Source organism: Pelecanus crispus, chromosome 4 (assembly GCF_030463565.1).
Source record: "Pelecanus crispus isolate bPelCri1 chromosome 4, bPelCri1.pri, whole genome shotgun sequence".
In the NCBI taxonomy this organism is placed as follows: Eukaryota; Metazoa; Chordata; class Aves; order Pelecaniformes; family Pelecanidae; genus Pelecanus; species Pelecanus crispus.
Genome location: NC_134646.1, coordinates 16,355,401 through 16,499,579, shown reverse-complemented (window position 1 = coordinate 16,499,579; position 144,179 = coordinate 16,355,401). Strand labels below are relative to the sequence as shown.

General features: G+C 38.9%; 3 protein-coding genes across 12 annotated transcripts; 2 read left to right on the top strand and 1 right to left on the bottom strand.

The window, feature by feature from the left end:
* The first annotated feature begins 50,035 nt into the window (after positions 1 to 50,035).
* Positions 50,036 to 82,972, top strand: OTUD4 (OTU deubiquitinase 4). 5 transcript variants are annotated; one of them, XM_075709841.1, is made up of 22 exons: positions 50,036 to 50,439; positions 51,994 to 52,077; positions 55,083 to 55,133; positions 57,080 to 57,126; positions 60,452 to 60,524; positions 61,002 to 61,083; positions 61,893 to 62,037; positions 63,955 to 64,012; positions 64,993 to 65,110; positions 65,344 to 65,408; positions 67,481 to 67,581; positions 69,032 to 69,156; positions 69,263 to 69,443; positions 70,630 to 70,795; positions 72,167 to 72,287; positions 74,366 to 74,421; positions 74,974 to 75,132; positions 75,701 to 75,833; positions 76,890 to 76,969; positions 77,045 to 77,159; positions 77,894 to 77,934; positions 80,262 to 82,972. In XM_075709841.1, exons 1-22 carry the CDS (start codon positions 50,284 to 50,286, stop codon positions 81,504 to 81,506), a joined length of 3,402 nt encoding a protein of 1,133 aa, XP_075565956.1. In that variant the 5' UTR covers positions 50,036 to 50,283; the 3' UTR covers positions 81,507 to 82,972. The 5 variants fall into 5 exon arrangements, with proteins under 5 accessions (XP_075565956.1, XP_075565954.1, XP_075565955.1 ...); XM_075709839.1 differs by having other exon boundaries at positions 74,977 to 75,132; positions 76,890 to 77,159; XM_075709840.1 differs by having other exon boundaries at positions 74,974 to 75,057; positions 76,890 to 77,159.
* Positions 82,973 to 84,539: 1,567 nt separating this feature from the next.
* Positions 84,540 to 102,093, bottom strand: ABCE1 (ATP binding cassette subfamily E member 1). The gene is made up of 18 exons (XM_075708644.1): positions 102,038 to 102,093; positions 96,069 to 96,236; positions 95,676 to 95,761; positions 95,056 to 95,153; positions 94,545 to 94,662; positions 92,463 to 92,600; positions 92,224 to 92,293; positions 91,020 to 91,116; positions 89,946 to 90,035; positions 89,226 to 89,347; positions 88,320 to 88,541; positions 87,770 to 87,829; positions 87,627 to 87,685; positions 87,345 to 87,455; positions 87,108 to 87,250; positions 86,890 to 87,012; positions 85,636 to 85,747; positions 84,540 to 85,395 (listed from the first exon to the last, which is right to left on the bottom strand). The coding sequence occupies exons 2-18, from the start codon at positions 96,169 to 96,171 to the stop codon at positions 85,348 to 85,350; spliced, it is 1,800 nt and encodes a 599-aa protein (XP_075564759.1). The 5' UTR covers positions 96,172 to 96,236; positions 102,038 to 102,093; the 3' UTR covers positions 84,540 to 85,347.
* A 728-nt stretch (positions 102,094 to 102,821) lies between these two features.
* Positions 102,822 to 140,171, top strand: ANAPC10 (anaphase promoting complex subunit 10). 6 transcript variants are annotated; one of them, XM_075708647.1, is made up of 6 exons: positions 102,822 to 102,860; positions 109,294 to 109,410; positions 110,812 to 110,902; positions 111,692 to 111,812; positions 113,279 to 113,316; positions 139,812 to 139,865. In XM_075708647.1, exons 2-6 carry the CDS (start codon positions 109,296 to 109,298, stop codon positions 139,822 to 139,824), a joined length of 378 nt encoding a protein of 125 aa, XP_075564762.1. In that variant the 5' UTR covers positions 102,822 to 102,860; positions 109,294 to 109,295; the 3' UTR covers positions 139,825 to 139,865. The 6 variants fall into 6 exon arrangements, with proteins under 6 accessions (XP_075564762.1, XP_075564760.1, XP_075564764.1 ...); XM_075708645.1 differs by lacking the exon at positions 113,279 to 113,316 and having other exon boundaries at positions 139,812 to 140,171; XM_075708649.1 differs by lacking the exons at positions 113,279 to 113,316; positions 139,812 to 139,865 and adding an exon at positions 135,413 to 135,456.
* Positions 140,172 to 144,179: the final 4,008 nt, after the last annotated feature.

The window sequence follows — 144,179 nt, the reverse complement described above, 5'->3', positions numbered from 1 at the left end:
GGTAAGTCAAAAGGAAATCATCCACTTGGAAAAGGCAATTGCTTCTGAAAACTCAAGAGAAACACTCCTTCATTCTAACATAAAATGCTATCCACTGAACACATCTTTGGTACAAACTCATTAAATTTAAGGGAGTCAGACCCCTGTATTTCTTCACAGGTTGGAGGAGAGATGCTACCACAAGATTTGAGACTATAAAGGTGAATGTCAGGAAATGTATTAGTAATTAATCTTCCCTCCTTTTCTCTCACATTACAATCTATCCCTGGTTCTTCTGTGTCAGCTAGCTTTGTGATGCTCACAACAAACTTCTCCCTTGGTTATATTTATATGTTCCTATAAAACATTAACAAAATGTCACGCTTTTCCTGAGAACACTATTAGCAGTTAATTACTCATGATAACTACTAAAGGGATGAAGTGTTTGCTTTACTAGCCTCTACAAAGATACATTGTAAATGCCACAGGATAAGCTAGTTGCAATGAGAAGTTTGTTGTTTGTTTGGGTTTTTTTTTTTTAAACAATTCTACAGTTTGAATGCTGCGGTATGCAATTAGGCAGATAGGTTTAGCCTGGTGAACATGAAAAACCTGAACAGACTAATTCCATTTCCCCTACAAATCTATTTTTAATGCAAAGAACTATGGATATAATTCTTGTTAGAAATAATGGATATTAACTTAAAAAAAAATCTTTGTAAGTCAAAATGAATAGCATATGCCCCTATTTTTCCAGCACTATGTGAATATTTTTCACCCCATGACTGCCATTAGCATTGCTAGAAATCACAAAATTCCTTTGCATCCTGCAGAAAGTTATCCTCATAGGGCAACGCTTTGCTACTCTTATACTGCGAGTCACCAGTCCCATCCTACAAGACATCAGTCACACTGATATCAGAAGTGTGAGTAAGACAAGCTTGGCTCTCCCTCCTACTAAAGACAAAAAACCCCACAGCAAAATTGTCAACCTCTTATTGTTATAGTTCAGAAGGTATTCCCAAGTCTAAGCCCATTGATATTCTAAAAAGTTCATAGTCTATAATGATTTTGCCTGTAATAGCTATCAGACAAACTTTGACCATTTTTTAACATAAGGAGAATTGTGCCTGCCTGCCTAAATTAATCAGGACTTACACACAGTCTCATCAGATGTTATTCCTGCTTATAAATGCAGAAATTGAACTTGAAAGACCAAATGATTTGCCTACAATTGTTCACAAAATCAGTGGCAGAGCTGGTGTTGGAAACTAAGACCTTCCTAGGTCCTAGAAACATGTCCTAATTATAAATCATGATGACCTACCTATGTACACTACGTATGAATGATATAACCATGCAGATGTAGGAAGTGACTTCAATCTGACTGCGAAAGAAATGGAAGCCAACCTTTCTCCAGGGAGTTTTCAAATCACAGAAGCTTCCTGGTAAAACTCTTAATCCCTCATATTTCAAAGAAAATTATGTATGCTGCTGCACTAAATCAAGGTAAAATTAACACAAACAGCATTTCCAATGCCAACAGAAATACGGTGAACACAAACCTTAATCTGACCACTGGGCTATAAACTGGTGTAATGAAAACAGATGAGAGCAAAGAACTTGTCAGGCATCAGTGCAGTTGACTGTAGTTTACCCTAAAGGATCTGTGTAGACTTGCATTCGCAGTGCCCTTTGCTAGATGTATCTCCAGGGCAATTAGATGCAAAAGGCTTTTATTTTTTGGCTACTTCAGTGCTTTCTGAGAGGGCAAACCAATTGCTTCTTTGCCTTTTCTGCCACTCATTATCTAGTATAAAACCCACAGACCACCTAAAAAAATAACAGAGCACAAGGCAAGAAGTATGTATCTGAAGACATGGGAAGGACTGCTAGCACCCAAGGGGAGCGCTGGATGCTGTCTCTTTTCGCACTGTGATGTGCGGTCTGATACGCCATTCCTTAGAGAGGCAGCTGCTTGTTAGAACCAAATATTCATATTAAATCCCACTGCAAACTTCCTCTCAGCAGATGGGGTTGGTGATGGCATCTCCATGCTGCTTCTTAACCAGCTTCTGATCACTGTTGAACAATGTAAGCTGCTCCTTCTCCTAGGCCCTGTGCAAATGTTAGGGAGTAGCTGAAAAAAAAATCAGCACTCAGTTGGAAGACTATATAGAGTGATAAGATTAAATTTGACATCTTTGTAGAACTTTGAAAATTCTTTGCAAAAAGATGAATATTAAAATTCATCTGTTCTTGCAACAGAGAGCAGAAGCTAATAGGCAATAAGGACAGGGGACATTTTAAGTAAAGACATAGAAGGCAAAAAAAAAAATCTTTTTTTCCCCAGTAAAAAGCAAGCATTTGTATTTTTGCTCTTCAGTTTAGTTGCAAAACCTTTGTTCTGACATTCTAAGAGTGCCAGAGGTAATCAGGTGTGTTCAATTTATTTTCTTTCTGGTTTTTTTGGTTTTTTTTTTTTTGATTTGTTACACCTCTGTCAGGTATTTGGCTCCCTCTCTAAAAAAGTTCCGATCTTTTTGGCCTATCATTCAGAAATCTCTCTATAATAACCTCTTGAATTCCTTCTATTTCTGCTATGCTTTACAATATAATAAAGCAAGGTTTGTGGGAAAAGGTAATGTCTTTTATTAGAACAAGTGTTAGAGTTGGGAAAAACACCCAACCTTTCAAATATAAAAGACGGGACTCCTTTTTGATGTAGACAGTATTTAAACTGAGCAAAGGCTCCCAGGTGAGTATCAATGAGCTAAAGAAGGAATTAAAATATGTTTGTTTATTGAGCAGGCTTGAATTACATTTTATTTTAGAAAGTTTTTATTTAAGCAAGACTTCACAAAAGCATTAAGCAGTGTGAACTTTACCAACACTTTTTGTTAAACGCTTAATCCACACCCACATCAAAACAAAGACGGAAGGCTGAGCTCTTTACATATGAGAAGGTGACTTTTCACACGTAACCTTAACAGTAAACCTTTTGCTTTTTTCAGGGAAATACAAAGCTCCAAGATAATAAAGTTTCCTTAATTTACATATCTTCCAAGAAGTGGAAATTACAAAACTACAGACAACAAACATTGGCTAATCAGTCTAGGGAAAAAGGTGCAAAGGGAAAACTCAGGGAAAAAGGTGCAAAGGGAAAACTCAGAAATTGGTTTGTTTAAAAGCTACAACAGGCAGAAAGGACCTTGAGCTATGAATGCTTTTGTTTTGCTAATCTACCTAATGTTCTAGTGACCACAAAAAAAAAAAAAAATCCTTGAATGAATGATTCTGACTTTGTATTAGTGTGAACCGAGTAGCTTCTTCTTAAAAACCTCCAATATTGTGTTTGTATTTAACAAAGTCTTCCTCAAGACCTGTTTTCTCAAACAAGTCTTTTTATGGAAAAAACAATCATTGATTTTGTAGTCATCACGTGAGTAACTTCTATTAAAGTCAGCAGGGCCTTGCCTACTGTGAGATTTTTTGAACCTGTAACTCTTAGTCAGTATAGCTGTCAGCTGTAGAGCCTGAGGAAGCTGTCATACAGACAGTAATCAAATGTAGTTGTGTTTTTCCCACAGTGCTGTTGAAAGGAAACCCTTTCGTTGGCAAAGCCTGAGAGACATTAGTATCCTGAAATGGAAACAAATAGCGTGAAGAAGGCTCTCCTAACCTGATAAACACTTTGCAAGTGCAATGTGTCCCCGGAGCTGAAACTACACACCACCAATGATTTTTAATTTTCTTTCACAAATACAGGTTAGAAGAATTTGTGGGAAAGTTTTTCTTCAGTGTAGACCACGGCTTGATGTTTATTCATATGCTGTAGTAAGCAAATGAGAAACTAAGCACTTTGTAAATGGTGCATCATTTTGACTACTTGATCCACTCTACTGACAGAACAGTTTGGCATAATTGCTGGCATACATAATATTTTCAAATGACAATTCTCCAAACAAGCCAGAGCCTGAGCTGACAGCAGTGAAAGGTAAAGAGAAGCTGCCTACATATTCAGCTGTATTGTAGATTATTAAACGCTACAGACAATTAAGATTTATAGTTGATATTGTCCACAATGTAAATGCATTCCTCTACCTTCAGTACTTCCAGTTCCACAGCATGTACTGGTATCTATCTATCTGTTGCTTTAGGTGTGAGAAGCTAATTTCTCTGCTATATCCTCTCCCTGCCATTTGACCACAACTGTTTTGAAATGGGCCCCAAATGCCTTCAGTGCTGCCTCTACATGTAGTTTTGATTTAACATTGGAAGTATCACTCAGCTCATGCTGTTGCTTCTGAGTCACGTCAGGCTATTCCTAGTGGAGTAGCTTCAGTTCCGTGCTGCTGTGCTTGTAAGACAGGCAGGAGTACACATATGGTTACCTTGCTAATGGGAAAAATACTTTATCAAGAGTGACTGGCAGAAAACGATGAACAGCACTTTAAAGAAATCCAAGAGACAACAAAGTATGGCCAGTAACAAAGGTCTAGGGCTTTCAGCAACCTTTCAGGATATTGTCACGGGATTAAGATGGAGAGCCTAAATTTTCAAATATGCCTATTTTGTTTTGGCATCTCAGTGTTTAGCTATCAAATTCCCAACAATTAGCTGCCACCACAATTAAAGAGCACCTTTTGTAGAAGCAGTCAGGCGAGCAAAGATACAGTGACAGCAAGGAGACTGATGGCAAGAAGGACCCACAGAGCAGGATAGCTGGTCAATACACATTTAGTGGCTGCAGGTACGCCAGCTCAGAAGAAGAACTACAGCCAAGTTTCAGCTGTGAGCAGCCTGTAGTGGCATGAGCAGCAATGTGGAGTTGGTCAGAGTGTCCACAGGGTAGAGTTGTACAGACACAGAAGATATCTGTCTGTAAAAAGGAGGCTGCACAGCACAAACTATGAGCTGTTCTTAATGTATCTGTTTATACCTGGTTTCAGAATAAAAGCTCAGTATTGAAAGTATTTTCCCTATTGCCAGAAAAAAGCACTTTTCATTTTCGTCCTAAGCCTTCCAAAGGTGTAATGCCTACAAAACTTGCCAACACTGCTGCATAAAACAGGTTCTGAAACCTTAATTCTTTTTCCATAATAGGAGAAAATCCAGCTTTCCTATCCTGTAATGCTGTTTGGAACAAGAAAATCTTGTAAGAGGTAATATCGTAATACCATACATAATGCAATTTTAGGTCCTTGGAATGTTTGGCCTATGTTACTTAGGTCAGCCTAAGTAGGTAGTTACTATCAGTGCTGTCTGCTCCACCTGGTCAAACTACATATTGTGTTACTGAGAGGGTCCTTCCTGCTACCTATCAGGGAGCTTGCCGTAGCCTCATGCTCTGATTGATAGTGTCACAGATTGCCTTCCCTGCAATCCCATGGCATACAGCTATGCTTTTCTTTCCTCAACTAAGTTTCTGACAGAGAACTGCAAATAACCTGCTAACTCTCAGAAAAATCTGTGACCAGTCTTCCACCTCAGTGATTTATTTTTTTTAATCATGCCATATTTTCAAGGCTCTCTTTGTAAGGAGAAATACTAGAAACATTCTAAAATCTCTTTCGTCTTCCAGACGTCACAAATTGGAGAGGATAGGCAGCCACAGGCCTTGGTAAGCTACAAAATGCTAGCCTCTACTTCCAGCTGATACTTCATCTTCCTACTCTGACTACTAGTAAAGGTAATAACTGTGACGATAGTTACAATGATTTTGCTATCACACTGAAAAAGCTTCCACAGCAGCTCATCCAGATTGTAGACCAATATAATCTAATCAATAATATATGACCACTCAGCTAGTGGTCATCGCCCTCCCAGGAGAGGACCTAGCAGCTATGTTTTCCACTTGCATGAAAGCTGTTGCCAAAAGGAATGTGGCGACCCAGACAGAGGTCCCGCACAAAAATACAGCCATCCGGGTCTCTGGCTGCAGGGAGTGCCTGAGCCCGTCACTTGTACTGGAGGGCAGCACAGACAACAGCTGTCTTCGGTGTGACCAGGTGAATGATCTGCTCAGCCTGGTGGCAGAGCTGAAAGAAGAGGTGGAAAGGCTAAGGAGTATCAGGGAGCACGAGAGGGAGATAGATTGGTGGAGCAACACCCTACCATCCCTGGGTCCAAGGCAGCAGCTGGAGGCTCCACAAGGAGCAGAGGATCCCCTACCGTCTTGCCAGCAAGCAGAAGGAGGAGACCTAAGAGACAGGGGGGAATGGAAACAGGTCCCTGCTCAGGGCAGCAGGCGAATCCCCTTCCAGCCTCCCTCACCTTCCCAGTTGCCCTTACACAACAGATATGGGGCTCTGGAACTTGAGGGCCAGGAAAATGAGGATGTAGGTGAAGGTCCAGCCAGGGGTTTGCCTAGGGTGAGTCAGTCAACTCCACGCATTATGACTGCCCCTGTTAGAAAAAAAGGAGGGTAATTGTCATAGGCGATTCCCTCCTGTGGGGAACAGAGGGCCCAATATGCCGACCAGACCCATCCCACAGGGAAGTCTGCTGCCTCCCTGGGGCCTGGGTTAGTGACATTACTAAGAAACTCCCTGATCTGGTACGGCCCTCTGATTATTACCCGCTGTTGGTTATGCAGGTTGGCAGTGATGAGGTTGCGGAGAGAAGTCCAAAAGCGATCAAAAGGGACTTCAGGACACTAGGATGATTGGTTGAAGGATCAGGAGCACAGGTAGTGTTTTCCTCAATCCTGTCAGTGGCAGGGAAGAATACTGAAAGGAACAGGAAAGCTCACCTGATTAACAAGTGGCTCAGAGGCTGGTGCCCATCGGCGGAATTTGGGGTTTTTTGATCATGGGGAGGTTTACACAGCACCAGGCCTGCTGGCAGCAGATGATGGAGTTCAGCTATCTCCAAGGGGAAAAGGATTCTCGCTCTTGAGTTGGCAGGGCTCATCGAGAGGGCTTTAAACTAGGTTCGAAGGGGGAAGGGGATATAACCAGGCTCACTAGAGAGGAGCCCAAGGGTAGCATGGCAACGTTAGGGTTGAAAGTGATAGCCCCGCTCAAGTGCATCTACACCAATGCACGCAGCATGGGCAACAAACAGGAGGAGCTGGAAGCCATTGTGCAGCAGGATAGCTATGACTTAGTGGCCATCACAGAAACATGGTGGGATGACTCTCATGACTGGAGTGCTGCACTAGATGGCTCTTCAGAAGGGATGGGCATGGAAGGAGAGGTGGTGGGGTGGTTCTGTATGTTAGGGAGAGTTCTGACTGTATAGAGCTCGACAGTGGTGATGATAAGGTCGAGTGCTTATGGGTAAGGATGAGGGGGAAGGCCAACAAGGCAGACGTCCTGCTGAGAGTCTGTTATAGACCACCCAACCAGGAGGAAGAGGTAGATGAAGCGTTCTATAAGCAGCTGGCAGAAGTCTCACAATCGCTAGCCCTTGTTCTCATGGGGGACTTCAACTTGCTGGACGTCTGCTGGAAATACAACACAGCAGAGAGGAAACAGTCTAGGAGGTTCCTGGATTGTGTGGAAGATAACTTCCTGACACAGCTGGTAAGTGAGCCTACCAGGGGAGGTGCCTCACTTGACCTGCTGTTTACAAACAGAGAAGGACTTGTGGGAGATGTCGTGGTCGGAGGCCGTCTTGGGCTTAGCGACCATGTTATGTAGAGTTTTCGATTCTTGGCGAAGTAAGGAAGGGGGCCAGCAAAACTGTTACCATGGACTTCCAGAGGGCAGACTTTGGCCTGTTCAGGATGCTGGTTGGGAAAGTCCCTTAGGAGAAAGTCCTGAAGGGCAAAGGGGTCCAGGAAGGCTGGGCCTTCTTCAAGAAGGCAGTCTTAAGGGTGCAGGAGCAGGCTGTCTCCATGTGCCATAAGACAAATCGGCGGGGAAGATGATCGGCCTGGCTGAACAGGGAGCTTTTGCTGGGACTCAGGGAAAAAAGGGAGAGTTTACCACCTTTGGAAGAAGGGGTAGCAACTCAAGACGAGTACAGGGATCTTGTTAGGTCATGCAGGGAGGAAATTAGAAAGGCAAAAGCCCAGCTAGAACTCAATCTGGCCACTGTTGTAAGAGACAATAAAAAATGTTTCTACAAATACATTAACAACAAAAAGAGAGCCAAGGAGAATCTCCATCCTTTATTGGATGCAGGGGAGAACATTGTCACCAAGGATGAGGAAAAGGCTGAGGTACTTAATGCCTTCTTTGCCTCAGTCTTTAATAGCCAGAATAGCCAGACCACTTACCCCAGGGCATTCAGCCCCCTGAGCTGGAAGACAGGGACAGAGAGCAGAATGAAGCCCCATAATCCAGGAGGAAGCAGTTAATGACCTGCTATGACATCTGGACACTCACAAGTCTATGGGATCCACCCGAGAGTACTGAGGGAGCTGGCAGAGGAGCTTACCAAGCCACTTTACATCATCTATCAGCAGTCCTGGTTAACAGGGGAGGCCCCTGATGTCTGGACGCTTGCCAGTGTGACGCCCATCTACAAGAAGGGCTGGAAAGATGATCTGGGGAACTACAGGCCTGTCAGCCTGACCTCGGTGCTGGGGAAGATTATAGAGTGGTTCAGCTTGAGCACACTCAACAGGCATGTGCAGGTCAACCAGGGGATCAGGCCCAGCCAGCATGGGTTCATGACAGGCAGGTCCTGCTTGACCAACCTGATCTCCTTCTATGATCTGGTGACCCACCTAGTGGATGAGGGAAAGGCTGTGGATGTCATCTACCTGGACTTCAGCAAAGCCTTTGACACCGTCTCCCACAGCATTCTCCTAAGGAAGCTGGTGGCTCATGGCTTGGATGGGTGTACTCTTCGCTGTGTAAAAAACTGGTTGGGTGGCCGAGCCCAGAGAGTTGTGGTGAATGGAGTTAAATCCAGTCCATGACCGGTCACAAGCAGTGTTCCCCAGGGCTCAGGTTTGGGGCCAGTCTTGTTTAATATCTTTATCAATGGTCTGGATGAGGGGATTGAGTGTGCCCTCAGTAAGTTTGCAGATGACACCAAACTGGGTGGGAGTGTCAATCTGCTCGAGGGTAGGAAAGCCCTGCAGAGGGATCTGGACAGGCTGGACTGATGGGCCGAGGCCAACTGCACGAGATTCAACAAGGCCAAGTGTCAGGTCCTGCACTTGGGTCACAACAACCCCATGCAACGCTACAGGTTTGGGGAAGAGTGGCTGGAAAGATGCATGGCAGAAAAGGACCTGGGGGTGTTAGTCAACAGCTGGCTGAAGATGCACCAGCAGTGTGCCCAGGTGGCCAAGAAGGCCAACAGCATCCTGGCTTGTATCAGGAATAGTGTGGCCAGCAGGAGCAGGGAAGTGATTATCCCCCTGTACTCGGCACTGGTGAGGCCGCACCTGGAATACTGCGTCCAGTTTTGGGCCCTTCACTACAAGAAGGAGATTGAGATGCTGCAGCATGTCCAGAGAAGGACAGTGAAGCTGGTGAAGGGCCTAGAGAGCAAGTCTTATGAGGAGCGGCTGCAGAAAGTGGGATTGTTTAGCCTGGAGAAGAGGAGGCTGAGGGGAAACCTTAGCGCTCTCTACAACTGCCTGAAAGGAGGTTGTGGTGAGGTGAGTATTGGTCTCTTCTCCCAAGTAGTTAGCAATAGGATGAAAGGAAATGGCCTCAAGTTGTGTCAGGGGAGGTTTAGATTGGATATTAGGAAAAATTTCTTCACAGAAAGGGTAGTCAAGCATTGGAACAGGCTGCCCAGAGAGGTAGTGGAGTTCTCATCCCTGGAAGAGTTAAAAAAATGGGTAGATGTGGCACTTTGGGACATGGTTTAGTGAGCATGGTGGTATTGGGTTGACGATTGGACTGATGATCTTGGAGGTCGTTTCCAATGTTAATGATTCCTAGTTTTACTTTCATTAAAAAATAACCCAGCCAGCAAGCCAGGAAACATGAAACTGCTACTCTCCCCTTAATTGGTTTAGTGGTGGACTTGGTAGTGTTAGGTTAATGGTTGGACTGGACGATCTTAAAGGTCTTTTCCAACCTAAACAATTCTATGATTCTATATGAAAAAGATACCTATATGGCTAAAAGACAACTAGCATTGACAACTTTCCAGAGATGTGTTCCAGACTGTGTTTTTTCTTTCACAAAGTAGAGTTTAAGATCATGCTAGGTAGCCATTTCTTTTAAATACAGTAAACATGCCACACTGATAGTGACACCTTGCCTTCTGGAGAGGCACTACCAGCACGCCTGTACACCACTCATAGCATGTACATACCCTCTTTGTTAACTGTAGATCCATTGTCTAGGTCACTCTTATGATTTGAGTACAACAGAGGAATCAATTTGATGCATATGGGGTGAGCATACTCCAGATGAGCATCTACTTGCTAGAATTTTGATACCTCCCACTTTAACAATAATGTATCCCTCCCCTCCTTGTGGTTACTAAGCTAAAGGCACAGTCTGAGAATGAGAGCTTCTTTGTTTTTACCACAGTGATGGAATTCTGGTTTTAGACTAAACCACTGTCCTCATGTTAGCTGTGACTATTTTGCTGCAAGGCCTATTACAGAGAAGGTAAAGGATAGGCATGTTGCATTAATACACAAGAGATTTTTCCTTTATCATTACGAGTTTTGGAAAGCTAAGGAGTTCCTGAACTTCTTAAGACTTACTAATAAAATTTCTTTTTATTCTTTGTACTAATGGAAACAAAATAATTATGATCCCAGTGCCTCTGCACATATCTTTCTCCCAGCCTGAATACCTTTTGCATCCATGGGGCAACTGCAGCTAGATTTGAGAAAGCATAGAGGACTTGAGGCAATTATATTCCTACTAAGTTTTACGCAGAAAGGGAAAGCACAAAGGACAAAGACCCTGAAAATATCTCTGTATGTATCTCTGTATGATAGGTATATATCAGGGAAAGGCTGAAGCACAAAATTATTAAACATCTTGGAATCCACAGGGTCCTCCTTTGTGGATATTGTCCCGAGACTTTGCCTCAGCTATGAGAAAAACAAACCTCAGTCAGATCTTGCACATTCTTGGACACTATGTCAAACAACAAGAAGATGCAAACTGACAGGAAAACTAATCCCAGCATTCTGCTAAATACATCCCCAGACCAGCCCATCTCATTCCAGCACTTGGCCTGAATAACATAGTCATTATTTTCCTGGGGTTTGACCTTGAATAGCCAGGTTTATCTTACTGGGTTCCCTTTGGCCTTGGCACACCAGCTTTCTGAATTTATTTCCAAATCCAGTGTGCGATGACTCTGTTTGTACTGGCACATCATACCCTGACTTATCATCTGAATGGGGCAACACTGGTGAACTATTTAGAATGCTCTAGTACACTGCTGCAAGGGTCACCTGAATTTCCAGCTTGTTTTGAATATGATGGCAGACTAGCTCAGAGGATTAACAAGTGGATATCACTGCCTGATTGCTTATTCTTATTGTCTTTATCCTAAGCATTTGTGACTGGCCACTGTTGCTCCAAAATGGAAGGTAGGCTACATGCATTAGTCCGTCTTCATGTGAGTAGTTCTTATGTTCATGTATTCTGACTACATTCCAAATTGCTTTCTAGGTCTTCATCAGCCTCTAATTTTAGCATCACTGTCCAGAGTTTGTGTCATAAGCCATACCTGTTGCTTTCCACAGCTTCTATATTGGGATATCCTCCTGTTTTTCTGTTAACACTTTAAAAAACCATAATTCATATACTGAAATTATGCACTGTGGAAATACCTGGAGGTTTTATAATGTGAGATAATATTTTTAGCTTTAAGCAAAGACTTCTGCTCAAATCACATTGTCAGTGTAGTTTGTGCAAGGTCATGTTTTGTTTACTGAACGTGCAACCTGAGATACATAATTGATACATGCTAGGAAAAAAACCAGTGTCACTGAACAGAATGGGGGAGATGGAGAAGCACCTTTTCAGAATGTCACTGTTTTTAAATTACCTATCCTTTGAGCTAATATTTGTTGTTAGCGTAAAGGAATTGGGAGTTTCCATTAATGTCTCTCTTTTTAAAATCTAGTTTATATGAGCAAATACAAGTTTTTAATCACACAAACCAACAAAACATGGACAAAGCATGGACGCCACTGCAGGACTGCATGGGAAAAGCGAATAGTGCAGCTATTCTGGAATGGTTTTGATGGTGTAAGCCTGGAATGACTCCCCACCGTGACATTTTTATTCCACAAAATCATTGATTTATTTTGGAAGACAGTACACATATGCACAGTTACCCTGAATAGCTATTCTGGCCAACAACGCTAGGCAGACAAGCATGGAGCGTGATTTTCAGAGCCATATGCAGTCTTATTGTTGTCTGGGTCACTTCAAAATCTGTGGGAAGATTGTGGTTTAAAACTCTCAAATCTCAACACAAAAGCTCAAGTCTCTAGCTAGAGCAGTATGAAGTGTTTTAATTTATGTCAGCAGTATTTTATTTCAGCTTATTTAGAAATGGAAACCCCCTTCTTAAAACCTATTTGTTTTAAACGTGGATTAAAACCAAGAGAAAATAAACTGGAAAAAGGTTCATAGATTTTCCTCTTTGCATTTTAGCTAGCTAGAGAATTAACTGAACTTTGATAAACTTCAGTTAAGATTTTATACTGAAAACAAAAGGGATTGTGTCTATGCATTATGAAACAGTAAGGAGTTTCAAGATAACATAATCTTTCTGACAATTTTTTAAAGCAGTTCTATGAATAGGCCTAGAGCCTAGAACAATTTTCAGCCGGTGAGCCACAGAGGAACTCGTGGAATTCAAGATGTCTCTGGACTGCTTCCAGGGGTCACAGAAAGACAAGGAAGAAAAACCAGCAAATGAAAGTTTGCTAGCCAGATAGCTGCGCAGCCATAAAAAATGTTTTGTGAATCTGCAAATAGGGAGGCTGATCTGAATTGTTATCAACAGTTAAAGAGGAGCCACCTGTGCCTGTACAAAGTCCATGTACAGAAACATCTAGAGGAGTTTGTGAAGTCACTGTTGTGCGTTAGCCTTGAATCCTATCAGTACCAATTAAAATATCAATATTGTTAAAGAGCTTGTCACTAGTACAGTTATCAATTTTAGTTGGGACGTAACATAATTTTTAGTGTTACTGCTTCTTCAGGAAAATGAATGTGCTAGACTTTAACCTAAGGGGTTTATTCTTTACAAATTGTAACACCATGTAGGCAACAAGTTTTAAAAGCCACATGATTAAGTCAAGAGTAAAGGGATAAAACAAACAGAAAAATACCTGTCATAAACAACCTATATGTTCATGTTTTTCTATACTTATATTCTTCTCAGAGGCCACAGCTGTATTTGCACCAGAATTTCTGTGACTAAAAAACAAATTTCATCTCTTTCATAAATATGTACATATATTTGTCTTAACTGGTTTTGAAAAAATGAGACAAACAGAAAAAGTATTAGTAGATGTGAATGCAACAGCTAGGCATAAACTCCTCTGTAGTTAGGTATGTATTCAAAGGTACTAAGCTTTAACTTTAAACCACTGTAGAATGGTTACATTTTTTCCATTACCCATGGCACATAACCAAACCTCAGCAGTAAGGCTAAATCTGTGATAGCCAAGCAGATATCCCAATATTTTTAGATGCACAAATGAATTTAAAAAAACCTCAACAAGCTCCTATAAACAAGCTAAAAAAAAAAAAAGCAATCTATCAGAAGAGTGAAGGTGGATTTTGCAGAGGATTAACCGCTTAGAAAGGCTAAGAGTGAAAAGCGTATTAATCCTAATATAGCTGAGAACCCTGTCTCCTATTCAGCAAATAATTTAAAAAGCCTGTAGGAGATTTACTGGAGCTAATGAGATTTAAAATGCTTAACTTTATATTCAGATTCATACTGTTTTCTGAATTGGCATCTTTGATAATGAGGGAGTCTGTTTAAAAAAGGAGAGAAACAAACAGTTCATACAATCTTCATGGATGCAAATCCTATCTGCAGTTTACTATTCACTGAGTTGAACAAATTGCAGAAAAATGCAAACCTTATTTGTGCATTTATTGAAAGTGAGCTGTGGTACCAGAAGCACACATCTAGAGACAGAAATAGCTGTCCAGTCATTTAGCTCTGTCATGCAGAACTCATATATACATACATAGGTAGCCATTTTCATACCAATAAACATTCTTTGAAACTGCCTGTTTGTGGGATAAGAGGCGACAGTCCTGTTAATACCTTGGCACTTCTGTTTCCAGCCAATTAAAAAAGCCACTAGACTTTGTTTCTAGTTTCATGCAACCACAGAAATATGATAACAATTGCTAATAATATACTAAAATCTCTCTTGTAGCCACCTTGTGGTATTTCAGTCTCTGCAGAATTTAGACACTGTTTTAAGAAAATTCCTAGCTATTTTGGTTATAAAGAAAGTCACCATAATATGAAACAGTCCTCTATTTTCAGTTGTTTCCAGACTTGCCAATATAGCTATATCCTCAGTGTATTTCTTTTTATGTAATAAACACTTTAGATCTTTATTTTATGGCAAGCATATCGTTGTTGTTAAGCAATTATGTAAAAATTAACATTAATAAAGGATACTGATAACTGGGAAGAGTAACTAAGAAATGGTGTGTACTACTGCCTCAAGCCATCCTAGGCTGAGTATTGGCTCTAAATCTCAAAAATGACACTACAAGTGTTAGTATTTTTACAAGTTTTGTTATCCATAGATTATCTGGATAGAGTTGGAAGCCACTAAAAGAAGAGCTAGAAAGAAATGTTATTGCATCTTGCATAACTCATCAACCTCCACTTCTCCCTATATCTCTTGACATGCAGAGCACTGGAAAAGGTAGTCCCTTTGACAAAAACTGAGAACTTATGTACACAGTGTATATACAGCAGATAAGCTGAAGAAAGATACAGTACTCTATTCAGGAGAAAAAAAAAAGCCCAAAACATTGTAGTACCTAGGCTGACAAAGTAAGTTTCACAACCATACATAACATACACATATATCTATGGTACACCTAAAAAGTCATTGCAATTGCTGACATTATTTTTTCAAGATAAAGAAGCTCAGCGGAAAAATCAGTTCTAAGAGATGCAGACAAAGTACCCAAAAAAAAAAAAAAAAAAAGAGAAAAAAAGGTAGATAAGAAAGAGCACATTTCAATTCTGCAACTACATGACAACAGCAGCCTTTAGGATGTTAAATTAGATGTTTAACAAACACAGCCTTTATTGGTGGTTTAGCAAGAATTTGCAGGAGGAGGTGTTTATGGCCTGTATTGGCCATGGCAGCTGCCCCACATAGTTAAAAGTGCTAGTCCATATGGAAAAAGGTGGTATGCTAACCAAAATGTGTGGGTTTTGTGGTCTTTTTAGGACTTGATAGAGCAACAGTGGTGTTAGGCAGGGGGCTGGACAAATGCTCCCCTTCCCATAACCAAAGCACAGGTTATGCTCATACTGTCACCAAAGCAACCTGATTAGGTCCAGAAATAGCTCTTGTTCTCCAGTGATGCTACCCAGGGCCTGGGTACCTAACACAGGTATTCTGAGCCATTCTGATGGGCTAACTATCTGCTTTCTAGGTTTTGTAAATGCTAAGCTAGGCCTTCATGGCTAAATAGGCATCCCTTAGTATATAACAGAATGTTTGATATGAATTAAAAGAAACACTGTTAGGAAGTTTATGTATGCATCTCTTCTGAGTGACACACATGGCAAATGCTGGCTTAACAGAAGTGCTCCTTGTGTTATGAATTCCAGTTATTTGTCTCAGTCACTAAAGTAAGCTTTTGAATTCTTCCTGTTAGTCAAGATTGACTTCTTGCAAGATGGTTACTTTTCTTACAGATTTCCTTAAAGATGTATTTTTACAGTCATTTATAAGAGCAGCAGCATACAATAAAGAATGTAGTAGCCCACACCGGTATAGTATACAGTTTGTCCATTAGCCAGGTGTGTTGCAAGAAACAATAATATACTTGCCAGTTAGCTCAAATATTGTCATTTTCTCAAAGGATAATCTGTTCCAAGTACATGAATAAACTTAATCTCTAGCCATGTTCAAATCTCACTCATTATCACACCTGAAGAATGGGAAAGCAAGGAAATTGTCCATTTTGTTAAGGAGATCTGGAAGGAATGTCATAAATACAGTAGCAAACAAGCAAATTTTGAAGAAAAAGATTTGACTGATATCCTTGAGGGTGCCACATTTAGTAAGTAGCACTACCACTATTTCCTTTCTCCTAACCAGTAGGCCTCAACTATAAAGATGAAAGAGCTTAGCACTGTCCTAGACTCCAGTTACATCTCTATCCCAACATAGCCTGTCCTCTGATGCTAGGAAAAAAACTTAAATTACCTTGTGTTCATGTGTAAAAGTCTCAACTTTCTTAAAACTTAAACTTTAAGAGACACTTTCTAGAGATAAGAGAGAATTTCAGAGATACTTACTGGGCTTCACTCACAGCAGCAGCTCTGTCATTCCACCCACCACCATAAAAAGTGCTGAGGCTTGCGTCCTGATCTCTCCTCTGAAAGTAAGGCAAATAAATAGCCACTAGCATTTGGTTTCTGATGAGGTAAACTGCTTACACATAGCAGTCCGCCTCTTCTGACACTTCTGGGACTGACACAGATGGTGAGTCAAAGTGCTTTCAAACAGTAGCTTTATGCTCATGGAGTCCTTGTTTTGCAGATTCTATTTTCCCTTAAGAATAGGTATTTTTAAAATACTTGCATCTCTTCTACTTTAAAGAGACCATCAGGAAAGTCTGTCAGCAATTTGCTGTGAGGACCAAGGGGAGGGGAATTTGGTTGCTCGTACCAGATTATCACCAGCTATCACACACTTAATGTGCTGGAAGGTATAAGGCTGGAAACAAATTTGTGTTACTTTATCACAGAGCTCAAACTCAATTGCTTAATGATATGGCTACACTGATGTAGCTGCTGAATAGAAGACCATGATTTGGACTGTGCTTATTAGACTTGCATATACAAGCAATTCAGGATAATAGGAGCAAAAACCTGCTTACTGTATTGCTACTTGGTATTACCTGTATCTATGCTTATAGAAGAGAAAGTTGACAGCAGTAAAAGTGTATCTATGTACATTATTCATGTACATTTATCTGTCAGCAGATATAGCTAAAATCCTCTCGATAACTGCTTTCAATATTGATTAAAATAGTGTGCATGTTTTACCATAGCTGGAGACAATCTTTTGTGTATTCAATAAGCAACACTTGATAACTCACTGGTGAATTACAGGTAAATTAGTCAAGTTTATTTAAAAGAGGGAGCAAAATTTTGGCTACCTTTAAGTTACTTTATAAGCATCATCGGAATCTTACTTCTAAACTGTAACTGCCGTGGCGCTGCGACTCTGTATTGACAAGTTTCCCGTTACATTCACTAGACTGTATTTATTTGGCTGTGCTAAAGGAGACTAATGGTTAAAGTACTCAAGTCTCTTTGTGGCTGGGGGAAAGCATCAGAGCTCAACACTTCACAGATTTCTGGGAAGCTAATAAGATGTGTGGCTGATGCTGCATGCCAAGAAGTGGGCAAATGGCAGCAGAAAATCATTTCAAGTCACTTCAGGATCTTTGCTGAGTCGTATCAGTTTCAGTGTCTGTGTGAGCAAGTCTGTGTGGATTCCACATCACACTCGAAACTACCAGAAGGGATTTTTGCCTGCCTTTAATATTTTTATAGCTAATTTACACCATCTGCCTGAAAAAACACCAAAAGAAATTGAAAAATGCAGACTCAGACGGTGTGTCTGAACATCTCATATAGCCATAATTTGACAGATCCAAATCCAGTTGCATATGCACCATTACTGAAAAACAGTGTTCTCCTTATAGTCCATCTGTTAGATGGTGAAGCTATTATCAATACAGACAGAACTACTATAGTATAAAATTTTTACTAACTCCTTTTAATTTTCTGACGGAGCAGCCGATGTATCCGTTACTCTCATCCATGCCTTGCCTATTTTAGGCCTAGTAAGTGGCTCAAGGCACCTTCCTTTAACAAGGTGGGTGGGCAGAGTTTATTTATCAGAGGAAGCACTGACAGGCACGTTCACTCAGAGATATGAGTCCTGGACCCCAGTTTTCCTCCCTGTTCTCGTCATTGCTCCATGAAAGGAAAAGAGACCATGCCTACCAAGCAGCAAATTATAATGACCATGCTCAGCTCCACAGTGCTTACTGATAGATTTGGTTGATAGATTTGGTCGATAGATTTGGTCAGAAGGCAGAACTAGCATTCATTTTATTTCCCCTCTCTGCTTGTCCACTTGCTGAGAGCCAGAGGATAAATAGGACTCAATGATTGTCGTAGCTTTAATTCAGACCCCAGTTAAAGGCTTAGGTAGCCTAACCAAACACAGTGCAAACAGTTTCTGCACCAGTTCTTCATTGCTGTGTTGATATATGGAATAAGCTTCTATATGGTATATTCCAATAATCTCTCCATGAGTAGATAATATTAAAGATATACAGGCCCACACCGATTCCTATTTTCTGACTAGATACAGAAACATAAGCCTTTTTGGAAATGAGTGCTGTTGCTTTACTGCCATTGAGGATCTCAAACTATTCACATAGAGAACACAGTGGCAGCTATATGCTATCCATAAAAGAAATGGATACAATTCTCACCTTACCTTTGTCTGCTTCCAGTGGACCAGCATTACCTCAGGCTTATCTCCACCTAGCTCTCACCTGTACTCACCTTGACCAGACAAACCTTTCAATGGTGCGAGATGGATAAGCCTTGGTTTCACTGGCGTATCAAAACAGCCCTGCAACCCACCTTTTTGCTGCAACCCTTTCAACAAATCCCAGTTCATACAGTTAATGGATGGACAGAACTAGCTCTGAGAGTGTCATCATTATAATGGCACTGTGTTAAGTGCTGTCGTGGTTTAGCCCCAGCCAGCAACTAAGCACCACGCAGCCACTCGCTCACTCCCCCTACCCCGGTGGGATGGGGGAGAGAATCAGAGGAATAAGAGTGAGAAACACTCCTGGGTTGAGATAAGAACAGTTTAATAATTGAAATAAAGTAAAATAGTAATGATAATAATAACAATATAATAATGATAATAACAATAATCATATACAAAGCGAGTGATGCACAATGCAATTGCTCACCACCCGCCAACCGATACCCAGACAGTTCCCGAGCAGCGATCGCTGCTCCCCGGCCAACCCCCCCCAGTTTCTATACTGAGCATGACGTCATATGGTATGGAATAGCCCTTTGGGCAGTTTGGATCAACTATTCTCGCTGTGCCTCCTCCCAGTTTCTTGTGTACCTGGCAGAGCATGGGAAGCTGAAAAGTCCTTGACTAGCATAAGCAGTACTTAGCAACAACTAAAAACATCAGTGTGTTATCAACATTCTTCTCCTACTAAATCCAAAACACAGCACTGTGCCTGCTACTAGGAAGAAAATTAACTCTATCCCAGCCGAAACCAGGACAAGTGCACATTTACAAATTCAGTTCTTTAGGACTTTTTAATTCACCATGAGTTTGTCTTTTTTTAAACAGTATGTAAAAACTTTATATATAAACCCCTTCATGGGATCATAATTTCAACAGACCTCCAAAATAAAGTTTGGCTAGTAGACAAGAACAAGTCTATCAGGGAGAAATAAACATATTCTCAAGCTCAATGCTACCATTTATATTGTCAGGGAGCTCCCTGTATCCCTAGATCATAAAGATTTAGAACAATGGAGCCTAGGAGTTAGTGGTAAAAAGATTTATTAAGCCATCCTACTTACTACAGCAGTGTGCTTTGTTCAGTCTAGAGGCTTCTTCCATTTCCCTTAGAAGATCATTTGAACTAAAATAACTCAGAGTCAAAAGAATTACTAGCCTGTATGCTGCAGTTTATCCCATCTGTCTCTAATTTAATCATACTAATTAGCTGAACTATCATAAATATCATATTCTCCTTCTGTCATCACTGTTCACATTCTCTGTATTTATCTGCAGATGCCATGAGCACTTATTTGTTCTTGCTATACGGTAAACATTGTTATGTCAGGAACCCTACTGCGATAAAGCTTCTCTTTAACAAACAGCCACCCTAAGGGAAAAAAACACGTGTCCGCAGCTCAGTAACAAGTGGTAACAGGCTATCAGGTGGTAACAAACACTCAGACATTTTACATCTAACGGTTTGTCATATGTTAGCAGTTCAAAGTAAAGATTTTCAGGAGCCTAGGACTAATTTTAATTATTTTTTGAATCTTTATTAGCATATTAACTATACAGTTTAACTCTTTGTTATCTATTAGGCATAAGGAAATAGTATACCACTTTTTTTCCAAGCAAATATAAGAGCTAATGTGATTACATATGGTACCATTTTGCAACCAGGTAGAAATGAACAGTGTCCCTAACCTCTTGGGAGCACTGACAGGAGTTGCAGCCAACCAAAGAGAAGGAAGAGCAAGAGGACTCTTAAAATTTTGCCAGTTTTTGAAATATTTGGGAGTATGTTCAAAAACACAATTTGGTGCCATTGCTTCTACACAACTGTATCTTATACATATGATTTTTTTGGATGCAGCAGTCACAAAATTTAGCTTGAGAACTTTTGCAGGAAAACATTGAATTTCTATTCTTTGTTTCTTTATTGATATTCCATAAACTGTAATCAGGTTGTGCTTTTTAGGGATGTCCTTTATTATAAACAGATAAATAAATAATTGAAATCAAATGTTCGATGTCACATTTTAAGGTTTTATGCAACCCAACTGTAATCCAGGTCATGGATTTAGAAGATACATTTTTCTTATGAGGAAGTACATTTTGCATAATTCAGAAGAGTTTTACACAGAACTGTATTCTCAGATGGATAAAGATGTGTAAATTCCTCAAAACCAAAAGGAACTGATACCCAGGAGGGCAGAGCAGACAAAACAGCCTATCAGCAACTCAACCACATGAAAGACCACAAAGAAACTCCAAAGCCACCCACGCAGCTGCCCGAGGAGTCTGTCAAGGAATGAGAGGCTCTTGTTCAGCTCATGTTGCTGCTGGAAATGTGTTTGAAGAGCTTGGCAATACATCTGGATTTTACGAGTGGCACACAAAGATGAGAAAAATTAAATCAGATTGAATTATGTGCTGCAGTCACTGGCGGTGTCACATCTCAGCTAACTAGTATGTAATTTAATTTACAAGATAATGGAACAATCTCCTGCATTTGTTACTTCCAGAGTGGCAGCTGACAAACATATCCACAGTGTAAGTACAAACTTAACTAGATAGTCACATAAAAGGCAAAGAAGATAGGATCCTTTTCATAGTATCTTAACCTATGTTTATTTTTAAAAGATCTCTAGAAAGCCTCTGTTTCTGAAAAATGAATATTCAGGCCTTGAACATTGGAGATCTATAAAACCAGAACAGGTATGGTGAAGAATCAGTCCCTTTGTTTCTACACCCTTCAGAAACCACCAGTGCTTCTGGTAGAGTAACAGAATAGCACAGCTATTGTATCAGTTGTTATTGCTTTCTACCTGTTTCTTTTATATAAAGCCCCATCTTACTTTGTCTTTCCACCCACAAATGCAAAGACATCCCTTCTCAAAATTCTTTGCTTTCCTCAGTCAGAAACAAATATGAGACTTACTTTTTCAAAATATTTGTCAAGAAGCATTCAAAACAACTCATCTTAAATTTTGATCTCTACTACACCAACATAGCTCAGCTAGCTGCACTGAGATGTGAAGAGAGTGTTTGATGAGAAAACAATTATTTAAAGCACGTTTTAAACAAATTATTTTAGATGTTTTGAAATCGCTGCAGGGAGTAGAAGGGAGAATGAGGAAAAACCTGGAACACTGAAGACACTTGTCTTCAATGCTTGTTAAATGCTCCCTTGTTTGTTCACTTTGTGAATCTGTAGTAAAATGAACAGGATCTTAAATACACATGGTGAAGGCTGCGAACTCCTTATTCAGTCTCTGTTTAATCTTCCACAACGCTTTTTGTTTAAATTTGTGAGTGACTCATAGCAGTGGCTTCAGCCAAGCTTAGCACAGACAGACTTTGTGCGTGCCCACACAAATACTGATGAGTCTGTTCCCACTGTTGGCTTGCAAGATTCCCACTATCACTATCCTGAGCTTTTTTGAGGAGAGATTATTCTTTGCATAGGCCTCTGCCAAAGTATCTCATATTCTGGTGATGGGAATAGTCGGAGACAAGAGACTTTATATATTCATTTTCATTTGTGACCTAATATAGCAGATTATTTTTTGCATTAGTTCAAATGAAATATTTGTCCTCTGAATTACGCTTTTACAGGCCCCTGAATAATGATCCTCTATTTACAGTTAAAAAGCTCTCTGGGCAGTACCTTTTATACAAAACAAATTTATGTTGCAACAACATTCTCAAAATAAGAATCTACTCACATGCCATTGCTCATTGTTCCACACAGTTAGTAGACTTCAGTGGCCAGAGCAAAAAGTTCATTAGCTTTGACCATCTGAATTAAAATCTTAAATCCTCTTTCACATGAGAATCCTCTTCCTCATGCAAATTTCCAGCACATGACTTGCTTAAAAATAGTTATTGGATACTATGTTCTGCACTGTAGTTGCCTTTCCATTTCTGCAATAATTAGACAGCACACTTGTTCAATATGTAGATCTTCTGCTTAAAAAGCAGGCAGGAAGTGATTTATCCATTACGTACAGAAGGTTCAGCCTAGGGGATCATCACTGTGCTACAATGATCTAATTTTTTAAAGAAAGGGTTCTACCCCACCCCAGTTTTCTGAGATGGAATATTTTCTCCCGGTGACACAGTTTTTAGCTAGATCAATTTTGTCATCTGGCATATTTCCTGGCTGCTCAAAAGCCAGTGTCAAGCCTGAGGGAGGCTGGGGAAATGCACACCTAGGGGAAGAGCAGGATGTCCCCTTTCAGCACTGCCCCTGAGCTTAAGTTAGTGTAAATGATCCTGGCACCACGCTTGAAGATTCTGGTGGCCTGTTATTAAGTGCATCAGCAGTGGTGAAGTGTAACAGGGTTTAGCTGTACTTGAAGTTTTACAGCGGTTCAGCAGAGTGCTCTGAAACACTCTTGCATATTTAAAGGCATAAGAGCCAACCAGTTCTAATTCCTGGCTCTTAGGCTTTTAAATATGCAAGAGTGTTTCATATGTGATATATACTCTGTGAGGCACCATGGGAAGGTATAGAGTTTAGGATTAGGATAGGGTTGAATTAATGAAATTTGACATCAAAATTGAGGTAAGAGTTGGCTATATTGGAATATCATCCTAAGAGCTTTTACATTAATTTTGATGTAAAACCTGTACATTCTTTAGTGGATTTTTACTGCATTGAAATATACCTGAACTGTATCTGATAACAAGCTACCTCCAGCTCAAGATCTGCCTCATGGTGAGACGCATACTTGTGAAGCTTGTATTCAGGGAATTAATTAAAGTCAGGTGTTTCCCTGAAGAAACTTGGTGGCAACAGCTCTGATTTCAAGTTACACATTTCAGGACTTTTTCTTGGCATTTATGCAGGCAGACTAAGGCTTTCTTTGTCTGTAGGGAGATTGCTATTGCCTATGGGTCCCATAATGGACCTATAGCTCTGAAGATTTTCCTGTGTTTAGATGCAAGATCTCAAGTAGGTAAATTCTGAACTGGTAAACCCTAATTTCTGGTCCTCACTTCATGTTTTTAAAGTAGGCATTTGTTTCTTAAGATTCACATAGGACTACTGTAATTTTCTCCGTATTTACAAAGTCTCATTTTTTATCCAAGTCACTCTAGTTAACCTTTAGTTAAAATTTTTAGTTAAAAATCTTATCCTTTGGTTTCACAACCAACTTAGGCTGATCTAAAACTTTTGTGCACACAGCTGGCAGACTCCAGATGTGCCAAGAGGTGCATTTTACAATTGACTAGCAAATTAAGATCCTTGAGTGTACAGTGGCATGCACTAGGTCAGTCTAGACCTTCGGGCAGCAAATATGACTCATTTCTCTTCTGATTATATCATACTTTTTCCTGTTTTCAGACCTATTTCTATAGCGATCTGACTGACAAATTGATTAAGATTTGGGGGAACTTGGCATTACATGAGTAAGCTTAAATACTGCATAATGTAACATACCTTACAGGAAGTGACAATGAGAAGTATCTAGAAAATCTTCCCAGTTCCTCCCATTTATTGTATTCTATAATAGAGTATCGACTTGTAAAATGAAAGATGAAAGATACTACTGCCCAGTGAGGGAAATATTTCTTCTGTTCACATTCTGGTATAATCCATCAAACACAAGGATAGAACTATAATTTAGATGCCTTTCACTGCCAGCTACATTCAATGATGGTAACCAAAGTGGTAAATAATTAGCCAGTTGCTTTGCCAGATGTTTTTGAAATAAATTATCTTACAGATGCTTAAACCTACCCATCTATGCATTTATCTAAACTTTTGAAGAAAATTGACAGCTTCCAGATTCAAGCATCCTTCAAGCTTTTGAGAAGGCTGGAAGACGTTCATACAACTGTTTGCTGCTAATGCTATAACATGAAATAAGCTTTGGGCTTCACATCAGTCATGATGTCTCATCACAACAATGGGGCACAGTGAAAGAAGAAGGAAGTCATTTCAAATACTAGTTGGGTTCACATCATCCAAATGGCTACCAGATGGGGCTCTGAGCTGCCTGGAGATCCCACCTGGGGGGTTAGAGTTGCCCACGCACTCTGCAGCGGGATGAATGGGCTCTCTGTGTCACCACCGCCCTGAGTGCGAAACCCAGCTGGTCACATCTGGTGAGAGTCTTGAGGTAGGCCACTGGAGTAGACATCAGTAGGGAACCCATGGGCAGAGGGAAGGGCTGACAGTGCTTCCTAAATTGTCCAGGAGATGCTTAACTGTCCATTTTACGTGATTTATTAGTTCTCTGGGATTAGGCAGTAAGCCTCTGCAGCTAGAGAGAGAAGGACATTTTCAGTAGCTGCATGGATTTTAGTGCTGTCCTACCAGCCAAGTCTGGGGAAGGCTTCAAAAATCCTTGCTCAATCAGAGGTAAGGAGTTACAACAAAGGGAACACGAAATGAGAAAGATGACTGAAATCTAAATATTTAAGTTTCCATTAATGAGAATATTTAATATAAATACAAAAGCACACCAGATTACTTATCTGTAATACAGGGAATTTTAACAGTAGTTATAATATTTTTATTTTTGGTGTATCAGGTTTAGCTGTGTATCATACAGCTAAAATTACAGCTAATTTTCTGATACTTGAAACATTTGTTCTCAGAGCTGGCAAATGGATGTTTACCTGTAGTGAACTTAAAAATCAGACATAAATTCATACATTAGGCTAAATAAAATCTATAAAGCTTACTCTCTGCAATTCATGTATTAGTCATCTATCAGAGACAATCAAAGCACTTGTAAAAAGTAGAACTTAAAGACAATATTCACTCACAGGTTTTGTGTGTGAAACTAGCTGTTCTAATAAGCTACTTAATTTAGAAATTAAATCTACTTGTGTATTATTGGGAAGTTTAAAAAATATTTTGAAATTAAAAATGTGCTAATTTTTTAGCTTGTAGAACTGTATGCAGTGGGCTGTTTTGGTTTTGTTACATGTCTCATTAGCTATTTGCTGTTTTGCTTCTTAATATGTATCTTCTTGTATATTCGTATGAGTGAAGTCAGGTCAAGAAGCCTACCTTGTACAGAGAAAAGAAGACAGTATGATCTGCAAAAATTCTTAGGTGCCTTAGAGAGATTGTTGAGAAAATTGTGTCTCTCTCACTGATGAGTTTTAATTTTCTTACAGTGAATATCATTGCATGATTGAGCTGGACACTACATCCCTTGTGTTCTGGCCCAGTGGATTTCATGCATGTAAGCAGGATACAACTGGTCCCACACTAGGAAAGGAGACATCTTGTAGCACTGTGTAGTTGTGGCTGCATAGCTGGACTCGACCTGTCAAAAGTCTTGGGCACATCAGGATGTGAGGCTTTCATGGTTTTGCCTGTCAGTGTGGAATTATTCCCATTTTGAGTGGCAGAGATAGGACACCACAGACCCTCTTAGAAAGCAAGAAGAAATGGTACTAGTTAATCCTTCATAATTTTTTACTATTTAGTGAAAATGCTGAAGTATGTATCTGCATCTTTTGTAGGCTGAGCTTGTTGTAAAATTCTCAGCCCCCTTATGCACAAAGTATTGCTGAGTTACTTAAAGAGACATGACTCCCAGAATACTGGTACTGGGTTTATCTTGTAGCAGTTTTGGTTTATCCTGAAAGCAGACATCATGGGAGGAAGCACATCTGGGTCATGTTTTCATGCCTTTATTAGCAACCATTAGGAAGCAACTGACCTGTTAAATGAAAACTTTAATTTTGATGTAATGACATGGTACCATGTCATTAAGAGCTCTAAAAATGAAGCTCTTGTATGGTTGATTACATAGCGAGTGGCAGCATTCTTTTTACTGAACAAATCATGAACTCACAAGTTTTGTGCTCCTAGAAGTGCCATTCCTTGAACAAGATATAAAACTTGAGTCCAGTACATATGATTAAATGAAAGATGAATAGAGAATTACTGATCCGGATAACTGTATTCCATTGAGCTGAATCTCGCTTCTCTTGTAGTTGTCCCATAGTTTTGCTCTGCACTGATACCAGTAACCATGATTAAACCTAGAAGTAGCTGCTTTTTAACATTAACGGTGAAGACAATTCATGTATATGTACTGATTTATCCTGGGTACCATCTGCATTGAAATGTGAACACGAAAGTGTCTGACTTTTGTGGTATGTCAAACCCAAATGAAACAAGAAAGCACTTAAATCACGCAAGAGGTTGAAGTTTTCAATCTGATTTTCAAACTAAACCATTTAGATTTACTTCAGAAACTAATTCAATCTTCTGGATCCTTACTGGAAAAAAACTGAACGCATAATCTTTATGCTTGAAAGAACTTCTCTTCTTTTTCAGCAATACCAGACTTCCACTGATTATTTGGACTGTCCTTTATTATATGATGTAAGAGGAAGACTGGCAGTAAGCAATCTTCTAAACAGACAAATTACTCCAGGTTGTAGGGCAGACACTTTGATGTCAGATACTCCTATCAAGGAGGCACATCCTCATCACATGGTTCTTGCGAGGTATTCACCACTTTACAAACTATTGACTCAAAAACGTTCAAATCAAGGAGGAAAAAAAAAATCCCTTTTAAGGATTGCTGTAGGCTACAATTCAGCTTGGAGATATGAAATGAAGCATGCTAGTAGATGCTGAAGCAGGAGTGAAGAGTAAAAAGGCAGCCTGATCAGTGTCTCTGAAAGGCTTCTACTCCACTGTTTTCTTCACAGAAAACAGTTTTATTTTTATTTTCCATTCAATTCCCTCTTCTTGTGCCCGATTTAAGTGAAGCTAAATAAGAAAATCAATGGAACAAGTGCTTTTTGTAAAAGCAAAAGCTGTGCATTATACAGAAACATCGCCTCTTTGACAAAGAGGTTTTATGCATTTTCCTTACCTGCTGCACTATGGGGAAACAAACGTCCATTCACTTTGTGCAAAATGTAATCATCTGTACTCATTTTAATGTACTCTGTGCCCATTGCTGTGATTATAGAAATTTCACATTCCCTGAAGAAATATTTTTTAGTTAAAAAATACACACATATACATATATACTTCTGAATATTTTGCAGTCCAAGAGAGAGGAAAGCTACCCACTGATGCTTTCATTTGGTGTGGCACTGCACAGAACAAAACTGATCCGTTCTAGGATTTACAGAAATATGGCTACAGAGGCAAAGACTAGGCACAAACTCTGAGAAAAAATACTTGGACAACTGAAATGAGTATGAGGAATCAAACATATTTTCCTACTTTCTATCTCATACTATGGAATGGAAATGTTTATTTTGCTGGCTGATGTTTATCCACTAAAAATATCAAATGACAGAAATTTTATAAACTGTGATACATTTGTATGCAGGTTGAGAGTGAGCTGAATAATTCGATGATTAATATAGCGATGAGGGATATAATGGCTTATTTCTACCCATAGGTGACATCATGCATTAATTTTGTAGAATTATTCAGGTCTTGAAATGGGGCAAGGGAACAATCTTGATGTCTCTCAAAGGAAAGGGTGTGGTACACAGCTAGGAGAGAGTTGATAGAAGCAGAACATAAAAAAATGTTCATTACATGTGCCAAGGCAAGCACTGTAGGCCCCATTTCGCAAATCTAGAGGAAACATCCATATCCCAAAAATTAAAGTTTAAAATGTTTTCTTACAGTGATGGACGAAAGATGTGCACTCAAACATAAGAGAGGAAGACAAAATGTCACTGCACTGCAATGAGTCCAGTTCAAATGTTAATAAGCAAGTAAAAATCTCTACACATGACGAGCTTCCACTAATGCCAGTTGTTGGTGACATTAATTTCTACAGATAATGATAGGGATAGATGACATGCAGTCTTCAAGGAGGCATGATACCTCTCAGGCTGTATCTAAAGTGGGGACTTTCCTGTTAGCACAGCTCAGTTGGGCAAGTTCTGAGCCTGGTGCAGACCTCAGCACAAATTTGACAAGCTGCTCCAGCTTACAGCTAAAGTCACCTGAAAAGAACTTTCCAGAGAGCAGCGTATCTGGACCACAGATCACCCACTTCATCTTCATACATACAGACAGCATTGACTAATTCTGCTATGGGACACTGAGAGCCAGAAAGCTATGAAGTAGTCAAAGGGGAACTATGAGCTAGATCAATTATTGTAAGAATGGGGACATCAGAGTATCAATGTGAGGGAGCCTGAGTGGGCTAATACTACCCAGGGAGGTAAACTTGTGAATTATCCCACATGTACAACTGAGCATTCTTACTCTGGTAGGCAGGATGTATGGAGATTTTACCTAATGTATTCAAAAGTTTAATCTGCATCATTCACATGCTAACCTGTTTGCTTTTGCTTCTTTTTATTAATTAATTTATTTTAAAAATCAAAGTATTCTGAACAAGGAAAAAAAGCAGCTTCACAGGAGAAAGCAACAATGAACTGTCTACTAATCAGAAAAAAACTAAATTCAAGGGCAAGAATTCTGCAGGAATCCAGGAAACGCCTGCAGTTTAACTTACTGGCTAGCTAAAGAAACGTAAAGCACAGCGGAGATGAAGCAGAGATGGAGTAGGTGGCTGACGTGTAAGGCCTGGGCAGCAGAGTTCCCAACTTCTCAGCCTGTCCCACCCAAGTTTAACATATGTGGTGATCATGAGAAGCAGAAACAGAAGGGAGAAAAGGTGGGAAAAGTGTAAAGGAATAGAAATCACAGGGCTTCCCTTAATATGCCTGAAGACTGATGAATGAGAGGGAAATAATTTTCTTCCTAATGATCTGTAAAATATGAAAAGTTCTTGAATCTGAAACTGTAACTACTGCTTATTAAAAAAGGGTATGTCTGGGTACATGGGGGTATATATACATGTTTAGTTTTGGATTTGTGATGACAGGCTGTTTAGCTAATGGGGAAGATTACAGTATTAGGACCATATTTGGAAGAGGAATGATTCTAAAGTTTCCTTTGTGATCCTTGATATCTTTTCAGTTCAAAAATTTTTATGGAAATCGATTTCTCATAGCAGTTTTATAAATACAGAGACAAAACACTGAAGTGAGAAAACTGTATTCGTACTTAAATGAGAAGCTTACAGTTAGCCATAGAATCACTGCTCCCCCAAATGCACACTACCACCACAAAAAGGGAATCTGGTCTGCTATGTTCAGCTCTTAGCATTGCACTCATTTTGCATGTGCAAAACACATAAAAACACACATAATTTTAAGCATACGCTTAACCCTTTCCTGAATCAGAGCCTAAAATGTTCTTAGTATTCTTTCCAGCCCAGTACAATTATCGCATTAGATGCATGGAAAGTGAAAGGCATAAGGGAATGTGCCTATTCTAAGGGAGAGATTCTTTCTTTTAGACTTTCTATACACACTATATTCTTCTCTGTCCACTCCTGCTTCATTAATATTAATAAAAGTTTGTGTACTCAAGACATTTATAATACTGAATTACATTACTCAGTGGCTCTAATTATGTTATTTCTTCAATTCCAAATTGACTCCCAGCCTTACTCATTTTACCAGGTTTAAATAAGAATATGATTCATCATTTACAGAAAGCACATTATATAAGTTGCACAGTTTCACAATTGAGCGTGCTGACTGTCTGCATTGAAGCTACAAATAGGAATAGAAATAGAGAGGATTTTCTATCCTTAGTTTGAAATTAAACTTAGAATACTGTACCAATCACGTGAGCTCTGGCTGAAATGAGAACAGAAAACATTCATCACATGTTTTAGATGTTCCAAACTAATAATAGTCTGGGACTGGTTGTCAAAGAAAGATATAGCTGTGCTTAGGAAGGGTGTGAATCCCAAGTACAACTGCTGCAAATAAAAGCTTTGTTTCTTTTTTTGCGTTGGATTCCTCATGAGGAAAATTTACTCCATATGTAGTGCATATAATGGTTTTGCAATTTTAATGAAAAGTGTTAGCTACAGGCAGATTATACAGCATCAAAACTCTAGTACATTCAGCAGTGTACTGTGGCCTACAGATGTGACTCCAATAATAGTAAGTGAGCTCATCCTTAGTGTGGAAGATTATTCATTAGGGAGAGAATAATGTAAGTGATATGATCATTACATCACCTTTTCCTGTACATTATTCTCACTACAGCTGACAGGGAAAACATTTCTCAGTTTTAAGTTACATTATTTTCAAATTTTGCAGAGTCTAGATAAAAGTGGTATTTGAAAGTATATGTACTTTTAAAGTTTCATTTGATAACAAAGAAGGGCTAATGCTGCAGTGTTGAATTACTTGTTCAGTATCTCTATCTGTTTTCTTCATATAAAATAGCCATTCCACAGTATTACATCCCACATCTATTAACACTAGCTATTTTAATTTTTAGGTAAATGTTGTACAGAAAAGATATTTTGAATCTCTATAATCACTGAATCACAGAATGAAGGCTTTTGGTTGAAAGATAGGATCAGTCTGATTAGTGTAAAAGCAGTCTTAATATTAAACTCAAAAGAAAATTGCCAGAAGTTACAATCAAAGGGAAATTTATGTTCAGATCACAGCAGCAACATATTTTGATGAGTATGGAGTCAATGAAGAAATATGAAAAGATTTTTTGTTTTTTTCTGTGCTTTTGGTCATAATGGTTTATATCCCTATATTCAAGGACGAAGAGAAAACCACATTCATTATGATTAGGATGGAATTTATCATGATAAACAGTATGTTTACTGATACTACTGCACAAAGGAGGGAAAAACGTAAACCAGCAGCAGAAGCCCTCTGATTTTGAGACTATGGCATTCATAATTTTGAAATTATGCATATTTTGGTCTTATTTTTCCAAATCAGACTGCTGTTCCACAATGTTCTCGGCACCCGCCATCAGAATGAGAATTATTGTCAACAGTTTGTAAAAGTCTTAGCCTAGACTGTATTAGTACAGACATATGCATTTGAGCATCATGGCCTAGTTTTTCACTTTTCCACTAAATAAGGATGTTGTGAGGATTTGGAATGCTTATGTGCAAAACTTACATAGCATTTTTAGAACTGAATTAATTTAGCAAAAAAATTACCAGTTTCAAGATGTAAACAGCAGTCCTATTTGTATTGCAGACATTCTTCAGACAATTAATACAATAAAGTTTTTAAAATAAAAGCATTCGCTCCATTTAGTGTATTTGATTGAATATTGAGGTGGGGAACAGGAACAGACTTTTCATTCAGTTCTGCTACTTTTACTGGCATACACCTCTTTGCAGAACCACTTGCCAGTGTCACTATTAATAGAAAAGAAACATGTTGCTGGCTTAATCATAGGAGAGTCCAATTGATCCAAGTATTTTGTGTAAGGAAATCACCACAAAATATTTATCCTGGTTTTGGCTTCTTTGCTATGGTATCTACCTCATGCACTTGTTGCATTCACAAGGATTTCCTGCTGTTGTGTGCACCAAGCTGGTTTACTACATGTGTTTCTACTTTTGTACTACATTGTTTTTCCTGCCTGAACAGTTACCAAGCAGTGCAGTAGCAGTAACTACGCAGTGTAAATGCTACAACATCAATAGACAAGTCTCCCAAACACAATTAAATGACATTCTGGAAACCTGCTCATAGATACAGAATTCTGGTTTCCTCTCATACTATCATTCCCAAATGTGAATGGAATAGAAAATGTTTTATCTTTTTAATTCAGATGTTTCTGTAGAACCATGTGTGAGAACTACAATTAGTAAGTTGTCTTTAAATGTAAGATTTTCCTGATCTAAAGCATGGCAATGCTCTGAGAGTCTACATTTCATGAATGTAGATACACTTGCAGACTGGTGGTCTCAGAAAATGGTTTGCAGGGACCAAGCCAATTCAGTAAGCAGTGCAATAAAGACAGTCTAGTTTACTACAAGCTGACATCCTACTTTAACTAACATTACCTGCCTCTCTTCTTTTTTTTTTTTTTTTTTTTTTTTTTTGTGGTGCTCCTTTCTTCCTCTCTCCCTATTTCCCAGTCGTCTTCAAGGTGTTCTGTCTATTTTGGAGTAGCAAGTGGCAATATATACTATGGCTGGTGTGGAGTTGTTATTGTGAGTAGTTTGCCTCACTGGTACCCACACTGATTAGGCAACTGAGTACAGCTTCTTGTAGGCAAAAGATGGGTTGGAACAGCTTTCTCCCACCATGGAGGCAGTGTATTTGGGTGTCCTAATGCCTTTGACACCCCTACTTCTCCATCAATTTTGGCTGACCAATAGGTTTAAAGATTATTACAGCGGACTGGCAGTAACAGTCTGAATGCAAAAGGCTCACTTCCATAGAAAAACAGAACAAAAATATAGTGGAGAAGCTGAAGGTCTGGAAATACTAAAATCCTCACTTCCTTAAAACAGGGAGTACGAAATGATGTTACTATTACTGAGACTGATAAAATTCTTTTCCCCTCTTTTCCTCCTGCTCTAATTAAACATCTGAGTTCTATTTTACTAAAACACTATTGCTTTCCACAATTTTTTTTTGTTAACTTTCAGGTTTCTTGTCTGTTGTTCAAATTTTTGGGGGTTCATACCTGCAAAATTTTCTCACCCCCAAAGGACCTAGACAGACATTTTTGGAGTAGTGGTATTTTTAAACGATCTCCTGATTAAAGGTGGGCCTATAAGAAAAATATCAAGCATTACAAGATCTTACAACTGTAAAACTATCCCTGACAGTTTTACAACGAAACTACTTTTTGTGACATGGACAAAACTACATAGTTGATAAATGTTGAATTCAATCCTTCTTCCTAGTAATAGTGCTACTTTAATCAACAGATTTCAAGATGAAGCCTGTAACGTACCAATCTTCAAGAAACTGATTAAGGGTAGTAGGTATTATCCATCTAACGCAAGTGCTCATACAGACCCCAGTTCTGGAATGCTTTACTAGCACCTCTCAGAAGACCTCCATGAGATGTGCAAGTACCAGTCCCATCGCTTCCCAGGTGTGGGAAGCAAGGACATTACTCTTCTGCAGCAGAAGACCTTGTTGCTAGCACTTGTCTCGGCTCTCATCTGCCGACGTTGCTGTGTCACCAGAGCACATGCCCACCTGGGTGCCTTTGCCAGGGCGGTGTGTCTATCCCTATATGAAATTTTACTGGTTTAAAACAGTTTGTTATGAGTGGGGGCAGAAGCTTCTAGGTGCCAGTGCTGTTATGTCATTACCAGTGTGGTTGGTGGCTGAGGGCTGGTGTGGTATGGGAAGACAGTTTCTTTCAAAGGAAGGGTTATGTTTTGCCATCTTACAAACTCATGTGGGAACACAAGACAACTTTTCTTAGAAAACTTTGTAGTGTAGATGAGGCCTGAGGAAATGAGGCTCTCTGGTTCCAAGGACACTTCTCACACTGACAAAGCTGGTTAAGTGCTTCCAGCCCCCTTTCCTCAACACTGATCATTTCCACGCCTCTGCTGACGCCCTGTTTGTTCTAATGCAATTGTCTGTGGAGCTGAATAATAAACCAGACCAGAGAGCCGATCCAACTTTAAAAGTACTCCTCCTTCCCTCCCCTTTTTTTTCTATTTTTGAGGACATGCTGTTGAGAGAAACATCCATAGAACCAAGACCTGCAAAACTAGGGACCAGATCCTTAATAACATTACAGCCAAAAAGAAATTAGATACCTAATTAAATCTCTGAATCTGATCTTATATGACTGTTTATAATTGTGAGAATCCAGATCTTCATATTCTGGCAGATTCCGCCAGATTCTTCAGATTCTGGGACATGGTTTAGTCTAGTCTACCCTTGATTGATTTAGTGTGGACTTGGTAGTGTAGGTTAATGGTTGGACTGGATGATCTTAAAGGTCTTTTCCAACCTAAACAATTCTATGATTCTATGATTCTGCCAGATTCTTCTCTGGCACCCTAAAACTCAGTTAATCTTCTTTTTCATTTAGTAAATGAATGGCACTTTAATCTGTTGTCTTGTAGATGCTGAAGTTGTATATATTTCACAAACTTAATTTCAATAGAGGTACTATTGATACTAAAAATGTTGACTTAAGCCCTAGCTGAGGGATATGCAAATGCAACAGTATACCAAATATATTTGCATGAAAGATCTAATTGAATTAACTGTTCACACAGCTTCTACACAGTCAGCTTGTCATGGCTTCCTTTGCAGCTTGACTACCTCCATTTTTGATAGCGAGATTTAAAAGGTTTTCTCCCTTCCCCTGGGATTAAAGACAGCGATGAGCACTAATTAGCCACCTGCACCCGTAGCACAGTGCTACAGCTTGTTTACCTTACAAAGCCTGCTGCACCCCTGGGGAAAAGTCATAGTGTGGTGGTTTTTTTCTTTTAATGTTTCAAGTTCAGTTCCTTCAAGAAAAGTTTAACAATTTATGCAATTTTTAGCATTACTAGGAGCAGAAAGAGTCCCCTTTTCTCACAGTCCTACCTGGATTCTGTAGAAGAGAAAAGAAATACTGTTTATTTTTCTTCTCTCTTTAATTTTTCTTTTTCATCAAGCGATTCACTCATTTGGTGTTAGCTGCAGCACTTTGCTCCCTATAACATGTAAAAATGAGACTTTGAAAATAAAAGTAACATTTAGCAATCACAAGAGCTTTACTCATGTTAGCATGACATAGAATCCACTAAATAGCCAATTAAAATGTAAGAAAAAACCCAGAAATAAATAAAAGAAACCTGTTCTCAAATCCTTTAATGCAATGGTGCTTAAGTAGTTTTTTATTGTCAGACTGTGTCTTTGAATGAAGCACTATTTAGGACTAGCAGCTGATATAGCTATAATTTAAACTGTATTCTGATTCTTGTTTGTTATTTTTCTTTAACATGACTGGCTAAGAATGGTAAAAAAAGTTCTGCTTTGTTTGTCTTTTATAAGTTCTGACTCAGTGGCGGGCAAGTACTACTTATGGGCCTGATGTAAAGCCTAGTGAAGTCAACTGGAATGTTTCCAATGACTTCATTAGACTTTGGATTGGGTCTGAAGTGCAGCAATTTACTCAACTCTGGAGCATAAATTACAGACATAAAAAACAAATTATTTGTGTGTTGCTGGATTACTGACAGCAAAATGTATGATGTCAGAAAAATAATAGGCAGAGATAGCCTGCACAAGTTGGAAAAGCTTAAAATACAGCCAAAGATAGGGGAATAGTCTTTGGCAAGGATAGAGACAGTCTCAGCTCCAGTGCCGATGGAGGAAAGTTGAGTAATTTGACAGACAATTATGCGATTAATCTACTAGGAGAAGGCACTATGTGTCTCAGTCACCACTCTGTTGCCTGGATGAAATGAGGGTCTGCTATCACGGCAGGAAGAGCCCTGAATCCGTAACAACTGATGGAAACCCCTTTGGAAATGTTAAGAATTCCAGTGGCCCAAACTCAGAGCAGAGGCGAACAATGTCAGCCGAACACATCAGCTGAGTTTGTTGCCAGAGTAAGTATGACAATGTTGAAGAGAACTGAATGTGAATGTTATTAAACAGCAAGAAATCAAGCAATCTCCACCGGCAACATAACATTTTGTTTTAGAGAAAAATCTCCCAAATATTGTTCTTCTGAAGTTTCATACTATATGTCTTGATGAGTTCGGGGTGACACAATGAGCCAGGTACTTGTTTCAGTCAAAACTTACTTAATTTCCCCTTGTTTGAAAACCTCAGGATGCCAACATCTTGCCCCAGCTACCCCAGAGAAACTAACCAAAATATGTTACAAAGTGGTTATTTGGTTGAATCAGCTCTTCTCAGGTGAGTATTTTATTTCAGCATACAATAATCCAATCATTGAAGGGTAATTCTACTTTGTAAAAAGATTGATTATTTTGGAATAAACCCATTTTTTGTTCTTTTAGGGCCTATCCAAGCAAGAGCTGTTATCCTGGAGTAGCTGGTTATGCAACAGCTATGTCAATCCACCTCTAAAGATGTGTAAAACCTTAGTACTCAAACATTGCTTTCTCCCAGATTGGAAGTACTTTTAACTTTTAGAATTTGGTTCAGGTTATTCTTTAGCTAAGTGTATATATCTTTAGCTTCACCTTACCAGCAAATCAGGAAGGATTTTTATTTAGAGAGGTATTTACAGAAAATAGTTTGTATTTTAATAATGTTAAAAGAAATATGAAATTGGGATTTAATGTGGGTAAAATACCTTTACATCAGTAGGTAATACTATATTGTAAGCCACAGAACTGAAAGACACACTTATTTTGTTTATAAAGTTGATATGCAAAATAAAATTGTATTTTTTAAGACACAAAAATGAGAGTTAAACTTTAAAATAATAAGGTGCGTACCTTCAGTTAACAATTTGTGTCTTACATTAATTTATATGCACATTTTATTTATACAGTAGCATTTACTGATTTGTTTTTAAGTAATGTCTTGCTATTAGAAGTAATGTCCCCCTCCAAAAAGTAAACAAACCCCCCTGTGAATAAGTAAAAAAAAAACTTTTAGCATTTCTTTTCTATTCAACTTTCTCCATATTTTGACTCTCTTTGTTTTCACAAATTGTCTTCACAACTGACACAGGGATAGACAGGGAAATTGGACAGGGAAATGGAAAGTAAAAGACAAGTTTGGGGTTTTTTTATTATTATTAAACCAGATGACACAGTAACAAATACAGATAAGGTACTGGACAAACAAACCTTTCCCCAGATCACACCTGTGCCTTAAAGTATGGCCATTTTTTACCACTATATCAGTCTAATAACAGACTTTCCTCACAAACCTTTCCTCACTTACTGCCTCAGATTGTCATGGTCATCATAACACTATCAAGGCTGGAGCAAAAAAGAATGGGAAAGGGAAAAGGGTACAGAGAAGAAAGCCTTGGAATAATACTTGGAAAGAAAAATTTTTGAGTACCTGTAAATGCTTGTCTTTCAAAAATGACTATACAAGAAAAGATGCTTTTCTGAGATAATTTTTTCCCTTTCTTCTTATACCGGCTATAGCAGAAACTGTCGTCTTTTTCTTAAACAGCACCTATTTTCTGCTCGGCAGATCACATACAACCTCACCTCACAGGTGCTGCCCACTCTTGCTTTGTTCCAGTAAAACTTGTGCTCAACTTTATGTATAAACTTGTGCTCAACTTTATGTATGTATACTCCTTGTGAATTAATGTCAACAGATAATAAACTATTTGATGCAAAAAGCTTTGTTTAACATTATTAAAAAAAATTTTGGTAGGATTCCCAGTCAGGATTTTTACAGACATTTTCCCACATAAGATGGGCAATTAGACAGTATGAAAAGTGACTTCCAGTTCCCAAAGTTTCATTTCATTTGGGAGCCAATATGATTTAGTGGCTAGACTAGTTTAAAAGACAAGGAGCCAGAAGAGTTTAACATTTTCAGGAAGGCTGAGCCATTCACTGAATTACCTTGGGCTAATCACTTAACTGTTATGTTCTTTAGTGAAACCATCTGTAATACTGGGTCAACCTCCCCCCCCACAAAAAAGAAAAAAAAAAACCTCATTGAGAAACAGATGCTTAAGTCTGGTCCAGTTCTCCAAAGTAAATAAATTACAAAAAAGATCAAGACAAATGTGGCATAAGAACAAGACATTCCTTTAGCAATCTTACTAAGTCAAACTGAGACGCAGCTGCAATGAAAGCCTATTCAACTGCAATGTTGTATATCATTGAGCTAAAAGCCAGCACGAAATACACTCTGATGTCTACTTGATTATTAAATGCTCACTTTGAAACTAGAAGGCAAAATTCAGACTTCACTTATATAGCTACAACTTCACTGACTTCAGAAAAAACAGCGGAAATCCATGGAGTAGCATCCTGTGGAGTCCAAACTTCATGCACACAAAAGAAGACACTTTTAAGTCAAGGAAACAGGCATTGGCAGCATTCAGCACTTTGCATTCTTTGTTGACACATGTGCTTACTTTAAAGCACTGTGCATTTTTATGGTACTCTATCAAAGAGAGAACAGTTGTCATAGCCATTGTTCTAACCTGGACACTAGCTCAGATTATCTCATGGAAAACAGCAACACTATTACCATGTAAAGATGTACAGCAAATGGAAAATTAATCTGGCAGTTAAGGCACAAGAATAGAGATCGGGAACCCACCCAGGTTCCATTTCCAGATGTCAGACACTTCCTGGATGATCATGTGCATATCGTCAAATTTTGATGCTCCAGTTTCCTCACCTACAAAACAGATCTAGCAGCACTTGTTAAAGAAGTTCTGTGCTTTGAGACTGAGATGAAAAAAGGCTTAAAAGGTCTGCAATTAAGGAGGAACTGCACGTTGCTAACTATGGCAGCCTTACTCAATTCTTTTCCTTTTCAGTTAATGCATCATTCAGTTAATTTGGCATATCATTGAAAACATTCTGCACTAGAGGCATACAGTTTAAAAGCCCCTATGCATCATCATCAGCTGAATTAGTACTCTCTTACACAGAAGACACATGAATTTTGTACTTAAAAACATGCAGAAGCCCTGTATTCTACTGAAATGCAAGACAGTATGTGGAAAATCTGTAGTTTCAAACAACGTTACTTGCAGTGGTTCACAAAACCTAAGAACAAAATGGTATTTTCAGCAAAGCAGTGTGCTATCAGTTATACTTCTTTTCATAATCTTAATCACAACTACGTACTGCAATACTGTCACTTCACACATGAAGAACAGAACTAGACCTAGCCACAGCACCTGGAGCCACTAATGTATCACTTCAGCATACAAAGAGCCTCTCATGCCATCAAGCCAACAAAATGGTGTATTTCCGTGCCTGTATACAGCTGGCAGAGGCAGAATAGGTGGGAAAACAACCTGACAATCCCCTGCTGCTTTATTTACACCTCAGAGTTGTTGTAATACAATGCCTGGGGACAGACTGAGCTCAGAATTGGACATTTCTCAGCCCTGTGCTCTGGAGCTGGGCTGAATCCTTCATATTTTCAGTCAAAAATATGTTTTTATGTTTTTTCCTTTTTTTTTGGGGGGGGGGGGCAAAGGGAGCAGCATGCATTGAGTATACAGACTGTGCTCCCCTAAGAAAATATAAGTTCAGAAATTCTTGTTGTCTTCCCTCATCTCACACTTGAACACGTTAGAAAAATTAAAACCTAAAATGTTCAAGGAGCTAATGCCATCTAAAGGCTAATAAGCTGAACTACAATATATGGCCACTAGCTCTACAACCACAAGGAAAACCACTGCATCTAACTGCTACAAATTTTAACTTCCTCTGTTGCTGAGAACAGCATAAGCACCAGAAGGCTTTAGCTGGAATGGCAAAAAAAAAAGTTCTTATTACTCCACAAGATTGTCTCATACACAGTCCATCTCTTTGTATATGATTTTTTTTATTTATCACTAGAGCTTTATTAGTAACATGATTTATCCTGATTTTATTTATGAATATTGTTTCATTGCACTTGCACTTACTTCAAGCAAAGTTGATAGCAGTATGAACTGCTGCTCATTTCAAAATACATCAGAAGTCAAAGAATGAATATTCTGCAGCAATATTAGATTTATATATTTGAATGATATTTTTTTCTAACTTTACTAAAAGACAGGCTCCTCCAATCATGTACAGCGTTCTTAAACATGAAGAAAAGTACCTGGTTTCTACAAGATCCTGACTTTGTGCTCAATTTAAGTGTAAGGCTAAAAAATGATTCTTCCCTGGTAACTTCTCCAGGTCTCTAAAATAAAATAATAATAAAATCAATCAGGTTGGTTCATTTAAAATTTAATTTTAAGTATGTTTGCTTTACAAAACAAATACTACAAAAGTAGTGTAATTACACAGTATGGACTTGCTGTTCAAGCTATAAGAAAAGCCAAGCTGCTGAAGGATTAATCTTGGTTTGCTGAAGTGTTAAATCAGTTTTTGACAAGCAACTTTTTCTGCAAGCAATGTGGCAATATTTTCTTCATTTCTGTTTATTCAGCTAGCTCACTTAAACGAATTATCCCTGCTGATTTTTTTTCCATTATTTCCATCCATAAATAAAAAACAGATGGAAAGGACAGGATGATCTCTACTAGTTCTACACACTTGAAAGACTGAGTGATCAAACCAATTAAGTTCTCTTCCTACAAGTATACTTCATTTTTTTAATAAAACCTTTTTCAGTGCCAAACATACTTAGATAATCTTCTTAAGAAGAAGGTTCAAATACATTTATAGTAATCTTATTTAACTAAAAGCAACTATAAAGAGTTTTTTTCTCATGATTTTCTTTCAATTCCCATATTTATCCACTAGTTTGATAAGAATCACAAGTAAATAATTATCTAGTAAAAAAAGAAATTAAACAGTCCTCATCTTCTAAAATAGCAAAATATATGTAAAAATTAAGAATCCATATAAATGTTATATTAAAGTCTGAAATTTCTCAGATGTATGTAGATACAGCATGCCCTCTTTGTTAGCAAAAAGAAATGCTAAATTATGCATAAAGACTATAATCAGCACATTTTAATGGTTACCAATCAGTGAAAAATCAGTCTTTAAGAAAAAATACAACTGTAATTCAAGATTAAAAGCAATCATTTATATCAAAGTTTCCTGTTCACTGATTTGATTCTTTTTCATGATGGTTGATTTAAACCACTCCTCTAATATATGCTACTTGTTTACTTATTCTGAGTTACAGAAAATATTTTTTTCTGCTTTTGAAACAAAAAAATGCAGCCAGACCCCTCACTTTTTCTAGCTGCAGCCACACATTTACTTCTGTAAACAGGGTTATGTCCCTTTGCTTCTTAACCCATATCATGGACTTCTCCTGTCCACCTTTTACTGACATCAATGTACTTGCAGCCAAGCAGTCAGCTGCATCAGTTCCCTGATCCAGATGAAAAAAAGTTTGTTGAAAACAACAGCAAATTACTTTTTATGAAGGACAGTCTAGGCACAAGAGGAGGGAGCTGGAACAAGCCTGGGGAAAAGGTGGGACTCCTTCTCTGGAACAGTCTCTGTGGTGGGTTGGCCCTGGCTGGACACCAGGTGCCCACCAAAGCCACTCTATCACTCCCCTCCTCAGCTGGACAGGGGAGAGAAAACACAACGAAAAGCTCATGGGTCAAGATAAGGACGGGGAGATCACTCAGCAATTACCATCATGGGCAAAACAGGCTCGACTTGGGGAAATCAGTCTAATTTATTACCAATCAAAATCAGAGTAGGATAATAAGAAAATAAAAACTAAATCTTAAAACACCTTCCCCCCACCCCTCCCTTCTTCCTGGGCTTAACTTTATTCCTGATTTCTCCGCCTCCTCCCCTCTAGCGGCGCAGGGGGACAGGGAATGGGGGCTGCGGTCAGTTCATCACACGTTGTCTCTGCTGCTCCTTCCTCCTCCTCACACTCTTCCCCTGCTCCACCATGGGGTCCCTCCCACAGGAGACAGTCCTTCATGAACTTCTCCAACATGGGTTCTTCCCACGGGCTACGGCTCTTCACAAACTGCTCCAGCGTGGGTCCCTCCCACGGGGTGCAGCCCTTCAGGAGCAGCCTGCTCCAGCGTGGGTCCCCCGCGGGGTCACAGCTCCTGCCAGCAAACCTGCTCCAGCGTGGGCTCCTCTTTCTCCTTGGGTCCACAGGTCCTGCCAGGAGCCTGCTCCAGCGCGGGCTTCCCACGGGATCACAGCCTCCTTGGGGCACATCCCCCTGCTCCGGCGTGGGGTCCTCCCCGGGTGCAGGGGGATCTCTGCTCCCCCGTGGGCCTCCATGGGTGCAGGGGCACAGCTGCCTCCATGGGCTGCACCAGGGGCTGCGGGGGAATCTCTGCTCCGGCGCCTGGAGCACATCCTGCCCTCCTTCTTCACTGTCCTGGATGTCTGCAGAGTCCTTCCTCTCACGTATTCTCACTCCTCTTTCCAGCTGCTGTTGCTGTTGCACAGCAACGTTTTCCCCTTCTTAAATATGTTATCCCAGAGGTGCTACCACCATCGCTGATGGGCTTAGCCTTGGCCAGCAGCGGGTCCGTCTGGGAGCTGGCTGGCATTGGCTCTGTCAGACACAGGGGAAGCTTCTAGCAGCTTCTCACAGAAGCCACCCCAGTAGCCCCCCCGCTACCAAAACCTTGCCACGCAAACCTGATACAAGTCTATGTTAGTATGAAGAAACTGGGGAAAGAGTACACTTTTTGGGTACAATGTAACCGTCCACATTACCTACAGTAATATCTTACACCAATTTGAACCCAATTACCATGTTTTATCTTTATACAACTAAAGACATTCTTTTAAATGGATATGACTCTGCCATCTTCTTTCATACCAGTTTTATTAGCCTCAGAGCATACTTGAATGTCACACAGCACTTCAGACCTCTCATCCAGCTCCATAGCTATACTAGATCCTATATTAATGCATGCAATCTTTCTCTATGTATGTACCAGCTACCTCACAAACTTCTCCCTGTGGTCTTCTGTTCTCTTCTGGTCACCCAATACCACAGGTAACAAATTTGGCTTTGAATTAATTGAAGGTTTACAGATAGACTTACATCTTCCCACTTCAGAGTCAAAACCTGACTGTGAAAGGCATTATAAACTTGTAAAGACAAACCCTTCATTTTTCTTTAACGTTAAGACTACCACTTTTACCCTAGTTGGCAAAAAAAAGAAGAGAAAAAAAGGAAAAAAAAAAAGGAAATAAACGATCATTTATATTGTCTGCTTGATTATCTGTTGGTTTCTTCTCTCTCATACGTGTTTGGAATCAATCTGCAAATTGTGAACAAATATGACAGAGGAACGGAAGTCTCTGTGATGGTAAGATTCTGTAAGTATCATGAAAATCAATACCCGAGTCAAGGAGAAAGACCCAAATTACTGTGCCTGTTGAACACTGAAGTCACCTGTCCTGTTCGGCCTCCTGGCTGGATGAGCACATGCCAAGCCCCCCAGCACAAAACCACAGCATTTTTCAGAATCAGGCACGACACCTGCTACCTTATCGCTCTCTACAACTACCTGAAAGGAGGTTGTAGTGAGGTGGGTGTTGGTCTCTTCTCCCAAGTAGCTAGCGATAGGACGAGAGGAAATGGGCTCAAGCTGCGCCAGGGGAGGTTTAGGCTGGAAATTAGGAAAAATTTCTTTACGGAAAGGGTGGTCAAGCATTGGAACAGGCTGCCCAGAGAGGTGGTGGAGTCACCATCCCTGGAAGTGTTCAAAAAACAGGTAGATGTGGCACTTCGGGATATGGTTTAGTCTAATCTACCCTTGATTGGTTTAGGTGGGCTTGGTAGTGTAGGTTAATGGTTGGACTGGATGATCTTAAAGGTCTTTTCCAACCTAGACGATTCTATGATTCTATGATTCTACCTCTTGTTCGGCTAGCACTTAGGGAGGACAGAGGGAAGATGAACGTATTACAGGGCATGTCAGAGAGCTAAAAGTCTAATGGGGTGCCAGAGCAATGTGTGTGGCATCTAGAAATAAGGGAAGATGGCAGGAAGCTCGTGCTATTGTTGTGGCAGGACAGGGGTAAAGGTGATGTAAAGACGGAAGACACAAAACCGTGGGAAACCAGGATTCAGTATTTCTGCTGCTCCAAGATGAGCCTTGCTTAGAACGCCAGTCATGACTTCTGAAACTTTTAAAATGACTTTTCTTGCCTCAATATTTCTTGACTACACAAACCTATGACTTCAGACCAACATCTTCAAGACATTTTATGAAGGAGCATTCCTCAAGGGCTGAAGGAACAGCTTTTACCACAGTGTGCTTTTTATCATTTCTGTTGTATTGGATGGTAACCATCTGTCTAAAAAAATCCAACCAAGGAAAATCTTCTTCCCCAAATTAGAGACTGCAAAGGGATATTCTGGCAGGAATCTCAGAATGCACCTCCTACAGCAGCACCAAAAAAACTTCTGGTAGAGAATTAAGAAATGTGACCATCATGTCACATGCAGCCCTTTTATCCTGTCTTTTTCACTCTATGTGGGACAGCGTTAATTAGTTGCTCTCACAGGAATTCACTCCATAAACTCAAACCAACCCTTCTGTTGTGCTGAGATATTAAGCTGCTGACTGTGCCATCAGCCCATCATTCTTAGGTACTGCCCACCTGAATGTTAAGCACCTTGAATCTGATGTGGTATTAAATCCACATGGAAAGAAAGCAGTTAAAATATCAGGCTGGGGTTCTAGCCTTGACCAGAACTCTCCAGAAGGCAAAATGTTACATGATAACTACATTTTTGAAGAATAATAATTTCAAATTCAAGTAGACTGCATTTCTGTAGTTCCCTGAGATGTAATGAAAGTATATAATACTGGGAGTGTATGATCTTTGACTCGTGCATAGACCACAAAGATGCAGTTACCTATAAATAGTATGTAGGAGTAATGCAACCATTACTATATTCTGCAATGATTACACTGCCATTCTGCAAGACGGACATGAAATCCAGGCCTATTCTTCATCAGCAGGAATAAAACCAAGGTTATCTGTACACAGAGATGCATAAATAAAATGGTTTATGTTGAAGATACTCTCATCCTTCTATGTTTAAGCCTGATCCATCACCCACTAATGGCAATAGAAATCTTCCTACCGACTCAATGAAATGTTGGACTGAACTATTTATGCTACCTCTGATATCAGGAAAAGTGTATTTTTTCCTTTCAACAGGTTACAGAATCTCTTACTTACTGTTCAATTATTTTGTATATATATTTTTTAAAGCTTCTGCGTGAGGGGCATAAACATTTTGAAGATGTCAGTATGAACACAACCTGGATAAGAAATTGTAAACAATTCACAACAGACTCCAAAACCAAGTAATCGTGACTTGTCAGAATGCACACATCTGATGGGGAACCAATTTTACCATGGAAGGATTAAAGTAAAACTTTGAGCAGGCTCTTCAGATTTGGTACAAGGGGTTTGGGACAACTCTAATGTCCTTGGTCTCTCAGGTTAAAGTTTGACAAGGATCTGGCCTGCCACTACACCAGAACCAAAACCTGTCATCTCTTCTTCATCTATTTCATCTTTCCCACCTTCTCCCTCTCTTGTGCCGGTGTTTGCGCAGCAAGTGCACAACAAAACGGTTTGAAGACCTGATCTCACTGAAAAATATTGCAGGGGAACGCTTGGCTGTCAGCCGGGTGAGTTTTCTCAGTTTTCTTCGCTGTCCGGCACAAACGCAGGCACACAGAGGCACTACCAGCTTAAATAGGTACTGTACTGTAACTTTGGAAACCTAAGACCAGATGGGGATAAATAACTTACACTGGATTGTTTTTTAGCCTACTGTCTTCAAAACAGCTGTTCGCATGCTAACTTGTATTTAACATGCACAGAAAAGGCAGACTGAATTGCACCTGACCAGATAAGCCTAAGGGTTTATGTAACCTTATACTCTATTTCAACCAAAAATGGTCATTTCAAACAAAGACAAAAAATCTCATAGTGGACTACTAAGCGAATTGGCAACCTAAAAAGATTTTTTTTTTTTTTCTTCACTTCATCCCCTTAAGCATCAGGCTTTATTACCACTATTAATATTGATGATAGCTAGCTTGAAGTATTTATTTAATTAATTTATTTATTTATTTAACTCCCCTGAACACTTTGGCTTGATCACGTGTTTGAGTGATGAGTTCCTCACCTGAATAAGCATCTTCTTTGGGGGGGAAAAAAAAAAATCAAATTCGAATTTTCTACACACTTGCTTACTCTTCTCACAACCTTCCCACTGCTGATTTACAGACATTTTAGGTGTTCCTTCATGCCTGTCGCAGCATTTCTATGCACGGAATGTTACTGTAACTGCACACACATACCGAGGGCACAATAATTTTTCCTTTTGGCAGCGAGGGCGGCCGATGCGATTGCCGGCTCCCCCCGCTCCTGTCCCACACCTGTTCTTCCGGGCCGTTAACTCATTAAAAAAAAAATACCTGTCAGAAAAACCCTTTAAAAACGTTTCCCGTTGCATCCCACAGTCGGGGTGGGGGGCTTACGAGCAGGCTGAACTGCTGGAGGAAGCGCTGCGACAGGGCGGCAGCCCTGAGGGCCGCCCGCCCTTCCCGCCTCCCGCCCTTCAGAGCCGAGCACTGGGACCTGCTGGGCAGGGGGGAGACGATCCCCGGGCTGTACCACTGCGTGCGCTCTGCGGGTGGGGACATGAGGCGACTGCCGCTCGCCTCGGCACCATCCGGCTCCTTAAAGCCGCCCAGCGACGCAGCCCGGAGGGACGGCTCCGCGCTAAACGCCGCTCCCTCCTCCAGCACCTGGGCATTCTCTCCGGCCTCCTCCTTCCTTCCCCCGTGCGGCAAATGGTACGAGCCGCAGCAGCCCGCACAGATGTGGCCGGTGGGGCAAACCAACAGCAGGGCGGAGGGGAGGGGGGGGGGGGTGGTGCGGTGCGGGCGCGCGCGCTCGCTCGCTCGCTCGCGCGTGCGGCGAAGAGTGATGAGAGGCGGCGAGGCGGGAGGGCGAGACCGGGACGGGGCTGGCAGCGGCCGCATCATCGGGGAGCGACGCGAGCAGAGCGGCCGCCGCGGGAGATTGAAGTGCCCGCGCCGCCGCTGGGGCCGCGGCGAGGCGCGGAGGGGGCGGCGCCGCTGCCGCCGCTGCCCGGGGGGAGGAGGAGGAGGAGAGGAGGAGGAGGGGGCCGGCCGCCCCTCCGCCGGTAAGTGCCCGTCAGCGGGTGGGGGAAGGGTGCGGGCCCCGCCGCGCCGCGGCCCCTCTGGGCGGCGAGTCCGGCCCCACACCCCCGGCGGCGGTGGCGGCGGCTCCTGTGCCCGCGCAGGGCGGGCCGCCGCTCAGGCGGGTCCGCTGCCGCTCCGGGAGGCCGCCGGGCTGCAGGCCGAGGGGCCGCCCCTGCCCGGGTGCCTGGCCCCGGCCTGTGCCGAGTCGCCCCGGCCAGACCTGGGGACTGGGAGGAAGCTTCTGGTGAACCGGCGCTGGCTGAAGCGGGAAAGAGCGGCCGTGAAGCTGGGCGAAAACGGGTCTCCTCTCTCCAAGGTTGCAGTGTGATGGGTAAAGGCAGCCCCCCACCCGCGGCGGCTGCCCCCCTCCCCTCGCCGGCCCAGGTCTTGGCACAGGCAGGCCGTGAACTGAATCACAAAACTAAAGTGGTGTGGTGGGGTTTTTTTTTTTTTGGTTTTTTTGGGGTTTTTTTTTTTTTTAGCTTGAGTCAGCTTCCTGAGCTGATTCAGTGTAAGGGCAGCAGAAGCGCTGGTGTGGGCAATAGAGGTTGGTGCAGAGGAGGAACTGGTGGTTGGAGCTGCTGCTTGTGGTAGAGGTGCTGGTTGAAAGTGTTAATAAAGCTACCTGCTAATTAGAATGTCTGTAATAACTGATAATTATAATTTGGCTATCCTTATCTTGATGGAGCATGTATTTTAACGTTGAGGTATTCCGGATGTCTTTCAATGGATGCATTTCTTTTTACGCCTTAGAAACTGTGTGTGTACAGGCTAGATTTCTTAAGTGAGAACTTCAGTGTTTTAGAAATAGATTGCTTCTTGTATAGCAATACTTGAGGAAAAAAAAAAATCCGTGGGTCACCATTGCCTGATCGACTTTAGGAGTCAGTTGCAAAAAGAGTGGCTTTCAGGGAACTGACAACTATATGACCTTAATTCTTTAATTTTCTCGGTGTATTCACTTATCAGAACTACATTCTGTCACATACTGGATGACCTCGTGTGTACAGGCATTCTTGAGTCAAACAGAGGTGATGAAAGGCGTTTGCCCTTCCCCTAACTGGCCTTTAGAATCACAATGACAAAAGGCTCAAATATGAAGGAAGACAAATTTGTGAACATGTTAGGAGATAGTTCTGTCTCTAACCGTGACAAATAGGGTGAGGAAAAAATTGAATATTCCTAAGAAACTCTGTAACTGGACACTAGTTTGACAGGTCTGCAAAGCATCTTGTCAAATCACTTTTAGCTACAGAAGCAGCACCTCTCACAGGCAGGGCTCTGCTGGTCTGAGTTTCTTCAGTGTATATGGTAGCTGACTCAGTGGCAGCAACTGTTTATAGTTCAGTCTGGATAGATGACCTTTCCCATCTTCTGGTGAGAACTTTGAGCTTTCCCTCCAGTCCCTCGCTAGCATTTTTACCTCACACTCTTTGTCACAAACATCTCTGCGCTGCCTAACCACCTCTGTGTATCTTGGAGTTTCAGATGCTGTTAGGGCTTTGCTTGCACTTCTTTCAGTTTCTATTCTCCTTGTCTACAGAGATCCTCGGGAATTTGCTTTTGTTTGTGGTAGACCAACTTCTTTCTGGCAAACCGGGGCTCCTGTTAGGAGAAGGGGGTTTGATACACTGCTTGTACAGAGCTGCTACAGCACTTTCTCCTGACTCAGCCTGGCTGGTAACTTCTAACTGATCAGGTATTATATACAGATCTCAGCTCAAGTCACAGCTCTCCCTGGTCTTATTCCTGTTGGCTGAAAGTAAAAATCAGGGTTTTCATTCCTTCTGTTTTCGCCTCCCTTTCTTGCATCTAAATTCGTTCACTTGAGCTAAGAAGTAACTGGGAGTGTTTGTTTATTGCTAGTGCTACTGAGAGCTTTGTAGCTCTCCTTTTTAGGTAGGTTGCACAATCACAGTAAAAAAAAAAGCCTTCCGAGTTTGTAAAGCTTCCTTTCTTGTCACATTTTGGGCACTAAAATCTTCTAAAAAGCCTGTTTACAACGCCAAGCAAAATTTAGTCATGCAATTGTAATAAAAATGTTTGCTGCTGCTTCTTACCTCTAAGAGCAGTATACAGAAAAAGTAGTATATTAAAAGTGTTGAATGGCTATGGCTTTTTTAATCCCTTTTTAATTAGGGCTGCTTTTACTACCCCGGTTTTATTTCCATCTTCTTTCCTGCTTTCAAAAATAATCTTAAAGTCTAATCTGGTGGTGGTGGTGGGGGGGAACCAAAACAAACAAACCCCAATCCCCCCGTATCTATGGATTAGATGTCAGGCATCCCGGTGTTAGTTATAAAACTAAAAAGCCGTCGCGGGATGAAATGGGCCTGGCTCGGTGCAGGGCTGACAGCCAAGCCCGGAGCACCCCGAAAGCGGGGCGCGGCGGGTGCCCCCCCCCCCCCCGCTCCCGGGCCGCTGTGTCCGCCCGGCTCCCGCTGCTTCCTCCTCCTCCTCCGGGACTACCGCTCCCAGAAGCGCCCGGGTTGAAAGTGAAAATAAACGCCAGGTTACGCTTCTTTCCCCCCCTCCTCTCCCCGGCGGCGGCGGCAGCAGCACATGTCCTTTCTCTTTTGTTTTCCGCCTGGCAGGCCGGCTGCGCGATCGGGCTGCGGAAGCCGCCGGCCATCGCCGCCCCGAGGGAGAAGCGGGACCGGGACCCCGCCGGAGCGGCGTCCGGGAGCTGCCGCCCGGCCCTCCGGAGAAGCCTAGGAGCGACGGTTTTCATGGAGCTGGAAGTCCAGACCGCGGAGTAAAAACTTGGCAGTTTCTCTCCGCGATTGCCACATGCAAGTTGATAACGTGAGACCGGCCGCTTTTCTTGCTGCTGCTGCTGCTACCTCGAGTGCTGAGGGGCCAGCGCTCTCCTCCGCGACCTGCTGCCGTTCCCTTTGCCCGGCCCGGGAGCTGCTCGGCGGGTTCGCCTTGCCATGTGGGGCTAGGAGGGGTGCAGCGATTCTCCGCGGCGGTAAACATGGAGGCGGCGTGCAAAGCCGACGGCGGGGAGCAGAGTCACCGAGGCAGCGGCATGGACGACGCTTCTATGGACTGCTACTTGCGATCTCAGGGCTTGTACAGAAAGAGGGTTGCCAAGGATGGATCTTGTCTTTTCAGGGCTGTGGCCGAGCAGGTAACTGCTTACATAAACAAAGCTACTTCGCATGAAAGCATGGGAAGTGGATCTCATTAGCAGGTGATAATTAGTGTTAAAATGCAGACGAGTACAAGTTGAGGTTACACAGTCGTGTGCCAAGGGAAGAAAAAAAAAAAAAAAGGTTTCTATCTTGCGGGGTGAGAGAAGTTCTGTGTGTACAGTCTCCTTCTGTCATCAAGCAATTGTTACCTGTTTTGACCTTCCACTGCCTCCTGAGAGCTTTTTTCAATGTAAGATTTCAACATGTGGGTACAACTGCTTTGTATGAAACTATTTAGGAAATGGAGTTTAGTGGAAAGAGCTGAAAAGCCTTGTTCTGAGTTTTGTTAATTGGTTTACTATAAAATTAGAGAATTTATTCTCAGTTCTTCCTGTTGAATTCCCCTCCCCCATTTTAGTACTACTGTTAAAGGAAAAAAGTGACAGCGTCATCTTGTCTTAAATACAAACAAACAGTAGTGGGAGCTCTGGTGCTTCTGATTGTGGGAGCCCAGATTCCTGTGCTAATTATACACGTTCACTTTTTTTTGGTTTTTTTTTTCCCCAAATTACTTTCCCCACTGAATTTACAAGTTGAGGCAAGGAAACGTTATTGATCTGAAGTGAGTCATCTTTTTATTTCAGGGGAATAATCAATGAATATACATTGACACTCTGATGTTTATTAATTAATATATATAGAAGGTTTCTCCCACACACCAGTGTATATAGAACTTTTTCAACTATTAATCAAATTTTTAACATCCCATTCTTATTTTATGAAAGGGAAGGTCTTTAATTCAAAGTTAGTAGATGTTTATCCACAAATTTGGCCTAATCTCTGTATTCTTCATGCAGAAGAACTGAACTGATCTGAATTTGCAAGTGTTTTGAGGGTAGCGTGTAAGTATTGCAAGAGAGGGTGCAACTTAAATTGACTGGAACTTCCCTACGTTGTAGTGAGGATGCAGACAAAGTCACGTTAGAGATAACTCTGAACCTATGATGAAAGTAATATTTTTCCAGCAGAGATTTGAACAGGAGGTAGAATGCATGTGTCATACGGGGATCTGAATTCCTGGCTTCCAAATCAGTATTTGGGCAACAGACCTACACCTCTTAAAGTCAAGAGAAAGTAACCCTGCAGTCTCTTAGGTTTGGCTGGATTTCATTGGAATGAGTGCATGTTGGTAGTTGATTTCCTCATCCACTCCTGCGGTAACGTAAAGGTCTTCAATTAATTAACTCCTTTACAAAGGAGCTGGTTAAAGAATGACAACAAATGCTATTCCTTTGCTCAATAATTCCTTCTAAAATTGAATGTTTGAATTTAGTAAATCTATGAATTCTGCAGTTACTTAATTTTTGATTAAATAATTGAGGTTTCACCTCCATAAAGATGTTGTTACTGAATGAATGTGCATTTTAAATATTCTTAAAAATAAAACTAGAGTATTCCCAAGCCTGTATGACAACAGCATTAATTATTTGTGACCCATCATCAAAACTCCGCAGAACCAGTATCACTTTTTTCTGTTTCTCCCTTTGTAGGTGTTACACTCTCAGTCTCGGCATATTGATGTTAGGATGGCTTGTGTAGACTATCTTCGGAAAAATAGGGAGAAATTTGAAGCAGTAAGTATTTCTGTTTTCTTTGTGAGCATTTAAAAAAATGTTGCTTTATTCCTTCCACTTTTCTAAGGTATATTCTGCTGTTTGTGACAGTATTCATCATACCTATATACTAGCTGATGCTTTTTAAAGAGAGTGCTCTTTAAATTAATTGGCATATGTGTGGTGGTAACTCATTTTCATAAGCCTGGAGAAAGACCTGTATACTGGAGGGGTGTGGGGTGGGAATAGTTTTTAGTGCTCATTCAAGTTTAAGAAGGTTTGTTTTGTTTTTTAATAGTCTGTAGTGGAGCTACCAAAATCTGGATTTTATTGTAGTATAATGCCAATTTTAATAAAGGTCATAAAATGTTCTTATTGTGCTATTTAATTGCTTTTACAATATATAAGGGATTTGACCGACGAGATTAGTGAAATTTGTTTCAGGGTCTACCATTTATTATGCGTTTCCACTGTGTTTTCTTTTTTTTTCCTAAACATCTGTAACGAAGTTCGCCATCAACCATGAACATAAAAGATTTTGATATTGATCTGTATTTGGCCAATGTCGTCAGTGTTAACATTATAAAATCCTTTTTTTCCTTCCTTTTAAAAGAACAGTAATAAATAATGGCACTCCTGTTTGTGTTTGTATATGCTCTAGTGTATACACCATTTAAATAATTTCTAGGATAGCCAAAACAATAGTATGTGTAAGCATCTGTTACTAGAGGATTATTACTCAGCTCTCTTTTTCTGTTCTAAATTTACCTGGACCCAAAATAAAAAGGCTGTTTTAGATGCACATTGGCATAGGGAAGAGAAGGAAAGCAGGAAGAAGAGTGTATTCGCTCTAATTTCTGGCAAAGTGCCCTGTGCTCGAATGTGACTGATCACTGTTAATGTGGAAGTTGTGAAGAATGGATGACATAAAATACAGTGAATTCTCCCAGAGAGATGCATCTCTGACTTGGCTATTTCCATTTGCCAGGACTGTTTGTTTCCAGTCCATCTGAGGACTTATCAACTCTTAGATCTCTCTCCCTTCTTTTTAGTTTTATTTTTTCACTGCTGGCTTTTTAATCCCTTTCTTTCCAGAAATACCCCACTCACTCCAATATCTTCTTGTTTACTTCTGTTTTCTTGTTGTATTGCATAGTTTTTGGAAATACCATGACCCTTCTTGACTCTCAATGTGTGGTGTTTCTCCTCCCCAGTTCAGTTCTCAGCCAGGTAACTGCTTTGTCAGCCCTAGCTGGTTTTATCTTGGTGTCTCTCTCTTCCAAACTCCCAGTCTCATGGTTCTTTTTTTCCTCAGATTTGATCCAAGCGATATGACCTCTCCTTTATCCATCTTTGCCGTCCTTATGAAAAGTCTCTTATTTAAAAGTTTCTTGTAATTTTTCAGAATAGGTGTTTTCATGTACAAGGTTGAGGTGTTTCACATCTGCTCGCATTTCCTAGTGTTCCTACTCCCTCAGGTACCTCACTTCAGCTCTGCTGATCTCCTTTGCTCTCCATCTCTCTTACGTTAACAATGCTATATTCCAGATGGAAAACACCAAGTATAGTATCTCTCTTAAAAAAACCAACCAAACAAATAACAAATGCCTCTTTCCATAATCTCTTTGTTCAGCTCATCTGCCTTCTTGGTAGTTATGCTCCGTTGACGTGTACTGGTTGTACTCATTGAAGTTCCTCTTCTCTCTGTCTGTTGTAACCATTTCAGCTTGGATTTCTGTCTCTCTCGTTCTGTTGATACTGCTGTAACCAAAGCTTCAGGTGACTGTGTGTAACCACCATCTTCATCTTCATCCTCATCCTTTCTTGAAGTGTTATCTTTGATTGCTGCTGTCTTATATTAATTCTCTTTTTTTAACTCTTCAGTTTCCTGTTAGAACCTTCTGGTGGCCTTCCTTTCTTCCTCTTTGCATTATCTTTAGGTTATTTAGTTTTGACACACAAAACAACTACTGTCTGATCCTGTTTTACTGATCCATGTTTTAACTTCATACCTGATTGCTTCTGTCTAAATTAAAAATTTTGGCTGGAATTTTTGATTCTTGTCATGAACAACACTGTCCAGCCAGGTTCAAAACGGCTAAAGCAGAACTTTTAATCTTACTACTCTGCTCAGTTTTCCTTATTACCTTGTTTCTTAATCACTATGGGTAAAGAGGCCATCCAGCTTGTAGCTTAAGTTCATAATGGGAATCACTTCTTTCTTTGGACTTCTGTGGGTCTTTAATTAAATCAAGCAGATTGCGTCTAAATAGTATTTTTTAAATACAGCCTCTCTGTTGGGCAGCATGGTTGAAACACTTTGAAGTTAACATGTCTCAATTACTGCAGCATCTTTCCCTGGCCTTGACAAATGTGAATTTGGCCTCTTCATGCATGTTAAGGAGTGCAGCTGGGGGATTACTTTCTTAGCCTGGCACTTAGTGTAGCCCAATTGTTTGCATCCTTTCGGTGAAAGTAAAAGCAGTTTGTCTGAAGTGATACGGAAAAAAGGAAAAAGTGCTTTATGATTTGGCTATACTATATCTTATTGCTACTTGGGTACTACAGAAATGTGACTCCCATTTCTGATTATCCATTGCTGCCTGTTTCTTTTAACAAGGTACTTGAATAAGCCCACACATGCTCTCTCCAGTGATGCCGTGCACACCTAAGATGAATTGCCCATAAACATCTACTTGGCAGCATCTTTGCTTTCTTTCAGATTTCCTGTTTGGTTGCTGGATTTCTTTTTGGTTTTTTTTTTTGTTTGTTTGTTTTGTTTTGGATGGTGTGATGACTCCAAAAGCTGTTTATGTGGTTATTTTCTGGAATGCAGATCTGTATGTTTGACCATTTATTCCTTCATCTCTACATCACTTTATACTTACATTGTAAGCTCTTTGAGGGCAAGATAGCGTTAAATTTCCAATGGTACGTTCCCACTGGTACAGTGGGTTATAGACTGGGGATTCCATATGTTATATGAATAAAAATAACTCATTATTACTTTTTTTTTTTAAATACAGTTCATAGAGGGGCCATTTGAAGAGTATTTAAAATGTTTGGAAAATCCGCAGGTATGTTAAACTTGATTTATACTAGAAAGCAGTACTTTTGTTGAAGTTCATGGGTAATTGGATTTTTTTTTTTTCCTCACGCATGTTTTTGACTGAGCTTAAGAGGTCTTTGGATTATGTGAATATATGCTTTTATGGTGTACTCTCTGTTGTAAAATGATCTGGGGAGGGTTTTTTTGTGTCTTGATTTTAAACCTGTTACTCTTCAGAATTGTATTCAAACACTTCTAGCCTCTGCAAATGCCAAGAAACATAGCGTGGCTAGCTTTTTCTTGAAGACAGCCTTGAATAAAGGCCTAAAAGTTTAGGTACTTATGTAAGGGATATTATGAACAGTAGCCACAAGCTCTTACAAAGATACTGATTTGAAGCAAAATTACTATTATTTTTTTCGCCCTACTTTAATTTTAGTTTTTTTATTAGGGAGTTAACAGTTCTTGTAAGCTGGGGGAGGGGACAGAGGACTATCCAGTACAACAGTGCAAAAGCTGTTAATTTTTTTTAAGTGCTTGTACATAAATGTTATTAAATTTTCCCCTCCTAGAAATCAAAGCATGATTTTTTTTTTTTGTTTCTTTCTTTTCTCCCCTGCCATGCCTACAGCATCCCTAGTTAGAATGGCTAACCAGATGGTTCTTTATTTCAGTTTCCAAAATGAATGGTGGAAGGAGGAAAAAAGTGGGTGTTAGCCTATTCTGCTTCTGTCTTGCTTGGTTTCTTCCAGGATATTTAATCACAAAGCTTTGTTAGTCAAATACTAAGGTTATATGCTATGCTAAATGGTAAACCATGCTGTTTTCCAGTAGAACTTAGAGTGCACTGAACTACGCCAGTGTGAATGGTTTACAGCACTGCACTGTGTGTATAGAAAATGTCTTTTTTGAACATGTCTACTAATGTTTAAAAAAATCTTTTTGAAAAATAAAGCATACAGTAGCTTTTTTATATGATCAGAGAAACTAATATTAAGTTATTCTATATTTGAAAATTATCATGAGAATTTAAAAAATTATTAAAAAAGTCAAACTGCTACAAATCCCTGCCCCAAAATTAATTTTAGTAATTTTTAATTGAGTAAGAATTTTAAAAAGAAAAAAAAAATTTTTTTTTAAAAAGAGAATCTAGTCACATCATATTGGAACACAGTACAGCGATTAGGCTGGTAATGGAAGAAACAACTTTTACTTTTCTATGACTTGAGTCTGGGTTATGGTGTTACTGACATTTTGCTGTTTATCAGCTTTAAAGGGCAGACCTTTGGTTTTTCTTCAACTATAGGTATACAGCTGCTTGTATGAGAAATGCAGTTAACTATCAGAAGTTTATTTTGGCTGTTTGGAAGTAGTCTGTCTACTTTGTGTTGGAGCACTTCACCAAACCATGTCAAGATACTTGTATGGAAGTTATCTGTGTTTTACACATGAGTGTTAAGCCTCAAGGTGCTCTCCGGTTTATCTGTAGCTAAAGGCCCACAAAACCAGACAGTTTTGAAGGTAGAAAGTAACATTTTTAAATGCACTTAATAAATCTGACACTCACTTGTTTTTCAGAAATTATTTTTGAAAAGCTAGACTGCTGATTGTTTAAGTTTAACAAAAGAAAAAAATAAACCCACTATCACCTTCCAAAATCATACTCTCTAATGATAGATCTGCATTTATGTGATTGTTTTTAGTTCTCTCAGTTTTCATGCAGATCAGTTTCTACTTTGGGAAAAAATCCCTCTAGCTTGTACCCCTTAACCTAACTGCAATAGCTACTGTTATTTCCAAAAACCTTTAAATACAATCAAAGTGTGTCTGCTGAACTCCAGACTCAGTGGTGGTGTTTTTTGTGGTTTTTTTTTTTTTTTTTTGACAATGATTTCTTGTTTCTCTTGATCTGCACGTGAGGAAGTGTGTGTCTGCTTGAACATAATTTTCTTTTTTTTTTTTTTTTCAATACAGGAATGGGTTGGACAAGTAGAAATAAGTGCCCTTTCTCTTATGTACAAGTAAGAAAACCTTCAAATATGTTTTATTGAGATCAGTTGGGTTGTTTTGTTAGTTAATCAGTTGGAATAGCAAAGATGGAATTTTATGTTATACCATAGTTCTCCAGAAAATTACAAATATGCTTTGAAAATAGCAGCTGTCAAGGTATTAAAAAAAAAAAAAAATAGAAAAGTGAGCTTTGACAATGACATTTAATCTGGGATTTGAATACCGGTTTGCAATAATGTCACGTGTCTCACTTGCACAAGTAATTTTGGGTAGAGTTGTACAGTTTGTCTTTTGTTAATTTTCATATCTCTCTGTTAAAATTGCTTTTCTTCCTATTTCTCACCAAGGCTTTAATATTAAACCCTTTGCTAAGCTGTGGGTTGTACCCATTTCTTTATTACCTCTGTACAAATGCTCTGATGTAGCTTAGTGATACGAGTATTGTAGGCTGTATGCTAGAAAGCCCTTCTCACAACTCCCCTGGTATGAAGTTGTACGTGCTGGTGTAAGACTACCTGGTGTAGTGCTGTAGCTTATTCTCTTTTCTTTATAAATTTTCCTTTTTCCACTCTATCAGTATAGATGAAATAGTATGAGTTTGTTAAGGGCCATAGCTTGAGCTATGCTTAAGAAATGTTTCAGTACTTGTGCATGGACAAACACTCCTCTTGGTGATGAACACTTTTGCTGATGTGTTTTTATTAAATATAATACTATATATTAATCTTTCATCACAAAGTAGTATGAAACAATATGCTGAATATTTATAACTGCTTTCTAATTACTGTGTAAGGGAATGAGCAATGTACAGCATCTTCTCTTTCTGCTGTTTGTAAACCAGTTAAAAAATTCAGTATTTCAAAATGCTTGCTGTAAATTAATGACTTTCTTTGTACTTTGACTCTTGATGACACAGTTGATAAGAGGAAAGAAACAAACTAGTTACATTACTTTCAGGTACTTAGATGAGCGCTAAGCGTGGGAAATTGCATGACATTCTATCTTTGCATTTTATGTGGTTAATGGGACAGTTTAGAGTTGCATGTGCTGTATGGGTGGAAGAGGACTGAACTGAGCCTGACACTCTGAAAGTCAGAGTAAGGTTTGGCTCAAGACTTAGGGAGAAGGTGTGGTGGTTAGATTGAGCCAGGGTGTAGAGGGACATAACTCATTTTAAGTCAACAAAATTGCATTCTTGATTGGAACTGGATGGTCGTGATCTTCTGTTTGTTGTATTTCTGGCCATGAGAAACGTATTCTTATTAAATAGAAGCAGTTTATTTTGAAGTCATGATACATTGGTATCCAGGACCACAGCTGATAAACGAATACAGAGACAAATACTGGTTGATAGTAGTATTTTTTTTAATTTCCATTGGAAGCATGAGGAGGCTTGTGGCATAGTTGCAACTCTATGTAGTATTTCACTGCAGAGTTGAATACGCAACAATTGTTACTGCCGTACTTGTTTTGGGAAGACTGGTGTCCATTAAAAAGGCAATTTAGAGGCTCTGGGAAAGTAGGAATGGTGATGGAGGTTGGGGGAAAGAGTTGCTTCCCTTCCTGCATGCTGGCAGGCTGAAGGAAAGCAGAAGTATGAATTTCCCATTTGTGCCAAGTGGAGAAGTGAGAGAGTTTCAGACTCTTCAAGCATAGGATAGAAATGGAGTGTGGATAGGTTTGTTTTTATTTCCACTCCTCAGATCTGTCACAAGTATAATTTGGTTATCTAGTAAACTTTCCTTGCCTCCCCAAAGCAGGTAGGTCCTTGAGCTATAAAATTATTTTCCTCTCAGAATTGCTTTTTCTGAGTTGTTGTAGAAAGTTGTTTAGTGGGGTGGTTTTTTAATCCAAACACTGCACCTATGAATATACTTAATTACTTTGCGAGACTAAACTTTTGCTTGTGTGAGCAAGGAAAAAGTTGAAGGAAGTGATAGATTGCTGAGCAAAGAATTCAAAGGGAGGATTGTGGATAAAAGAGAGAAAAAAATTAAATTTAAGATTACAACAGAGATTGATTATAGCAGAAAAACAAGTAGCAAAGACTGATAGTCTTTCAGTTTTTAGAAAATAAAAACCCAAATAGCATGTCATGTCAGTATCAGTTGTGGATTTTCCTGTGTTTGTCACTTTATATCCAGTTCAACTTTTTATGCTTTGTAATCTAACAAGGTAAAAAAAGAATTAGTGGAGCGTAAATTCTAAATTTGCTTAACTGTAGTAGCTCAACTCTTCATTTATGGTATTTTTAATCCTCTTAAATGTAATGAGTTACTAAAACCTTTGTTTGCAGTGATAAAAAATTTTCTAAACCTGTTTTGAAAAACTGTGCTGGACTGATACTCTTGATGATGAATATCTGCCAATGCTGCAACAGCACACTATCTGCTTGTTTGATCCAAGCTTCCCAAAAAGTTTATTTCTGTTCTCTCAGTTGAAGAGACAACAGGGGGGTTTCTTTGCCACTTTAAATTCAGCAATTGGAGTCTAACAAACAGAAAGTGGTATTTGACTCCACACTTGCTGGAGTCTTTTCCAAAGAGAAAGGGAAACTGAGCCTTCTGAATGTCTTTTTTGCAGTGTGTTATCCATTTTAAAATGCAGGAAAAGATTCTTCTTGCTGCACATGAAAAAAACTGAGCCATGCGGAGGGCATGATTTTCAGAGGAGCAGGAGACTTGGTTACGATATTTGATCCTCAGGCAATGCCTCCTGATGGTGTGTTAGGCTTTCAGTGTGCTCCTCAGCATGCTGTGGCAGCTGGGCCACTGTTTGGGAGCGGAAACATTGCGTGGACCCTTCTGAGCGTGAGAACTTGGTTTGGGAGGCAAGAAGAGTTTCTGAGCACAGACATGGGCTGTTCTGTTAGCTGGCCTCTGTGCCCAAAAGGGTTCTTGCACACATGTAATCAATCTGCTAGTGCAGATTTAGCCTAATCCATTGCTCACCTGCTGGAAATTTATCACTGTTTCCTGTCTTGGTTCATAAAACCAACTGCCTCTCTGTTCTGGTGGGTTTCCAAGTGGCAAAGTGTAATGAATTTCTCCAGGACTGGGGACTCATCGTCCTTCTAGACACAGCTCCAGAAGGTGGTGTCTGGATTCACTTGTTATTGACCCTGCGCATGTTGTGCCAGCACATCTTATTCTAGTATATTCTTTCATGAAAGTAAGCCTTTTTTTGACCAGTGATAGTTGTACTCATCTTCTTCAGTATTCTTTTCCACTAGGTGTTTTTTGTGGTTATGAGTGTTCCTTGAACTTGACTTGAATATTCTAGTTTTTATTGATACTAATTTTTAAATGAATTCTTAACTGCTACTTTTTTTCTCAGGAAAGATTTCATAATATACCGGGAACCAAATGCTTCTCCTTCACACGTAACTGAAAATGGCTTTTCTGATAAGGTAAAAAAAAAAAAGTTATAGCTATTGTGAAAGGCTGAATTAAGACTACTTATATGAAACTATTTGCTGCTTATAAAGTTTCATTATTCAACACAATGAAATGTTCTAAGAATTAGATTTTAACAATTTCTTTTGTACATATTTAAGGCGGCTATTCTGTTAATAGATGTAGCACTTCTTTTTGAATAGATGGTCCATATTTGGGGTGTGATACATCTTAATCTAAAATTCTGTAAAAAATCAATTTACAAGTGCTAACTCACATAGCTACCTCTTTCATAAATTCTTTTTGACTTTAGGTCAAATTCTTTTTGGTTTAAAGGACATCCACTAAACATTTTGATTGTTTTATTGATACCTTGAGATCCTGAGATCTCAAAGCACATTGGTACATTAAATTGAATTTAAAAGGTGGTCCTCATATGAAAAATCAAGTGAGATGCAAAACCTAAAATGTCTGTGTGCTTTTTCTAATAGGTATTGCTATGCTTCTCAAATGGAAACCACTATGATATTGTTTATCCCATAGAGTATTCGGAAACGGCTGCTCTGTGCCAGTGTAAGTATTATGCTGGTTAGTTAAAAGCACATATTTTTACCAAAAATCTTGAAATGATCACCATCAGGTTTCAGGAAAAGGCTCTGTATGAAAGTTTATGATAGTCATTCTTTAGTAGCTTATTTCCATTTGAATTGTCAGTGACCATGATTTTGCGAGAGCGTGAACTGTTACCGCGTCCCGATTCTTGACAAAGTGGATTATATACCAAGAAGAGAAGATTTATCTGCCTCTTTGAATCTGGGTGGTCTAATGTAAACAGAAGATGTTGGTGTACTAAGTTATAATCTGTTGCATTGTCTTTAGTCAGCATTCTAGTTTTAATTTTGTATTTCAGACTATGTTAGCAAACTAATTGTTTATGTTAGTTAAAAGTATCCTTGCATGTGCAACTTGTCACAGAAATCATGGGGGTTGCACGTGTAAAAAATAACTGTCTTCATATATTCTTGTTTTCTTTACTAGATGGCAGAAATGTCCAAGGGTCCTCAGCAGGTTTGATAGGTCACTGTGACACTCCCCACAGGGATTCTCATTCTTCATGAAAACTCTGCCTGTGCGCAGAGTTACAAGGCTAAGGCCAAACTTGCCTCTCAAGAGACCTGATTTCTCGTAGTGTCATGCATACCTGTTAAGCCATAGTAGCTGGAGCTGGTTTTGCTTCTAATGCCTTCACTGTTTCAGTTAACACATCAAAATGCTTGCTTAGTTTGATTGAAGTAATTTGAAATGTATCTGTAATAGTGGTGTAAAATCTCATTTACCTTCTAAGTGATTTTGCCCTTCCACTTTCTCCTCCCCTTCCCCAGCTCTGCTGTATGAGTTGCTGTATGAGAAAGTATTTGATACGGATGTAAAGAAAATCATAGCAGAACTTAGTGCAGTTGGTGTGACAGAGGAAAGTAATGGTAGCAGTGAAGTATCTGCTTCAGATTCAGAAGATGACAACTACAGGTAAATGCAATTTAAAAGTTAATGTAAGATGCTTGTGAGTAATACATGTTAAATAAGTTTTCTGAATTTCTGGTGGGTAGTAGACTCTAACAGTTTAGAAACCTTTACAAACTACTAAGAGGAGAAATGCAAAGAGGTAGGGATAGAACTATGAAAGAATGATACATTAGTTTCACTGTACCTAAGGACAGGGTTCTGGTTGCTCTGTCTTTCCTGCAGTCTAGCTTTGGGTCTCTACGTAATGGAATATTGCCATTGCAACATGTCCCTCTTCCTGTTTAAAATAGCGGAATCCCCTGGGAGAATTGTCAGTGTGCCAGTCTGGCATGGTACACTCCATGAGAATTACTTGGCTCACTCTTGCAACTGAGTAGAGTTACAGGAATCTAATCCAAGTTGTGTTGCTTCAACATCTGGGGGCTGAAATGCCTGCTTGAGATGTAGCTAATGAAGAAATACAGATGTAGCTTGCTCCATTTTGTTCCTTGATCTTTATGAAGTGATTGTGTTTGTGGGTTTGTATTCCTTTTGCTGGACCTGGATGCTCTAGCTAGCTTTGAGATTTTGACCTACTGATTCCTTTGCACAGTAAGTCTTTGACAGTGCCTTTTTTGCATTTAACATATCGGCAGTTTTTCTTCTGTTTAATACTGTTCGTAACACCCTGGCTTGTGTGAAATTCCATTGAAGCCATGGAGATAATGCTGTATTATTAGTGCATCATGTCACCTCTTCCCGCTGAACATCATTTAAAGTCCTTCCTGGGGGCTCTGCTGTAGTCTGTGTGGCATGTGGCAGAAGGAATTCTTTGAGACGTCAGGAGCTGATTTTTTCCTCAAGCTAAAAAACAACAGAAAGGAAGATGATGGAAATCACCACAGAAAGAAAACCGAGTTCTGGGAAAGGGATTAGCTTCCCTTCTTCTTCAGAAAAAAAAAAAAAAATACTAGGGAACATTTCCAATTAAAATAAAAAGTATTTCTGCCTCAGGGAACAATTATTGTAGTTAAATGTCAGAGAGTGGAAACCTTCTCTATTCCTTTCTGTTCTTGGAGCTTTCCTGGGCTTCATATACAGTAGCATTACCCCGTATTGTTGGGATTCATAAGAAAATGTACTGCTAACCTCCATAGCACCTTTGTAAATGAAGGTCATATACTCACTTGAGACTGTCAAACTCAATATTTTTTATTTAAACCATATGTCTTATGACGCAAGAGCTAGCGTGTGAGCCTCTTGCCCTAGTTAACCCAAATTACACTTTGCTGTGTTTATGAAGTCTTAAATTTTTTGCTTGTCTTAAAGTTGACTTCAGCTTGTTTCATTACCTAGTTTTCCAGAAGATCTTTTTCATTTTATAAATATGAACTTTTCAATTATGTTTTATTAAATGTAATAGTTTATTTTGGTTTTGTGAGACGTTAATGCTGATAGTTGTCTACAGCTGCTGTAGGGAAAAATACTTGGTTTTTCTCTCTGGAAAGTAACTTTCCAGCAATGTCAGGTGTGGAAAATAAGAGTAAATTACAGTGCCTGATGCCAGTTAACTAACAGAGTGGTTGGTTTTTTTTTATGCTTTTGCTATGTTTTCTTTGCAAAAATTTTACAGGAATTTTTTGTTTCCCCTGCCTGCCCCTCCCTTTTTTTTTCCTTAAGTGATACAGTGATAAGTCAGTACATGTAAGTCAGACTTCCTAAAACGTGTACTTAAAATCTCTTTTTTAGCTTTTGTTTCTATATGATATAGAAATGTAGTTCTTGTTGTAGACTTAACTTTTTCATTTTAAGAGGTGACTATATTCTGCGGTATGCTTATTGTGGAAAAAAGTATTTTTATTCAGTTCCGAGATGTATCTTGCCTGATGCCCAGGCCTTATTAATACTGTATTACCACAGCTTGCTTCTGTCCTTTTGCAGAAGTAAAGCTACAACAGTTAGTGATATGAATGGATTGAAGTCTCTTTCTGGCAACAAGGTATTTATATGTTAAGATTTATTTTCTTCCTGGTAACTTATACTCTGCTATATTTTTCAGTGCTTAATGTTCATGAGAGAATCTTGAGTTTCTAATTTTCCTAACATGTAATATCTTAAAGCAGGGAGGTGATTGTTCCCCTTTACTCGGCGCTGGTGAGGCCGCACCTGGAATACTGTGTCCAGTTTTGGGCCCCTCAGTACAAGAAAGACATTGAGGTGCTGGAGCATGTCCAGAGAAGGGCAACGAAGCTGGTGAAGGGTCTGGAGCACAGGCCTTATGAGGAGCGGCTGAGGGAACTGGGGTTGTTTAGCTTAGAGAAGAGGAGGCTGAGAGGAGACCTTATCGCTCTCTACAACTACCTGAAAGGAGGTTGTAGTGAGATGGGTGTTGGTCTCTTCTCCCAAGTAGCTAGCGATAGGACAAGAGGAAATGGGCTCAAGCTGCACCAGGGGAGGTTTAGGTTGGATATTAGGAAAAATTTCTTTACGGAAAGGGTAGTCAAGCATTGGAAGAGGCTGCCCAGAGAGGTGGTGGAGCCACCATCCCTGGGAGTATTCAAAAAACGGGTAGATGTGGCATTTCGGGACATAGTTTAGTCTAGTCTACCCTTGATTGGTTTAGGTGGGCTTGGTAGTGTAGGTTAATGGTTGGACTGGATGATCTTAAAGGTCTTTTCCAACCTAAACGATTCTATGATTCTATGATTTTAAAGACTGCTTATTTCTTTGGAAAGTAATGTTTGCTTTTGAGGTACCACATGGTGGGTAGTGTCCTTTTTAATGCTGCTTAGTTCTTAATTTTGTTCTGGTATGGTTGAAAGAACATAATTGAATTTTTTTTTTTTCAAAGCTCTTTATGCTTTATGTATTTTCAGCTTCTTTATATTTCAGTTTAAAGCATGAGCACTGTGATGAAAAATGGAAAACTGTACATCTTTATGTAGTTGACCATTTAGCACTTTGTTTTGTTTCACACAGCACCTTAAGAGCAATGGGAATCCTACCTTGTTGGACTTACCTAAAAAAGTTCTTAAATCACTCAATCCATCAGTTTACAGAAATGTTGAATATGATGTTTGGCTCCAATCCAAATGGGGTAAGTAACAGAATACTTCCAAGTTCCAACTTTTGCAAGCTGATGCATAAAGTGAAGCCCTCTTGAAGAACAGTGATGCATATGTCAGTTTGGGTTTAGGCAATGGTCTTCCTCACATGGGTCAGTGTGCAGATTTAGGGCCTGAACTTCAGGTTTGCATTTTTACTGCATCAAGAAAGTAACTCTTTTGGTGTATTTAAACTAACAGTATATTATTGCTAATGTATTTACAGATCAGCAAAAACAAGATTTCTCTATTGCTGCTGGCATGCAATACTCGGTTGGAGATAAATGTAAAGTAAGTAGTATTGAGTTATAGTTTATAGAGACATTAATGTTTTGCTCAAGATGCCAATTTTCCCTCTTTATTAAGTATTCTGATTATATAATTGCTACTTTCTAAATATTCTTTGCTTGTGTCTTCCAACTGTGCATATGCTCATTTAATTGTTGGTGTTCATGACTTACAGCATACATGTAGAAAAGTCATGTAATAGGACATCTCATCAGTGCTTTTTTACCGCATTATAAAGTCACAAGTTAACTTCAAGAGTGTATTTAATAAGATTGACTGTGGACCTTAATGTTAAGTATGCACATAACTTCGTGCAGGTATGCCTCCATGGTGAGTCCTTGCTCAGTGTTGTAGAGTGCTAGCCTCTGTGTGAGAAGCAGGTGTGTTTAGGGCAGTTACTGGGTTCAGGCCAAGCTCTGTTCTCTCGGTGGGCTCTGTAAGCTCGCTAGTTATCCCTTGATGTGCAAAGTGTGGGGTAGGTCTGTTTTACAAAACTCATTGTTATCTCCAGTGCATCTTTTGCTGATGGCTGCACTTGCTTTATCATACTGCTACAGTTGTATGATGAAGAACAAAGTTTTAGTGTTTTCTGTCATATAGGCTCTTCTTTGGAGAGACCAAAACCAGTATCATAGTTCCATGTATTTATGTTCAACTCCGGAGATAACGATTACTGTTTGTAAATAGGCTTTGCTCTAATCCCATTACTTTCAAGTAATGGAATACAGCTCACTTTAGTTACTGCAGATCCTAAAGATCCTGAAGTTTTAGGTGATTTTTCTTCTTGAAGTATTCAAAGTGTGTAAAACAGTTGCTTTTTAAATTTTATTAAAATCTGTAGTATGTATTGCTGCTTAAGAAGAAATAAGATTTGCCATTGAATTCTGTAGTACTCAAATTTTATATTGATCTCCTTAGGTGTGTTAACTAAACTGGTGGTACTTGGCTAAATATGGTTCTTTCTAGGACATTTGACCAGCTATTAAAATTACTAATATTAATCTGAAAATATTCAATTAGGCTTATCATGCAGCATGGGGGCTCTTTCAGTTTTTACTTTTTAAAATTTGTGTAATGGAATTAAGCATAGTGAATAAATTGCAGGAAAAACACATCTCTCAACTTGGGAGGAAAAAAACCCACCCCACAAAAAACCCAAACACCCCCCCCCCCCCCCCCCCCAAAACCGCAAACCCACAAAACAAAAAAACCTAATGTGGAGTTGATTATTTATTGCTTAATAGTACAGGCTTAAAATTTGTATTTGAGACCCTAAGGCTGTCTTGTGTAGTATTTACTAAAGGGTACAGATATTATGAGTAGAAAAAACTCTGGTAATTAACATACTCTCTCTGTGAAATTTTACACGTTCGTGGCAAGACAGTAAATATATGGGATAAAAACATGGTAAGGAAAGATGAAGTAAATAGTAAAAAGTGGAGTTGACCAAATTAATACAACTGGAAATGCAAATGTTGTAGTGGAACGTTATGAAATTTATTTTATATTTAACGGAAGAATTTTAAGAACATGGAATGTCAGACAAGTAACACTATGACTATGTGTGAACAACTTCTTTTGGTTGTTTTGAAAACCTTTCTGAAGAATAACTTAAGAAATAATTGGTGTTCATTATGTTCTTAAACTAAATTTCACTGAAGTTAGTAATGAATTTTTCTTTTCCTTACATGTATTTTAACAAGGCAAAGCTTTGGGTTTTATTCTAAGAGAAAGTGTTTTCAATAAAGCTGAAGAGTCTTGATACTCTGATTACTTTTAACTTTCTGATGAAGTTTTGAAAGCCATGTTTCATTAAGTAGTGTTACCTGGCAAGCTTTCTGTTTGTTTTGGTTTTGTTTTTTTAATAGTACTTTTATTTCTTTTGGAAGAAGTGATATGGATCGAAGGTTTACTTTTGATACGTTTACTGAATTGTGTGATGTTTATTTCTCGGGTCCTCCGTTGCCCAGAGGAAAAGTTCTATTTTTAACATTGCTGATACTTTAGAGTTAAGTCCTCTCATTGTCGTCTTTGAAGCTAATGCACCTTTTTTTTTCTTTTCTTTTTCCTTATAGGTGCGCTTAGACCATAATGGGAAATTTTATAATGCCCATATTCAAGAAGTTTATTCAGAGAATGGGCCAGTTGTTGTATTTGTAGAAGAACTTGGAGCAAAGTAGGTGCTTAATCCCTTTCGGAAAGGAGTGCCAAACTGAACCTTGGTAATGGCAGCATTACCTTAGTTCAGAGTTAATTTCAGCCCCTGAAGTGTATCTGCTTCTTTACTAGAAGCAGTACTACCACAAAAGTGTTAAGAAAACAACGTACTAAATAAAAAAAGGAAAAAGGGGTTCTTCATTAATTGTCACTTCAGACTTTCTTCTTTAGTGCTAAGTAGTCTGGATATTACTTGCAGAGTAAAACAGTAACTGCATTAGTATTAGAATTTTTTTTTTTTGCACAAGATTCAATCTTGAACAGATTGATACCATCCTAATGAAGTGTTGTGTGTTGTGCTTAATAATTACATGGTAGATTTGTGACAAGCTTTTCATATTAAAAGGTCCATCAAATCACCTAGCTTCTCTGTTGATTGAGTAGCTCTGCCAGATTTCATACAGAGAGTGCCAAGTTGCTGTTTACATCAGCATCATCTTTGCCATACCTTGGTACAAACTAAATGTTTAAAGTTGTTGGTGGGGGTTGTGGGGGTTTTTTGTGTGTTGTTGGTTGGCTGTTTTTGTTGTTTTTTCTAGCATAATAGTGGTGGTGGTTTTGGTTGTTGGGGGGAGTTGTTTGTTGGTTTTTTTGGTGGGGGGAGGGGTTGAGACATCTTCTTGAGCTCTGCTATATGCTCTGTAACTCTTCTGGGAGGGGGGGGGAACCCCACAGTTGAGTGGGGTAGGGAAGAGGAAATACTTCCAGTCAAGGTAAATGAGGGAAGGAAGAAGATGCCCATTAATCTCACATGATCTTCTTCTGTAAAAAAAAAAACAAAACAAACCAAAAACCAAAAAACACCCAAAAAACCCCCAAACCAAAACAACAAAAAACCCCTGTTGTGAGATCTGAAGATTGTCTCACAGTTTGTTCCCTTTTAAATTGAGATTTAACCTGATTTGAACTGTCCATTATAGATTTTAATGTCTTCCTTTCAAATAATGTAAACAGTTGCTTGGACATCGTGTAGCATCCTCAATTAAAAATGCAGTAATTGCTCTAGGATATAAACCACCAATATAATGTTTTTCAATCTTGACATCTGTTGTAGTGTTTGTGATAAACTTATCTGCATATATTGCTTTTTCTGATCATTCTCCTTTTCTGTCCGTCCTGAAGACATTATAATACTCACTTCACAAATGGCTGGTCATTCTTTACTGGATAAGTTTGCATCAACTTACCAGAGAGAGTTTTATTTTTAAAAAAAAAAAAAAAAAAAGGTTTGTTCTTCTACACATTGCTTGAGTGTAATCATAAAGAACAAAGGACTTTGAATGCAATGTTCTCAAAAATGGAAAGATCCATCGCTCTTAATAAATGTGGTATTAATTTATGCAAGCCCCAGTCTGCATATCTGCAATATCTTTAAGATATTTTTCCCTCCCTAATTCCTTGTTTTTTAGGCATGCTGTCTCACTGAAGAGCCTTAAACCTCTTCCACAGGCCTCTCCTATGGAGGGCTGGAACACTGTGCCAGGGAAGAAGATAAAAAAGTTTTTCCCAACATGGGGGCAGAATGCTCAGCCTGGTAGGATTGTACCTGTCTTTGTGTGGCAGAATCTTTATTGTCAGATGTTTTGTCCCAAAGAGCTTAAAAAAAACCAAACAAACCTGTTTTCATGTTTTTATTACAGATGCAGATTGCAGAGGGCCAAAGAATCAGAGCAAGTCAATAAAACCCCAGTCAGCACTACCTCCTAGACTTCAGCATACTGTGGGAACCAGGCAGCATCAGTTCTTATGTTCTGGATCCCAACCTCATCAGACCTCAACTGAGCAAAAAGCTCCAGGCAGGAATCCTTCCCAAACTGTAAGGTAAAACTACAAATAACATCCTTATCTGGAACTCTGGCTAAGCTTCTTGAAGCCCAGGTGCCTGCTTGAGATCCTTCCAACATGCTCTTCTGAAATATATTGCCATTGAATTCTTAAGAAGTGTTCCAAGTCTGTAAGAATACACACAAGCACAGGAAAAATAATTCTTTTCTTTAATTTTTTAAACCTTTTTCAAAATTGCTGCCATCATGAGCTCCCACTTTTTTTCTTGCATGGCAGCATCTCCCCTGGAAGCACCGTACACCAAACTGCAGCTTCTTCTTGGAAAGTGGATGTTGGGTTTTTTTCTGGTTGGGGCTGAAGTAATGTTGCACATAGTGCTTCTTGGGCATGGCTAAGATCTTCCTTCAGCTTCTGCAGAACCTATCATAGAGGACTGCTCCATGTTATGACTGATCACTTGAAGGAGTATGAGACCAGCATTTTGCCTGCATTTGTTGGTAGTGATTTTTTTGACTTGTGCTGCTGCAGCAGGGTTTCTGTTTTCATCATTGCCACTCTTCTGTCCTATCTAAACGAGTATTCTGTACTTGGCTACAACCCAAGCTCTTCATGGTCTCCTGTCACTCTTCTGTATCTTAACTCCTTGTGGAATAAATGGGGCTGGGGTGTCTTTGGAGTCTGCCACATGCAACTTTTAAGGGCATTCTTCTACCTTTCACCTACATACATGAGTACCCTAAAATGTTCAGTTAAATAATTCAGACAGCTGAAACAGTGATGTTAATTTTGTGTAGTGATGCTTCAGACATTGAAAATTATAATCCATTTTCCCTTTTGTTTTATTTACAGAAATCTTCTTCCCCAACTTGCTCTTGCATGTTCATAGATAGTAGATGGGGGGGTGGTCAGTACTCAATTGGCACAGAAATGGATTAGATCGCTTGATGTAGGTGTTTGGTTTTTAACTATGATCTAAAGTTACCATTTGGATTAAGTCTTTCAAAATTGTATTGAACTGAATAAATCATGGACAAAATCCATTCTTTCCCTTAAATTTTATGCATATGGGTAACTTGCAGTGGGCAGAAAGGGATCTGGTATATGTGGAATCACATAAGCAGTGCTATATAATTATCTTCTTTCTAAACCATGAGTTTGTATTGTGTTTGATACTGGTGAATTTCTTTGTTGAAGTGATACTGTTTAATTTTTTCCTTTACAGAAAACCAGACCGGGAGAGAACTGAGGATCTGAACCATGGGAGCAGAGATTGTAACTACTTTGGCCTGTCTCCAGAGGAACGCAGGGAGAAACAGGCTATAGAAGAATCTCGTTCACTTTATGAGATCCAGCAGAGGGATGAACAAGCTTTTCCTGCTCTTTCCAATGTATGTGGCTTTTTTAATTGTAGTTAATAGTGGATTTTTCATACTTGCCCGTGAACCTTTAATTAGCAATTATTGTTTTGCTGTCCTTGCATTACAATACAATTCAAAAGTTAAGGATATGTTCTTTACACTCACTTTCCACATAGAAATATGTGAATCTACAGTGCTTTATATATTCAAGATAAGACACGTACATGGTAGTTTCCCTGGGAATAATTGATGTCCACCATACACAGTTCTTTAGGCCTGTAATTATGGTAGATGTGAGCTTCTGAAGCTGTGGGCTTCTTTCTTCATGTTCCTCCTGTCTTTGGAAGGCTTTGCACTCCCTTACAGTTACTCAGATGTTGTCTTTTTCTTGTATGGTGGGATCAAACCTCAAGGTGAGGACAGAACTTGCTCTGAAGTACAGTTTAATTTAACTGAGAAATAGCTCAGTAAAATGGCACTGTGGTGCTTGAATTAGAGGTGACTAGGTGATTGTTTCTGATTTGGTTCACATAAAACCTGCTTCATTTATAAGTGACTTTTCTTTTTAGCCTGAGAACTTACTGGTGTGAGAACTTGCCTGGTGTCACAAGTAATGCAAATTGTCAGACTTGCTCTTTTACTCGTGTGGAGCTAGCTGGCTTCAATGGACTTGTCTACATCTTAGGGAAGAATGTAGCCTTTGGATTCTGAGAAATTACTCTATTGATGCAATTTTTAAAGTGCATCGGAGTCTCAGGGAGCGAGCAGATCCTCTGGGTAAAGAGCTTGCTGTCCCCATAGGTTTATTCTAGAGACATGTGGGGCTTTTTGGATTTAAATCCTAAGGCAAACAGAAACAAGAAGTGGGCTGGGAGGAATGAATAGGTGAAAGATGGGCCTTAAATCTCTTGCTTTGTGGAAGTGACTTCCTGCACCGTATCTTTCAGTTCTTGAGCAGTAATTACTTAAATTGGTGTAATCGAGAAGACGTGTACAGCTCTTCTGCACTGCAAAGAGCAGGCTAAGACGGAAGCCTAATGGACAGAGGTTGCTCTCTCTCTCTCCGAGCTGTGGTAGACAGTATGCTGCATTTGCTCACCTGCAGAAGGAGGATATGATTTTAAAGCGGATATTGTCCAAGTGAAGCAGTTTGTTTGTCATATAAACTAATGACGAATGCTTTTAAAGGACACTTTGCAAAATTTAGTGATGAATGAAAGAGTGTATGAATCTGAATGAATACTGATCAAGACTGCTTTCCCCGTCCCCCCAACCTTTCTGCCTATCACAGAGATAAGTATTATGTGTCATGAAGGCATAATAGTATCATATCAGATGATGGCAAAGTGTCATCGGACTTCTTATATAAATTAATATTTCTGCTTTTGTAAACTTCTTTAGAATCAGTCAGTTTGTCAGGCTGCTACACAGACTGTGGATAATTTAAACCAGAAAAAGTTCTCAAATAATGAGAGAAGAATCAGCAAGTGGACAGCAGAGGTGGAAGAGCAGAAGGATAAAGGTAAAAATAAATGTTTTTAGATCAAGGGGGTTTTTTGTTTGCTCGTTTTATTACCAGCCCCAGAATTTATTCAAGATGGGGCATCTGTTTATGCAGTGAGGGGAAAATTATCATAATAGTGCCAAACAGCTAGGCTCAAGGTAGCAAAGGTGTGGTTTGGGAAGAAAGTACATGTTTTCCTGCTTTGTGAATGTGGCTGAGAGAGCAGGCTCCTTGCTGGGATTTTTGTAGTAAATGGGAAGAGGAATGAGAGAAATGAAAAGACTATCGGAGCCACCCTAAATTAGATCCTGTTGAAATTCTAGTGAGCGTGGCAGAAAGTTCCAGTGGCAGGAGTATCAAGAGTGCTTACTGGAGTCAGGAGAAAAGCAGGTAAAAGTATTCAGTGCAGCATGGTTAAGAATTAGCATACAACAGTATGGAAAGAGGGAGAAGGTGGTGTACAGAAGAGTTGAAAAAAATCCCCCTGTTCACAGTTGAAAGAGCTGTCACATGGTCAAAATTTGTTTGGGTTTTCTCCTTCCCCACAGTCTGTTATAACACTCTTTAGCTTCTCTTCATTGACTCTAAGCTTTTCCTGTTCTGTGAGGGAGTGGAACATGGCAGTAATAGGTGAAAGCTGTAGTTGTCAGGAGGGAGGTAGTAAATCTTTGCTAAATGCAACTGATAGGTGGGTTTTTTTGTTGTTTTGTTTTGTTTCTCGCCCCCCCCCCCCCCCCCCCCCCCCCGTCAGCTTTGCCATAACTAAACACTGAATTTGGTCGTGGCTTCTTCCACTTCCCCCCACCCCCTGACTAAATAATAATAAGCCTGTTAGCCTCCTCTTAGAAGCTGTTCCTTCCCTCTGTTTTTTGATTTTTTGTTTGTTTGTTTGGGTTTTTTTGTTCCCTTAGTTCTGGCAACAGCAGAGGCATTGCTGTTGTGTATTAATGATACTTGTGCTCCTTAGCCCCTCTTCCAACATGTAATGCCTTCTTGAATAGTCTCACAAGTACTCATGTTACCTATTTTTCATTCTCCACACATCTCAAAACTTGTTTCATTTGAAAACTTGTTTCATCAGCAATGCCAAAAAGAATGTTGATGTAGAGAAAGCTCTTTACTACAGTGTCATGATAAGTTTTGCTGAAGTGCATGGCACGTACAGCTTTCTCTGTTTTTTGTGACGCTCTGGATTGTGTTGCCTCTTCTGAAATTAGGTTAAAAATCCTACAGGAATAAACTCTTACTTCCTTCTGAGTATTTAGAGATTCCTATTGGTGCTTGGGAAATTGGCAGTAATTCTCATAATCAATATGGTTTTAATTTACATTGTTGTCTAGTTGTGATGGTGCATATACTAAGCTTTTAAAAAGTGCATATCTCTTCAGCAGCTACTATTAAACTTACGTGCATGAATTTGATTGACAAGCAGTGGTAACCAGATTTGAACATAAGCTAGAATGTGAAAAAATTGTACAGGTCTTACTATATGGAGATTACGCCATGACTGTTTTTCAACACTGCCCCCCCCCGCCAAGTGTTTGCTGGTGCTTGAGGAATTAAACTTTCTGCATCAGTCTCAAAACTCTAGATCTTTGAACCACTGAAACCTTCTAAACTGATCTATCTTTTACTCAAGTCAAAAGTAGACAAAACTTTAAGCTTCTGTTATGTTAATGCTTGAATATGGAAATGCAGATCAAAACATTTTCCCTTTAAGCAAAGTACGAACTTACTTCTTTTTCACTAGGAGGGATTTAGGATGAATGATAGGTGTTGAGAGAGACTGGTACATTTCTTTCCTGCTTCCCCCAGGCATCACTGAAATGGTTAATAAACATCAGTAAAGAACTCCTGTAGAGCTTTGAAACCCCAGGCTGAAGTAGCTGCTCTGTTACTGCCCTAGCAACTGTTTATTTTAGGATGCTATGATCTTTGATAAAAATGGAAGTTTAAGTTTTCTGAAGTAATATGTGCTGAGGTAGGTTTTGTTTTGAAGGTTTAACTTTGGAAAGACAAACTTTTAACTGGCTTAAGTTGTGATAGCCATAAATGGTGTAATGGTTCATTTACTAGGTTATGTCTTGGTGTTACAGAGTCAAATTCCAGGCAGATCCACTTAAGTCAGAAGCTTGAGCCAAATTCATCTGAGGTAATCTTAAAGAAAAGACCAAATTTTTTTTTAATGTTATTGCTTCTCTGATACATGATTAGCAGAGCAATAGCTGCCTTTAGAGCTGTGATTGCTGCTGCTGCTGCTTTACAGCTTTTAGTGAAATACTTCTAAGGTTGGAGGCTTGTATTGCTGTCAGCTTTCCTCAGCCCCTGTAACCCATACTTATAGTCTTTCTGTGCAATCTGAGTTCTCAAATCTGGGCTATCGAGACCACTTACGAATCTGGATTTGTAATTGCTTAGTACAGTCTGTACTTTCAGTATAATGGGACCATGAAAGATCTGATGTTTACTAATGGCTACTGTGCTAACAGACCATGATCTCTGAAGTTCAGCGAAGATTTGTGGCCTCTTGTTGGCTTTTAACCTTTGCTGTCCTTTCAATGAGCAAAATGTTACACTAGTATAACAGTGATTGGGTGCTTAGCCCACTTTGTATGTAGTGTGGTTTAATATCTTTGAATGAATCTTTGAAAAATAAATTTTACTATTACACTAGCTGTGTCTGTTGTTTCTAACTTTGCTTTAGAAGAATAGTCAAGATGAGAGTTACCCAAAAGCTTCATCTCCTTTGGAACAAGTAAAAACAGATTCTCCGATTCTTGCTGAGCAAGTAAGAAATGTTTGTTTGATTTCAAAGTTTTCCAGTCAGGAGACTTCAGACAAAGGGGAGCTTCATCACCGCCACGTATGTATTATAATACTGGCTTTTAATGACATAGTCATTTCTGTGGCGATAATGCTAAAATTTCATATTTACAGTTAGGAATCTGTTACATCCAACATAAAGAATGTAAAAGGACAACCCGTGATAGAAAAGTAGAAGTATATCCTTTTTCCTCTGAGAGGGGGGTTATTTCATACCTTTCTGCTAAGATAACCATGCTTTTCACTTTAAATTCTTTACCTTTGCTTTTTCAGGTTTCTCCAAGGTTATTGGTAATTGTTTGTGAGGGTGGCTTTTCTTTTGGGTGGGAGATACTAAATTTAATGCTTGTGGAGGTGGTTATAACACTGATGGCTGGCTGTGGTACAGGCACATTCTGGATAGAACGTAGTGCAGAGTTCTTCACGCAGTGATGTAACTTATCTCTGTCATGTATACAGCCTGACATGTTACTAGTTAATATTTTGCTGTGGTGATGGTGGAGTCTGGATAATACTGAGTCATCAAGTCATCTAACAAGTCAGACATGTTAGGGGTCACCAACAGCGGTGATTTAGAATAATTTCATGTGATCTCTTTGTTTTTATAGAACCTGACAGAATGCTTACCAAGCATAACTCCCTCACCAGTCTTTTCTGAGGTGCATTTACCTCCAGCAGTGCCTTCCGTACCAGCCATCGTGCCAGCTTGGCCAAGTGAGCCAACAACCTATGGACCAGCAGGTTTGAAGAAATATTAACATAAATCAGAAACTACTAACCCTGAAAAATACTTTTAACTGTCTTGCTAAATTTAAGATGCCTCCAGGAGACATTGTTTCATATAACCTCACATTCCAAAGGCAGTCATTTGTAGGAATATAGTTTCTCACTGCTGAAAGCTAGTGAGAGTTCTCGTAGATCTTTGATTGCCCACGTGTATAGTTTGCTTTACTCCCTACCTGAAGGTGGAAGACGGATGCGTACTCAATTGTTTTTGTACTGAGTGGGATAGCATCAGGTTTTGAGGGGGCTTATTCTGAGGGTCTGCTTAAGGTAGAACACATGGTCAGCATGTTGAAGCTTGATGTGTGTTTGTGTTCTGTGTCCCATGTAATAAGCTCCTTGATTCATTGAGGACTCACCTTGGGTGTGGTATGTCTGGAACTAATGAGATCCATTCGGACCTGAGCTGCAACGCCAGTATAATGGTTTTCCTGTGCTGTGCCTATCTTCTGATATGTGGAATTAGCTTAGATTCAGTATCGCTCATTAGATCAGGTGCTGTACTTTCTCTCCTGCTGTTGTGTTTCTGTACAAGAACTGGCTTTCAAACTGGCAGACAGTCTTCACATGATACAGTAGTAATACTGTCATACTTGACCGCATCTGTGACAGAAGATGCATAGCCCAGTTAATCTGAGCTCAGACTCAGAGCTGACTGTAAATGGCTAGTCAGAGTGAGACCTGCAGAGATTCATTTGTAAGTTTCTGTTGCCCCCTTTTTTTCCCTTCCTATTTTCTTCTGGTATTCATAATTTTAAAAAATAAATACGGGAAGGGTTTAGCTATTTCTGGAAAGCTTAACTGTTTTACTCTTTCTAAAAAATTTCTCTACATTTAGCCAAATCTTCTTTTGTTTGTAACTTCCTGACATGAGAATTTCCTCCTATGTCTTCTGGAATACCTTTTTTTTTCTTTTTTTTTTTTTTCCCTTCTGTCTTTTGAAACTTGCTTTCCTGCTATCATTTTCTTTTGTGATTGCATATAGTTGAGGTGTATATGTGTTTTCTCCCTTAGGTATTCCAGCCCAAATACCTGCTTCTTCATTGATGCCAGCCCCAGCAACGGGACCTGACTCTATTGTATCACAGGCTCAGGTAACATCTGCTCCAGTTGCTGGAGTTCCTGTGTCGCTACAAGCAGTTAACCAGCCTTTAATGCCTTTGCCTCAGACTCTGAATCCTTATCAGGATCCGCTATACCCTGGATTCCCTTTTAGTGAAAAGGGAGAAAGAGCTGTTGCACCCTCTTACTCCCTGTGCAATACTGGGGAAGACTTACCTAAAGGTGAGAAGCTAGAACAAAGTCTGGATTTTATACCACTTTTTCCTAATAGGTTTTCTTTTCTTAAAATGGAGATAAAGACAGCTTGCTGCTTTTTTAAGTGTTGTTATTCTGTGTCAAAAGATCTAATTGTTGTCATTCCATGATTTAAGGTGTGGGAGGGAATACTGAATAGAGTTGTAACTCTAGTTTGCATTGCTAACATTGCCATTATTTTAAGTAGTTACACCCAGAAATCTGATATGATCATTATGTGGCTCTTAGCTTGACCCACCGTAACTTGAGGTTTTGTGAATGTAAAGGACTTTCTTTGGACAACTGCTTCCTTTTACAGTAACAGGTTTTTTCCTGTAATCAAAAGCTTGGAAGTTCTTGAGCATTTCCTTACTGATCTGGGAAAATACAAGTTTTGGCACACTACAAATATGGAATATGCCCATAAAGAACATATCGTGTCTGCACGGTCGTGTTTGTTTACTGAACTATTTCTTTAAAAACTAGAAATTCAGTTCCACAAACTGCTAAAACTGAAGTTTTAACTGCAGTTGTGTTCTAGAGATCTTACTGTGGCAAAAAAAAAAACCAAACCAAAACAAATCAAAGACATGCAAGCAGCAACTTGATACCACCGTTTCTCTACTGAAATGGCACTTTATGCAGGGACTAATTTTTGGATCAGATGAAGTGTAGTATTTTAGGTCTTCATAGATCTTTTTCTGTTTTTTTTTTTTCCCTAGATAAGAATATTCTTAGATTTTTCTTCAATCTTGGTGTGAAGGTAACTCTTCAAACTTACTTATGTTTTTGTGTTTGTTATACCATAAAATTTGCTTGTATTTGGTAATACTTAGAGTGCAGAAGTTTGGTTGCTGCAGCTGTACACTTCAAGTTCATCTTCAAATTTGAAATACTTTCTTATTTTGTCTTCTATCAACTGGGACCCCAACAGTGATCCACATTGCAGTTCAAGTCAACAGAAATAAAATTTATCTCAACAGTGATAGTGAGAACTGTTGGCTTCCAACTGTGGCTATACAGTCAACAGATTGTGCTTTAGAAATTCACAGGCAAACCATTGTGAGTTTGAAGATGCATTCTTTCGGAAGCAGTGTACAGTAAGAGAGAAAAGGCCCTCTGACTTTGGCCATGTCTGTGTACCGGCAAAGCCATTGCAGTACAAATACCTAGTATAGGTTTTCCTGTGGACACTCCCTGAAGTAACCTGCATGTCTGTCCTTTCTGCCTGAGTTAAGGACAACAGTATTTTACTTCTAACCTTCTAAGTAATTAAGCAGCGGTTGATGTGTATATGCGGTACAAATCTGCATGTGTGGTTGGGGAAGAGGCTTATCCAAAAAAGGCAACATTTTCCATTTCTTGGTAAGGACTAGTTGTTTGCTTAGTTTCTCCTTTCTGCACATAAAAATGTTCCTTTTCTACCTTCTCTTACTCCTTCTGTCAGGCAAACTACTGTGGAAAAGGTGCTGAGAGCTCTCAGGCTTATTCCACATGACTTTGGCCATAAGTAATGCTTTTCTTCGGTGTCTCTGCATGGAAAGAGGGAATGTTCAGCACAGCTTACAAAGTAAATTTAGATTTGATAACTGTGTGCCTAATGCAAGTCTCTTTGCTTAACAGAAGATCCATAAGTTGTTAGCAAAGTGTCACTGCAATACATTTAAACAGAGTTTGTTTTGTAAGCCTACATAGATTTGGGACTCTCCTTACTGGTACTTTGTAGTATTTAGGATATAGTCTGTCATTTTGGTGCTTCAGCACCATCTACTGGTCAAGTACCCCTTAGAATCATAGAATCATAGAATGCCTTTCTAGTAGTTGTGCTCCTCAGCTGGTGACCAAATAGTATGGTAGACCTGGGAGCTACTTTCTGCATGACCCTGTCCCTCTGCCGTCTGCTTTGGTCCCAGATCCTGCCGTGCTGTTACCCACAGCCTCCCAGCTGCTCGTTCAGAGTGAACCGCCTGGTTCCCCTTGAGAGGAGCTCTGGGCAGGCTTCTCGGGAGGCTTTGCTTCAGGGACTGTTTCTATGGATGGCACAGGCAAGACGGTGCCAGGTTTTGCCCTCTGCCTACTCCAGTGTTTTCTTAGACAGCCTTGTGCCTCCAGCTGCCTTGCATGGTGTTCTCTGTGGCCTGAAATAAGTATATTTGGCACATGGTATTATACAACCATCCTACAGTGATGCTCCTGGACCAGTTGCAATGTACTGTAGTATAAACGCAAAGTCTGCATTTAGAAACTCTAAGTCTGAGCAACGTAGCCATAAGCCACCGTGTGCTAGTTAGTTAACCAGGACGGAGAGGAAAGGGAAGGGGGTCCCCGCCTGAGGTGGATGACTTCAGTATTGTGAACGTAGCTTGTGTTTGCTAACGGCACAGAAAAGGCTGCTGCTGAAAACGGGGTGTGTCCATTGTGGGACTCCCACAGTAGCTGGAACGTGTGTTGTGTGTTCTAATCAAACCTATCTCCCTACTTTATGAAAGAGCTTCTAGGAAAGCTGATCTGTGGGTTGGGTATATATACATGTATTTCAATCTTCACAAATTGTCCTTGGGGAAATGATCTAACTTCGGGTCTTGGTGTAGGGTTTTGGTTTTGTTGTGTTGGTGTGTGGTTTTTTTTTTTAAAGTGGAAATATGTGCATGGTATGACTTCTTGTTGTTTTGATTGTTATCCCGTAGAATTTTGAAAAGTGAGCTGGTAGGGCAAACTACAAATTAAAAATTGCAATTCTGGAAAACTAATTTGAAATCTGTGTCTTCAAATGCATAGCTGAAGCTTGATTAATAGCATCATGTGTTTAACTATATAGAAATTGCTACCAGGTTTTCTTACTGGTCATAACTGTTGCCCATTGCAACTGCATTTGGAAGGAAAACAAAATACGAGAACATCATCCTGAAGTCCTACATACGAGAACTGAGGGCAGTTGCTGTAAATAAAATTAACCTTTACTTCCAGTAATTAACTGTTTCAAAATGGTAAATGACCTGTGTGCTATTATGTCTGTCTGAACATTCAAAAGACCAAATACTTTCTTTTTTTTTTTTTTTTTCTCCTTCCCCTTTCCCCCCGCTCTTGCAGGCATACAGTTGTCCCATGTGGGCACCCCATTCTTACTTGTATCCCCTGCACCAGGCCTATTTAGCTGCTTGTAGAATGTATCCAAACGTGTCCCTTCCTGTGTATGCGCACAACCCCTGGTTCCAGGAGGCTCCGCCGACTCAGAATGAAAACGAAACTGCACGAACAAACAGGCACTTTCCTGTTCCGAGCGAGGCCAGATCCAATGGGCAGATTCCACAGGTTGATAGCAGATCTCCATCGCTGCCTCTGATTATACCTACAGCTCAGGTGTCGGAAAGTCAAGGACAGGTCTGCGTAGAATCGGAGAATCTAGTGCAAGCTCTGCACGCAAACTATGAGGAGTCTCTGAGAGGGAAAAGTATGTTCCCGCAGCCACCCTTTGGACACAATCACTTTTTAGGAGCTGTTCCAATAGCACCTCCTTTCTTTCCTCACTTTTGGTATGGGTACCCAGTCCAGGGTTTCATTGAAAATTCAGTAGCAAGACCTAATGTTGTCATGTCCCCCGAGGACAAAGAGGCAACAGCCAGCACCTCTGCGAATGTGTATGTGGCTAAGGCGTGCAGCCCTCCGGTTCCTGTGGCAAACTGTGCAGAAGAGCTTCAGAAGACTAACAGCAGTGGCGGCTCGAGCACCCTACCGTTCCCTGTGGCTGGTGCAAGCGGTGAATGCAGCGCCCCGAGAGAAACTTCAGCTAGGGCACCTCAGTTGGAGCAAACTTGTCCTTCGGCTTCTCCTGCTAAGCAAAAAACAGCTGGGCAGCAAAATCGTTCTCCGCAAACGCAGGGGACCGAGAGGCAGGCAGCAGTGCCCAACACTCCGCCGCTGTCGGCAGAACCACCGAAAAATGAACTGAAAAATAGCGTTCCCAGTCGCAAGGAGAAGACTGATAAAGGTAGAGATTCCAAGGGCGCTGGAAGTCTGCAGACAGAAAGCCGGGCACAGAGAACGAGGGAAGAGAGCTCTGAAGATGAGAGTGAAGTGTCCGATATGCTGAGAAGTGGTAGATCCAAGCAATTTTACAACCAAACTTACGGAGGAGGCAGGCGGCCTAGACTTGAGTGGGGTTATTCCAGCAGGGGAGGATACCAGTTCCAAAGAAATGAGGAAGCCTGGAAAGGACCACCCAGCAGAAGCAGAGATGACGGCTACCAGTATCAGCGAAACTTTAGAGGGAGGCCATATAGGAATGACAGGAGAAGGGCAACGCTGGGAGATAATCAGAGGGGGCATCAAGCATAGAATGAATGGATAATTGAAAATTTTAAAATGCAAAAAGTAATTTGAAGTAGCAGTTTAAAATCTTAACCATTCTTTTTAGTAAAGTTCAAGGATATGTTTAACTTCTGGTGAGTAAAGACTAGGAGGATGTGAACTCCTACCATAAGGTTTTTTTGGGATTATAGAGTTTGTTTGGCTTAGCCTTTTTTCTTCAATGTCAAATTAGGGGGGGGGAAAAAAAAAAAAATAGGTTTAGTGTTTGATAATCCCCCCCCCCCCCCCCCAAGGTTTGAGTTTGTGATAGGAGATGGATATGTATGTTTACTGGAGTGACAAATTATAGCATATGACGTGATCTAGATTCTAGAAGTGATGGTAACATTGCACCAAATATAAATGTATATTTTATCATACAATGCCTTAGTTCTGAACTGAGCTAAAGGAATTCTCAGCCTACTGCACTGTTGTCTTTGATAAGCTTCCAACCCAAAGGCCTTTCATCTCAAAAAAAAAAAAAAAAAAAAAAGTAAAAAAATAAAATACTGTCAAACTTGAATGTTCCTCTTCAGTGTGTTACACATATGGCAGCCAGCTAACCCTGTGTCTTAGGTATGTTGTATATAGTTCTTTTCATATTCATAGGGTATATTTTTGAATTTTAAAAAGCATTTATTTGTTGAAATCAAAATCAAGACAAGCAGTCAAGAATAGCTGTGTATGAATTGGTAAGAATGGCTGTTTCCACCAGGAATTCTTAACGGTGGTCTGACTAGAATGGTGCCTATGCCAACCGAATAATTACAAAGACAATAAAAATGTAGATGCTATGCATTTCCAAAATAATTCTGCATCTGTTATAATAGCAGAAGTTTTTTTAATGCCACTTTAACACTAATGCACTGACAAATCCTAGATATTTTGTGAGGAAAGATGCATAAAGTACATGTTAACGTTTTTTTTAAGTTTGTATGATTGAGCTACTGTTCAGTATTCTTTTGTTGTTGCACTGTTGATGCAAATTTGTGTTTTGCATGTACGACTCCTTGCTGGAACGACTTTTAAAAGCAAGCTGGAGAGTCTCGGCGTGCTCTGCTCTTCCCTACAATTCAGAAGAAAGTGGCTTCTGCCTTATATTTTTACACTGTGTCAGAGTTCTGATGCTGTTTCTGACCCTGATAATACTCTCTGCAGTGTTCCTGTTGCCTTTGCAGTTTGGATGGTCAGCTGTCCAAACACGGAGAGTGCAGCGTGCACAGTATTCACTCGGCTCTGTTGCTCTGTAAAATCAACTGTTGTGTATATTTTTGTATCCCTGTATATACTAGTGTAGGTGATGGTACCCTTTCATTCATGTCTGAGATTGTACACCCTCGATCAGGAAACTTGAGTGATAGTTATGTGATAAAGAATTTCTTTCCAGATGCATGCCATGTATAAAACCCTACTTAAAATAAATGTTTGCCTTTTCACTTTCTTTCTAAATGATATTTATGTATTTGAAACTGTTGCAGTGACATTAAATGTATGGTTTTTGTCCTGATGTAGGCACTTACAGACAGCAGCAGAACTATAAACAATCAGATAACACATAGGCAAGCTGCAAACTAAAAGGGGATGTAAACTCGATTTTTAGTTCTTGTTCAGAATGGTAGTGGTGGGGCAGTGCTGTGGTGTTGTGTGTTTTGGCTTTTTTTTTTTTTTTTTTAAATCTAAATACTTTTCCATTCAGAAATGTCTTCAGAATTTTGAAAGAGGCAATCTTCAGTTTTTCAGGTCGAGAACTGAGCAAGCACTGAGGGATTTAACAGTTGATACTACTGGGGTCCTCTGTTTACCTCTACTACTTACAAAGACTTAAAAGGGGCTTCTTGTCATCATTCCTGGGAGGTTCTGAAGTGTCATTCCAGTTGTAGCCCAAATCTGTCCAGCAGTCACTGAAGTAATCATTTAGTACCAGAGCAGGCTTTTAATCATAAGCTTTGTTGCAAGAACAAAGGCAGTACACTTTCTGTAGAAGCTTCTTGGGAAACAATGGAAAAACATAGGCATGGCAGTGCTTCCGGAATTTACTTTTTAAAAAATGACTTAAAGTATTTAAGCTGGGCCTATGCCCTGCCTAGCTACTCTAGGATGGTTAAGGACTGAAATGTGCAGATGTAGCATTTTCTCCACTTTCACTGTTGATGTAAGTATGGTTTCCTCTGTCTTTGCTGAAAGACTTGTAGATCGATTGGCCAAACCCTTTACCCTGGGGCAAGATGTTTTAGGTTGCAGGATCCCACTGGTTAGTAGGGGACTGTATGTAATACTTAGCATATGCTGAACTGAGGTATACAGCTTCAGGTATTTGCTAAACCACATCTTTACCTTACCCTAATTAGGACTGATTAACAGAAGATGCAGAACTCAAGTTCAGAGGGATCTGTACTCATCTGCGTGACTTAACTGTAAGTTTTAGTTAGCCTTTGGAAGTTTTTGTCTAAACACAGCGGGGTGGTGGTGGTGGTGTGAGGCCATATCCATTACCTGTGCTGCTTCACAGAGTACCTCTGCTCACATAATAGAGATGGAGTTCTGTTGTCAGTTAGACATCCTAGCAAGATAGAGTGTATGTAACACCTGATAATTGCCAAAGTTATAAAATATCCAGGCTACTACCATATATAATGGCTAAAAAAAACCCAAACAACCCACAAGACAAACCACTGCCTTCTCCTGTAACTTATGAAGCAAAAATGTAAACAAAGAACAAAGCCATATTTTCTCATAACATTTTTCACATGCCAATGAAGGCAGAACAGACAACTGTTGCATGGACAATACCCTTCCTTACTTTTAAGATATAGCTGAAAGTTAAGGAACCCTTAAATATAGGCAGTTTTCCCTCTGTCTCCCTGAAGGACCTTACTTTATATGGAAATTGATTTTTGGCAAGCTATTTTTTATTTACCTTCATTTTCGCCTATAGCAAGGATCAAAGCTTTTGCTTTAGGCAGAAGTAATTCTTGCACCTTAACTTAATCTATGGAAAGATGGTGGGTGGGTTCTATGGTGGGTGCCAGCACTTACTGATGGAGGAAGGAGTTGGAAAAAATGGCCATTAACCTTTCTTCACTACATAGGTTTAAGTTACAGAAGACTAAAAGGATTTAAATATTTTCTTTAAGACTTTATTTAACTGATTATTCTCCTGCAGCTAGGCCTGAGAAGATGCACAGGGACAGATAACTAAAAAGGCGTAGGTATCTTCCTTTATATTGTTTGTACTGTCTTTAGTGTGTTCTTTTCTATAGTATGAGAAAAGGTGTGCATGACATCATCATATAAATATACACTTTTGAATTAGTAATTCAAGAATTTTTGCACTGTGTCATAGAAGAGCTGTAAGGTAGGAGGATATTTATTCACGAAACCCTCGTGGAGAGAGATTCAACCCTTTTAGAATAGGAGTTGCTTCTGTAGCTTGACATTCTTAGTATGCTTCCCTCCCACAGAAAACAGCTTCAAAGATTTTTAAAATGAGGAAGTGCAGTCAGTACTTGGTACATGAGTAGGATACACTGAAATGAAAACCTCCCTTAAATTTTGAAGAATCAGGAGACTCATTTGCACAATTCAAGGTGGTCTATTTTGAAATTATTACACTGAAAATAGGGCTGTGTCACCAAAATATAGAAAGTGGCAGTTTTACTCAGACTAGGATTTAGACTGCTACTGGTCTCAGATGTTACACGCAGCGAAAGATTTTAAGCTCTGAAAGATTTAAGTGTTCTAAAACCTGATTGAGCCTTCTCATCCACACATGTTTACATTCCAATGTGCATTTCTATATGCCAGTTACAAAGATGTTCAGATTAAATATTTAGTCATCCAGGAAAAAGTAGTTTCCACTCTTCTTTTGTTCCACGTCCTTGGGAAGAGAAGAAAAGGTCAATGTTACTTGACGTGGTCTTTGGCAGACTTGAACATAGCTGAACTAAAAGACACTAAACTCCTTTCTAGTTTCCTTATTACTCTTACTACTTGTTTCATGGGCTGTTTTCCAGCACTGCAAAACTACCCCATTAGTCTTCATTTTGTTCCTTATTTCAAAACCTGGCTTTATTTTAACAGTCATGGCTCCTTTACTGTAAAGGTGCTTCTCTCTTACCTTGATTGAGTTGAGTTTGTTTATTCTTGGTCTGTAGTTGTTGGGGTCTCTTCTAAAAGTGATTTCAAGTTGAGATAAAAACTTATTCATTCCAGCCAAAAGGGTCTGTGGACTGTGAGAAGAGAAGAACATTCCAGCTAAATTTTCAGAAGTTCTGTACTACGTAGCTTACAGGCAGCTTTGCTCTCCATCCTGAGCTCATTCAGGTCTGGTAATACAAGATGTAGCCCATGCTGGTATGTCAGATACAGCTCACATTGCAGTCAAGTTCTGTCTCGGGCAAGAAGATGTAACTACTACTCTCATCTTTCAGCGGTATCTCAGCATGGTGCTACAAGTCTGCAGACCGCTCCCTTCCCGTTTTTACTTTGTATCCACACGTGTGTGCGTGTGTGCACACTCAGTTATTTACATTCCAAGAAAAAACCAGAGCTGCACCATTAGCAAAATACAAGAAAGATCATAGCAGATACTGATGCTGAGAAACGGTTGCGATCATGATTTTTTTAATTCAGACAAATGTTTTTAGAAGGAATACCATCAAAACCAGGCTAGCAGTGTGTTGTAAACACAGTAAACACACTGCTAGACCAATGTGTTTACTTCATCTGGCTCGCATTAAGTACTTGGTAGTTACACTGTTCTAAAAGCCTGCTTTCCAATAAGGCTGCTCCTCAAAAAGTCTCTGTAATTTACATGAAATTATTTACAGGAGCAAAAGTAGACATCTGAAAAAGTAAAACTCACAGACAGTGTACATTACACGTTGCTGTCAAGACTTGCACTTCACAAGATTTGCATACAGGTACCCTCAGTACAGTGCTTGCTTTCAATACCTCTGAAATTTATGTTCATAAGCACAGTTTACAATGGGTCCTTTTTTTCATTCCTTACAAGCCATGCCACTTATTTGTTCTCATCCGACTGTAACATAATTGGTGTGCAGTTGCTTAAGGCTAGTTTAAGCCAGAAGCTGGTCTAGTTTCTAGTTTTTGGGGGCTTGGTCACATTCCCCAATGATGCCCCAACTCTGTGTCTAGGCAGCCTCTAACAGTGGGTCAATCCCGTTTTCTTTTCCTCGCTTCAAAACAAAAGCCAGAGCCCTCAGGACACTCTTGGATCACTTCAAATGCAGCTTAGATTTCCAAAGGCAGGGATGCTTCACCTCCTTATTTTTGTTGATGCTTCTGATAAACCATTTATTTCTATGTTGTCCTTCTACATCTTGCTTACTAATCCAAACAAGTCTCTTACCTGTTCGCAAGTGTGTTCTTGGAAGGAATACCATCAAAAACAATCACACGATCAGCAAGATATGTAGCCATGATAAAATCATGTTCTACCACAAAAGCTGTTTTTTTAGCATGGAGAATGAAACTGAAATAGAAATAAAAAAAAAGAGAGAGCTGAATGTAAACTTACTGTAAAACTACTGAAAGTTTCAGTTATTTTTCCCATCATGTATACTTTACCGTTTAATGACTCTAGCAGCCATTAGACGTTGTTCAGAGTCCAAATACGCTGAAGGTTCGTCAATTAGGTAGACATCTGCAGGTTTACCAAGACAAAGAGCTAACGCAACGCGCTGCAACTCACCACCAGACAATGTTTGAACCTAGTGCGGGGGGAGGAATAAGGCCGTATTTAGTTCACGCACAGGCAGAGAATTAAAGAAGAAAAGTTAGGATGTTGTCTCAGGCAATTAATACCTCCTGGTCAATGATGTTTTCTATTTGAAGAGGTTTCATTACATCAGTTACAAACTGGGGGTGTGTGTAGGCATCTCGGATCTTCTCGTGCAGTAGCTGACGGACACTTCCCTAATAAAAGAAAAACGATGCCACTCAGTTTTATGCACCCCACCACAAGAAAACAAGAAGAGAGAGAATTAATAGAGCTTTTTGTTCTGGGCATAAAGAAATTCTACCTGCATACTATGAACATGCTTTTCGTAGCAAACACAATACTTAATAAATAACGCTTAAACGTACTGTAGATTTAGGACTGATCTTCTGTGGTTTGTAGCTGACATTTAGAACTGGGACCTCACCTATAAAAAGATAAAATTGATAATGAAAACAAGAGCCTTTCCAGTATCTTCAAAAGAGGTTTCAACTAAGGTATTAAGCACTACCTCCTTCATCAGGCGTAAGTCTTCCTGCAAGCATTCGGATAAATGTAGTTTTGCCAGTTCCTGAAATAAAATGCAAGTTACATATTACTTCAGACTTTTTAGCAACTTAAGACCTCTAACAATCAAGTGCCTGATACAAAAAAAATAAAGACTTTATAAAGAACACATTTTAAAATTAGACTGCTTTGAGAATCCCTACATTCACTTCCAGCAAGCAGTGCTTGCTATTACTTGCTTTTTCAAATGGAAGAGACATCTAAAGCTACAGTAGTCTAGACTTGCGGCTAAGCTCAGCAGGTCAATCCTCATCCTTCCCATCTAAGTTCTTAAAACGGAGCAACTGGCAAACACAGTGGCATCATTAACATCCAATAACTTCAAGTTCCCGCTGTTTGGAGAACAAGCTCATGGCGTGACATCTCCACTAGGAAACAAGGCGTTCAACCCGACTCAAAACCAGTAATTTTGAAGCCAGGCTCCCAGGCTGAAAAAGGGCTTTAGGAGCATATTTAGGACTGTAGAAGCAGTTTCCAACAAGAACCGCACTTACCATTTTCCCCTAACATCACCATAATTTCAGAATCGGTGAATTCTCCAGCTACTATGGATAGTTCAAATTCTCCCATCTTTTTTTTCATTCCTGGATATTTGTACATACACATCTTTTTAACCTCTTCTTCATTAGCTGTCTCAGCCACTTTAAATACCAGAGATGCATCTCGAAACCTTAGATTTTCTGTTGGAACATAGCCGTCTAAGAAAATGTTTATGCCTACGAAGGGAGGAAAAAAGATCATTAGAAAAGGTCTACAACAAAGCAAGACAAGATGAATTTCAATTCTTGGCTGTAAATTCCAATCAGATAAGGAGAACGTTGGATTTTAAATGGCATGTTAAAAGAGGCAGCAAAACCTCCTATTTGAAAGTGTGTGCCATTAAGCAAATTGACTGAATCTTACTAAAACTACAGAAAGGCTATAGAAGCTCTTCCTGAAAACCTAGTATTAGTAGTTTGCGTAGGGTTTACAGAAACCACTGCTGTTGGACCCATTCTCACAAAACCAGTTATGACTGAGTCTTCGTGCTGCAAGTGTGGTCAATTCAGTTGAACACTACATACCTCTGTACTGTGCAAACTGTCTCCTGCCCTTTCTCTACTATTTATAGGGTCTTTTGTGTAACTCCACTGTTTACAAAACACCTGCAAGTATCAAAATTATGTCCATAGCAAGAGACAAAGGGCATTTCATAATTAAGACTTTTGGGTTGAGTTATAAATTTAGGATCATGTAAAACAGAAATTCTGCACAAAATAAACCAGTAGTTTTTTAGGTACTGAACTGTAACAGGAAGGCGACATGTTCACATAATAGACAACTAGCATTTTGCTACCTTTTTTTTTTCTTCCATAGAATTTTTTTGATACGTTTAAAAAGAGAAATATGGCAAGAATTACCTTCTCTTACGCTGAAAGGCATAGTAACAACACCGTAAGCACTTGGCACACCATACAGGCAGCAGATAAAGTCAGAGAGATAATCTAACACACTTAGATCATGCTCTACAACAATAATGTACCTGAAAAATAGAGCCAGAGAGATGCTTTTATACTTCAATACAAAAGATTTTTTCTCTCTTTCTTACTCTAGTCTTGCATAAGCAAAAGCTATCAACATGATTTTCATTTAATGTGGTTTCTCAGCTTTATACTAAATAAGGACAGAGTTCAAGTCTCTGATAAGCATTTTTTTAAACTGTCCAATAAACAGATATTGTGAATGACAAGTTGAAAGTCCATCTTCAGTGTAAATCGGGAGCTTCTTCATGTACAGTAAGTGGAAGGATATTGATTGACTGGAGTGAAAAATACTTGGCACATTTTGAGAGAAAAAAAGTCTTTGTGAGAAGGGGATGGAACAGAAATATTCAGGTGAAAAATAACCACCTATATTTTCACATCCTTATTACAAAATGCTGAAATCATATAGAAACTACAGGAAATAAGTTCCCAAAATGCAAAGGAATAGAATATTACTGACTCAGAATATTTCAAACATCTATTAGTGTACCATACTGGGAAGTCAGCACTTCTAGGGAGATGGACTGGATGTTTCTTCCCTCTGTAAACAGTCACCTGTTATTACAGTCTAGCAAAACATTTGAAGTTTGTATTTACCTGTCAGGGTTTATTAGGGATCGAATAGTAATGGCAGCCTTCAAGCGCTGCTTGACATCTAGGTAGCTAGAAGGTTCATCAAACATGAAGCTAGCCCCAAAAGAAAGAATGAAGTCTTAGTGAATGCAAGCTTTCTACATATTCAAACCTAATACTAACATTTTAGCCATTAAATGGACAGAAATAAAAAAATTATCATTATTTATATTGAGAAAGAGAGACAAACAATGAGAATTATGTACTGACACCTGCCCTGAATCTCTGATGACTGTCACGTGAAATAGTTAAATGGTTCGAGTTAAGTATTACTTTGCCAAAAGCTCTGACAAAGTTATCAAATGTTACAAGAAATCAGCAATCAGTTAGGAATCCCATGCACTCAGTTCTGATTCAGCTTAAATTGAATGTGAACTGAAAAGTGCAAAAATACTTTAGGAGACTGGAAGAAGGACATCTTCCAAGAAGAGAAAAACACCACAACAAAACAAACAAGAAAACCCACCCAAAACCTGCACCAACAAAAAAAAACCCCAGCCAAACAAAAAAACCCAAAACCCAAGCAAAAAAACCTTAAAAATCAAAACAAAACAAAAAACCCCCAACCCCTGTAACTCTTTTGATCTCGCTTTCTTGGTCCCAAGGAGTCAGGAAACAGCAGAGACTAGACAGTAATTTCCTGGTTGCAAGACAGGAGAAGAGGGACACAAGTTCCCAGAGGTGGGGAAGCATCTGCCCCTTTCTTACTCAGAGAGGCTAAGCAAGGCACACTGTCAAACAGGATACACATATGTGGGATTAGGGAAAGGTTATGAAGGTGTGATGCTGAAATTTAACACTGGCCCGTAAAATTAGCTATTTCCAGTCAGATGAATTAAAGTATAAAAACCCCAGAGATCATATACGGAGTAAATATGGATCTCAGCTGCTGAGTTGGTAAAAACAAGGTTTTTTTTAAAATCCTTTTGTTTAAGTATTTCAAGCAAAAGTATTATTTCTAACAATAAATGTAAATTAGAGGACCATATTCTGAGACAGATTATTAGAAGCAACGTGTAACAAGTAAATTAAACATACATATCAGCCTTCTGAATGCAAACAACTGCACAAGCAAATCTCTGAAGTTCTCCTCCTGAAAGGTCCTCAACATTTCTTTCTTTCAGATGGGTTAAGTCTGCAAATAAGTGGTTAATTTTAGAAATGTTATAACCAACACAACAATTCCTATTTGTATTACCTACAGAAACATGTATAATCACAGCAGACGTCCTACACAGACGAAAAAACAGAAAGTAAAATAAGTGTTCAGTTTGTATAGCAGCATCATAATGCTATTTGTAAGTCACAGCACGTTATGGCTTCTCTGCAGCATTAGCTGATTAATTTGTGTGGCTGCTTCTTATCATGCAGAAGGATTACATTACTATTTGTTTTTCCACCATATATTTGGTAAAGATTTCTGGCCCTAAGAAGAAACTATACCAGTTTTAAAAGTGTTTCTTGTTAGATCTGGCTGAAGAGTTCTGCTTTTCAGGAAAATCAAGTCTCCCAAATGTTACAGCAAATAGATGAAGCCAGTATTTTCTCATCAGCTTTATGAACAACAAATTTCATGAATATACTGTTTCACTAATAAGTTACGTGGGACTCAAAGACCACGCTCTTGGTAGCTCAAAGCAGCCCCACCTTCACCACCCCAATCTACTAAAAAGAACCCTGTTGTTAATTTAGCAACACCTAAATTAACACCTAAATTTAGTAACAACTGAATTCAAAACAGATGTTCAGAATTCAAATGCAGATGTTGTTCTTACTAACTGCATTACTCTCAGAAGTTGGTATCACTCCCATTAAAATTAGCTATATACAGGGTTTTTTTGGAAAAATTCGTACTTGGATAGTATTTTCTACATGCAATGGTTCTCACAAGAGGGGATGCTAAGATTTTGCCAGAGTTGTAAGCAAGCAAGGGCAGCAGATGGTAACTGAAATTTTTCCAGATTTAAAAATAAATGCTTTCTACCATGAAACAGAAACTGCATTAGGTTCTGTTAACTAGCATGTATCAATTAGTTTGCCTTTGCCACTAGGAAGTATTATTTGCATTTCTTCAGATATGCTTACAGCAAGCCCTAGGCTTTAAACTAAAGCATCTTTACTTTTTTCTCTTTTTTTTTAATAGGTATAATTTAATCTACTATCACATTAGTAGTAACTTTATTTTTTCAGTAAATACGAATTTCTCAAATGCTTTGAAGTTTGACTTCACAAAATTACTTACCAAGCTGCTGACATACAACAGTTTGTGTTTTAGTTTCATCCTTCCTATCCAGAATTGATCCCACTGTTCCCTGCATGATAAATAATAAAAAAAACCCCGCAATGTTATTTCAACATTAAAAATTTCAGACAGTACTGGATTTTTGACATTGAATTATGCTGCTAAATAAAATCTTTAAACACAAAAGAAGTATTACAGGAGAAGCTCCCAGCTTTCTATTAGCTCATAAAATTCCTCACCTTTGCAGCTTTAGGGATCTGGTCCACATACTGGGGTTTAATGATAGCTTTCAGGTCATCTTCCAGGATCTTGGTAAAATAATTTTGCAATTCAGATCCTCGGAAATAAGTCAAAATTTCTTGCCAGTCAGGTGGATCCTGGGACAAAATTAAAGCCTGTGTTTACTTATACCATTCTAAAAATACCATAAAAAATATCTAATTTTAAAATTCCATTCAATACAGCAAACAGAATATGCTTGCAAGATTAAAAAAAAAGCCTGGATAAAAGCTAGTTACCAAACTGTTATGTTGCCTCTGCAAAATTATAAAATTGCAAAATGAGGGGCAGAAGTTAAGACTTTTTTTTCCCCCCCAGGTGTCACTAGCCTTTTCAAGAAAAAGCATTTTAAATTTCCACCTAGGACATCCAAAACTGTCCCTAGACAGTTAAGAAGCTATGAGTGAAACTACTTCACGGGGAAAATAATAGCATGGATTACTGTAACTGCACTTATTAACTATCAGATCCAGCTAATCCAAAGGAAAAGGGTTGGAGTGATAAGACCAACTTGCACAAAAGATGCAATAAAATTTGGTAATTTTCTCTGCTTCTAGCAAACATTTCCAAGGAAACAGAAGGAGAAGACAAAGGAAAAATGACCAAAAAAAAAAAAAAAAAAGAGGAACTGTTCAGAGCAATCACCCAGGAAAAAGTCCCAACTTGTACAGTTTCGTTTTACACAGCGTACTACTCTGAATGGTGCTGAGTTAAGTATTTTGATGGTAAGCAGTACGGAAACAGAGCGACACAGCCGTATTTCCAAACCAAGCAAATACACAGAGGAAATGCTTCATAAGTTTTAGCGCAGAAGCAACATGGAAGATTCAATTCATACCACGTGTTTCTGTGGTCATAATGATTTGGCTCTTCACAGGAAAGTCTGATTTTGGAAGCATGGTAATTCAATTAAGTACACATTCAGAAAGTCAAAAGTTTTGCTATTTCTGCAATACTACCACCTGAAACAAGAAGTCCACAAAATAATATAAACCAAACTTGAAAGAGAACGGAAAATGTAGCTGGGAAATTATTATTTCTTTGCAGTTTTAAGTGGCAGCCATGAAATGAACAATTTATTAAAACATTACTCTTTCAGGTAAAGAAACTGATGAAAAAAGTTTGACCACACTTGTTCCTGCAAGTCCTTCTTGAAGGACAAAAGTGACCATCAGAATTCAATTGTCACCATGTACTCTGAAGGTGAGAAGGCAGTAACTGAAGTACTGTCTGACAAGAGTCACAATAGTTATTATTTATGTCTTTAATATTCACTCTTTGGAGTAGTGCTAGGTAAACAAAACCCTGTAAATTATTTTGCTTGCTGGCTGCACAGTTTGACTTAGTGTAAATACATAGAAAAATGGATTATGATTGTTATTATGATTACAAGTTGTTCTGTGTCTGGTTCTCTAAAAATACTATCAAAATTCCAAGTATCTAGCAACATGAAGAAACTAAGGATTTTCAGAACTCAGTATTAAAGTGTACAGTGGGAAAGATCTTCAACAACAACTTATGATAACATATTTTATGAGAGATCATCTTCAAAGGAATCAAAACCAAAAAGCCTAAGAGATCACAAGGATACATGGTAAGCGCTCATAGACGCTAGAGCTGTTCAGATAAAAACAATGCTGAACGTAGAAGAAACTTCAAAACTTGAGCTACCTATATCCCTTGCTGGGGAACTGGTAAATTATGAAGGGGAAAAAAGTTGACATTTTTAAAGACTGGTATAAAAAAGCAAAACCCTTAAGTGTGACTTAAAGACAGAAACCTACCTCTGATATTTATCTTCAGTGTGTTACAATTATAATTATTATCCTTATCTTTCTTGAAAGACATACAGAATTTGGGAAAAGCCTTTGTTAACAACATCCTTCTACTATTGTTTCTGTGTGGAGTAGCTCACTGGCTGTTAGTAGGAAAAGTGCCAACGTCCTCCCAAATTCTATCGCATTCACAGATACAAAAATTCAGTGAAAAAATAAAACCACAGCTATCTATAGTGCCAACTCTATTTTATTGCTGATACATACATCATATTTCCCAAGATTTGGCTTCTGTTTTCCTGCTAAAATTTTCAAGGCGGTTGATTTTCCAATACCATTGGTTCCAACCAATCCCAGTACTTCACCTGGACGAGGGATAGGCAACCTGTATACAACATCGATAACTTTGGATTATATTAACGCCGTCAGACACCAACATTTGGTGGTAAAGTAAATGTTACAACCTGTTTTCAGACTTTCTGATTATTTCAGCCTACTTTTAACTTGCCAAGATATAATTCAAATTAGATCAATATTCCTTAAAAATAGAAGATCATAAGAAAGATTTAAGAGCAGTCTGTTCTTTAAACAGAAGCTCTCTAAAATGAGCACTAAAATTTTGTTTCATTGTAATACTTTTTAATAAGAAAAAAGTAATTAACATTCAAAAAGAAAGCTACTGAGGTAATAACCAAGAACACCCTGATGTGCACTATGTTTAGGCTATCAAAAACTTGAATTTTTTGCCTCTTTTACATTGATTTGAAAAATAAAATACCTGTGAAGTTTGAAGGCATTGGCACAATATCTATGTGTTGTTTCTTTCTCCAGGTTGCTAGGTAAGTTAACAATTGACAAGGCTCCAAAAGGACATTTCTGTAATTGAAATGAATTTATAGATTACTGTTGCGCACAATTTATTAACAAAATGCTATGTTCTGTACTGCACCCAGCTGTGCATTTAAATATTTTTAAAAGAACTTTTACCAAATTACTTCACTTCCATTTACATAGTCAACTTTCCGAAGAAGTTCTATACCACATTTTTCAAATTAAATAGTTAGCAATTTAGACTGTCAGTCTACAATACCAATAAGGCACACTGCATATACTCTCTAGCTCTTTTACAAAAACACCTTTCTCCTGCTTGGCACCTATAGCCACGAACAAAACCAAAGCTACAAACAAAAAGTTACAACCCACACCCTGCAACCCAGCCAGTTCAGTAAACTGACACAGTACTTCACTTTCTATAAACAATAACAGTTAACAAGGTCTGATTATTCAGGGAAACAAAACTGCTTTTTGAAGTTACAGTATGCATTACTAAATATTTAATTAATAATATTTAACATTACTAAAAATTTATCACTTTAACTAAAGCAGCCTAACGTTTACCTTGATGCAAATACCACAACCAATACAAAGTGTTTCTGAGATCCATGCTATTTTGCTCTGTGATGTGACTTCTATGCAAAGTTTTCCTGGTGAAAGAGAATAAGATTAACTCAAGACAGTTTCTAATGAATCAGAATTCTTGCCAGTACTACTAAATTCCACAGAGGAACACGTAACTGATTAGCGTTCACTGAAGCTTCAGATCATCTGAAGAACTGAAAAGTGGCATTATTACTATGAATTGTTCACGCTTTCAGTGATACTTCTAAAAGCTTTATGAAATGAAGCATGAATGATAAACAAAAACCTAGCAATTATAAAAAACTAGTTCCTTCTAGTAGAACATTATTTAAAACTTGTCCAGTTGCTTAAATACTTTGTTACATCTCTTACCCATTCGAACCACAGGACAACTCTTCTTGCATTCTTGACGGCATTTCTTTGGCTTACACTTGTCATGGTTGACAATAGCAATTCTTGTTAATTTGTCTGCCATAATGCACAATTTAGGGTTAAACACATACACCAATTATGAGGAGGAGTACTGGGAGTCTTCCAGATCTTAAGGGGGGAAAAAAAAAAAATCCAAAATAGAATATAATTACTGACAGCACAGAGAAGAACATACATATCTGAAGTTATTACTAGCAGAGTTCAGTGTCTCAGATACAAGTAGTAAGGGTACTGATGTATAAAAAACTGCACAAGTCTTCAATATCAGCTTTCCATTCCATTACTATTATCTCCACTGTAAAATAAAACTGTGATTATATCCGAGAATGTATTTGTTTCCGAGAAAAGCATGTCGTAGTAAGAACAGAAGAATCTATACTGCTGCAAATTTCAGTTTCACGAGCTGCCTTGTGTAAAGTAACCTTGTTCATGTTACAGTGTCTGGTAAAGTCAAATTGTGACTACAACTATTACTCCAAGAATCTGATTATAATATTCCTTTTGCAAACTGTATGCCAATATTCTATATTAAATAATTAAAATGCTGTAAAATTTAAACCATTTTCAAAGTGAAAATCTGTAGTTGCATATAGAAAAAGTAATCCAGGCAATGTGAACAGACATGCATGATGAGGTTTGATTCTTTTGAATTTCGTTAGTATTTGAATAACTACAATTACATTCTGCATTTCCTAATACGGTATCAATGACTATAACATATTCTAATAAAAATAAGCAAGATTCTTTATAAAATTACTTTCTTTTTAAAAGAAAAAGATCTTGGAATACTAGATGGTTAAATATTCCTGAAATCATAAATAAATGCACTCAAAGAAGTGAAAGGACTTCTTGTATTCCTTTACATAACTGTCTCTTCCCTTGCTTAGATATTTGGAATGAACACTGACAAGCACTAGATTGTACTGGGAACTTACGTCAACAATTGTAGCACAAAGGAGGGAAGGATAAAGAATTTTAAATTTAAGTCTTGATAGATTAAAAAAAAGGTGGAATGTATTTTAAAGTGCATTTATTTTTCCTCTACCATATTCACACAAACTACTGAGAAGAACAATAATAATGACTTTATCTTCCTATGAAGAATCTTCCTACACACCTAAGGACAAGTCCCTCCACTTGCTCCCACTCCAGAACAACAAAGACAACTGAATTATGAGGCTCTCGGAAGTTTACAAGATATTACAGATGACAAGCAGATTTTTTTTTTAGGTCTAAAGAAAGACCACAAATAAAGTACAAAGCATTTCCAGTTCAACACCACTAAATAAAGTGATAGCAGCGCTACACATTATGCCAATTCAAAATAATTTCAATTCAATGCAATATGTATCAGTAGTTCAAAGACATAACTGGGAAGGAGTCTTGAAATACTTCAGGGTTCCACACAGTCTGCACATGCACTTCCTTCCAAGAAAAGGATTCCAACATTTCTTATTAAAGAAAGTATTTTCTGCTGGATGTCCAGTTCATCTTTGCTCCACCAAATTAAAGTATCCTGCACCACTTTAGAGACTATTTACTACATATGGCTATTATATGAAGACAGATCGTGACTTCCAATCTCCTGAAAGCAGCAAGAATAAAATAGGTGTTCAGCCCATTTATCACATTAAAGGCCATCCTTCCCTAAACCCACCTGTGAATGTTAGTTGGAAGAAATCCTACAAATACTACTGTAATATGAAAGATAGGAAGAGACTGGCATCTAACAGGGAGCAAAGGTCAGAAATGAAGGCGTTATTGTATCTTTAAATCCATTATTACCATAGTTATGAGTATTTTAAGTGGGTCCTTTTAGAAGTGGTAGTCTTATTCCTCTTTTCAATTTCCAAATTATTTTTAAATTAATGTCTAAAGATATTCTTCATCAGATATAAATGAATGTAAGTATTAGTCATGCTGCCAACCTTACTGCGGCAGTTTCTACTTTTAATATTTTTTTTCTTTAATCTTTTAACATTTTCTAAGCCAAAAAGTCCTAATAACATAGTTGATGTTTTCAAATAAATGACCGAATATTTAAAAAAAAATTAAAAAGGGATTTTACAGTTCTGTATTGTCAGACCAAATTGACTAAGTAGGGCTGAACATTGCAATTAAATCTGCAGGTGAGGCCAAGAGGCATGGAATAATGGGTTTGGGATTCTCACTTTAATACATTTTTCCTACATAAGAAAACAAGAAACTGGAAATCTTATTCTTAAAACTGTAAGGATGTTTGAGTCAGGGTAATATTCTAGGAGACAGGTACTGGATTTTGTCAGTGCTTCAAATAAAGATACGTTCTTTGGGAATATATCCCAGTGCTTTTCATAAAAGTCCTGTAGTTTGCAGTGCATAGAGTATTTTGGGGTGAATCACTCACTCTTTGGTTTCCCAAGGGAAGTGCCTAATCTGCGTCAGCCCTTTCTCCAACAACGCCTGTGTGGCTGAGTACCCCGAGCAGACAGACCACACTGCCTGCCTGCCAGGCAGGGCTCTCCCTACTAGTTATCTTAGCTCTAACTAGCATGTAAACTTTCTATGGGTTCCAAAAGCAAGCTCTAGAAGACAAAGCTGCTGTACTTCAGGAGCTTGCCTCCCCTACCCGATCTCCCAAACCTCTCTTTGAGGCTACTGCCTGAGCAGTACAGATAGCAGACCAGACAAACTCCCCACTCAGCCATCCACCCTTCCAGTCTGCTGTTCAGCTTAAAGCACCACAGCAGAGTGGGATGGGGGTTGCTTGAAAAGACCGAGTCAAATATGGCTTGAAACAATTAGTTTTTGCTACGTACCTCAACAAGCTTTCCACCCAGTCTTGGTGGGATAATCAGACTCACGTTTACACTACTACCCATTGCTGAATCAGACCGTGGTTGGTAAGTAATAAAACAGCCTAAGATTTTTATTTTTCTTCTAACCTACTTATATGGGAAAATGCCCATCTGTGGTGAAGAGTTTTGAAGGGGCCACAGAAGTACACCAAGCATTTATAAAGTACTTGGCGGGGGGAAATAGAACTAATGAACCGGCACGGAGACATACACTCATGCCTCCCTGTCCCACCTACATGATGGAAGTAGTGTCAGTTTATCCAAAACACTCTCCAGTGTCTCTTAAAACTATTTTCAGAAAAAAATATTTGTGACTTCTGCCACTTTTGCAGTATTTCCAGGACTGTCCTTATGTCTATGGTGATAACTGTCCACAAGAGAAAAGAATAACTTCTACTTAGAACTGACCGTTCAGAGCAAATTAAACAACACTGTCCAAAACCAGACTGAACTCTAGTTACATATTTGTATGCAGGTACTTCAGTGGTATTTAACTTAACATACCAAACAGGATTGTTTGATTTCGAGGTGCAGACAGGAGAAGTCTCAATACACTGAACACAGGCCAGCAACACATACAATATGCATGTGCTACAATACAGCATACTCGTAATTGTTAAGTACAGTCAGCAGTTTAAGGGCAGGAGAAACTGGTATTCAGAAGCATTTAAGTTCATGTCTGCATTTCTCCTTTCCAAATCAAGAAGAACAGAACAAAAACCAAAGTACGAATATATTAATTTGTTACTAACTACAAGAGTACAGCATTATTTTGAATTAGTGAATTCTTACGGAGTGACAACAGAAAATCTTTCAGAACAATGGACTGATGTCACAGGTGAACGAATGAGAGAAGGAGTAACAACTGCTAGCAAAAAAAAAAGTTCTAACCACCTTGAAAACATCACTTATTGAAGCTAAAAGCTGTCCATTAAGTCCAATTATGACACAATACAAACATTAGAACATGTCTAAAAATAAGACACAAAATGTGTTATCACAAGCATTTTAAGTCAGCATTCTTAGGGTCTCTGACACAGTTGCTGCTCCCTCTGACACACCAGAAGAAATAATAAAAAAACCAAGCAAACTCACAAGCATGTAAGCAGACCTTGCTACCTGTCACAAATGGCAACAGTAATGTAAAATCTGTAGAAAAAATGTAACGTACCTGCATCAAGAATATTTATTTCTTTCACAGACATTAGAGTTATATTAGAATTTACTAAGTCAAGTGAATTATGACTAAGAAGGATTTGTAATTGCACTGAATTATTCAGACTTAAACAAAGAAACATTAAAAAAAAAAAAGTAAATGAAGACTGAAACATAACCAGAGACAATTCCATTAAACGATGTGAAGGCAAGAGCTGTGTTCACAATTGAGCTATACTTCAGTTACTTTGCAGAAAAACAGTTAACGTTTTATTAAATTACATTGCATCAGACCTTGAAGATAAATGCTGTGGAAGGAAGTGAGGATGAGCAGCATTTGCACTTTCCTCCGAAAAATTAGCCTCAAGAATTACCTCTCAATCCATTGCTAATGGACTACATAGAGTCATTCCATAGTAAGAACAAGAAAGTTAAGAAATAGAATACCCAAGGAAAATTTACATGAAAGACAAAGAACAGATTTTCAAACTGCATATGGGAGATGACTACATTTTTAAGTGTCAAAGCAGAAATAACAGTAAATGCTACAGGAACAAACAAAATCTACTATGAATTAAGAACTAGTCTAAGCTTAAGGTTTTGACATTTGTTTTAGAAACTCAGACAGTGCACAAAAAGAAGTTCAAACAAGCCCCAAACCTCCCTACTGCATTTAACTCATTCTATTACTCATAAGGCATGACATGAATATGAAAATAAATACAATGTTAATATGAAAAGCATATAGTCAAATATACTGATGCAGCATAACGAGTGGGTGTGTTTAGCCGGTGCTGAACAGTATTAATTATCACTCAATCTTTAATATTTCCTTTTAACACGAAGTGAAATGTATGAGAATAAACCCATGAATTAGCAATCTACCACATGAAAACTACAGCAGTATTTCACGACCACGTGCTTAGGACTAGAGTTTAGGAAACCATAGCAAAGAAACTTAAATTAGGACTTGAAAACTGTCACAGAAATTTGCAGGTGAAATAACTAAGTGCATTCCAGAAAGGAAAGACCACCACGGTCCTAGAAAAAAGCCCTGCCAGGTTGTTCTTTTGTTTTTACACATACCTTCTGAAAAACAGCCTTACCCTATTACCTTATCAAACCTGCAAGTAGTCTTGATCTCCTCACCGCAGAATCACACATATGGATATTAACTTTCCCCAGAATAAGGCAAAATATTTTTTTTTTTTTTTTTCCTCCAGAAGAGGAAGTCCCTGCTTTCACAGGAGAAAAATACCGGCTTTCCCTTCCCCGGGCCCCGGCCGCCACAACGCCAGGAGCCCGCGCAGATCTGCACACGAAAGCGATTCCTGCGGCTGAAGGCAGCAGCAGAAGGAAACGCTGTCTCCTCACCCTGCTGCTGCTGCACGGCACAGGGCGGCTGACGAAAAAGCAAAGCACTGGAAGATGACGTACAACTGGCCAGAGACGACGAACTGCACGTGCGGACAGCGCCAGCCGGGGAAGGGCCTCCCACCCCCCCCGGGCCGATCTTTCTGCCCGCGCCGGGCCCACGCCGGGAGCCGGTCCCGGATTCCGTGGGGCGCGCGGCCCGGCTCCCTCTGAGGCAGGGGCACAGCCACTCCGGGGCGGCTCGGCGCTGCCGCGCAGCCGGCCCACCTGCAGGGCCAGGCCGGGAGCGGCCGGCCCTGAGGCCCGGGAGAGGAGCGGTCGCCCCCCCCCCCCCACCTCCCGCGGGGGCTGGGGGCGAGCCCCAAGCCCCAGCGCCGCGGGTGGAGGCCGCCCCCCCGGGCCGAGCCCAGCGGCGGGGGCAGGGCCAGCAGCACGGGAAGCCGGCGGCGGCGGCTGCTGGCAGGGGTAGGGGCCCCTTCCCTACCCCCCCTACCGTGTGAGAACGCCGGTGTCTCCCCGCCCGCCCCGTCAGAGGCCGCTTACCGGGAGATGGGGGGAGAGAGCGAGGCGCCCCCGCTCCCCGGCCGGGCCGCAGCGGGGAGCCGCCTCCCCTGTCCCGCGGGCCGGCACGCAACGTGCTCCCGCCGCCGCCACCCGGCCAAGATGGCCGCCGCCCCCGCAGGGAGGGGCCTGGGTGCGCACCATAGAGAGAAGGGAAAGAAGGGCGGCTCACCATAGAGACACCACGGCCCTGCTGGGAGAGAACGGCGCCGCCGGCCGCGGGGAGGGGCGGGGCGGGCGGTGTCAGGCCGCGCGCTGGGGACGCGACGGTTGGTGACGCCATCTCCGGGTGACGCCACCGCAGAGGCGCGTCCGCTGCCCCGCCTCCCCGTTGTCCCTCCCACCCCCCCCCGCCCACCCTCGCCCTGGGGCGCTCCGTGAGGGGCGACCGGGCCGTTACGGCCCACACCGGCTCGGCACTGAGGGGAAGCCCTGGCCTGGGCCCCCAGCGCGCGCCAAGCTCCGCCTCTCCCCACCGGCTGCGCGCGGGCACCTGCGGGCGGGCTCCGCCCCCTTCCCCCCCCCCCTCCCCCCCCCCCCCCGCCGTTCTCTTTTTAAACCCAGCTCGCGCGGCGCGCGGGGCTCCGCGCGTGCGCGGCCGGGCGGCGGCAGCGGCGGGAGCCGGACCTGGCCCCGGCCCCGGCCCCGGGCCGGCAGCTCCCTTGAGCGGCGAGGCGGGGTGGAGGCGGCCCGGGCGGGCTCCGGGCCTTGCCCGCCTCTTGCCGGCGCTGAGGGGAGCCGCGCGGCGCCGGCCCCGCTGCCCCTTCGCCGCCCCCTCACCCGCTGCAGCGGCTTCGAGGATCAGGTGGGGCCGCTGCTCCGTGCCGACCCGGCGGCTGAGGGGCGGGCGGGGCGGGGCGGGGCGGGGGGGGCGGCTCCGCCCGCGTCTCGCCTCCAGGTGTCACGGCAGCCGCGGGGGCTGTGGCCGCGCCCGGGCAGAAGCTCCGCTGGCGGATGCGGTGCGCTCGCCTGGAGCGCCCGCCGGCTCGGGGTGCGGGGCTGGGGGCTGCTTGACCGGGTCCCTCCCCCAGTGCGCGCCTGTGCCTTTGCTTTGAGCCCCCTCCCGGCTGGGAGAGGGGAGCGCGGCCTGGTGAGTAGGCGCAGCCGATGTGTTTCGTGAGTAGGCGTTGCGGATTTATTTCCGATGTTGAAGTGTTTCGTGGGCCTGGGGCGACGCGGCCGTAATACACTGCTGTAAAACTCATTCGTTATACTTAAAATCGTGATTAAAAGTCCTACAAAGAAGTCGTGGGGGGAGGGCTGCCAAGGAGGCCTGAGTGAAAGCAGCTTGATTTGTCACGCTGGCTTCATCCTCTGGTTACTGTGTTTTTTTTTTCAAGACTGCTTTTGCTTAATATAAGCGTTTGTAAAGAAGTGCTTGCCTTCTTTAAAGAACAGCTGATATCCTTAGTAGGTAACTTTGGAAGTCTGGGCTTGTACAAAAATACTTTTTTAGAAAAAATTATTTATTTAGGTTGATTAGGGATGCATGTATAAAAATTGCTAATGAGTTCTCTTGTGCAGTCGTTGTAATTACCTTATTTTTAGTGAAATTATTTGTGTTTGTGACAATGAAAGTCTTAAGTAATTTTCATTAATAGGCTTAAAGCAATATATTGAAGGCAGAATAAAAAATAATAGGTGTTTAAAATTGTGTTGAGAGAATGATCTGGGGGATTGACTGTACAGGTGAGCTAGTTGTTGAAATAGGTTGCTGCTGAACATTTACTATCATTATTAAATATTAATTAAACATTAGTAATTTGAATGTTCAATGTTACTATTTAATCTTCCATCTGAATAAAAAGTAGCAAGCATAGTAAGAGACTACTGTCTGGTTATATCTTGAGATCTTTACAGGCCTTAAACCAACAAGGGTCCATCCAAAGAAAATGAGAGCCCGGAAAAGAGCTTGTGAGGTAAAATGAGTAGTGCAGGTATGAAAGTCAGAGAATCTAAGGCATGAAGTCCCCTTCTGTTAGGAAAAAGTCTTCTAAATCACGGCTGTTGCAAAAATACTGGAGTAGTCAGTGCAGCCTTTGTTCAGTTTTGCTGGTAAAGTTGTAGTCAGATACTTGCTAAAACTGAATAAAGCAACATGATGGGAATGCAGTCAGAATAATAATTAAAAAAAGAAGCCAAACTAGCTGAGCTTTTGATCCCCTGAAAGATTCCGAGGAGGTGGTTTGGGAGGAGAATTTGTTGGTAAGTAGAAGACAATTAAAACCAATGTGCAAACAGAAAATGGACTAGTTTGGTTTGTTAAGAACAGTCTGGATCAAACTTTTTTTACAGTAGCCAATGCAGTTGTTGAGGAAAGAATATAAGTATTTTGTCTTGAGTTTTACAGGTTTTCTGCCATTGTCTGGGTTGATGTTAAAAACAAGCGGACTATAAGTAATTTTTGTGAGATCTTGTTGGAAAATTGCTTTTGAAGCTGACTTGTAAATAATTAACTTTTAAACAGGGATGTCACAAAGTGTCCTCCCAGGGAGTTCTGTTTTGGATGTATTTTCATTGTTTTCTGTAATGGTGAACACAAAATAGATATGTTGCCGAGTTGGAAGGATTGCAAGCACTGTACAGCTCAGGGTCAGAATTCAAAGTGATCTTGAGAAGATTGATAGCAGATTGGAAATCGGTGTAATTAAGCTCAGTTAACAAGAACTGAGTGAGGAAGAGAACACAGGGAGGAAAAATGAAAGGCATAATTAATGGAAAGGGTATTACTGAACAGCCAACAGTATCCCAAAAAAGCATTTGAGTACTGTAGTGCATAGTAAATTAAATATTGATCATAATATGATGTCCTTTCAACTAGACAAATATTATTTTGGCATGTTAACAGGTGTGATTAAATGTAAAGACAAGAAAAGTGATTACTCTCCTCTGTGGGATAAGGGCCTTAGCTAAAATGGTATGGCTATTTTTTTAAACCATAGTATGTATATCTCTAATCTCTGCAAGAATATTAGGTTTATAAAACTTGGTTTGTGAGGGAAACTTGAAAGGCATAGGCATACTAGAAAAAAAGAAACTAAGAGCAAATTTGAGTGCCCTCACATCTATAAAAGGATTGCTGCATAAAGGCTAGTGATTAAGTAGTCTTTGAGTTCTCTGTAGAGCAAGAGAGGAAGTCATGCCTGTTTTTAGAAGGTAATAGTTGGGTTGGATGTTCAAGCAAAACATTTGGCTTTTAGGTTGACGAAACACTGAAGCTGGCTGTCCACAAAAATTGTGAAATCTCTTTTGTTGGAGAAGTAAATGGCTGGACAGACATCTGTTGAGGACAGTCTGGTCTCCAAAGGTCCTTACAGGTGTGCATTTAAGCAGTTCTGTGCATACTAATGTGGCGGAATTGGAAATTTTAATTGGAAAAAACTGCTTTGGAATTGGCAAAAGTTTCCGTGAGCCTGGATTTTTATGGAGCCTTAGTAGGAGAGGATCACGATGTATCCTCCTCTGTCCCCTCTTCAGTGTGTTGCTGAAGAGTATGTGTGTGCTTAGTGAAGGGTTTGCTTTCAGGTATGCACCTTTTAAAAGTGTCTTCCACTGGTATACTGAGAAAGACCTGTCTGTTTTGGTTGTGAAAGGTAGACTGTTGAATGATTTAAATCTATTTCACTCTGTCTATAAACTGTATGTTTGTTAAAACATCTTTAATGGCTGCTACTTCACAGGGATGTTTTCTGGAGGAGAGCAACCTTCTCTAAGGAAAATGCTGAGGGATAAAGAGTTCAAGGAGGGGAAAAAAGCTTGGTTGCCTTCTTGTCTTGATCAAAGGATGTGCGTACAGTATAGTGGAAAGTGGCAAAATGAATGTGATGTTGATCGTTTCATTAAGGCATTAATATATTAATGTTGTTAATAAGGAAACAGCAGCTTATTAATTATCTTTTGGAATAACTGAATTGGAAAATTGGAGATGTTTCCAGCCAATGCTTCTATGGATGCAGTGTGTCTTTCCATTTTTCAGCACATGCCAAGGAGAAGGGCTTCTGGACAGACTACTTGTTTTTACACAGCCTGAAAAAAAAACCAAGAAAAAACAATTCTCATTCCATTATCTTCTTGGGCTAAGATTTTTTTTAAATTTATTTGGTGACTTAAATTACTTTTAACATTAAGTATTTGTGTCTTGTCCAAAATGAGGTACTTGTACTTTTGCTAGAAAAATGTCCAAACGTGTTACTTGAGTGAGCTGGCCTGTTGCTGTGTTATTTTTCTGTAGTGCTTTTATCAGCTTTCTGCTTTTAAAATTCTTACAGTATTGGGAAGCTTCAGCAAAGCTATCCTGAATGTATTGTTACTAAGCTGGTTAAACAGAAGTTCTGTCATGAAAAACTGACTTGATTAGTTCAACTCATTAGTTCAAGCATTCAAGATTTTCAGTCGTTCACATTGGCTAAACCACGACATACATCACTAATGCGCAGTTTGTGGCTGACTTATTTGCCAGCAGTGGTTTGGAGTTGAAATTTGGATCTTGAGTAGCTTTGCCTGTTAGCTAGAAGGAAACAAGCTCAGTTTAAGACAGTTAGGAGACTTGGATGGCATTTCTTGTGGTATGTGTCAGACCCTCCAAATGTACGCCTCAAACTTTTGCGAACCAGTGCAATGCAAATCTTGGTGGTGTTAAGTTATTTAGGCCCTGTGTGCACTGAAGCTTATGAGAAATCTTAATACTGTGGTTTTAAGGATTCTGCATACTTCAAAATTCTAGTAATTTTTCTAAAAAGCATGTGTAATCAACTTTCTGAGATAATCCGAGTGTGCAGTGTAATTTTTGTGATTTACCTTACTTTGGTGGGTTTTGATGAGGTGTTTGCGTACTTCTTATGTCTTAAGGTTGGGTTTTTCATTAATCTGATGATAGCTATTTCTAGGAATGAAGATGTGACTATCAGATTTGGAGATTTTGTTATTTTTCTTTTGAAGTCAAAATAATAAAGGAGTGTGAAGACTTGCTGGTGATGACTCAAGAGATGTTTTGTATTGAATGAATAATTTAGCTTTTTGTAGCTGAATTTTCTATGTATATTTTTAGAGGTGGGGAGAACAGCATTACTGGTTTCTATATAAATCTGAGAATTAAAATGAATGCAACTCAGTCATAGTTGGTTCATTGTCACAAAAGCAACGAAATAGCACAGCGTTTGGACTAGTAGGATGATTTGAGCTTTAAAATTAATGAGTCCAGAAAAATAGTCTACCCAGTGCTTAATAAATATAATTTGAATTTTGGTGTTGGGTGGGGGTTGGAGTAGATGATCTTTAAAGGTCCTTTCCAAACCAAACCATTCTGTGAGTCTGAAAAATGTTTGTTTTTCTGGTAGCTGTGAACTAGGTATTTTATAATTTTTTCCAGCGCTGTTTTAAATTCTTAGAAGATTAGAATAGTTGTGACGTTGTGTTTTATTGAAGTTGCTATCAATAAATTTAAAGTTGTATTAAGTAGCAACTAGAGTAAGTTACTTATTTTCTATTCTAGTCTATAATCTGTTCTAGATACCAACAGGTTTATGGTGCAGCCAATTCAGTTGAGAACGGCTGCATTTTAAAGAGTCTATTGCAAATACCTGATAAAAGTTTCAAAACAGATAATGCAATATTTAAATACAGTGACTAGGGAAGATTTATGTGCTAGTGTCTAATTATATAGGAATGGCTGAATGGATTGCCTGTTTAATTTTTTTAAATGGTTTGTTATTTTTTTGAACAAAATTTTTCTGCAGGGGCAAGGACTTTAAAACATCCTGTTGCATGAGGTTTTTTTTAATTGGGTGGCAATAGGATTAGTATATCTGAATTATATGAATAAGTGTGTGATCTGTAGGATTAGCTGTGTAGTGTTCAGCCCACTTTTCTGTGAGGATGATGTTTGAGCAAGGCTTTGTGGCCTTTTGTGACACTTGGTGTTGTCAGTACTTAGATTTTTACTACATATGTAATGATTTCTATTTTATGGTAGTCAGAACTGCAGTCATGTATATGAGAAAGGAGCAAAAAAAACCCTGGAAGTGTGTCTCAAGCCCATGTTTGCAAAATGGGAAAAAAAAAAATTGGGCAAGGGCCAATAGAAAGTGTGGTGTGGACAGCGATTTGCACTACAGAATTCAGATTTCCTGTGTCTGACAAAGTTTTTTAGCTGCAGAGTTATTCTTACATAGAAAATCTTGTCTCTGCCTTGTATCACTTCTCTAGTGGGTAAGGTCTGGGTGTTGTATCTACCAGCCTAGTTCAGTACCTCATTTACTAACTAGGAGAGGTACTGGAAGACTTTTTCTGAGATTTAGCAGAGCATAATATGATGTCATGGATGTAAGCAAAAGATTAGAAATCACTCTAATTCCCTGACTCTTGAGTGCTTTATGTTTAATTTTTAAGCTTTCCTTGCATGGAATTTATGTTTCTTTGGAATCTTTTTTTTTTTAATTGGAAAAAAGTCTTTTAAGCTACTTTGTAGGAAGTAGTAAGGTGCTCTATACTAAATGAAAACCAACATGATTATGTTGTGGTATATATGGCGGTAGTCTAGGTGTTGAGACTGAGTGTAATTACTTGAGCAGTGCAAGTCACAGGTTAATGATTCCAGATGAAGTTGTGAAGTTAAGGAAATGGACTGTGGATAAATGTGGCAATAACCAAGCCCTACCAAATTAGGGACTCTACAATTTGTTTAAACTCTCATTTCCTATTTTTAAGAAGTGTCTTGGGTGCTCTAGCTTCTGAATAGGCTTCTGAACTTGCAGATTAAGAAAACTCTTAAGTGTATGTGGGGGGAGAAATGAAGCTGTATTGCTAGCCTTTAAATCAACAGGGTCTGTTTTAATTTCTTAAAACCAACCAAACAAAACCATAAAAAAACAAACCCTGAAACCCTGACTAACTCTGTATGTGTGAATTAGAATGATACAAGTAAAGTGTGTCTTATGAATATTCAATGTGTGTATTGAATTTAAGGGCACAAAATTTACATGTATGTGGAACCTCTTATTTAAAGATATATTTTATTTTTTACTTTATATATATTATTATATATATATAAAAATAAAAGGTTCTATAGACATGCAAAAATTTATATGTATATGTATAAACCACATATTCCACATAGCCTGTAGACTATTATATAAGTGTGAGGCCAAAGAATTAAAACATCTATATGAACCAACACAACCCTTTAATTTTCCCATCAAGCTAAAAATGTATCAACTAACTCATTTGTTTTCTTTTACTAGAAATGACTACCCCAAACAAGACACCACCTGGTGCTGATCCAAAGCAGTTAGAGAGGACTGGTACTGTTAGAGAAATAGGCTCACAAGCAGTTTGGTCTCTTTCATCCTGTAAGCCAGGTAAAATCACAACAAATGATATCAAAAGCTGAATGTACATTTTTCTTAAAATATATAATGTTTTATGTTTTGATAAGAAGACGTACATACTGAGTGTTGCAGTGAAACTGCTGTAGTGTAAGCTGTATGGGTAGCCACTACAAATAATTTTGGCCTAGTCTGTATTTGATGCAATATGAAAGTTATATCAGAAATCCTACAGTGAGGAAATATATTAACAAAACAGATCTTTTACCGATTTTATACTAAATTTTTTTTTTACTTGCACAGCGAACAAACTAAACTATGTGAGTAGAAACACACTCAGCGCTGTGTAACTGTTTCTATGATTTGGCATTTTTTTGCCTGGGTATCTTCAATTTTTAACTTAAAAACATGCCGCTCAGTGACCTAAATGTTTTGTCTAAAAGTTTGTCCAGGCTTTGTGTGCACTTGGGCATTATAGCCTAGCTCCCTAAAATCCTGCATATAAGTGGTCCTGAGGTGCAGTTAATGATAGCTTAAACCTGCTCAAAATATCTGAAAATCTGTATTCTTTTCATTTGAGGTGGTTGAATTGCTATTTCAGAAGTATCTTTTGGGAATTGATCTGGTATCTTGCTGCAGCCCAGAGTCAATGATCCCTTTATGTCACAATATTGTGCTGAGGCTGAGCATCTTTAGTCTGATATCCTGGTATCTTACTTGGAGAAAAATATCATATGGTTTAGTAGCTTCAAACAGAATGAAGATAATTTTTTTTTTACTGCAGATTAAAGTTCAACTGCTGAATTAAAGCTGCAGCTAGTGTGGGCAATCAATAAAAGGATGTGATTAGTGAAAGGACAGATAATGAAGGAATGGAAAAAGAAACATTTGGAGTTGTTTCTTTAAATGTGACAGCATTAACTTTCAGGAATACTGGTTTTGGCATCTATCGCTTGTTCTAGCTACTAACTTGAAAAAGTGAAAATATTTTGGGAGACTACTTGAAAACAAAATGTTACATTTGGCTAAAATCTTTAATAAATGAATGGTCTCTGCTGATTTTCCTTTAGTTCAGCAGTTAGATTTTAGAATAGGTGGAAAAGCCTAACCATTAAGCATTGTTCCTGCAATTAGTATGTATTACTACTTAACCATTTGAAATTCCAGGACATGTTGAATGGTTTCAAACCCCACAGACTTCAATAGGAGATAAGAATGTAAAGACACTCGAGTACTGAGGTTTGACTGACAGATTCCTCTGTTTCAGTTTTGTGTCACAGAAGCATAGGCGTAACTTGCATATCTAGAAATAGTTCCTTATGTGTTATAGCTTAGGATACATACTTCAGTTTATAAAAGCTGAAGAAAAGTTACATCTGATGTCTGGATCATGGAAGTGGGATGTTCAAGACTATCACATTTTCTTTTTCTTAGGATTTGGAGTGGATCAGTTACGAGATGATAATCTAGAAACTTACTGGCAGTCAGATGGATCACAGCCTCATTTAGTGAACATCCAATTTAGGTATTTAAAAATCACTCTATATGGGTTAGGGTGTTTTGTGTAACTTTGTATTGATTAGTGTTCACCAAGATAGGAATTTTGGAAGTGCAAGGATTCCTGGGTTAATCCTGTTACCCAGCTGGTAAGAAGCCAGTTAGCATTTATAAAAATGAGATTTTCAAATGTTATGGTTACTAAATGCATAAATAAGCAACAAAAGACATACTATTATACATTCCTTTTTGTAACAGTTTCACATTTATCTACCTAAGGTGACATTTGTGTCCTGACTTTCTGTCTTTGAGTGTAATTTGAAGGGTAGATGACTGTTTTTAAAGTAGTCCAGTATGACTTAACAACTGATTGTTTGAGAAACATTTTCCTATTCTATTCTGTGTAGGATGCTTTCAGTCCTTTTTCTTTAACCAAACTCGTAAGATGAGGTTAGGTGTTTGTCACCTTTGTTTATTTGCTTTCTGGAGAACTCTGGTATACTAATAGAGCCCATATTTGATAAGCGAAACATATGCTTCATCATGTGCAAGTGCTTATTTGGCACCTTGGCCTTTTGTTGTATTTATTGGTGTACCAACACTTCTGAAGGCAGACAAAGGAGAACAGTGAAAATCAACTCTGTGCATAACTTAATCTGGAAAAACACCTAGTTGCTTTAACAGCAGGGTTCTTATAAATCTGTAAACATGCTTGTATTAAGTTTTAGAACATTTAAATTCTTAGTTATAAACTAGCAACAAACCCATCCTGAGTATTTTTCTTTATGATGCTTATAGCTTTTGTTGCTTCTTGCAGAAGAAAAACAACAGTGAAGACATTATGTATTTATGCAGACTACAAATCTGATGAAAGTTACACTCCGAGCAAAATCTCTGTCAGAGTAGGAAATAATTTTCATAATCTCCAGGAAATCCGGGTAGGTGAATGATGCTTTGCTTTCTGTCTTAATATAGACCTCTCATTAGAACATCTGATGTAGTGACATTGTTTTTAGAGGTAAAATATGGTGTTGTACTTGGATGGGGAAAATGGCTGGGTTTATTTTGCTGTTTGCTTTTAGTTTTTATCTTGTAAATTTACTAGGCTGGTTTATGTTTTTATCAGGCTCCATTACCAACATGGTTATAACAGAGTTGATGTATAGATCCTGTAATGGAATAAAGAGTGGGGTTTTCCAGAACAGGGCTGTTCAGAATTGGTTAAACTTTGATCTCACTTAAAATATCTGCAAACTGTATGCATTACATACATCAAAAAGGAGACTTAGCTTTTAAATACTTGCATTTTTAGAGTTAACTTGAATTCATGCTTTCTTTTTTTTCATGAATGTGTTGCTCAGCTATTGAGTCTCACTAGGTATCAGAATTTAAAGCTGCAGGTTTTATTTATGGCGGTGTATGGTGCATAAATATCTTTGGAGTCTGGATTTCATTTTTCGGAGGCTGCATGTGCTCTTATTAATTAGTAGCATCTGATTCAAAGCATACTTTGAGACGCTGGCAGAAAGAAATTGGGACGCAAGGCCTGATCATCAGTTATGCTAAGGTCTCTTTGTATTCTGCTGGTTAGAGAATCTTCATGTAAGTGAGAATCTGTTATGTATTTGCTAATAGCTGACTCTAGCTGCTACTGATGGTGATAGCTAGGGGAATTGCAACAGTAACTTTTCCAAAATCATATACAAAGCAAGCAAGATGCCAGTTTAAATTGGAAGTCTAATGTAAATTACAATCAGATGTGTTCATAAATGATGTTCTGAGTATAGTTTCTAATCTTTTGCAATGCTTTTTTTACACTGTACAGTCACTGAGATGTAGAAATTGTGGGAGGCATGCAGTATTTTTGTTTTTAACAATATGATGCAAAATCCAATTTCCATTTCTGTAGATAGGACATTTGATGCTTAAGACTTTGAATGGGACATAGATTTGTATTGTTTGGTTAATGTTTTTATTTACAAAAGTGTAATAGTCAAAACCAGTATTTTTTCATGGTGACACTTCTGATTTCAGTTGTTCCAAAGAAATTTTTTCTAGCTAGATTTGGGTTGCTTTAATTGATTAGTTTTGCTAGCCTTTTGGTAAATAGTCAAAGCAGATTTAAAATAATCCATGATCTTTGTAGAAGTCCACCTGTACACTAATCAGGTTACTCATGAGCAGGTATCTTTGCTAATTTTGAATTATGATAGCCTCATGTTTCAGATGCCTCTTCTCTGGAATTCAGCAGCTACTGGCAGATGTATTGGGAAGGTTTAACTTACCTCTCTTACGGCAGGTATTACAATAGCAGAAGGATCGGAATGATGAGAAAAGGGAGGTGCTAAATAGTGGCTTGAATTTTCACATTTGGGATTTTCATTGTTTTCACTTTGTTTTTCAGTGTTTGAAGTCCCAACAAGAGCAACTTACAAGTAGAAGGTTGTAGGTGCAGTGGGAATAGAAAGTGTAGTAAATGTGTATGTTTTCTATGTTGGTGCTATGTATCTATATCCTTTCAATGATTTGTGACGTTCTCTCAAGTTTTGACCTACACTTCTATCCTAAATCTTAAATGGAAGAGTCTTGACTCTTTTTAATTAAAAAATTCTTTGGAAAGAAATGAATCATTGCATTACTTTGACTTTCATCAGCTGCAAATTCTGTCTTTTCATCTTCTTAATTACATTGTAGCAATTTGGGAGTTGCACATTGTGTAATGGTAACAGCAGCTGCAGCTTTTCCTTGTTAGGCTATGGGTCTGTTTTCCGAGTGTCCACTAGATGTCATTGTTGTCCTTAATTATCAGTTTGATTTTGTGCTTGTAGTGTACTCTTCCAATAACTAAATGATTATCCTTTTATAATGTTTAGTACAGCATTATACATATAACTGCAATAACTTAAGTTTATTATACAGTGGTAAACTTCCACTGTTGAGGGTATATTCTATGATTATGCATGTGTTATTAAAGATCTATAGAAACAACAAAATGTGTAATAAGCATATTAGCCTTCTACAGTTTCTCAGGCAATATTTCTTTAGCTTTTTTCTTGCTAAATACAGCATTCTATACATAATGTATTTAGTTAAAAAGGCACTTCTAAATGAAACAACTTACTAGTGTCTTTTATAGTATATTAATATGACTGTAATATGTTGCATGAGAGTAGTAATTCTTATGCATGCCACATGCTCATAAGCTTTTTTACTTCAACACTGAGATGAAAATATGGTCAAGCTGCTTACTAATGAGATACAATACTTTGATGCTGTAAAATACTAGTGACTTTTTCGCTATAGTAAAGTTAAATATTGCTATCGATTTTCGTGTTTCCTAAACTGCTTGATACTCAGAATGTGTTTCTTAAATTTTCCTTCAGTCCTGAAACTTTCTCTTTTCTTCAGCTTCTCTGACACACAGGCAGGTTATTAAAGCAGTGTGAACTGTTACGAGCTCTTCAGAGAAATCTGCTTAATTATACAATGATTCCATTGGCTTCAGGACTGATTAACTGGGTGGAAAATCCAGCTAAATCATTTTATATTTTTCCATGGATGCTTGCCCAGCTCGTAGTGTCTAATGAAAGTCCTATGATGCCTCCATGTGTTTTCTTCCCAATGGTCTAATTTTCAAAACAACGCCATGTGCTGTTAGGCTAGGTTTTATCACTAATATAACATTAGCTTTAGTTTGTGGTCTAGTATGTAGGCATGTCCTTTTTGGAACCTAAGATGAAATTATTTTCTGAATAAAAGGGTTTTTTCCCCTCTGAGAAACAAGTAATTTGTACCCCATCGTATGGGTGAGAACAGCCGTCATAATCTGGCAGTATTACTCCCTTGCTCAGCTGGAGGAACTACAGTTAAGATGTGTGCAGTAAGCCTTCTCCTCTGGCATAAGTGCCTTTTTATCACAGCTGTCAAGCTTGGAGAGCAAATATTTTCTCATTTCCAGACTCAGAGTTCTCCCACATAATGGTGCAAACAATCTGGATGGACAAGATAGCCTGTAGAGGCATTTTTGGAACAGCATCCAGACTCTTCAGTATGTGATTTAAGTTATTACACTTCCTCATGATATGAAAATAACCCACTGCAAAGGATGTGAGTGAAATGTTGGCTGCAGGAGATTTCTGGTCTCTTCAAATAATGCTCACCTGCTTGTTGCCTTTGTACCACTCCAAGACATTTAGGTCATCAGCAGTTCATCTTGCCATAAAAAGATTAAGTGTTATGATGCTAAGTGCAGGTAGGATTTCGGGTTATATCCACCTAGTAATTTCAATGGCTTCTGCTGTCAGTCTATGATGTTGAGACTTTACACAACAAAGCAAGTCACCCGTAAACTCTTGTATTAGCCTGTTCTACATCTTTGGATATAAAAGACACTCTGGGAAGGTGTGGGTCGGACTTTCTGAAAATAGTTGCTCACTTGCATTAGTTCACATCTGAGAAGCGACTGGTGTTTAATCCCAAAATTAAAGTTGCATTAAGAGGCAGAAGGCCTCCTGAAAGAGACAAAGTCTATTCTGCTGTGCCCTGTAGAGGGCTCAGCAACAGACTATGGTGTACATGTTGTGGCTGTAACTAGGTAAGATGCAACTAGACAGGTATAATTTGCTTCCTATTCCAGTAGGAGTCAGTTCTTCCAGCACACGTGTGGAGCGTGATGTGTTTTTCTTTTAGTTGTTTGTGTAGTTCACAGAAACTGGCAAGCTTTGTGATAGGACCGATCCATTGATAGTGCATAGCATTGCTATGTGTACTTTGCTTTTCAAGTTGCTTAAGGGTAATAATAATCCACATGGCAGATAAGATGTATTAATGTTCAGGGTTAAAAAGGAATGATGACAAATGCCCCATTGGAGTGGGGGAACAGGAAGCCACTGGCTGTGAATGTGCTTTCTTTATGCAGCAGGGCAAATCTGCAAACAGATAGCATCATGGCTTTGTGTAACCTAGGTAAGCATGGTGTGTGTTCTTTACTTCTTTCGATAGCCGTTCAGTCTGAAGCGATGCTGCTGGAACAGGGTAACTTCCCTGGTTAACAACCCTTATAGGTATGCAACGGTCTATCACTGGGCAGCGATAGGTAGCCCTTATGTAGGAAAAAGACGCTTTGTTACTGGAGGTCCTGTGTAGCAGCCTTTGCATTAAAGAATGATACGAAGTATTAAACAGTGCTTTGGAAGGGCCTGTTTTAACTCAGTTGCTGTATGCTTTCCAGCTGGAACAGAAGCCTGCTTAACCTTTTCAACAGGACTCAGTTCTGAAGGTGACTTTGAAGACTCGGGTGAAAGCCCTGGTATCTTAATATGTCTTTGCTGACAACAGTGCGAGTCCTTTGTTTCAACTTTTTGCTGTCTTTTGTTGAATTGCTGTCTGTTTTGTTTTCAGTTTTTCTACCCCTTTTGGTCTTGGTGTTTTGTAAGCAGGTGCTCCAGAGCTGTCGCAAGCACAGCAGTCTCCGTGATGGCGTGGTATTGTGACCAAGCACCACGGACAGGGCCACTTCTTCACTGATTTAAGAGATTCTGCACTAGAGCAGGCAATCATCAACCAGAGGAATGTCCAAACTGGGGAGCTTTTCCAAGAGGTAGTTAAGGAGGTCTGACCCTATTGTAATCTCTTTACTCCTGCAGTGTCCAGTGAGTGTAGTGAAGAGGCTGGACTTTTCTAGACATTTTCTGAAATTCAACAGCTAGCAATCAACCTGTTTTCTGTATGTGGAGTAAACTTAGATACTGAGGAACAAGGAGATGCCAACTTGTCATAGGACTGTTGCAAGCTAATGAATCAAAAAAAAGTACTGCTTCTGAATCTCTGATCAAACATCTCTAAGGTGGATTTTAAATTCCTTTCCTGTGAAGATGGAGTACTGAGTTGTTACTGCTTTATTTAGATTCCTGACTAGGCTTCAAGTACTTTGGTTAGAAATCATTTCTCTGTGTTCTTTCTTCCGTATAAGAAAAGATGCATTTCTGACCCCTAATTATTCCTTGGGTTCAGAATGTCAATTAAAAACATTCAGTCTGCTTTCTGCAAGCTACACTTGATGCTAAGAAAAGACTGAGTAAGCTTTAGTTTTATAGAATTTCAAACTGTAGTCTGTCTTGTCTGTCTCTAGCATGCTCTGCAGATGAGGTCATCACATCAGCTTGTTCATTTTGATTGTTATCTTGCTGTTATGCTAGTTAGGTATGGATATCAGGGTGCAGACAGTACCTGATCCTTACATCTGAAATTTACCAATACTGGAAGTCTGCAAAGCAGGGGAGTAGAATGATCCACTGGTATTGTTTAGTTATTAAGCCTTGTGATTGATGTCAAGGGTAGAAGTCAAGTTTAGGAAGCAGGGTTATTTCCATTTGCTGCAGTTGGTACTCCATATTTCCTCCTTCCAGCAGAGGGTATTTTGTGAGTCACCAACTGGGATGTTCACCTGAACCCCCTCTTTACAAAAGAAAGGCTAACTTAATGACAGAGCATCACTGTTCCCTGCCAATGTCATCATCACTGTAGATTATATGACCTGCTTATCATTTCTATGCTTCAGGAAATCAACTAATGTATGCTTCAAACTGTGGAAATTATGAACAGGATTGCAGTTTTCCTGTGTCTTATACCCTGGAATGGTAACACATTGGAACAGAGCTTGCTATCCAAGCATGAGAAATGCAGTTACTGCAACAGCCTTTTGTGCATATGGAATATGTATGTACAAATAGTGAGATCCACATTAGATATAGAAGAATTCTGAAGAACGGAAGATTACTTTGGTCACACATTATAAAATTGTTTAGCATTTTTATAATACCTTGCTCTGAAATAGTAGTTTAAGAGAAATAAATGTGTCTTCTGTTGGATCGTAGAGGAAAAGAGAGGAAAACTAAACATTGTTTTTATGCTGTGGCATGTTGCATGTAGAAGGATATCTTTTCTTGTCTTGTATCCCAGCATTCAAAAATGAATCTGTGAGGGAACCTTTTCTTGCCACAGAGGGACTCAATTAGGCAAGGGTACGTTAACGAGGCCCTGTATTTTTAATACTGTCAGTCTGACTTTACTTTCTGAAGCAGAGGAAAAGCCATGTGAAAGAAAAGTGGCAACAGCTCCATGGAAGGCAGGAACTTGATGAAGTACAGAGCTTTCCTCAGGGGAACTCAAGTATATAGAGGCTAGGAACTGATCGAAGGACAAAATTTTACATATATGTGAAAGCCTCGCCTGGAATGATAACGTTTTTCATGATTATTCAATCTAAGTTGCACCATGGAAGAGGAATTGGAAACTGTGTATGATTTTTTGTGTAAAAGTGTAAGAGCTTCTCTCTCCACTGCCAATGAGAAAAGGCAAGATAACTTACTAATCAATTTGACATTAATCATTTATGTTATGCTGTGTAATACCTGTTTTGTAGCAAGTGTTTTGTTACATGTTTTCATCTCTTTTCTGTGTATGAAGTTCTAGTAGGATTTGAAGACCTTTCTTAAACTTGTTCATCATATATTTTACTTCTGTAGGAGTCTTTCTGGTATGGGTGGCTTAAAACTTCAGATAAAAAAAAGTATGTTATCAATGCAGGGAAACTGTCCTCCAATATGATGGGTGAATTTTTCATAGGCTTTGATGCAAGCTGCCACTAGTGTATTCTAACTACAGTACTATAAACAAATTCCAGTCCTTTCTCTGGCAGACAGCAACAGGTTGCAGATAGTGCTCTGTGTGTGAGATGGAGAGTGCCAAACACTGGAACTTTTTATATTAGTATTTTTTTAAAAAAGTGAGGATAGAATAACTGGCTTTATAGCAAGTATAGAATAGTATAGGAAACCAACTGCAAATTTAGATGAGCATATTGTCCAACACTGTTTTGAAGTGTATAGGATGATAATACTGTTGTAGAATGGTAATAGTATTAGTCATCTTGTAGGAAGGTTAAGTGATTTGTTTGTAGTCTATGCAAAATATCTATACTGTTGAACCAATATCCCAAGTCAAAGTCTACATTGGATTGTGTCCAGCTCATACCTGACTGATTGAAACTTGTAATTGTGATGTTCATTGGTACCAGATCGTGAATGCTTGATGTTTTTGTTCAAATGAATTAGTTCTGTCTAGAATTGCCTGTTTTGCACTGGTATAATTTACATCTACCTAAACCCCTCCCCGCCCTCCCCCAAAACCAAGGTAAAGCGCCATACACACTTATGTGTAAAGTTCCTTCTTCAGTTAAGCCAAAATAAAGCACTCCTTCCAGTCCCTAAAACCTGTTGTTCCCATTTGTTCATAAAATTGTTATACTGACTCAACTTTTCTTGGTAATGTTTTTCAGAAAAGTTATTTGTTTTCAGTGGTGCTTTAATATTGATTAAATAGTTATTAGAGATTTAATATACTGTGTATACTTCTGTGTTGTTCACCAAGTTCATTGCTTTATGGGATCCATATTTCCTTATTGATTATCTCTGAGACTGTCTCCTATACTACAGATTTCCCAGATGGTTTCAGTAGGCTTTTCAATTTTTCTAGTATCTGTATAATAGCCAATGAAAGATTGCTGGTTTTCCATGATAGTTTCTTACTTTCTGTATATCCCTGAAGGATTTCTTCAGGGAAGGCTTGAATAATGAAGGGTGGTGTACTAATAGACTAGCCCCTTTACCATTCCTAATTAGTAAAAATGAGGAATCTCTTCTTTGCAAGATTTTATGAAGGGTGAAGGGAGTACATGCATGCGTTAATACATTCTGTGAGACTAGGGTCTGTCTTTTTTCCTCTTTGCATGTTTTTTCAGCAGCATGGCTGTGCTGCTGACCTACAGAAATTCTAGCTAGAACTGTGGAATAGTCCTCTTTTTAAAAATTTTTAACTCTACCAACTTCTGCAGCTGATTTCCCCCCCCCATCCCCCACCCCTGTGCTTCTGGCTTTTGTGAAAGCATTTTATGTAGCCTTTAACCCTTAGTGCTACATATAGCATCTCTTTGTTTCTTTTAAACCACAGCTTTTTTCTTTTTAATGCCTGCATAGAGCAGGGATGCTGATCTGTCTCTCTTTGATAGCATTACCAAATTTTTGGAGCTCCTAGAGAGATCAATCAAATGTGTGTGTTCTTTAGCTCCTAGGAATTGGTCCAAATACGTATGTTTAGGTACAATAGATCACATATATTTAAAACAGAAGCCCCCCCCGCCCTTCGCTCCCTGAAATTCAAGCTGTAATCAAACTTATGTGCTATCAGGCTGAGGGAAGAAAAGCATGTTTTTCTTTTACATGCCCAAATGTAGTGGAAATCCCTGTGGACAGTCGTGTTTACAAGGGTAACTGTCTGCATTCAATTGTGGGTTATAAAAGTGCTTGCTTGAATAAATACACTGAGCTATCAGACAGAACAACCGATAGTTCGTTGGACTAATTGACCTTGTCAGTAGAATAGAAACACTTGCAAATAAAATTCCCATTGCCAGCAAAGTTGCAACTGAAAACCCCTGAAGAAACTGTGTATATCCTCTAACTATCTTGGAATGCAATGATTCAAGCAGCAGACATGTGGGGTGGGGGGCTAGGGGGGAGGAATCATTAACTAAGAAAGTTTTATATACCAGCATTTTTCAGTGATCTTTCTTTATAGCATGAGGTTATGTGCGTTCCTAAAATCATTAAGTAGTTCACTTTCCATATTCAGAGTTGTGTTTTCTAACGATTCTTATTACTTTTACCATATCTCAGGTCCTCTTGTATTATTTGTTTTGCTGGTCTGCTTTTATTATAATGTACCCTTTTCAGAAAAGGCAAAGATGTTTGGCTAGTGACCACAGCATGTCGTAATGAGGGTGGAGTATGTTTGTCATTCTACAGCAATGGTTCGCTTACATGAATGCCAGAGTCTTATAACCACACATACTGTGGCAGTTTATCTTTTTGAATATATTCAAATTGCATAAGAATGGAAAAGAATCACAGTAAATAACAGAATATCTGGTCTTCCGATCAAAAGCATTTTTTACTTTACCAGTGATGAGTCATGTATCTTCTTATTAAAAAAGAAAAAAATATTTCACTCCAGAAATAAGTCTTCACAAATGAATTAGTCATATATCAGATTTCTTTTTAAAAAGTTGGATAATGTCACACAGGTGGAAGTAGTATTAAAAAAAAAACAACAGTGAAAGTTACAACAAGCTTCACTGTGTGCTATAAAAACATGATTTTATTTTGGTTAGAAAACAAAACAGGAAAAATGGCATTTGGAAAAGAAAAGTCTGAAAAACAGTCTAGTTAGCTGCTAAATAAACTTCAGAGGTGAAGGTTTAAAAAAAGCACCAAGATTTGTAAAAGGCAGGGGATAGTGTATTTCACCTTAAGGAAGGGACAATGTGTAATAAGGGATTTTGTGGTTTTACAGCTCGGTGCATGTGTTTGAAAGCTGTTCTCTCAGCAACGTGGGTGGCAGGTTATGCTACCATATAATGTATTGTAGTTGGCTCTCCACACTTGTCAGGGTTAGCGTTCAACCATTCGGAAAATTTTCCCATTGTTCTATCATGTGAACCAAGGCTAGTGTTGAATTCCCAATAACCTTCTGCAGGAAAAAGAGGTTTAATTAGAAAGTTTGAAATTTGATTACTTCTGTTATTGTCTTAATGTACTTCTCTCCAATTTAGGTGCTTATCTGCAAATGCAATCAATTTTTGCTCAGAAAGATAAAAAACAAACTTAACACTGTACTGCAGTTGCTTCAACACTTTTAAAAGAAAACTTGTATACTCAATTCTGTCTTTCTTCAGCGTTAACACTCTATTTCCATCTTAAACATGTTTGCTTTAGATGGATCATAGCTTTTGGCAGCTACTGCATTTTTAGCAAATAATACTGTTTCTAGTAAGAGTTGCAAAAAAAAAAAACTTTGTGTGAGGTCCTTGTAAACTGAACCTTGGGAACGTTATGTTATTTCTGTATTTTCCCTTCTTTTGTGCTTCTTCTCTATTTGTGTCATGGTTATAAATTACATCGTTTGAACTAGAGAATTAAAAACATTTTATTTTGTGATTCCTGTAATTTAAAAGAGTATGTTTGTTTTATGTGTATTTTTAATTTTTACCTGTTATTTCAGAGGCTGGCACACGGAGAAATAAGCAATTATGGTATTGAAATTCCATTGTGCCAGCACCTCCAGGGCATAATCCAAAAAAAACAGAAAAATCGCCTGCTGGGTTGTATGCAGTATGCTTGTGTGAACATCAGTGTCTGCTGTTCACACATCATTTTTTACTGAAAGTTCCTGTTGGAATAAAGGTTCTGTGTTTGGGGAGTGCACTGGGATATTTGTTGGTCAATGGTTTTTCAAAGTTTGTAGGGATGTCTAATTACAGTTTACTAATGTAGGCTCACTAGATACTTCTTGCAGATAATCGTTAATGCCTCAGAAGTAAGAGAAGCAAGCAGAGATTTGGTTTTGGCAACATAAAAACCATATCAAGAAAGAGCTCGATGCTCCTTCTCTTCATTTTAAGCATTCTGCTTTTGAAGACTGGACGTGGGAGTGAGGAATAAGGTGGGTAGGTGGAGGGGAGATGATAGCATGACAGAAGAGACTCAAATACTTAGTTTCCCTGCTTCAATATTTTAACCCATTCCCTTTGTTTCCCCCTCCCTTAATGCAAATGTGTTGTCTAGTTGACACTTTAAAACAGTACAAGTGTATCCAGCATTACGGCTTATGCTGGGTTTCAGTGTGCAGGCTCATCTAGAATGTCTTCATGGTGCTTGATCAGATCACCCTCCTCAATTGATCAGAATTCATTTTAACTGTGGTTTACAAAGCATGTAATATTGTTCACTTGCAAACTGTAGTGTGTAGCAACATCGATTTTCTCATTTGTTTTTAATCTCTCTGCACTTGGGCATATTGTTGGTAGGCAAACTGTTTAATGCAGGGACAGATGATTACAGTTCCTAGTCTTTTGCTAGATTCATAAAAGTTAAAGGAAAAGGAAATGATTCTAAACCAGATTATAAGGTTCAAGCTAGGTAAAGTGTGACAGTTTACCTTGATACTCAAGATAATTATCTATTTATCTGACTGAATAAACACTGCTAAAGTCCTTCTGCTAGTATAATTGCCAGTGGCAAATGATGTCAGTGTATGCTTGCCAGTATAGAAATTATGCTTTTGGTTATCTATCTAAAAAAATATTACAGACTGACTTCACTTGTGGTGTGGTTTTTTTTTTGTTCCTGCCCTCCTCAACTGTAGTTAAGATTGTGTCATATGACCACAGAACTATATACAAGTGTGTCTCTTTCCTTCACAGCAGTAATTGCAAAAGTGTATGTCTTTCCTTTTTACTGTTACCAATATGGCAATGGGCTAGTTCCTAGGTATAGGTTATCTTAATTTCTTTTTCAGATTAAAGCATAATGGTTTTCCACCCAGGTGTGGTCTTCTGTGTTAAACAGCAAATTACTTATGAGTTTATGTTACTGTTTTTATAACTTCTTGTGAACAAATGTGCTACAATCCATTGCAGAAATTAGGTCAACAGGTTGTTTGGGAACAGAATTAGATCTTTTTTTTTGATCATTGACAAGGGGAGTGCCTGCACTCTGAATTTCCATACAGTGTTAATTGCTGTAACAACATGCATCTTTTAGTTTTCCTTGCTTGTAAAGATTTGAAGAGAAGCTTCTAGTAACAATTTTAATTGTGTGTGTCCCCAAAGGGAAACTGCTGTGTGGATTGTCAGTTAGGTTTGTTTCTTGGATGTTTGAAGAGGCTCCTGGTCACATAAGGCTTCAAGGTTTGGGCTAAGGAAAGAAAGCTGAAAAATGCTTATTTTCTTTGTTTGCCTGCTCTATGCTTTTGGGGAAGTGTGGGGTGGGGTGGAGGGAATGATGAGTATTCTGGGAGGAATCCAGACAACCTGACTTTACCAGTTATTTAGCAGAGCAAGAAGGTAGGTACCACTGAAGAAACTGTCTGGAACAACAGACTCTAATGTCTAGGGAGCAGCATGCTAGGGAGGAGGTCTTACAGAAGCGCTTTCTGATATCGGCAGACCTGGACTTGAAAGGGAAATTATGTTTTTCTGTAGTAAAGGGCCCTGTATACTGCATGGAAATTGTTAAAGAGGGCTGTTTACCTATTTCCTCTTCCTTTTCTTCCCCCCTACCACATTGTACAACCATGCTTTTTCCCATACTTGAAGTTCCCCAGACCTGAGAAATCCAAAGTTATCTGCTCTGGTTTTGGATCCCATATGTAAAAGAACATCGTGGGAGTCCAATACTGATTGCCAGCATTTTCCTTGAAAGATTTAAAACCGAGTTCTTTTGTGTCAAAGATGATATAAGATGTTGTTCACTCACTCCTGCTTTTATCTTTCTGAAGAGGTTGCTAGCCAGTTGGAAATATCTTCCAGTGGCATTTGAGCTATTTTTTCCCACAAACTGTGGATCAGGATTGGGAGGATAAAGTCAGTGAATTATAAATAATCAGCTTTGATTTACCTGATTGTCTTCAGACTTAATTGTGGAAAGTAATCCTTAGAGGGAGTACTAGATAATTTCAAACAGTGAGAAGTGCTAAATACGTGCAGAAAGGTCAAATCAAATATTGATTCTGATCCCTCTGGGTGCTACTAGCACACTATTAAAAAAACCTTCAAAGAGAAAAGCCAGCAGCTGACATTTAGTTTGCGTTAAGCATAAGAAAAGAAGATACAAAATGAATGGGAACTTTCTAAGATACCCAAGAACTAGAGAGTCTTGTGCTGTATCTCACCTGGTGCTGGTCAACTGGCACACCACACCTTATTTTCTGTTTCACTTAAACAATTTGTAGGTAACAGCAGCTGGGAACATCCTGTGATTCTCTCAACCACTCTTCTTTAACAGTTTAGCAAAGGGGTTAGGGGGAGGAAGTGGCCCCAATATAGAAGAAATCAGGAGCCAATTGGTCCACCACTTACTATTTTCTGGCCTGTGTTGCTTCCATGTTGTACGTATCTTTATTTGCATCAGTACAAATTCAATCAGTTTTAACTATTTGTAGTAGGTATTGCCTCGTGGCAAAGTTATCAGGTGCTGCTACTAAGTAAGACTTAAAAAAAACCAAACCCCAACCCCAAACAAATCCATAAAATGCACTGGATATGCCATGCTTTGTCAGGCCAACACCAAACAAACAAATTTCTGTAAATTCAAAAGTAGTGTTAGCATGCATAAACAGTAGTAAGAATATATTATTCTGTATCTCTAAAAATGAAAAGGCAGACTTTTTTTTCAGGTAAAAGTAGAACAACAAATGTATTTCATGTAGGTATATGAGGGGGTTTTATCATTACAATCATCATCTTGTGTTTTTTTTTTATTCCTGAAGCTTAACGTTTTAGTGGAAATCTGAGATTATTCACAGTGTCATTAAGAAAGTAGTTATGGAAAGGAATGCTGTTCACATGACAAGTTAAAGCAATCCTTGAGGTTCAGAAGGAAATGCTACCTGGACAAATACAGAGTTCTTGAGCAGAGATTCAGTTGCCTCAGACCTATTGTCATGACAGTCCTTTCTAGAGTTAGGTCTTGTTCCCTTGATTGCTGAAATGTTATTTTGGTCAGGGATCACGTGTCTGCTAGGAGCTTTGAGAATACTGCTAGGCAGTGTCTACATCGTATTCTTTGCTAAGTTTTTTTTGGGGGGGTGGGGGGTGGAAATTGAATGTGGTTTTATCCTGTTCCTTATCTCAAGTAGTGCATAGAAATGTTTCTATAGATCTGAAGTATAATTTATTTCTTTGAGGACTGTTCTCTGTCTTATTCTCTCATAAGATAACAGGGATCATGCATTTGAATCAAAAATCTTTCCCAGGGTTTTCCTATTTTCTGCAGTAACACATGAGAGAGGGTGGAACGAGTGTGATAACGTAGCATATGTGTCTGGCTTGAGGGCCTGTGCTCTCTAGCCTTCTTCGTCCAATTCCCACACTAGGTTTATCTCACACTCCTATTTTATTTCAGAATGAATTTTGGAGTGCTTTATGTCTCATGTTAAAGGAATGTTAACAAATACAGTTTTTATTGAGGCTTTTTATGAATGCTGTTCTCAGTCAGTCTTTGAGTGAACCATGAGAGTCTAGCCCCTAATACTTATTATGCTCCTTTTTAAGATTTTTTTTTTCCCCCTCTGTATCTGTCAGAGGTCAAATTCAACTCTGTGTATGAAGGATTTTTTTGGATAATTTCTACTAGCAAATGCAGAAAATCCTAATTTGTTTCTCTTGTGTTGAGATTCATTTGTTACTACTTAGCAAGATGATGTTACTGAGGATAATTTGTAAGGTTAAATCAAGTCATATTTTGTTTTCTCATTGTTGCAGAAGGAGTTGCAGTTCCATATCAAGAGAAATGGTTTAGTAAAATTTTCAAGTAGGCTTTCCTCTGTTTGAACAGGTCTCTGTTGTGATTATGACGGTCACCATGTTTAATGGAGAGGTTTTCATAAATCAGCTTTGGGTAAATCTAGCACTGCTGGGGTAAGAACTTCCATTGTGGAATTATTAGACTTTCTTCTTTTTATTTACACTGTCTGTCATAAGGAGATAAAGATTTAATTGCATAGCAGAATTAAATTAAGCAGAGCATGTGTACCCACAGGACATTAAGGTACACAGTAAGTTGCATGCATTTGTAATCCAATTCAATCAGCTTGTTACTGACTTCACATCTCTTAAGCAGTAAGGTGATATCCAACAGTAGCTCTAAATTTAGGACTTAGGCCTATTGGTAAGCAAGTTTTCAATTATGTCATTCTTGTGTTTTGTTTTTTCCGCTGTCCCCTCATTCTTCAGGAACATACAAGATGTAATTTTATTTTGATTCTCATACAGTTTATGCTGAAGAACTGATATTCTTACATCTGTTGAACATAGCATTAATACCATTCCAGACTGCAGTTTATAGTAGGCATGCTGTTGCATTAAGGCAGTCATTAGCCCAACACTGTATAGCTCCATCTGAATATCTTTTTGAACTGTACATTCTTTGAGTAAATGGTGACTTGAGGAATCTTTGGCTCCTAGGAAAAAGTCAAGAAATAGAGTTCATCTAGATTGAGAGAAGCAGAGTCCAGAGTGTGACCTCCACATTAAACAATGAAGCATAGCGTTGCATTTTTCTGGACACACTTAGACATGGATTTGTAAGAGAGCACAAACAAAAGGTGAAAACTCTACTGCATTTGCTCCAGTATGTTAAGGAAAAAGAAAGTGTGTGTAGATGTAAAATTAAATGCTTCCATTGGGCAACAGTCCTGGTTCCAGCTTTGCAAATTTATGGAAGTGTATTCTGGCTCATATAAAACTACCCAGCTGAACCTCTGACAGATATACTCCTATTTCTTCTCTTTTAAAGTTCATTCGTACGAAAATATATCTCCAGTGAGACATGTTTATGAATTTGGGATCTTTCTCAGATGAGACATTGCATTGCATTTTAAATTTACACAAATAGTTTTCACAACAGTCTCTTGCATTTGTTTCCAATGAGTAAATATTCCTTGAGTTGAGCATTACATCTGCTCTGGATCCTGTGAAATGTTACTCTGCATTTGCTTATTGAAATCTGGCATGCTATAATGAACTTGAGTAATGTTACAGTTTATCAGGTTTTGCCCCACTCATCTTTACTGAGTATCTGCATCCACAGAGTCCTTATCCAGATGCAAAAATGTTTTACTCGTTTGTATACTACACTTCTGCAGGATTTGGGAATTATTTACATAGGTTTAAGGTCTTTAAATTCCTAGAAATGAAATGAGGGAACCCTCTTTCATTCTCTACTTCTTCAGAAACAAGTAATTCCTGTGGAACCAGGAGAAATGCTTTCACTTAACCCCAGTGTTTTTTGTGTCTTACAAAGCGATAACTTGTCCTCTTGCTGGTAAAGAATAAGTAGGATTTTTTTTAATTTGGTAGCACTTGGAAATAATCTATTGCAGTCTTTTTCTAACAATTACAGTCACTCAGGAACTACATTTTTGTGTAAAAGATAAAATGTTAGAGCCATGCAGTTTTGTGGGCCCATCTTCTGGTAGGAGATCAGAAATCTAGTTCTCTTCAGTGTGTAATAAGAGCCCTTTTCAGTGAGGGGAATGTTTTTCTCTGTTTTAGATGTACTTTCTTCCCCTCACTTATAAAGGGTGCTTGAGAACTAGCAGCTGTCTGCTGCTACCACTATTGACTTTTTAAAATCTTGTGATATTCCCATTTTCTTGTATTTATTCACTTCTCTTATTAATTTTCTGAAGTATTCCAGCATTCTCTGGGATGCAAAGTGCAAGGCATGAAGTGTAATCACTAGGCTATCTCTGCTAAGTTAGTCAAGATGATTTGATATAGGATTAACTCTGACTAGTTTTCAGACACTTAAATCTTCACTTAAATATTCATTGCATAATCTGTTTTTTTCAAATACTTTCTTTGTATAATTTAACTGTAGCTATGTCTAGACATATTTCCTGGTTATGGCTAAACAATTTTGAAGGTAAATTATGAGCTGGTTTTTTTGCACTTTCACACAAACATAATATTGTTCCATTATATACATTAGAACAAATGGGAACTGCAGACATCGGAAGTAAAGTTTTCATCCATTTTGCAAACCTCTGAACCTTTGTAAGATTAGTTATTTCCCAGTAGTGTTTTCAATCATTTAAGTTCCCTTTGCAATAAATTTGTGCAGTGCATCCATACAGTCCATTTATATTGTTTCTGCTTGTACCCAGCAGTTCTGGTTTGGAAAAAATTGATAGGACCTCTCCTTTATGCTCTGGTATCTCCTGGTTTCTGATGTCTTAATTCTATTTGCCTTAAGGTTATGATGTATAAGGCCATCACTTAACAAGTAACTACTGTAGGATTTTCTTTTAAAGCACTTGTTTCTTTGCTTACAGGAAATTCTGCTTATTCTCTCCTTTCTTGTAGGATTCTATGGTGTTCTGTTACCTTTCATAAAAGGCAGCTGCCAATATTAACACCTTGTCCCATTCTTTGGTAAGCAGTCCCATTTGTAATGTAAATTTACCTGAACTTCAGAGGGGTTTTTAATATGTTTTCAGACTTCTTTGCTGTAGCATGTTCCACTGCTCTTGTTCAATCTGTTTTCTGTTCTACATGTAGAGCTCTCTGCTCTTTCACTTTCTGCTATACTATCTCCTGGTTTCCCCTACCTCTCTTCAGTAGATGGTTGAAGTGCTACTGTCTTCCCTGAGAGCAGGCTGACTCGCCTGGAAATTGTAGGAGATGATGTCCTTATTTTGGGTGGATGCCTCTTTGAAGAGGGACTAAGGTTTTTAGATCTTTGTACAGGAATTGGAAAATCTTAGGGCTTTTCAGTGCTTTTAGGAGGGGGGAACTCAAATTCATGACTTGGATAAGAATTTAAATAAAAGGGCTAGTAATGTGTCATCTTATGTAATTTTTAAGAACTTTGTGTCCCGTTTCCTTTGTTATGAAAACCTTAGTCCACATACTTAACCGGATTTTTTTTTGATAGTTCTGTCACTGTTTTGTGTTGTGACTAGAAAGTTTGAATGCAGATAATGCCATTTGTTGGAATGAACTTGGGAAATTGTAGGGTGTTTTGGTTTGTGTTTGCTTTTTTGTAAAGCAGTCTCCCTGTTTTTCTTCCTGTGTTCTGATCAGGTAAAAGTTACTGGAAGGGTTTTCAAAGAAACAGTTCTATGAATCACGTTTGCCGTGTTAATGCCATCGTTTGTTCCCTTTTTACAACAGTTGATCCTTTAAACATAATTCTTAGAGAATCTTCTGGTTCTGTTCTGTATTGTCACACAGCATACCAAAAAGGACCTGCATCAGCTGGTCATCATCTGCCAGACTCCTACTTAGTAGGATATTTACCTTTTACCTTGTGTATATGGGGTCTCCTCTTTAGTTACTTGTCCATAAAATGAAAAAACATTGCAGTGAGATAGGCTTTTATGAATCGAAGGGCTTCCCAAAAGGTACGAAATGTTTGATTTCGCTAAATGAGATTTGTACTTCTTTCTAAATGTGCAGTGTTGGCTATATATTTTCTAGTAATTTTTTGTGGGTTTTTAAATGTACTGTTTCCTTTCTCCCACCTGTATCTATAATATTCTGAGCTACTGATAATTTTAGTTGGATAGTACCCTGGTTTTTTTTTTAAAAAAAAAAAAAAAAAAATCCCTTATCCCTCTTTCAGAAAGCTGGAATTTTGGAAAGTTTAAAGACTTGCAGCAAACCATAGCTTTCCTACCATTCATTTTTAGGACCAGACTGTCCAGATACAATCTGTTCCAGTTTGTCTGCAACTTAGACTTTAAACAACTTAGGTACCAGAAGTAGGCAAACTGAAGCAGAAAGTTTGTTTTGGGCTGCATTACCTATTTTTGACACTGTCAGCCAGGCCACCACTCTAGAGCATAAGCGCAAGAATTTTTTTTTGTTGCTTTTTCAGCTTCAGCGTACTATCTGCCAAGCTCAAGGGAAGTAACTGAGATTCACATTGGAGCCAAGTCCCTGTAGGTCTGAAGGATTTCCCCTGATACCAGGAGTCTTTTCAAAGTTTAATAGCAGTGCACCTGCAAAGGTATGGCATTCCTGTCTATTGTGACAGCTGGTTAATGAGACATAGGTCCCAGCAGGAGAATGCTAATGAGCTTAGGATATGTTTACCTTCCCTTCTTCCACTCTTGACTGATCTCTAAATGAATTATGAAAAGCATTTTTCATTAAATCAGAGAATCCAGAATTTCACAGCTGTTATGACTGATGTCAGTTGGAGACATTATTTCTTCTGGAGCAACAGGTTCCTGTTAAGATGGAATCTGTTTTAGCTGAAACCAAACTAAACTTAGATGACTTCATGCTGTGGGTTGAAGGTTTGCTTTGGAGTTTTAGGCCTTATTTCCATACACGTGCATATGAAACTCCATGCTAGACTGCGTTGTCACTCTGTATTTGCTGATTTGCTCACTCTGCTTTCCAAAGGGACAGGGAGAAGGTTTTTGTATTTTTCTTAAGTTCTGGTGGATAGGATGGCTGCAACTTAAGATATACACAGACAGGCAGTCCTTCTCTAATGAGATTTAATTTATGGATGTGTCAAGCATAAACTGTTATGTAAAAGTTTTGTTGAGCAAGGTCACTTGAAAAAATAGGATTTTAAAGATGTGGGACTTGAGTAAACTGTCCAAGCTATTTAACATTTTTTGGCCTTCTCTGAAACATTGTGTACATCTTGAGACATGTATTTTTGTAACAAATTTTGAGCTGCCTATGCATCATCCCTCACAGAACGTATTTTAAAAAAACAGTATACATGGCACAACAAATGTGAAAACAGTGTTCCTTTCCTTCCAGAGAGACTTTCCTAGCAAACAATCTGTGACAAATTCATGATGGTTTCTGCGGATATGTTTTCTAGAATGAAGAGTTGTTTTCAGCCAAATTCTAGAGGATGAAGTATTCAAAGATTGTTGTCTATTTTTTTTTCCTTTTGCTTGTTCTTTTTCTGCCACCCAGAGTTAAGCAGACAATATTTTCTGAAATTACAATTGAGTAAGACAGTTTTGGCTGACAAATCCACAGTAGCTGAGCATTTGGCAGGCTCTTTATTTGTCTCTCAGGCTGCACGTACCTGACTGTACAAGTGTTACCAGCAAGGGCTGTGAGTAGATGCTGTAGTGCAAGTGTGATGGGCAGGGTGGTGGTTGCTTAAGTACCACGGACAGGGGCCCCTCCACATGTGTCCAGACCACTGGTGTTATCAGCCTGTGGCACTTCCACCAAAGTGACTTCATCAGTCAGGAGTTTGTGGGCAGTTCAGCACAGCCTTGACCCCTTTGCAGGCCTGAGTGCTTACTATTCTTTATCACTTGATACTTTTAAACCAGCTGTTTTTCCTGTGAGTCCATCATAAAATTCTTGGTGTTCCACAGCATGTGCAATTGTACCCCATTTTCTCCCATTTGACAGTAGTCTTATGTGCATACCTACCAGAGACTCCCCTTGTGTCTAAGACTTAATTGTTGTCCTCTTACATGCTCCTCATCTGATTGCATAAGATTTCAGACAAACTATGAGGGCAATAATAATGCAAAACCTGACTTTCCCTGTTTAACACTTCATGGATTAAATTTCAATGCTGTATTCTTCCAAAGCTTATTCCTGTTGTAGTATTGAAATTCTGTCTGAACCAATGAAGTACATCTGGGAAAAGAGTGTATTGTTTTATCAGCAGAATCCTTGCTTTTTTACTGTATGGGGAAATTCTGATCAGGCTACCTCATTCTAAAAAATATCAAAATGGACCAGTCAACAAAACCATTTCACAAATTGGCTGGTGAATCACTTCTGCTATGTGAAACTTAGGTTACATCCTAGCTCAGTTGATGTCATCTGCTTGCTTCGGAAACATGCCTGTTTGTGATCTACAAGGTGTCTGCAGATCTCCATCCATTCAGTTGCATGCCTTATGTGTAAAAACTAGTTTTCACTAAAGTTTTCAGTGATACCTGTATAGAAGCATGATATTTTTAGTTCCAAGCATTACACTAGCCTCCAATTTAATGGTTTTATGCTATTTACCAAGTATTGTTTTTTAAAAAAAACTTCTGTGGTTTGAATCCTTTTTGCACCTTACTCTGTTGCTCTTTCACAACTTGTCAAGTGTATTTAAAACTTGGCGGATCATATTTTAAAGGATGGGATCCTCTTAGGGGGATAACATTGTCTTAACTGATTCCTTACCCATCAGAGGCTGTAACTCCAGTTTTCAGATGTCTGCTTTTTACCAGGAGTTCACAGTGAAAGATCCTCAAGATGATGGTGAGCTGCTTTTGCTTGTCATAATAAAGCAGTAGTGTTGCTTTACAGAGCATTTTCTAAAGAATATTTAATGTTTGCAAGACTTCTTACCACTTCATTCAACAGTTCAGAAATAAGTGAAATGAAGACAAGTTATGGGTGATTCTGGACATATATACACTGTCACTTACAAAAAGCTTAATTGCATAAACTTGAATTGGCACATGATACATTTGAATATTTTATGGGTACAAATGATTCCGAGAGAAGCTCAGCAAGATGTTTTGAAAACTGATCTGTGCAAATTGAAGTCAAATTTAATGCATTCATGAAAATTTGGCCTAATGTATTTTATCATTTTTCATAGTGTTTCCCTGTTACATTGAGCTCATTGAGGACTTCTGTAGTATGTTTTCAGGGTCTCTGTGGTCTAGTTGACTTCTATGCTGCTTATAGGCTCAGATACATATTCTGTGACAAATATTTATTTTGGTAATCTGTATCAGTAAACTTTTACTTTTTCTAGCTTGGCTTGTGTGTTTAGTTGTCTAAACTGGGTACAACTTTCTAACACCTGGGCATCGGTTAATTTTTACTGTTTTACTCTGAAGCAGAATAGTCTGAAGAAGGAGGTTCTATAAAACTTTTTGCAAGGATCTTTTTGACCTTTCTCTTTTTCAACCTTCCTAGTCTTCCCAAAAGTTATTTCTTTCAGCATATTTGAACAAAAGGCTTATGATAGGCATTTTTAGTAGTTGCAGGTTTCACTGCCTAATATAGCTTATTCTGCAACTAGTCTCCTGTCTGCCCAAATCCATAGTTGAATCTTCCTGAGGGATGGACTGTGTTCCTCTAGATTCTTCAGGAACTGATGTTTGGAAGAATGGAAAACTTCTCTTACCTAATGGACTGAAGTTAGATTTCTTGACCGTTTAAGTAGGTGACTGATTAAGACCACAGAGCCACCTCCTTAGGTGGTCGTTGCTTCGTTAGAGCAAAGAAGTGTGCTTTTCATAGTGGGTCCTTTGAGCATGTTTCTGTGTTTCTTGTTAAGCTGCTGGTGTGGTGTCCCTCCTTTGACTCACTTGGAACTTGTGAAGTTTCTTTTGGACATGCTTCATTTTTCTGCTGGAACTGGTGCATCACTGCTATTAACTGGTTCTCTTCCTTCCTAAGTGAAGTGATGGCTGAAGCCCAAGCTCTGCTACTTCATGTGTTGACAGTTCCAATACTTGGAATTATGCAGAGGTCTACTGATTCTGAATCCTGGTAGCTATATGGTAGGACATGGCAATTATGGAAAGAGAATTTTGGCAATTTAGCCAGCCTTCTTTCTCCTTGCCAGTTGTTGTGAAAACATATTTGGATAGCTGTAAAAAAAAAAACCAATGGCTAAACAGGGAAAAACCTTTTCCATATTTGATCGCTTAACTTGGAGAAAGTCTGTGCATTGATCAATACTTCACTTCTGAAAATAGCGTTTATTTCCTCTGGAACTTAGTTTTATAATGTTCTTCTGCTTGAAAGAATACATTATTTATTGAGAACACCTGCTTCAAAAAGCTAAGGGTTTTTTATACAACTGTATGGTAAAAACTACTTAAGCACATAGGCAAAATCATATTTGTGAAGAACAGTCTAGCCACTACTTTTAATTTCAAATGTGGCTAAGTCACTAAAATAAAAAGAAGCAGCTTTAACAGTTTTATGAGACAAGTAGAAGGGGTAAAATCAAATGCTGTTTGGTTTCACAGCCTGTTTTCAGGGCCAACAACTAGAAATATGTGTTGCCATTTGGATCTGGTAGTACAGAAGATTAAATGGAAATGTGATGAGGTACCAGCATCTCACAATCATGTTGTGTCATGGTGAAGCTGTGATGACAGCAGTAGTTCTCCAGCTTTCTGTCAGTACATGTGTGCAGAAGAGGATTTTTTTCTCCAGGGGAAGAAAACAGGCTGCTTTTTCTTCCTATATATGCAAGGAAAAACTTATTCCCCTGAAATCTGGGAGCCCTGTCTAGCATACATTCTGGGATGTGTTTGTAATGACCCTGAATATGAAACTATTTACAGTGTTTTTTCCTTTCTGTATCTTCACAAAAGATATCTTCATAGGGCAACAAAAATCATGTATTGTTTCAAGGATGTTAGCCTACACTAAGTATAGCAAACAACTTGGGTCGGGTTTATAAGCCTATTAGAAGTAGCAGTTTGAATTGTATGCCACTTTGAAGACACCACAGAATTTAAGCAGAATATCATTGAGTATGGAAAAGAGGTCAATATTCAATTTAAGTAGGATTAAGTACAATAGGAAAGCCTTCTTTGGGTAAATAATTTCCTATCCTATAAGGAGGCCAGCAATACCAGTGTAGAACAAGCTTCCTCTTAAAAGCTCTGGTCTTGTGTTCAGTCATCTTTCTGAAGTGTAGCCTCAAGTTGCTTTAGCCTTTTTTTAATTTTTATTTTGTTGTGTGGTTTGCATCTTCTATGGTAGAACACCCATTAGTTGCAATAGTAGCCTTGCCAAATGTGTATGGAATTCTGTAGAACCTCTGAACTATACAATAAAGTGAAGAAACAGGGCTGTTAAATTGGTTGGGGGACAGATTTCCATTGAGAATATTATTTCTGCTTTGGCTTTCAAAATAACATGGATGATTGGAGTGGGAGTATATGTCCGTAGGTAAAGCTGTAGCACGCAGAGGACAGGAAAAATAAGAAAGCAATGGAGAGAAAGCAGGAGAAGAGATAGATAAGAGTGTGTAACAGCAGCAAAGGACAGGTGAGTGATTTTTCCATTTCAATTTTTATCCCTTTGTTCCTTTTTGACTTTCATGCTCTTGTCTATCAATTGTCACAATTTATAGTATTAGAAGCAAACTTAAAAAAAAAAACACAACCACCCTAGGCTTTTTGTATATTGTATGTAAGATTAGTCTAGAGGAGCAGGAACTGTCCTGAGTTGTTAACGTTGAACTCGCACTCATTCTTTCCTTTGTTTCCCCTTTTTTAACCGTTTCTGGTAAAGCACATAACAGAAAGAAACTTCCAATTTTTAATTTTACTCAGGCAATTAATAATACAGCTGATTTTTTAAAACTTTCCTGGTAGCCAGTTAATTGTGACTGATTTTTTAATGACCTACATAGGAGGAAAAAATACAGGAGGAAACTTAATCTCATAGTGGACTTATGCTGTAGAGTTGGGGTGAAACATGTATATACATATATGTATGTATATACAGTGGCTAGTGCTTTTAAAGAACAGGGTTGACAGCAAAGTCAACTGAAATGGATTTAAAGTATAATATTTACTATAGGCAGAGCTGCTAGTGCCACCTGTACTTAAGGTTGTGTGACCCTTTCCATTTTAAGGCTTAACTCTTAGTTACTTTATAACTTTTGCCAAAGTTCAGTTCAGACAGATTTTTCCATGCCAGATGTCTGCTTTGGGTTGAATTTTTTTGAAAGTTTCAGCCAAAGCAGTGCTGTTCCAAGAATAAGGCTAGTGAAAAGTATGCCATTTTGCTTGTGTGAGAATATTCTGGTATCCTTCTTTGATGCTCCAGTGCCCCCAAGCTCTGAAGCAAGGATTTGAAATTTGGCAACAGTTCAGCCTTTGTGTTGAGGATGTGCCTTTTGCCTCCCTGTAAAAATCCACCCAAATTTCCAGACCGGTTTACAAGGCTTTGAAAGATTGCCATTTGCATGGGCTTAATAGGAATTTCTTAAAACTTCACAGTAAGTTTCCTTTAGATTCTGTTCACACTGGGAATGCTCCAGGCAGAGTAGAGCTGCGTATTTCATCCCACTTCTGCTAGGAATTGTAATGGCTGGATCTGGGTGCTGACATTGAACTAAAGAGTGGGCAACATTTTGTCTTGTACTACCACTGCCTACTCCCATGTCCTGTTCCTTCTCCCTGGGGAAGGACCTGGGCCCTCTTGAAAAACAAACTGCCTCACTCATCTGAAAGAGCATGACAGATCTGGAGAATAATTTAGGAGTGTGTGTGTGTGTCTGGTTTGTACCATTCCTTTGGTCACAGAAAATGTGTGTATATCACCGGCAAAATACTACTGCCTTTTCTAGTGGATGTTCAGATAATAATAGTTAGGTTTTGTTGTATCTGAACTTCATAGTTGAGTGGGTCTCAAGGTTTTAATCATTTTACTGAACTATGTAGGCATCAATTTAAAAAAAAGTAGATTCAAAAAATGTCACAGTACAGTAATGTTATTTAGAGGGCAAAAATCAAGAGCTTACTTTTTTCAAACATTTAAGCCTAACTCAGACCTCTTGCAATTAATACGTTGTAGTACAGCCTCCAACTTTGTCACGTGTTGCATGCTTTGTCCAAGAGGCAACTCTTTGATTGGAATGGGGAAAGCGGTCTATTCTGAGGACAAGTTCAGGATTTATACAGTAAAGGATCTGTATTCATCATCCAATCAGAAGTTGGAACGTGTGGAGTAAGTGAAGCAGAGATTTTGGGAATTAAAAAAAGGCTTTGTGGCTAAGACAATTAAATGGTGCTTGATGAATTGTGTGGAATCTCTGCTTAGGCATAGTGTTTTTACATGATGCACCGAAATAACTGTTGCTAGGTGGCTGCTCATACTGTGTGTTTTGGTGGCTGGTTTGAGAACTCTTATAAATTCACAGAAATGCAGACACTTCTAACTGCAAGTGAACTCAGTGGGAGCTAAACCTCGTGTAAAATACTGTATGTTACTAAGGACAGTAAAAATCACGTTCAAAGTGTGTGAAATTTGACATCTGGAACTAGGGAATATTTTAATCTAATTAACCTAATGCCTCAGTTGTGTGTTTTACAGATGTAAAAATTATTTGTCCCATCTCTGTAGAAAGGCTTGTGAAGCAATTCATTGCCTTTGTAGCAGGACTGAAAAATAACATGCTATAAATAAAGCATGTGACCAGCTCCCGTTGATCAGGGATGAAACAAAGCATTGATAAACATGTAATCAAAAGTGTATTTATGTAATAAGATACAGGCATATTATTACATTAGTAAAATTATCTTTGCAACTCTTAACTTTCCAATGCTTACCTTTATGACCCTAATAATTCTTTTAAAAGATGTGAATTTAATAAGCATCCAACTTTTGTACAAATAGTCTAATTTTGCCAATCCCTTGGTACCTCTCTTGGTTCTGGAGGTGGAGTCATTATTTCACTCTTTGCAATTTCTTTCCCAATAAAGCTTGTAAACCTGAACTGTATTGGATCTGTCTGAAACCAATGGTGTCAACCTATAGAAAGTGGTACATTTTTACTGTATTAACTAACCCATTTCATACTGATCCAAGCATAGAAATCCCAGTATTGTAGCTCTGGAACTTAAACTTTTCACTTTGAATCAGCAGTCAGAACTTGTAAACTGTGAGAATAATATTAAAATGCAAGTTTAATTAGCAATAACTAATTTAATTCTCTTCTAAATCGTAGCCACTTTACCTTATACTAGTTGAATAAAATATTACTGGCATACTCATCCTTTCTGTTCACTGTGGAGATGGAAAGCCTGTTTGCTCAAACTGTTGACTTACTACCTCACCATGACAAATTTCCCCTTTGTAAAGCTGTTTCAACAGTACATCATTTTTATCACTTTGTAAAGCCAACTGTTACCTGAAGTTTCCTATGCAAAAAAAAGATTTTGTAGGTTTTTTGAAAGGGACAGGGTTACAATAAGTAAGTGAATGTGTGTTTGTGGAAGTGTCTAGCACCCAGAGTGAAAAGATTTGCTGCTAAGGTTTAGTGAATTTAATGCTTTGGAAATTATTTGTTGGAGAGCCTGCAGCAGTGGAGAGTTTTGGATTGTGGGGTTTTTTAAGGTGGAGGTGTGAGAGAGTTTTTTGTCTCTTTAAACTTAAAGTAGTCATCAAACTTTTTTACTCGCTTCTTGGGCCATTTCCTCAGGGTGTTTGCTGCCTCTGAAAGAGTAGATCTCGGATGGGTCTTTTGAAAGCTTCAGCAAAGGCAAGGCATTTGACAGGATGTTTGTCATGCGGTATTTTCAGGAGAAAGATGGGAATTTTGAGCTGCTCAAAGCATAGATTTTCCTTACAGGAACTCTGCTGCTAAGAACAGCAGTCTTATTTGCTTAGCTGTGTGAAATCCACTTGCTTGTGGACAACTGTTTTGTTGTGTTTTCTTCCCCCCCCCCCCCCAAGACTTCTGCTTACTTGTGTGCTCTTCCATATGTGTTTTGAGCTGTGCTTTGAAGTTGGGCAACTAGCTTTAAACAAAAGCTGTTACCACACTTCTGCATAGCATCCAGCTTGATTTCAGCATGCTGATGTGGCAGTGATGTGGTTTAGAGTTAACAAAATGCAATTCTTTGCTTGGTTTGACATTGGTTTCTGTAGGATTAAAGAAAAAAAAATCATATTACACTTGGTCTGTTTTTATAAAAGCCAAGTCCAAATGGACCTTAGAAAGTGATTAAATGGCTGTGCAGCAATTATTAATTGGCCAGGCATCTGTCTTGACACATAGGTGAGATGAAGTCTGTGAGTTATCCTGTATTTTTTCCTCTGTCACCTTCCTCCTCCTCCTCCCAGTCCCCCTAGTAATCTAAGGAATTTCTGAAAACCCAGACTTTGTGTGGATTTAGTTTCCTATGTAAGTCGTTCTAGCATATTTTAGTTCAGAGTGCCTAGATACAACAATTTAACTTTAAGATGCATATTTTCTGTCATCTTTGAGCAGTGTACTTCAGTAACAAGATCCAGATAGTACTGCTTTGACTTTCTTGAATTTATACGCTGGAGTTTTTTATACTGATTTTTATTTTAAGATTATGGCACAAAATAAGGGGTAGATTCTGAAAGGCAAAAGTAAACACTACAGTAGTCAGCTGAATTTGTGTCCAGTTACACCAGCAGTAAATTAGCTATGACCATTCAACTGTACTATTTCAAATTCATTTGAAAAAGTAACTAAAATCTGATTTGCAAGACTCTGCTCTATGAAACAGGCTTAGTATGCGATCATTTATATTACAGTATGTTAACTGTTTCTGAATGTTTTGCTTTTTTGTCTTGTTTTTGGCAGCAACTTGAATTAGTGGAACCAAGCGGCTGGATTCATGTTCCTTTAACAGATACTCATAAGAAGCCTATTCGCACGTTTATGATTCAGATTGCTGTTCTAGCTAACCACCAAAATGGAAGAGACACTCACATGAGACAAATCAAAGTGTACACCCCGGTGGAAGAGAGCTCTATTGGTAAATTTCCTAGATGTACAACGATTGATTTCATGATGTATCGCTCCATAAGATAAAATTTCTTAATAAGAAATAATAAAGGCATTTTTTGATGGCAGTATCATTGCTTAAGCATTCAGATGCTTAAAGAGCAGGGTTTACTTCAGTGTAATTATATCTTTGTTTATACTTTGTATGATCTTGAAATAAAGATAATCTTATGTTAAAGTATATTGTAGTCTGTAATTTTGCATTACTTTTGCTTGGAGTCTTTGAGTGCTCTTGTACTATCTGAGAGGAAGAAAGCCTGGGCACTTTAAAAGAACATGTTTGTGTCCAGGAATTAATAATTGATTTGATATAACACCATTTTTTGGGGGGTGATTTCTTACCCTAATGAACATGCATGGAAATAGTTTGTTTATGATATTACTGCTCATTCCTTTTAGGTAAAAGTTGTTCTTTTTAAAGAGCATTCTTCTGGAACAGATATGGTTTAAAGACATTGCCAGTAGTATTTTCCCATCATTGTTTATGTTAATGTATTGTACCCTTTTCTGTATAGGTTTTTTCCTGCTTAATGACTGTCTACATGGATTTAGCCTTCTTTGTAACTGTGAAGTAGATCAGAATCATAGAATATCTCAAATGGGAAGGGACCTATAAGGATCATTGAGTCCAACTCCCTGCTCCTTGCAGGACTACCTAAAACTAAACCATATGACTAAGTGTTGTCCAGGTGCTCCATGAACTCTGACAGGCTTGGTGCCTTGACCATTTCCCTGGGGAGCAGCCTGTTCCAGTGACCAATAATGAAATGAAGATGACAATGACATGAAGAAAACCAAACCTATCCAAATTACTCAATGTGGTGTATACATTAATATAGATATACTGAGTATAGATCATCTAAATGTGATAGCTCTTCAAAACAGGAGGAGTTAGGAATGCTTGAACATCGTACAGTAACAGCAGAAATGAATCTGAAGGTCCAATGCACCTTCTAAAGTACTGAGAACTCAAGTGTATAACACAAGGTAACCTCAGACTCATAGCATGGAGTTTCTTTAACGTGTGTTTTAAAGTAAAGAACACTGCAAGGAAAATGTGTATTTCATCTGCTTGCTATGGGTAGGAATGTTTAACACCTCTACTAATGTCTCATAATCTCATTAGTAGTTATTTTACATTTTAAAAAAATTAAGTAGGTTTTAGAAAGAGAGGCTGTTGAAGTACAAGGGTTTCTTTTAAAATGTTCAGTACTGATCAAACCCATTCTTCCTCCTAACACCATAAAAGCTGATGGTAAATCCAGACTAATCTCAGCCAAGGAAAACTTCTGACAGTTGTCTTAATTGTGACCAAAGAAAGGCTAATAATAATGGAGGCTCATCAAACAATTGTTATAGAGAAGTCCATGTCTAGCCTGAGTTCTCTATTTAAATGTGGATTCAATCATTTCAGGAGGACCTTAATGGTACTTTACCTTTCCATATAAAGGGTGTATCAACAGCAGAATTTCTGTTCAGCAGAAACTGGTTGAACTTGTGCTTCTCACCAAGTCTGTCAGTTCAGTGGATTTTATTTTATAGTGTCAAGGAGTTGTACATTCCTGTTCACTTATTTGAAGCAGAGTTTGTACTTCTGATGTCCCACTTCATATTTTTTTTTTTGTCAACACCCCCCCCCCCCCCCCCCCCCAACCAAACTCTCAAACCCCCTGGATTTATCCCTTTATTTGGTTAAGTTATTGATAGATTTTTAAGAAAGGGGATTATTAGGCATGCAATTTTCCTGTTTTTCTCCAAGAAGGTAAGACTGCAGTTATCCATCCTAGCTTTGTATTGTCAAGCTGTTGTTCCCTACTTAATGTTACCACAGATGATTCTCTGGTAATTCTGAACTCTGGTCAGTAACACTTAGAATATTTTGATTCAAAGAAACTTCGAAGTATTATTTTCTCTTACATGTCACTCTACATTGTTTATTCTGTACTTCAATAATACATGTATAGTATCTCATTGGTTTACAAAGACCAGTTCTGGAAATGGACATGAATACATTCTTCATGAACCATCCCTAAGAATGGTTCAGGTAGGAGTTCAAGGGTTCCATGAACAATTAAATGTGTCCAAGTTAAGGGTACATATTTCAAAGTAGCACCTATTATCTTTAGGCTAATGAAGTCAAAGTAATATTGCTCTATGGTCAACATTATCCCATAGACTAGGAACAGGCCTGTTGGTGCACTTTTTCCCTGCCGCAGTAGGCATCGGTTTTGGATTTTTAGAGAGCTATTCCTGCTTTTATTGATTTTTTTTTTTCAGGGCTCCAATGTCTGTGCAGGATAGGTGCCAGTATTTGTCTCCAAAATTTGGAATTTTTATTCCTGACAGTGTAGTTGAATAAGCTGAAAACTAGCTTGACTACTTATCGTGCTACTCTGAAATCATAGATGGTGTTGAAGTGGTTTTAAGAACCTAGGAGACGTATGTTAAACCGGATGATGTTAAGCTTTACTGTTGGAGAGAGAAACTGTACTTACAAATTAAATTTAATGCAGTACTCTTAGTAGATGTTAAGGTGCACAAAGCTCTTTAAGGCTGTAGTTACACTTTATTCTTTGATCAACAGCAGATCCAGTCTGAAGCTGCACATTCCAATATTTTGTTTCTACTTTATTGCCAGAAATTACTATCTCCATGATTGAGCCCCTTCAGATGCTTCCATGGCTGTTGACTAAACTGCATCTGTGAAACAGTTAGATCCTTGGACCTTCCTTGGCCCTTTAAAATAAGTGTATTCTTAGTATTGGGTGGAAGCAAGTAATCTGTGGTGAGACCGTGGGAGTGAACAGTGAGTCATGATGATGAGGGTGGGAGTAGATTAAAAGGGAGAGTACAACTAGTAACTCCTTCAACTGCTGCTGACAAAATAATATATGACTATGCCCAAAAGGCAGAATAAAAATGCAAACTCATTACTATAGTTTGTGTCTTGCTCTTTGATATTCAGTGTTACTTGAAAACAAGTGCAGTGGCCATTCTAAAGCCATCTTAAATCTTTTCTGTGTTTCATAACAATTGTAGGTACATTGCATTGGTATTCAACATCTGTGCAAGTACATTTGTGTTTTAACATTTTTGGTGCTTTGTCACACAAGGCTGCTGACTTAAGTGATGAGATCCTAGAGGATTGTGTCTGAAAATAAAGCAAGTTACTGCCTTTGTGTATTAATATAGTACTTGGTATTTGAATTGGGATAAACAAACTGGTCTGCCAAACCATTGCAGGAAGTTACTACACATATGTTGTGTTTAGCTGCTACTTTTTTCTTGTTCATTTTTTTCAGACACACAATTTTCTGGGATCTTATATCTTGAAAGAACAATTTTATGTGACTAAGCACCAAAATTGTTGAGCATACAGATTTTTTCCAAAGACTGAGTTTAAGATGTTTTTGTAATGTTAATTTACTTAGTTTATACATTGTCTAGCCACATGCTTCTTTGGGAGGTGTCAACAGTGCTGTAAATTACAGTTAACTGCTAATGTGTGCTAGAGATCCAAAATGGCAAACCTAAAGAAAAGCCAGAAGGAGTTACCTTTGTAGCGAAAATTCACAAAAATAAATATTCTTAGACTCAGGTATAAATAGTGCCGGTAGAATACTAGAACCATTTTGATGCTGATAATGAATTTACAAATTTTTAGTGAAAACAGGAATAATGTCTTAGCTCTATATACTTCTCTCACTTCCTGCTCGGTCTGAAAAAGAAATTTCCTTTGCATCCTTTAACAATAGCTTACATTTGTAACTATTTTGTTTTATTTTTCCCCACATGCACACTTTGGTTGCTGTTCGGAAGGAGACAAATCCTGGGAATCTGTAGTCTTTAGTATGTCCAAGTTGTCAGCTTCTCAGTAGAAACGAATACAGAGCTATATCTCTAAAAAGTATAAAGTCAACAATTGACCCATTTGCCCTACAAGGTGGTTTTACAAATGTTAACTTCAGGGGATGTTCAGAAGAGACAGGTTGTCAACTTGCTGCCAGGTTAAAGCATACTTTTTTTAATGATGAGCAAACAAGACTGCTTCTTCAAAGTGATGAGGAAAAATAATCAGATATTCACAAACATGGCTTGCTAAGAATTATAACTCTGCCTAAACTGTAGGGTAGTTATGAGTATTTTGGCTTGCTTCTCCAAATA

What these genes read in the sequence shown, in the direction of transcription:
- ABCE1 (XM_075708644.1), bottom strand. Translation starts at nt 96,171, where the DNA reads ATGGCAGACAAATTAACAAGAATTGCTATTGTCAACCATGACAAGTGT. An exon ending in AGATCCCTAAAGCTGCAAAG is followed by an intron (nt 92,294 to 92,462) that starts GTGAGGAATTTT and finishes TTTATCATGCAG; the next exon opens with GGAACAGTGGGATCAATTCT. An exon ending in GCTGCTAGAGTCATTAAACG is followed by an intron (nt 87,013 to 87,107) that starts GTAAAGTATACA and finishes TTTCTATTTCAG; the next exon opens with TTTCATTCTCCATGCTAAAA.
- OTUD4 (XM_075709838.1), top strand. Translation starts at nt 50,284, where the DNA reads ATGGAGGCGGCGTGCAAAGCCGACGGCGGGGAGCAGAGTCACCGAGGC. An exon ending in ATAGGGAGAAATTTGAAGCA is followed by an intron (nt 52,078 to 55,082) that starts GTAAGTATTTCT and finishes TTTTAAATACAG; the next exon opens with TTCATAGAGGGGCCATTTGA. An exon ending in TCAGAAGATGACAACTACAG is followed by an intron (nt 62,038 to 63,954) that starts GTAAATGCAATT and finishes GTCCTTTTGCAG; the next exon opens with AAGTAAAGCTACAACAGTTA.
- ANAPC10 (XM_075708645.1), top strand. Translation starts at nt 109,296, where the DNA reads ATGACTACCCCAAACAAGACACCACCTGGTGCTGATCCAAAGCAGTTA. An exon ending in TCTTTCATCCTGTAAGCCAG is followed by an intron (nt 109,411 to 110,811) that starts GTAAAATCACAA and finishes TCTTTTTCTTAG; the next exon opens with GATTTGGAGTGGATCAGTTA. An exon ending in ATAATCTCCAGGAAATCCGG is followed by an intron (nt 111,813 to 139,811) that starts GTAGGTGAATGA and finishes TGTTTTTGGCAG; the next exon opens with CAACTTGAATTAGTGGAACC.